At 37.4% G+C, this 117,653-nt stretch overlaps 1 protein-coding gene and 1 long non-coding RNA gene across 4 annotated transcripts; one reads left to right on the top strand and one right to left on the bottom strand.

The window, feature by feature from the left end:
- The first annotated feature begins 42,523 nt into the window (after nt 1-42,523).
- Nucleotides 42,524-115,882, top strand: LOC129796858 (zwei Ig domain protein zig-8-like). 3 transcript variants are annotated; one of them, XM_055838978.1, is made up of 8 exons: nt 42,524-43,308; nt 61,862-62,443; nt 94,385-94,551; nt 105,778-105,824; nt 105,927-106,090; nt 110,358-110,485; nt 110,555-110,723; nt 112,921-115,882. In XM_055838978.1, exons 2-8 carry the CDS (start codon nt 62,374-62,376, stop codon nt 113,061-113,063), a joined length of 888 nt encoding a protein of 295 aa, XP_055694953.1. In that variant the 5' UTR covers nt 42,524-43,308; nt 61,862-62,373; the 3' UTR covers nt 113,064-115,882. The 3 variants fall into 3 exon arrangements, with proteins under 3 accessions (XP_055694953.1, XP_055694954.1, XP_055694955.1); XM_055838979.1 differs by having other exon boundaries at nt 112,924-115,882; XM_055838980.1 differs by lacking the exon at nt 112,921-115,882 and adding an exon at nt 111,997-112,198 and having other exon boundaries at nt 42,530-43,308.
- LOC129796902 (uncharacterized) lies at nt 50,513-57,399 on the bottom strand. The gene is made up of 2 exons (XR_008751281.1): nt 56,423-57,399; nt 50,513-51,423 (listed from the first exon to the last, which is right to left on the bottom strand). It is a non-coding gene; the product is annotated as an uncharacterized LOC129796902 (long non-coding RNA).
- Nucleotides 115,883-117,653: the final 1,771 nt, after the last annotated feature.

A 117,653-nucleotide genomic window follows, 5' to 3' on the forward strand; every position in this document is an offset into this window, starting at 1 on the left:
TTCTCTGGAATTTGGCTCTTGAGTGACCGTGTAGTTGAGGGAATAGAAGAAGAGGTAGATGAATTCATCGAGTTTTTCACAACGTGTGAAAAAGATGCTTTTCCCATATCCTTTAGAGAATTTGGGAGGTGTGTTGGAATGGCCTTATTGCGTCTTCTGTACTCTTGTCGAGCCAAATTGTAAGGAATGCGCATGGTGACACGAATTGCGTTTATTTCTCGCTCTTCCATATAGATGGGACACGTTTTGCTAAAACTGGGATGGTTCCCATTGCAATTTACGCATTTTGCCGGAAAAGTGCATTGATCAGTTCCATGGAAATCTTGGGCGCAGAAACCACAAACGGGCTTATTGGATGAGGACTTGCATCGTTTTTTTGTGTGTCCAATTTTCTGGCAGATGACACACCTGAATGGGGCTGGGATATAAAGTTCAGTTTTCAGGTGGATAAAACCAACCCTAACTTCTGCTGGGCACACTGGTGTGTTGAATGTGAGTAAGTGAGTCGGAGTGTCAACCCAATTGTTGCCTTCTTTTCTCTTTAGTCGTTGTACGTTGATCACATGTTGATCCGCCAATTTCTCAATAATTCGTTCGATCTTCACTTTCATAATGTGAGTGCAACGTATTAGTGCCAACGATTGGTTCAGCACACCATTCTCGGAAACACAAACCGGCAGCTTATCAGCCCCAAATGATTTCAATGTCTTTAGTGTCTCAATTTGTTGCGCATTTTGAGTTTGAATAAGCACATCACCACTTTTGAGAACCGTGCAATTTTTAAAGCCTTCCTTACTGATATGTTCGAGTCCTTCATGAATATCAAAAATGTCCAGATTTCGAATGGTGTCACCACCTAGGACGAAGTATTTTTCTGTGTCCGAAGGGTGCGTAAAAAATGCTGTTTTTAGGGCTTTATATGACTTCTTTTTAGGCATCTCATTCAAGGCTGGCATTTCACCGCGGTGGAGCACATTATAAATATTAAATGTCTCAGGGGGGCCTGGGCCCCCCGATTTTTCACTCATCACTTAAGAACTATAAAAATCAAACTTTGTATAAATACTTTTCTTAAAAAGAAAGAAAACTTTTCGATAAATGTAAACCAAAAATAAGCTCTGTGCAAAAATACGTCTGATTGCTTCGAGATTTTACACAGTACTGCAAACATATTTAAAATGAGCTAAAGTCATTTCAATTAAAAAATAATTCATATCGACGCTCCCGAAGATTATGAACCATACTCCTGTGTTAAAAGATAGGAATATGGTTCATAATCTTCGGGCACGTCGATATTCAAGCCCATACTCGTACTTGTATAATTACCTTTCTCGACATTTTGCAGATCTCCAGGCGAAATTTGGTAGTAAAACTTTTTCAACTGCAACTAAAGGGAATGATCACATATTCTTTTTTTTATCTTTTCTTCTCAAAATTATCTTCTTAATCTACTCTCCATCCAGCATGCACAGGAAAAGAGCTTTTCACTTTGTAAATAGCTAGATTATGTAGGAGAATAACCTTGAAAGAAAAAAAAACTCCATCGCGAATTTTTCAATTCTAGAAACAGAAAACTTTTTACACATCCCGAAAAAGATTTATACCCCAATCTCGCGAGAAAATTGCTTCCCAAGGATAATCTCCGCCTCGATCTCAAATCGTTTTCCTGAAAAATATAAATTTCTCCTGAGAAAAACAGAATTTTCTAACATTGTTTTCCCATTATCCTTCCGGCATACACCCACACACAATTTTTCCCTGCCATATCGCAAAATATGACGCGCGCGATGATATAAAAATGTCGGAGTGAATAAAATTGATTCTCACTTTCATGGAAATTCGATGAGCCCCATAAAAAATGGAGAGAAGAACTGAATAAATTGTCCCAAATTCACCCAACTCCCACATGGTAATGCAGAGAGACATCTTCTGCATTTGAGAAGGATTGTACGCCACAGCAGGTGCACTTCCGGCAGTGAGACGATGGCAAAGACGAAGACTGCAGTGTTCATGCAGTCCCTTTTCGAATTCTGCGGAAGGTGCAATTTAGTGCGCACCATTCTGCAAAGAATAGACTGATGGAGTCTGAACAAAAGGATCCAAATAGATGAGGGAAATTGGGTGTAATACTACCCCATGAATGAATCATGATGGTCAGCTGCCAAGCTGCTAAAATGACGAATTTTCTTTAACCATTTATAGAACTCTAAAAGAACTTCTAAAAATTGAGATTGACACCTTTTTTGATCTCATAAATAAATTCTTTTACATCTCTTTTTTTTCTTAAGTGAGAGGGAAGCTTTTAGTTTCAGAGTAGAACAACCTTTTTAAAACCTTTTTTTGGGTGAGATTTGTGTATTTTAAACGCAAACGGACACGAATCGTCCATAAAGATTAAAATTTAATATACAAGAGTGCGTCATCTGAGGCATGTTAAGAAATTCCGTACGCAGCAGCGTCCAAGAGGACACGCATTTATATCACATGTTAAGTGAGTTTATGTAGGTATCTCAAAGAAAACAAGCCGATAAGGTGACGGAAATTTCATGAAATTTTGTAATTTTTGAAAAGATTAGTTGTCTCTTTTTCATTTAATTTATTTTGACGAATTTCTGTATTTATTTAATCTCAAAAACTTATTTTGTTAACTTTTAGTGCATAAAAACTTTTTATTTTTATTAAAAAAAAAAGAATTTTAGAACTTCTTGAATAAAATTTTAGGATTTTGGTTGATAATAGATTTTCTAGAGAATTTTTGAATCAGAAATTACCTAAATTTCAAACAAATTCCTGGACATAGATTAAAGACGATTCAGGTAGTTAAAATTAATCTGCAAAATTTCATAAATTTTAGGCAAACATTCATCGTCTCTCCACCTCACTTGAATCTTAATGTTGTTCAACAAAATTGCGATTTAGTCGGACGTTACTGAATAAATCACGTTGTGGATTAACTCTGGGGGCATGGACAAAAAGACTCACTTTTATTGTAATTCCTGTGAGTCACTTTACGCCCACACCTGCTCAGGACTTTCACTTTTTTCTCCTCCATTTCTTAGTGCTGCCTGTGTGAAAAAATGGCGTACTTTTGCTGTGATTTAGAGCTTCAAAATAAACTCCAAAATACTTGCAATTTTTCTTCCGACGCGTCCTTGTTCTGCTCCTTTCTTTTCTCGCTCCTATCTCACATATAGCTACTTTTTCCCCCTTAGCTAAGAAAATCTTCTTTGGGGATTTTTTTTGGCAAAATTCCTTGATTCGTGGAGGGAATCTCGCGTGTGGAGAAAAACAACCTTCATATGGGAGTAAATATAGAGGAGAAGAATGGAATTTATCTTCTTCGCTTGACTGTGACTTATGTAACTGTCACAAAATTCCCATTTTCCACCATCTAATGGGAAAATATTAAGCACTTTTCTTTCTCAGCTAATAAATGAATATAAATGAAGCGGATGCATTGAAAATTTTTGATGAATTGCCGCTTTATATGGGCTTTTTTCACGCGGGAGCTCCAAAATCTTACAACGTGGCCCCCAATCTGCTATGAAATACGAAAAATTCAGCCCTAAAGTCCAAAATATTTCCTCATTATGCGAATTTTGGGTGACACGCCAACGGATACAGCGGGGATATGCAGGAAAGACTCGTTTGGAGCATACGTGCAGGGAAGGTGAGGCTGGGGGTGGGGGTGTTTTGTGGGGTTGTACAGAGATAGTGAATTAGGGCATCCTTGGAGTTCTTCCTTGCAAGGGAGGGTGCCCTTGGAGTTGATTGAAAGCTCTCCGTAATTTAAAACTCATGCCACGTACACATTCCTTGATTCGCATCGATATTTGTCTTATCAAACCCCCACCCCTACATCGCATCAAATTGAGTCACTTCTCCCCCGCTGCCGTATGAGAAGTACCTTTTGACGAGTTAATCCCATTGTTATTCCACTGTGTGTGGATTTTAATGCCTCACCCCTAACGACTCATTTTACCCCCGCCGGCTACCTAAAACCACCCTCAAGCGCGCATTGCTAAAATTTCCACCTGATAGGAGTGGAAGGGAGGGGGAGAAAAATGAATAAATTCATCAGGAATCACACATCGAAGATGATTTATGGGAAAGCAAATGGAGACGCCGGGAGTGGAGGCGCCTGGTACTTCGCACCAATTGTACGCAATTTGCCAAATTTGTTCCCCCTCCGAAACAGCTAAAGGGGCGCCGTTTCGTGATAAATTAACCCTTGGAGGGCGGGTAGGGTGACGCACACACCCAAAAAAGCTCAGTGGAGTTCATTTTTGCCTCAATTTAGCACACAAAACGAGGGCTGCACGTTAACTTCCCCAGTCCGCCCTTTGAAATAACCCCCAACGCTGTACTAGGGCTATTCGAAAAGTTGTTTTTACTGCCCGGGACTTTCTTATCTGTCGTCAGCATTTTGAGGCTGGCCGGGGTGCCAAATGCTTAAGTTGCGAAAGCGTCGCAATTTCCATGAATTAAATGCACACCATGGAGAAACTTTGGTGCTGGTTGCTTCCGCCAAAAGGGGGCGGTTAGCTGTCCTGGGGGGTAGTTGACTTCCCTGTGAGGAAGGAATAAATCATCTTCATCACCCCCTTTTACATGCTAAGGAAGGTGCTATTATTCACCGGTTAAGGGATGTTGGTGGAAATTAATTCAATTATCATCGTTGAGGCTTTCCTCAAAAAAGAGGCCGCATGTTATCAGCTCAAGTTTATTTTAAAGCTTCCATGGAAGTTTGTTAAATTGAAGAAAATTAAAAAGATTAACAAAGATTTTTTAATGGGAAGGTGGAGATGATGAACTTTTGAGCTTTTGGACTTAAATTTATCTACTTTTATGTATGTTTACAAGGTAACTAAAATTGAAAATAAAAATAAATGAGTGGAATTTCATGAACAGAATAAGAAAAATTCAAATTAAACAGACAAAAAAAGAACTTATCAACCCCCTTTCCTGCACCAAGCACCATACACTCGCAGAGATTAGGAGGAAAAACAATTACAATGTCCCTGCAGTGGGAGATAAAGTAACAAGAAAAAGAAAAGTATATTATTCTTAACACGCAAGTTCTGCGATTCATGCAAATCCGAGATTTACCCTCCCTCTGAGAAACTCCTAATCGGTTAAAATTGCATGCAGATGAAATATTGCATGATTCTTCCTTCGCCCAAAGAGAAAATTTCGTTTGCATATTTAAAATTTTCATTACTCCCTGAAGCATGATGGGAAAATTTGCAATAAATTGTGGATTTTTTGGGAAATATTTTTCTTACAAAATTCTTCGTGTAAAGCTACTTGACATTATGTTTAACCTCATGACCTTTAAACCAGATTTGAATGATGATATAAAGCTTTTAAAATTTAATTTCTAATTTAATTTTATATTTCACAGAAGAAAAAAAGTAATTATTTTGTTTTTGTGCTTTCCGTGGAAAGCTTTTGAAAGAAAAATCATAGAAAAATGTATAAAATTTGGTGTAGTCGCCTCGTCTCTCATGAGAACGTGACATAAAAATTCACAAAGTATTCTATTTACTGTAGGATCTTAACTGAAAAAAAAAAAAAACTTTCGCAAAAAATCAATTAATTAAGCTCAATTTAAAGCTATATTAAATTTTCCACGGGAAACTAAAATTAATTCTAATATGCATGGAAAATAGAGAAATGGTCCGGCTTTGACAACTGAAAGCTAAGCAAATTAACCAACTTTGTAAGGCAATCTTCTCCGTAAACGCAATCTGCTCTCAAAGCTCTCAAATTGATGGATATTCCTAGCAGTTCCACACCACCACGGTGGGTATTTCCAGGATATTTGTGGAGTGTGTGATTTCGGCAAAGGCGAGGTGAAACCTGCAGAATAATCCATATACCTTCTAGTGCATGGTGTTGGCAAGAGAGAGGCCCAAGAGGGTGGGAGGAGGTGCCACCCAATTTTGGCGCATTGACAAAGTGACGTCGTTGTGTGTGGAGAGAACGTATGTATATAGCACCGTGGAACAAAGAGAACGAGATGCCCACAAATCGTACCCATTGAGAATCACCCCATCAGGAGCGCCACATTTCCCGAGAAATGGTGAGTTCGTTCGAGTGTAATTTGTCTCATTTGAATATCAAATACATTCGGAACATATGCCGTGCGCCGCCAACACCGCAGGGTGATTCCCTGGAAAGGGAATTGGGCGGAGGGCTAGGGAGTACTCCGTCATTTCTCTTCCATTTTGGGAAAATTTCTCTGCCCCAGTGGATTTTCTCGCTCTCGTCTATAGCTTCCAAGCACTTCAGGTCCATTTTGGAGTTACAATAAATCCACTAATTCCACACACTTGATTTACTTTCACCGGAGTGTTGCCAAATTGATGGAAAATTTCCATGAGATGGTGGAGACTTCTTGAGAAAGCGCGCGGAAGATAATTGAAAAGTTTTATGATTTACCCTGCAATCAGCATTTTATGCTTTCGGGGATGGAGAAAACCACGCAATAAATTGACTTAAACGGAAAAGCCCTTTCGTCTTTTTCTGTGGCATAGAAAAGCTTCAAATTGAGGGGTTTGTTTCAATGAAAATCTTCATTTTCAATGAAATCATAAAAAAATTGTATATAAAGCCCTAAAAGCTCCCATAAGGGAACAGCATGAGAAAATTTCCCTGAGTTTTCACGAAAGTTCTATCTTATTTTGATAATTCTATGACCCATTGGGCTTTTAAAAAATTAACTTCCTTTGCAATCTTTCAAATATAATCCAAAGTCAATCATAACGCGTCCAGTTATAAGAGTTGGTATACCACAACGTGGAGGGGTCAGTTTATGCGTTGTATTTTCTTTTGAGTGGTATTGAAAGTTGCAGAGTTCAGTTTTTGTGTGAAATTTAGTAAAATTCGAAATGATAAGGTGATAAACATAAATGACCGCCATAATTAAAAGATTATTGGTTTTATAAATGATCATAAAATTTTATTATCCTTTCAATATTACAAAAAAATGGTTGAACGTAAAAAAAATAAAATAGGAAATTTTCATACATTTATTTACATTTACATTTTTTGTACAAGTTTTTTTTATTATTATTATTGTTATATAAATGGAACAGATCGAGAAGGGCACAATTTCGCACGATTTAAGTAAAAAAAATGGCTTTATCATGTATTTCTATTTCAACCAAAAATAATTGATTGAAATATTGAAATAAAGTAAAGCATTTAATTGTAACTAATTCATTTTTTTCGACAGAATTATATTTTTAAATACATAAAAATATAAACTGAAGTTTATAAAAAATGGCGTGAAAAACGAATAGTGCCCTTTTCGATCTGTTCCATTCAATTATTTTTTTAAATACTTAACATACAATATACAGGCTTATGGTCTGAAAAGTAACTTTCATAAATTCCTGTGACAATAGGATTTACAATATTTGCAAAAATTATATCCAATTGATTGTCACACTTTGTTGTTGATCCTTTAGGATCCAATTGATTGCTCAAATTATATTTTTTCATTAGTTTTACAAAATTCTTGTCTTCCTTGCCTTCATATGTATTAAAATTAAAATCACCCATTATTATCACCTCAGACTGATTTGCAACTTGAGAGTACAAATTCTCAAATGAATTCTTAAACTTTGCAAATGGAGTTTGTGGTGATTTATATCCAGTGATTATTGACAAATTATTATTAATTTCAATTAGGAATAGGGTGACACTGAAAACTTTTTCTCTATTTGAGTAAAGTTGTTCAGATTTGATTTTAATTTCAATTTCACAATCATTCTTTACATAACAGAGTAGTCCTCCAATTTTTTGAATCTCATTATCACATCTATAGATAATTTTATAATTTTCCAAAATTGGTACATCAATATCTTTTATAGTTTTTGTTTCTGAGAGTACAATTATATCAAAGTTTTTGTACCAAATGTCACATTTTACATCATTAAAATGTTTGTTTAGGGATACAATATTTTGATAACAAATTTTAAACTTATCTTTATTTTCACATAGAATTTTTTGCATAGGAATTATGAGTAATTTTTCATTTTTCAATCTTTTCATTTCTCTCTGTATTGGGTGATCTTCACCTTGGGCTTTTGGTACTTTAAATTTGCCAATTATAAACAAACCTAATAGTGATACAACTCTGCTAAATGCAACATAAATTAGATTAATATTTAGCAGCTCTCCTTTTGTAAAGTCAATACAAATGGAATTATATGTCTGCCCTTGACTTTTATGTATAGTTACGGCCTCACCTGGTATTAGTGGCAATTGTTTTCTAGCAATAATAACAGTTTTTGATTTTTCTGAAAAATCAAATGTTATTACTTGCCTTTCAATTGGAACAAGATTGTTTGGAAGATTATTCTTTGTGAGGTAGCTCTGAAAGCGAGCTTGACATTTTAATTTTCTTCCTACTCTATCTTCTGGAAATTCTAGCCAAACAGTGTGAACTGAATTATCGGTTGGATTAAAAGTTATATGTCGAAGAGTACCAGTTGCACCATTAACTAGTCCATCTTCAACATCTATATTATTAATAACCATATACTTTATACCGATTTTCAATTTCAATTCATACATACATCCACCAGTTTTTTCTGGGTCTTGAATTGCAACTTTGGCTAGTATATCTTCTTTAGCCTTTTTATCTGTGGTATTTGATTCTAATACTTTATCTTTAGCTACTGATAAGTGAGGGTCACCAGGGAAATTTTCAATTTTATTATTATTGTAGCTTCGGACATGTTTTCGATAATAAAATAGCCTTATAGCTTCTAAGGGTACTTTATCATCATTTTCAACTTGTCTTGATTGAATTAGTTTTATATCGTCTTCTGTCATTGTACCGTTAGCCAAATTATTTAGTGCTACGGTAAATGACAAATCATCTTTTTGACGCATAATTTCAGTCAATTCATAATACTTAAATTCTTCCCATAGTACATTTCGTTCTTCATAATCAACAAATTCAGCATCGGTATGCAATAGATTTTTCTCAAAAACGTATTTATCCTTTACAGGTTTCAATTGTTTCAAATCTCCTACAAATATTACAGATTTTCCGCCGTAACTTTCATTTACGCCACATATTTGTCTCATTCTATTATCCATTTTAGAATTTATATTTGAACCTACCATAGATATCTCATCTACAATTAGTACTTTTACATCTTTCAATTTTGATCGAATTGTATTGGCTGCATCAGGTGACAAAGAGTCTGTGCATTTTGTATTATTAATTGCAAAGGCAGTATGTATTGTCATACCATTGATCAAAAATGCTGCTTTTCCTGAAGGGGCAGTTAGAAGTACTTTTATAGATTCAGGGTTACTACCTGGCAAATTATCATAGTACTGTGTTATGAGTTGATATAGGCAATTGATCACTTTGGATTTTCCAACACCAGCTGAACCGGAGAGGAAAATCCTTAGTGGTAAATTGCCAGTTCTTATACATTGGTAAATATACATTACTATTTCACGTTGTTTAACATTTAGTTGTTGCAAATTTTTACAAATGTCTTCTTTTTGAATTCTTTCTGGGCACACATATTGAAATGCCTTTTTATTGCTAGTGGTACCACCTTTTTCATCGGGAAACATATCAATTTCTTGATCAGAATCCACAGGATTATCTCTTTCTGGGACATGATCATCATCATTTTCATTTTCTCTATCTCTTATAATTTGTGTCAATACACCATCATCGTTAAAGTAACAAAATTTCTTTCTTACAGCATTTATGGTTTGTCTATTGCTCATATATTTAATTCTACAGTCACAATCTTCAATTTCTTCTTTTTCATTTCGCCATGGTAAAAATAGCAAAACTTGTTCTCGATAATAATTATTGGGATCTTGAAATTCTTTATATCCCTTGTACATTACAATTTTTGATTTTTTTCTCATACCATATTCTGTAACATCATCATCGTTTTCTTCTTCATCGTCTGTTTTCTTTTTCATATAATAATCTGCTGCGTATTCAATGAGTGTTACATTTTCCAACTCATTATCTCGCTTACTATATTTATCAAAAATACTTTCAGCAAATATATTTTTAGAATTTTTATCCAATTTTTTAAGTTGTGCATTCGGTTTCAAAATTCTGACCCGTTCATTAATTGGCCTAGTATTAATTACAACATTTGATCTACTACATCTTGACATAGGCATACATAGACATGACATAGCAGCTTCTTGTGCTGACATAAATTTACAATTACATATTCCGTTACACATTTTGCACATTTTTTCTCTCAATGTTACATTTCCTTGCTTTTTAGTATCATCATTAATTTCTTTCAACATTTTTGATACTCCTGCTTCAGCTTTGATACATAATCAGCAACATATTTAGCTAGAGCAAAAATTTCTACAACAAATTGTATATCCATATTTGATTCTATACACATTATTAGGGTTTCATTGTATGCATTAATATTTACTTCCTTACTTGAACGTTTAAGAAACATACGTGAACGTTTAATATTAGATCTCAAAGCCATTATATATTCTTCTCTAGTCATTTTAAGTTTTTTCAAAATATCTGGGAAACTCATTTCTTCGTGTTTATGAGAAAAGTATGCTGTTAGATTTGCAATTTTTTGATAATTTTCTTTCATCTTTTCAGTTTTTTCTTCTTTTGGTATTGGCAAAAGTATTTCAGTTTTATCAAGGGGTGGAATTGGATAATTAAATCTACATTTATCCTTCTTCTTTTTATAGCACGTACTACAATGTATGTGCATTTGTCTTCTAATATATGGCAAATCTTTGGGGTCTTTATATTCGCAAGTAATTATTTGATCAATTATTTTAATTGCTTCTTCAAAAGATTCAGGATTACTCTCATCAATTTGTGGGAAATCATTTAGCCACAACAAAATATGTTGATGGGCACTTCCTCGCATTTGAAATTCTGTTCTTACAAAGTAGTCAACTACATAATGTTTACCAAAGGGACCTATTCTATTCTTTTCTCTTGCTGGATTAATTTGCAGCATTTTAATTATATTTTTACATTTTTCATCAAAATATCGTGCGCAAGTTACGGGGTCATCACGAACTAGACGTGTTTTCATGTCTTCACTCAAGAACATACTTTCTTCAAGAGATAGATCCATTCCTTGGAGTCTAGCAAGTTCTTGAATGAGTTCTGGACAACGTGTTTCTGATATGGTTAGTGTCAAAAACAATGTAGGTTTCCCTAGTTGTTTTATCATTTGGAGAAGGAGATTCTTTTTCCATGCCCAATAAGCAGGTGTAAGATTAATTGTTTTTAGGAAATTATAACCATCATCATGTTCTCTAAGTTTATCCAAATATCCATCAGTAAGAGCATCATTTGCTGTCATATTTTCGACATTCTTACTTTTTCTCAAACATACATTTACTGCGCTAAAAATTGATCTTTGCATTTTTTCATTAGCTGAATAAAGTACTTTAGTTGGATTTGCGCATCTTCTATCTCTATTTCTACATTCAGCTTTAATGCGGTTTGAATATGAAATACTTTGATTTTCTATCTTATGACCTCCATAAATTTTTATAAATGACAATTCTTCCAAATTTTTTTCTGTACGTGAATAAACAGGACGTTTGTTCATTCCAGGGGCCATCATTTGAATTTGAGCTTGTTTTATTTCAATATCGGTCAAATTAAGAATCATAATATCTTCATCTATTAGATCAAATTCATCCGGTACTTCTTCAGGATTTTCTTGTTTTACGGGAATATTATTTTCCGGTACTTTACTTGTAAAAATATCTTGAGATTTAATTTTTGTTTCATTTTTCAAATCAATAGGAAACATTGTTATAGTTTTTGAATTAAGCATGTTATACAAATGTTTTCTCATTTCTTTTACATTATATTGTAAGCTGCTTGGATTTAAATTATGAAGAAGGGTTACGGAATTAGCAATTGCATGTACACCGCATGATAAACTATCATTTTGTTGAAAAGTCTTCTCAAACTTAAGTTCCATTTGATCATTTTCAATTGATTCTGGATATATAGTTTTCAAAAACGCTATGCAATCTTGATCGAGTCTTTGCAAAAATAGGGAATCATATACATATATTATGCCATTTTCGTGTAGGGTCGTAACATAGTGACCAATTTCATTTTCGTATTTTGGTTTCAAAAATAGTATTTGAACATTTCTAAAATCTTTAGGGAATTTTTGTATATATTCTTGTTGTTGTTTAAGAGATTCAGCATCTATAAACAAAATGTCTTGCATTACATTGTTTTTAAATTCATTATTTGCTAGATTCCAAAAATCATATATATGTTTATCAGTAAGATAACAATTTTCTAGTATTTTTTCTCTATTATCTTCAGAATTTTTATATTGTGAATTATTCATTAAAATATCTTTCATAAGTACATCATTTTGTTTTTCTAAATTTACAGGAAACATTGCGATTTTTTGTGAACAGAGCATATTGTACAAATGTCTTCTCATTTCTTTTACATTGTATGACATATGGCTTGGATTAAGATCATAGAGAAGGGTTACAGAATTAGCTATGGCATGTACTCCACATGATAAGCTATCGTTTTGTTGGAATGTTTTCTCAAATTTAATTTGCAATTTACCATCTAAAAGTGATTCTGGGTATATATCATTTAGAAAATTGATACAGTCTTGATCGAGCTTTTGCAAAAATAGAGAGTCGTATACATGTATAGTGCCATTTTCATGTAAAGTTGTTACATAATGTCCTATACCATTTGGTTGTGTTGGCTTTAAAAATAGTATTTGTATGTTTCTACAATCTTTTGGAAATTTCTTTATATAAGTTCTTTGTTGTCTTTGCAATTCTCCTGCATTTATATAAAGGAGATCTTGCATTACATTTGTAGGGAATTGTTTATTGGCTAATTGCCAAAATTTTAATATATTTGTATCTCTTAGAATAGTTTCTTCCAAAATATTTTTTATGTCATTTACATTTTGTTCTACACTTGGATTATTATTTAATTCATTTGTCATTTGTGTCAAATCAATTATGCTTTTAATTACATTTTCATTTTCTATTTTTTGCGTTTCCTTATCATATATATCAATAATTTTTTGGGTCTCTTTTTCATAAATATCGTCCAGTTTTTGTGTTTCCAAATCATAAATATTAATAATTTTTTGTGTCATTTTATAATAAACATCATTTAATTTTTGTGTCTCAAGATCATATACATTAAATATTTTTTGTGTTTCGGCATCATATATATTAAATATCTTTTGTGTCTCTTTATCATATATATCAACTTCATCATCTTTGGGATCTACTATAAAATTAATTTCATCAACATTTTCATTAAGATTTACATATTTTTCATCTAGTGTAATATTTTTTTCTTTGTACAAAGGTGTTGTTATCAAATATTTCATAGCTCTTATAATATATGGTGGTCTAACTGTTTGAAACATGTAGTGATTTTTGTATTTTAAATGTCTTAGTAGTTTTACCTGAACAGTTTGCATATTATCAAATGTTCGAGGCAAAACTTGTAGCATTTCATTGACTTCTACAGGAATATGTACAGTACTTCCTTTCAAGCTTTTTTGTGCATTCAAAAGGTAATGTTTCAATTCGCGAATTGTCATAAAAGGGATAATTGGTGAACACATTCTCTCTTCAAGTTCGTTCAATTCTAAAAGACATTCAGGAATTTCTGGAAATTTAAGTCCATTCTTGGTTGCCAATGTGGGCAGTTTGTTTCTGTTAAGAGAATTATAACATGTTGTACAACAGTAATCAGATATTTTACTTATTTCATCCAAATAATTTTTATCGTGATATTTACATTTTTCAATCTTCAAAAGTTGAACTGAATGTTTAAAAAATAATCCTTCACAAGATGCACAAACATAATTTGGAACCTTTTTTCGTGTTACATTGAAAAATTCTAACAAAGTTTTAGATTTGTCTTTAATTTGAAGTATCTTGTGTTTCATATATTTACTTAACTTTTTCTTCAGAGGCTTCTTAATAATTTTTTCGAGAGATTTTGTTTTATTCTTTCTAAATTGCATTATTAGTTTTTCATATGATTCTTTATTTTTAGGAGGATTATCAGTTACATTACTTTTATCTTTATCCTTTATTTCTCGAATTCTTTTGTACTTTTCTTTCAATCTTTTTGTATTTATATTTCTTCTGTAAAATGTTATCAAACGTTTATCTTTAATTGATTTGAAATTTTCAAATATATTGGTTTTCTTATTCATAGATTTTTCATATCTCAATATTTTTATAATATTCTTGATTTTCGTTCGTTTACGTTCTAGCTTAAGTCTTATTTTTCTTGCTAGATTTTCTTTAGCTCTTTTCTTAGGGTTCATTCTTTCTTTTTTGTGTCGATTTTTACGTTTAACATTTTCAATATCTCTTTTATTTTTATTAGTTCTTTCAATTTTATGTCTTTCTCTTCTTTTCATATTATTTTTAATTTTTTTTATTGGATCTAACTCTTCTATTTTACGTCTTTTAGATCGTTTATAGTTATCTTCTTCTTTCTTAACTGGGTTTGTTCGTTTAATTTTGTGTCTTATCTTTCTCTTAATATTGTCTTTTTCTTTTTTATTAGGATCTTTTCGTTCAACTTTGTGTCTCTCTAATCTTTTAGCATTATTTTTCTCTTTTTTCTTTGGGTCTAACTCTTCAATTTTACGTCTTTTTGTTCGTTTCTCATTATCTTCTTCTTTTTTAACTGGATTTGTTCGTTCAATTTTGTGCCTTATCTTCCTTTTAATATTATATTCTTCTTTTTTATTCGGATTTGTTTGTTCAATTTTACGTAATTTCTTCATATAAGCTTTATGGAGTTCTCGTTTCCTATTAAGAATATATTTACTATTCGAATGTTCTGTATGACTTATAGATTTTTTCGAGTTATGTGTATTAGAACTTTCGTCTATAAAGTTATCAATTACATTTGTATTTGAAAACATGGTGTCAAACTGTTCACTCTTATCACTTTCCTTTTGAATATTGGATATTTCAAAAGGAGTGATTGTGAAAAGTTTTTCACCACTATAATTGTCATTACCATGAAAAAAATTATATTTTAAAATACTGTATATGTGATCAATATTTGTGTATCCACAAAGAACTGCTCTACCTTTTTCATATACAATTTGACCAAATTCACCTCTTGAATGACTGTCGTAAATATAAAAACAATCGTCTTGTTTAAATATTGCTACACTTAAATTAGAACATGTAATTACACCATATGTGAAATGCTTAAAAAAGTATTTGAGTGAATATTCAAAAGATTTATATTCAAATTTTCCATAAAATTCTCCCTGCAATTCTTCATAACATGATATTATACAATTTAGGGTAATTTTCTTTCCAAACACAGAAATGTTTTTGTCGTCTTGGTCCACAATATCCTCAGCATTCAGTAAACCTTCTTTCGTTTTATTAATATTTATATTATAAAGTTTATCTCCTTCAAATAAAATTTCATTTATAAGATTTTCATTCCAATTTTCGATTTTATATAAATGTGATGCAATTATTGCTATTATGGCATTTGCTGTACATTGTCTATTGTTTGAATTAGGACCAAAAAGTGTTAAATTATCTTGATAGTAATGTCCTTTAATTAATATTATTGGTTTCACAATACCTAATTTGTCAAAGTATTTTTTATTTTGAAATACATGTACTTTTTTCTTTTTAAATCCACCTCCATACAATTTTAGAGGTTTTATAATACGTGTTTGTTTTAATTTTTTAAAATATATTTTTGTATATTTGTTTTTATTTTGTAAATGTGCTTTTGTATGTGTGTGTTTAGATTTGTTTGAATGTTTTATTGTTTGTGTATGTGTGATTTTTTTATTTTTTTGATTTTTTTGATTTATGATCCCACAAGGGGAACTTCCCGACCACGAGACGATCGGGAAGTCTTCAGTTTTTAGGGCGCAACACAAATAATATGCTGCTCCTAAAATCCTGGCACCACAACGACCATTTTCGCCCTGAAAATTAAAGAAAAAATTGGCATCTTTGGGACAAATAAATAAAAAAAAAATGTCGCAAATGATCAAATTTTATTTAATCACGGTTTCTGACAAAAAGTTGGCAAATTTCACAATTTAATTGATAGAATAGGTAGCAATTCCAAAAATATAAAATCAGAAGACATCTTTTTATTATACTTTTTTATCATTTTTGTGCATCAATAGACTTTTTTTATAAAAATAGAATATTTAATTGTTACGGCAGTCTTTCATAGGGCAATAAACTCAAAGACCTTAGCGTAAAATAAAAAAAAAAGATTAATTATATAAGAAAAATATATTGTTTCAAAAATACACATTTTTCCCAATTGTCTTACAAAATTTTCCAATTTTGCTAAAAAAAAAAATATGTATAACTAATAAAGAATGGATATCGCGTCTACAGCTCTGCATTTGTATACTATTAGTCCGATCGCGATGAAATTTGGTACAGATGCTACTAATACCATGAGATTCTTTAACGGGTGAATTTTCCAATAAATCTAAAATTAAAAATTCATCACAATTCTTTTCCCCCTTTAAAATTTACGCGAAACGCAATATATCCACGTGAAGCATGGCGAGGTAAATCGGAGCGAAGCGACAATTAGTTTACCTCGTATTAAAAACTAATAAGTTTATACAAAAATTCGGTTGTTTTACAACCTTTAAATTAACCAAGATATCAATTTTTTAATCAATTAATCGATAATTTTAATCAATTAATCGATAATAAGTTCCAGATGATCTCATAGAATGGTTTGTGTCTTTGATTATCCATGTTCATTAACATTTTCACAGAGAACTTTTTAATTAAAAAAAAATAGATTAAATTTTATTTTAGAATTTTTTTTATTACTTTTCTAAGAACATTCACATAAAACACTATGGAAAAAAAAACCCGGGAAATTGTTTAAATAAAAAAGGATTACCAACTTGGCTTAATTTCAAGGAAGTTACTTTGTGAATTTTGTCAACTTTGTGCAACACAAAATATTTCGTACTTTTCTTTATTTTTTGCCCAAGTATTATTAAAAAAATCAATAAAATTATTCTTTATATGATTTACTATTAATTTCCTATTAAAATATCACTGATTTAGTGTAAAATCTTTTAATAAAATCACTTTATTTGAAAGAAAATTTGATTTACAATCATGCCTAAGAATTCGTGATACATTTTTATTTTAGAAAAACTTACCTTTTTTCTTTGACGAAAATGACTTTTAGCTGGCAGTCCTCCTTGTCCTGTTTTCTCCTTTCTGCATCCCTCCATTATAATGCACTGAGTTTTACTTGTTTTCTCACTTATTCACTGCTTTTTCACACTTTTTCGCAACTTTTTAGCTGACAATTTTTCAATGTTTTTTGCTTTGACAATGAAATGACAATGACAATGAAAACATCGTTGCTACTGCGATTCACTTATAAAAGTATGCGATGCAAAAAATTACAAAATTACAAAATAAGTAAAAAATACGTTTAATAAGACTAATTATTCTCTATAAGAAAAAGTTTTTTTTTTAATTTTTTGTTTCATAATGTCATTAATCAAATGTATTAAAATACATGAGGAAATGATTTTCTGTAAAATTAATAATTTTTTGATGTATAAAAATGGTCATATCTCAAGTTCTATTAGACCTACAGAAATTTCGTGACTAGTTATGGAAAGGTATTGAAATAAGCTATAATCTGACATATATTTCGATACATTTCAAGGTTACCTCCAGAACACAAAATGGTGGATTTTTGTTCTACCAAAACAGTTTTTCGCATTTTTTATCCTGAAGAAATGGTTCTAGAGATTTCTGATGTTTTAGAAAGTTGTAGAGAATTGCAAAACCTTTAATTTGATACCAAGACGAGCAAAATCGGGCAAGCGGTTCAGTAGATATGGCTTTTAGAACTTTTCAAATTCAAGAATTTTTCAAATGGCTATATCTTCTAAACGGCGACATAGATTTTGTTCATTTTCGGACTGGTGCAAGATTATTAGTCCTGCTACAACATATCAAAATTTAAAGAAAATCGATGATGGGGATTTGGAGATATTGCCCCTTAAAGTTAGGCAATTTTTGTTTTTGATTTTAGCGCCTCTTACGGCCATTTTTGGAACTTGAAATGTTCTAAACAGTTGTAGGGCTTCTCAATACCTTTCATTTCCTACCAAGATGATCAAAATCTATCAAGCCGTTCTCGAGTTATATCGAAAAAACACTTTCTGATTTAGGCCGCCATATTTGCTAAACGGCTTGACCGATTTTCAAGTATGATTTGTTGATGAAAACGTCTCACTGAGTTCTACTACATACTAAAATTTCAGACCTCTAGCTGTAGGGGAAGTGGTTGACAGTATTCCAAAATGGCGGACAGCGGCCATCTTGGATTTTAAAAATATGAAAAATTGAAATTTTACACCCACATTTCTATAGAAAACTTCAAACCCGAAGTCTCTATCTGTTACCGTTTTCGAGCTATAGGGCAAAATGTGGAGTCCGGGCCGGCAGGCCGGCCGGCAGGCCGGCCGGATCAAAAATTTTCCACCACCATTTTCGGAATGTGGGATGTCTAAAACGTGCTCATACCAAGTTTGAGCCCGATCTGAGGTGGTCGGTTTTTCCGATGATTACAATACTTGGTATGCCACGATTGTGGTATACCAACTAATTAACCTAATTCAGCTAATCCCCATAAAAAAAAATGTAAATAGCCTCTTAAATTCAAAAACGATCTATAATAAATTATTGTGATAAAAATTCAATTTCTTATCCAAAAATATTTCTCACCCCCTATCCCAAAGGGTGTGAACTTAACCCCTCGAAGTGTTTGGAGAAAAAATCTGCGCGTGGGAGTTTTATTATTGAAAATAAAAAGTATTTAATGGGCACCAAAGCTCCTAATTACGTATTGAAAACTTAACCGAGGGGTGAATGTCACTTGGAGGGGGCATCGCGTGCTTACGCGCCCCCGCCCTTTCCTAAAGAACTGACGCGTCTGGTAATTCGAAATCGATACGCGCACTGGGAGATTATCGCTTTCTTCCCCAAATACGATGGAGCTAATAATTTTTGAGTAGACTCCTCCCCGCCTCATCCTCTGCTGAACTTTAGATACCACTCTCTCCAATTGAAGACCAATTCCATGAATAGGGCCATGAAATGGTGGATTTTATGTAAGCGGGTAGAGGGTAGCCTGGGGGTTACCTTGCGGGGGTAGTATTTCATGTGAGTTTTATGATTATTCTAATGAACTTTGAGCATGAGTCAGGAAAAGGGTAGTAGGAATTCTTTGACACCCCACGGGTCATTAAATCATTAATTAATTTCCTTCGTAGCACGTTGGGGTGAGGATGTCAATTATGTTGTACAAAACACCTGTTCCGATTCACCCCACTCCAGCAGCATCGTTAATTCCACAGCTCTGAAAGTTTTGCAAATATTCCCGCCTCTCGGAAATCTCTTCCAAACACTTCTGAAGGTCGCACATGAAACTGCGCCTAAGAGATTTTGCCTCATCACAAGAGGTTTATTGGATGGAAGTTCCCCATGTGAAACATGATTAGCATATAAGCGTGAGAGTTCTCAAAGTCACAACCCTTCTTTTGGGAAGCGTATGACTCTCCCAATCACAAGGAAAATTCAACGAAAATCTTTTCCAAGTATAATTCTCACAATAAACTTGTTTTTCAGGCTAAGGGGAGGGATGCTTCGTGTGGTGGAAAATCGCGCAGTGAGGTTAAAATGAATTCAAATTTGCAAAATTCCCAGCGACAAGAAAACTCAAATGTTCTGCAAAATATCACTACATACTTGGGGGGAAAATGGGCTTCGCAGTTGTGCCACCCCATGGCGGGATTTCTCACCCAGAAACATACAAAAATTTTCGCAAAACATTCACTTCCAGACGTGATTTGGGTTGTCTCCATGCCAGCACGCAACCCTTCCGCCTTTTTTGTGTTATCATGTCGCTCCTCGTGAAGCTTTTCCATCGAGCTGTAGGATGGTAGACAGGCCACACTTGAGACTCTCTTGTGTCTCTACCCTGGAGCTCCATCCAACCATATCACACGCTCTGGTGCCATCAAAATTCTCTTTCTAGGCTCAAGGGTAGTTGAAGCTAGTCTCGTCTCGGCTATGAGAAATCAAGGTAAGGGATGTTAAATTCTTATTTTTGTGTTTTCTCTTATTTTTTTTTACTTATTAAGAATTTTTGCATTGCAAAAGATATCAGAAAAAAAAATTTATTGTTTTTAAAATTATTTTTATAGTCTTTTTTCTTGAATTTTTTAAAATTTCTTTTTGATCAAAAGCAGCATTCAATTACAAATTAAGCTTAAATATTGCGAGTCTTCCGGTGTTCGTCAGAGGAAAATTCACAAAGAATATCCGCCAAGCACAAAAGCACAAACAAAGAGTGAAAAAGAAAAATTGAAAATTGAAAAGGAAAAGTCTGCGGAAAATCCTAATGAGTGTTGGAACATCGAGAGTGGAGGACAATCCCTAAGAAAATAACAAGCAAAACCACTGAAGAAGAGCCACTATTAGGCTCGAAAGCTTTGGCATAAATTGCTGCTTTTCCTTGGGTGAGCGGGAATTTTCCTCTGACGAACACCGGAAGACTCTTGCAATAACATCAATACGTCAGAAAAAAGAAGGAAATAAGCTTAAATATATCATAAATTCACGAGCTTTATATTAATTAAAATATTTATTTAAATGATCAATAAATAAATAATGAAAAGCACACAAACTCAGTGAGCTGCAGTGATGATTTCATCTCTCCAAGATGATGATCGTCATCAACGCAACAACATCCGGGATTTTATTGTAATTTTAAAATGATGTTCTTTTTACCAAAGTTTCCACAAAATCCGTCTACTTGTGGTGCATTCTCCGCACAATTTCCCGGTAATATTGTATTGCAATTTATGTGAGATTTCTCATACTTCTCTCATACATATAAAATTCAGCGCTCATTTTGCAAACACAAAAAAAAAATACATAAAAATTTGCTTTTTTGAATCATCACAACATTCTCTGCAATCCATAAAAATATCATTTGAATGAGTTTATTCCTTTTCTTCGCGCGTCTTTCAATTCACACCATCTTTTACGATGCCAATTTTATTGTCGTTCGAGCGCGGGGGGCTTCTGCTTGAGGGGCGGCGGCGGGTGGTGTCTTCACGTGATTTGGTGAATCAACACGCGGAACTCAATCACATGATCGAGAAAGTGCTTCGGTGTACGCACAAACACGGCGTTAGCATAAAAATCAAATGCATAAAACATCTCGTTTGCGCCATAAAACGCAGACAATGTTCAGCACGTACGGGAGATGATGATGGTAGCTGGGCCTAGGGGGGGAGGGGAAATCCCACCATCTATGTATGTACATACTTTTGGATTATGCGGGAGGCAAAACATGCATTCATTGCTCTTTGAAATTACATAAAATTCAACACTTTATTTTGTGTTTTTTTGTTGTTGTACCAAATGGCGCAACTACATCCTCTTCAATGGATTTCGATGTAAAAAAAACCCCAAAGTCATTTACGGGAGGGTGGTGGTGTGGTTTAGAGGGGTTGGGAAACATACACAAAAAGCTCCCCCGTGCTGAAATGATTCAATTCAGCTTAATTGAAATGAACCTCTCTTGGTCAGTGTCCGCGCTTTGGATTCTCCATGCTATCCGTTGGAGCTTAATCGTTAAAAATTAATTGCGCTGGGAAGATAAACTCTCTCATCCATTCTGCTATGATAATTCCAATTAGACCACACTGTGGTGCTTTAACCAGCTGAAAGCTCAATAGAAGGTTTTTCTAGTCATCAGCCCGGAATTTCGTTTTTCTTCTTTTTTCTCCTATCTCGCATTTACCCAAAACAACTTGTTTGCAATTCACCACTTGTGTAAAATTGCCAAAATATTTAAAACACAGACCATTCATACAGTTTTTCTCTCCAAAAATGTTTCCTCCCCCCCACGCCGAACACAAAAAAAAAACAAAAATATATACATATGTATATTTTGCAATTTCAACGCTTCACGTGCAGAAATTAACTTTTTTTCCCATCAGTTGTGACAACAAAGGCCCCATTTCTGGGTTTGTGGCTGTGGGTCGCGGCCACAAGTACATCCTCTTTATTCATCCATCGTGTTTTCATGTAATCATTTCACTCTCTTCTGCCGGTGCGAATGAATTTTATGTCAATACAGAGAGATATTTTTTTCACAGTCGCATCTCATAGCGAAAAATGTACTGGTAAGCTGACCAAGCTTACGGGAGCTGTGTTTCTTTCAGTGTACCAATTTTGTGAGAGCAAACTAGAACGCGAATTAATATAAATACGCGCAAAGTCGGGAAAAGTTGAAAAGTCATACCCTAAGAAATGTTTGGAAGGCCATATCTCGAGAACGGATCCATAGATTTTCGTAAATTTTTTTTTGTTTGAAAGGTCTTGAAGTCAGCTATAACATATCGAAAAATGAAAAAAATTTATGTCGCTATTTTCGAAAAATTCGAGTTCGAAATTTTCGAAAACTTTGTTTATGACTTTAGCGCCTCTTGCGGTCATTTCTCGAAGTTGCAATGTTCTAGACATTTGTAGGGTTTCTCGAAACCTTTCATTTGCGCTTGAGTTGATCAAGATCGGACTTGTAGAACCCGAGATATGACATGCCAACTTTGGAAGGCTATATCTCGAGAACGGCGACATAGATTTTCTTCATTTTTGGCATGGAGCTAGATAATATAGTCAGCTATAACATATCAAAAAATGAAGCAAATCGATAATGGAGTTTTCGAGATATTCATCGAAAACTAATCGAAAATTTTGTTTTTGATTTTTGGCCCTCTAGCGGTCACTTTTGAAACTTCTGATGTTCTAGAGAGTTGTAGGGTTTGTTGAGATCTTTCATTTGACCCCGGGTTGATCAAAATCGGTCAAGCCGTTTTCGAGTTATGGTCGATTTTCGATGAAAAATTGTGGCGGCCATATTGACTAAACGGTTTGACCGATTTTCGAAAATAAGGTATCGTTGGAAAGCTCTTGATGGCCCCTACAACATATCAAAATTTCAGCCCTCTAGCTATAATAGCGGCTGAGATATAGCGAAAACAAAATTTTGAGGTTATTCAAAATGGCGGACGGGGGGGTGGGGGGGTGGATTTGACCTCATAATCGGATTTCTTCAGGTCGATATTTAAACTTTGCCGTTTACCGCGAGTCTCTATCTATCACCGTTCTCTTGCAATTTAAGTTTATAATCCGGACGGACGGCCGGACGGACGGCCGGACGGCCGGACGGCCGGAAAAAATCTTATTTTTGGCGCATACGTTTTTTGGAATGTGGGGACCCTAATTCGTGCTCATACCAAGTTTGAGCCCGATCTGACGACTTTCGATTTTGCTCGGTACACAAAAGCTGTGTCTGAAAGAAACACAGCTAAAAAACTGATGATTAGTTGGAGGGAAAAAGACTTGCAGAGTGCTTGAAAAAATTTCACTGATATTTAGCAGAAAAATTAAAAGCTTTAAGCTTTATACTTGAGGTTTTCAAAAATTATACTTAACACAACATGACCCAAAAAATATCCTTTTTATTTCATAAAATTTTATTAATTATACAAATCAATCAATTACATAACTCCTTCATGCTGCAACTCCTAACGAGATTGGTGAAAATATATGAGGGGAATGAAAAGAAAGTCACAAAAGCTTGCTGCAGCGTCCACTTGAATGTATATTGCTGGTGGGAAATAGAGGGAAAAAAAAAGAGTACTCATTTTACAGCGAGCGAGCACATAAAAAGCTCCCTGAGAGCTTTTCTCGTGAACAAACACGCCAAGTTTCCCGGAATTATGTTGTTTTTGTACCTCCGTCTCAAGCATCTAACTCTTCTGTCTCAATAGTGGTTTCTAAGGGGGATGTCTCCTTGCGAGAGCTTTTCATTATGCTCCCAACATATGGAGAGCTTTGAGCTCTGTGCTATATGTGAAGAATATTAAAATCTCTAGGAAAAAGCACTTGGGAATTCTCTCACAGTGTGTTCTAGACCTTTTAGTCAAGGCCGTGTAGATGTTGAATTTCATGTGAAGGACGATTGTTTTTGGGGGTTGATTCCCCAACAAAAGCTCCGTGTACAATTGGTGGAGTAAAGCGTGAAAGCTCGACCGCATGACGGGTGTTTGGATAACGAAGGACACTCCTTGAATGGTGTGACATTTGGTGGGAAAATCGCACCAAAGAGGCTTCGTTTAATTACTCCAAATCCCAAGGAGCATTCTTCAGCTGCCACAACCATTTCAATAGGGCTCAGGGATATTTCTTTCAGCCAGCACTCTGTGGGGACTCGCGCGCCATTCTATTCCAAAAACAGAATGGAATTTTCGAAAAGATTTCACATCTTTTGTACGCGGAATTACCAGTGTTTTCCTCATTTTTCCTTTTCTTTGTCTTTATTTTGGGATTTTTGAAGTGAACTCCTTTGAAGAAAAAAATCCTTTATTTGTATAATTTTATATTTTGTAGGCCGTGAGCGCTACCTTTTGTGAAAATAATAGTAAAAGTACATTCATCTAGTGAAAAAACTTAAAATAAATCTCATTGTTGCCCCCAAAACAACGCGTTAATGCTCCAGAGGAAAAATGAATGAAGTCAATGGAATCATTGACAAAACACACCGTCAAATCCCTGTGATAATCCCATCAATCCCTTGTCGAGCTAAATGGTGAAAAAACGCAAATTTTCCCGAGCAAAAAAACCCACCCAATTTACTCGATAAATCTCTGTGAGTGATGCCATAAATTTCCCATACGCCGCAAATTCATTTCAACCTATATGGCAATGGGGGATGGGATGGAAAAACTATTAATGGCAAAATATTTTATTAATAAACGATCTAGGGAGTTATTTCCCCAAAGCACCCCTCTTCCTGCTCAACCCTCTCTCTCTTTCTCTCTCTGACAGGGATGGTGGAACCAAAAGCGGAAATCGGCGCAGTTTTTCCAACCCATCATCCAAGTCATAGATATATAAATAATTGTGAAAAATCCCCGTTGAAATTGATAGTTTGGGCTGTAATGAAAAATTGCGGCGATTTCCCGGGTTCTGGGGGGTGGGTGAGATGAGAAAATTTATGCTCGTACATTCCCTCCCGGGTGCTAACGGCACTGTGTATTCCGATCGATTTATTTAATTAATAACACGAAATTATGCCATCATTTTCAAGCCTCTCGCTTGTGACTCATAAATTCCGGATCCGGGTGGGATTTTTTTCTGGGTGGGTTATGCCGTGCCCATGAGAAAATTTCCCCGCGTGATCTCACCTCTTTTTTCGGTGTTGTTGTTGGGTGGTTGGATGCTAATTGAAAAGTATGCAAATCACCCGGCAATTGCGAATGGTTTCCGTTTTACTCTCAAATGAATTTTTAGCACCATAAAATATTTTCCCTTGTTTCCCACCACTTGTGACCCACACCCCCATCGAAAATTTCTCCCTACCACAAAGCCGTTGAATTTGATTTCTTCCTTGTGTGTGAAGGCTCTTTTGTGGCGCGCGGGATTCCAAAAAGAGGAACTTTTAACCTTCATTTCACCCCTCGTTTCATATTCAAATGCCGAATACATTTCTTTGGGGCCAATTTTCCCTCATTCTGCGAATGATGTCAAATGCGGGTCTTTTGCCCCCCCTCCGCACAGGAGGACTACTCGAGAGGTTTCTCTGGGAACAATAAAAATCATCAAAATACAAATAGGTGGTAAACAGTGGTGGTGGTGAAAATAGAGCCACCTCTGGCCATCGATAAATTGAATGGAAATTGAGTAAACTTCTTATAAATAGAAATTCTAAGTTATTCCAGAAAATTCTCATGGTGTCTCTAGAATTTTTCCACAGACAGTAGTCCCACTTGGAAGACTGCTTACTGGGGCAATTCTGGAGCAACACTCAAAAGGGGAGCATAGGAATTTTGACAATAAAAGCAAATGTTGACGATTAATATGGTAATGTTGGCCAATAGTTTTGTTACTTTGCACCGTCAGCCGATTTATTTATCGCCACTTTGTATCACATTTCCTTTGCAAATTAGCCCCAGAACACCTCAGCTTTTCACCTTTAATACCTCAGCGATATTTTCCAGTCGTTTAGCCATTTAAGATGCGTCGTTTTTGCGTCGTTTTTACGTCTTCCCATTGCCATCAAGTAAATTGACAATGAGATAGTAATAAATTTTCTTGTTGTCCTCCTTATATATGTACAAAGTATTGGCTAAATGAAATTATCCTTGCACGATGCTCCTGGCTGTGTCATCCAATTGACACCAAAATGTGGCACACGGTGTGAAAAAGGAATACTGTTGCGAGTTCTTTTTCCCTGGGTTTTCCCATCCTAATGCTGATACAATTCAACACCCATTCCCGTCGTCTCAAGTCTGCAGCACTTTCTTTGCGGGTATCATAAATTTTCCGGGTGTTTTCTTCAATTTGCAATTTTATTGTGTGCTCAACGGCTGCCGCGAGTGGGTGAGCGCCACCATACGACGGGAGAGCTTTCGCGGGGAATTGCTTCTGGTGTGGCGCAAAGAAAGTATCAACAAATCAGAGAGACAAGGCTTGAGGGTGGTGAAGGGGGATAGGTTTATGCTGGGGTGCCTTCCACATGGTTTAGATTTGATCTAAACACGAGAAGCAAGAGATTTACGAGCTATGTGTGGAAAATATGTGGCGATAGCTAAAAAGAATCAATCTGATTAACTTTTCTCCAACCCTCTCGTGGGTGAGCTTTTGTGCTTTTGCCCTAGAAGCTCATTTAATTGGAAATAATTAAATTTTAATTCTTTAATGAAGCTCAAACAGAGTACGATAGAAATTATTAATTATTTACGTTCTAATTAGTAGACAAAGTCAAAAGAAAAAAAAAATTCCCACTCCATGTTTCCATTTTTGTTTTTCAAGCTTTAAGCTTTTAAATTAATAAATCACAAGAAAGTTCTCTCGGATTTTTTTATTTAAATAAATTTTTCATACAAAAAGTTCCAAAATGTGCTAATTTCAAACTTTTAGCGTTGGTGTAAAAAAATGTTTAAAAAGTTAGTTGTTTTATTTTAAATTCTGCAAGAAGAATGTCTGGCGGAAATTTCAAAATAAAAGCTTCAACCCAGCTTTGCACATATCTCTGTACCGTTTAGGAAAATAAAGTGAAATAAATGCAAAAAAGTTCCTTAATTTAAAAGGTAAAAAAAATCCTTAATCTTTATTAAATTTTGATATATTTTATGGATTAAATTTTATTTTCATTTCCGTAGAATCTTCTCTTTTACGTAAATTAAACTAAAAAGTAATTTCCAACCCCTAAAGTAAAATTGTTAAAGACATTCTCAGTGTAAGTTTATTCTTGCCTTGTAAGAAGTTTTCATTGACACGAAATAGAGGCATTGTCTTTCGTTCTATGTGAAACCACCCCCATGTGGAGATAAGCCTTTTGTCAAAAAGCACCATCTTAACTCCTTGTTCTTGTAACTCATGTTTAATTCAAAATTCAGGTGTAGAGAACACACCGAAATAACGTCAATCTCAGCAGAGGGGCGACAATTTCCCCCGTGATCCTTCAATTATGTGCCTTAATTGACGCACACACGCAGATATTTCGCGCGAAAATCCCCACCATTAACCCCCTTCTGTGTGACTGATGTTACACCACCCCCTATCCACCCTCTTTTCGCCCCCTCTTATGTAGTTAATTTAATTCCTTGCATATTCACCTACAGAATGGGCGTCAAAAGTGTTTGTTACACAGTTTGAAGCTTTGTGCATGAAAAAAGGACTGTCGCGGGTGGATCCCTTTCCCACCCATCAAGTTACACCATCTGCTGAAGATTACACAAAAGTGGCAAAAACTTTGTCATTGCATACGAAATGAGGACTCACAACTTCTCATACATACTTATTATTGTATAAAAGTTGAATATCCCAAAGCGCGCTGAGGTAGTTGCGGATTATGGCTATGAATTCAAATTTGCAGCTGAAACTGGAGAATCATGTCTCACCGTAATGGATCCATTTGATGCGTGTAAATTACTTTAATGCTCCCCCATCCAATCTACCCACACTTTGCCAGAATATATTTCGTTGGCTGTGTAAAGGTGAGAATATCATCCCATCCATATAGCTGGATGATTCTGCGACTATTTTTAAATCCCCCACCCTCCGCCAAAAAGCTCACACTGAAGTCATTTCGGAGGAAATTAATTAAGCAATTCTGCGAGAATTTTGACAAGGAAAACTCAAAGCTCGGTAGGAGGTGAATTATAGTTGAATTTATAATGCTAAGAGGCATCACTTTATAGTAGCAATAAGTTAACAGTTTTACAACCCCATCTCTTCCACTTTTACATCTCCACACTACATAAAAGCTCTCGCAGAGCTTGTGTGTGGGAAAACTTTCCCTTTGTGTCTCACGGAACACATTTCCAGAAATGTGATTCCCATTTTATCTCCTGTATGATGCTCATACTCATCCACCCACGTCATGCTTTCACGCCCTCCTGCTGTGCTACACTGAAAGATGGGGATATTACATACATATATGATGTTCTGGTATGCTGAGGAACTTCCGGAAGGTGTGCAGAATGACCAATTTCTGTGAGTTTTTTTTACACGTGAATTTAGAAAGCTTCCTGAGGGGGTTTTTGTTTCGGAAAAGCTTGTTTTTAAATTGCTAAAAAATGCAGAATGTTGTTAAAAATTAATTAAAATTTCATTTAAAACATTTATTGAATTTGCTTTATGTCTTTATTGACAAAAAATAAACATTTGAGCTTTTCAACTGAAAGGGAAATTATTTTTTTCTTCCTCCCAATTTTTTCTATTAAGTTTATGATTCGATTTTGATTAATTTAAACTTTGGCAAAAGCTCCACTTTTCTTTTTTTATCAATATTTTGTGAGCTGGAATTGAAAGAAAAATAAGGTTCATCTACTTTCAAAAGCTTTCAAGAGGAGCTTTACAAATTATGTCTCTTTATGGAAATTTATTAATTAACCACAACCGCAAAAAAACACCAAAATGTAATTTATTTAATTGAAATTTATTTAATTACCTACTCATCCCACGCTCCTTCAAATTGAATGCTTAAAAAATTATTTTTATTTCTGTCAAAGTTATAATTAATTTGCAAATATAAATAAACTACAAAAAAGCACAGATACACACACCCAGCCCCAAATTTATGAATAAAATTAAATATAGAAAAAAACAAAACATTACTGAAATTTCATCCAAATAACCTTCATAATAATCAAAGCTCATAGAGAAAGTTTTTTTCGGAATGTTTTTTTTATCCCGATGCGCGGGGGTAAAAAAGTAAAAGCTCCCTTCATTGATATGATCGAAATAGCATTTGGAAAACAATGAATGAGATATAAATTCATTTCTCTCTCGGGATGATATAAAAAAAGTCCAAAATAAAAGCCCTCGGCAATATTCTATGACTCGTGGAGCAGTAAAAATATTCTGGCAATCATTTCTCTTCCGTGCCGAAAGCAAATACCCCCTCTATAGAACCCAAAAAAAAACGAGAAAGAGAAGAAAATGTTTTTCTTTCTGCGCGACTTTTGTGCGAGGAAGGCGTGTGGCACAGTGCCAGGGAAAAATCTCAATGTGATAGCCCCGAAGCTGAAAATGCAATACAAAAGCTCATGGGGGAATTGCGTTTTGTCCCATAAGAAATGGTGGAATAACATTGCAATATGCTCAGTCGATGGAATTAATTGAAAGAGATTGAAAAGCTCTGTGAGAATGGAGTTGGTTCGTGGGAGGAGGTGGAGACAGCGAGGAGAAAGCTCAAAAATGAATTTATTGTTGCAATTGATTCAAGTTTTAGCAAATATTGACCTATCTTTCGGAGATTTCTTCATTTCTTCTTTTTTTTCCGGCGAAAGCTTCGCAAACAAGGAGACAAGTTCCGTCCACCGCAAAAAGGAAGGGGTTTGGAGGAAGAGGAAATTTGTAGAAAATCCTTTTCACGGAGAAATGTGTTCATCGAACATGGAAATGGCAAAAGGAAAATCAATAGACTAAATGAATTTCTCATTACTTAATTAATGGGTAAAGTTTCAGGCAAAAGTCTGTTCATCGTATTCGATATTTTCAATTCCTCACACTCTTCTTGCGAAATGTGTGTATGTGCCGAAAGTTCGTCGAAGCTTTTGCCGTTTGTCTTCTCCTTCTCATTCTCTCCCTCCTGAATTTGCCGAATCCATGACCTAAATTCTTCGCCCAAAACAACTCGCCAATTCTGTTAAATTGGTAAAAAGGAAATGTTTGGTAATCTTTTGTAGCATATTTGTTGGAATCTTTCGTGTATTGAATCATTTACTAAAAACAGACACATGATACATATAAGTATGGAGTAATTTGCAGTACGATCCGCAACATATTGAAGCCCATTTGGGTGGAATATTCACTCCCATTTGTCGTCTCCCACCGCATGCCACACAATCACCCCCCAAAAGCCACCCCTTTAGGGGCTACTGAGGCGTGTGGAAAAGCCCCCAAACCCCTTTCTGCATGCGATAAACTCCCAACACCATCATCAAGGTACAATTTCAGAGTAGTACACCCAGAGGTGGGTCCTACAGGCGATAAATTAATAGGAGCGGAACGCCGATTATGATTAGGAAGCATCAGCAGTATATCGGCACGATATGGCCGGGGACAGCCAATGTGCATATTTCATGGACCGCCACGGATTAGGCGTAAATTAATGGTCTGTCCGACACGAGATACGATTCAGATGGTTCGGATTAAAAGCCAATTTTGCAGACACCATCACTTCAAAAATTAAGGCGCTCTATTGCCATGTCGAAAGCTCTCCGGTGGAACTTTCCACCAAAGCTAAAGTTAATCTCACTACCAAGCTTTCAAATGTTTTATTTGAATTTAGATAAAATGTGAATTTCTAAAATATTATTTGCGATTCTTTAGTGAATTTCTTCACCCACAAATTCACCACAGAAGATTGGGGAGGGGAGAACATAAGAAGTATATATAGCTTTTAGGGAATGAACGATGATTATTGTTTCTGACATTTAGGGGTTGAAATTTGTGGTTCGACGATTACGAAATGAGAGTCTCTCGTCGTGTAATTTTGGTAGAGGCAAAAGGGAATTTTTCTTTCCGGAGAAAACCCTGAAATCACTCAATGTCTCTCTCTCCCGTTTTTTTCGGCCACCCACCAACAGTCCTTTTGACGAGACACAAAACCAACTTGGTTAAGTAGTTTTTATAATAAAATATCATACTGGTGGTAACGTCTGTTGGCTGAGAGAGGGAATTTTCTGGCGGCCATGATGAAATTATGGGCAATGTTTGGGGGTTCATAAAAGACAATGGGGGTGCCGCTTGGTTGCCGCCCCGAAGGGATGTTCGTCTGTTTAATTCGATGAAATGCACAAGAACAATTTCTACTCGATAATAAAAATCTCTGCTGATTTTGAGCTTTTCCACCACCCCACAGCAATGGAAATTTTCACGAAATTACCCTCCACATCCATGATGGTGGTTTTTGCAAAACAGACCCAGCAATTTGACACACACAGGGGTCTGCGGGTTGGGTTATTTCATCCCATCGGCATACAGGAGAGGGTGGGTGAGACAATTTTGGGCGGAAAAGCTTCGAAAGTATTAGAGGAGTAATCCTATAGGAAATGAGTAAATAGAGAAAAGAGAAGCTATATGGCGCACAAAAAGGGTGGGAGAGAAAGCTCTTGGCGCGCAAATGAACGGGAAATTAAGTTTCCAAGCGGGCTTTTCTTCCATCCCATACCTCCCTATATATAGAGAAAGCACACAAGGGATCTTTCCTTTACAAGAAATCCTTTTTCGCATAGACTGCACCAAAGTCACAACCCTCTCACAAGAAGAGCTTTAAGTATATTTGTGTGAGTAAATATAGGAAAGAGAGAAAACGTTCCCAATGACATCCTTTTGAGCAATTAATCAAATTTTCGTGCGAATTTCGAGACATTTTCCCTGTTGTTTTTCCACGCTATAAATAGATTTATTGCTGCTTGGTAAAGTTTTATCGTATTTCCAAGCAAATTTTGCCATCTGCCGTGATGTATATTATACTTTGCATTTCCCCCTGCTTGGAAAAGAAAGGATTTTTCGGGTATGAGAACTCTTCGACAAGACTTCAACATACATACAAAATTCTCTTCTATCCCGCACAAGAAATTCAATGTGAAAGCAATTTTCCATTCGTTCTGCTGACTCTGCACTTTTCCAGACTTTTTTTCCCATTCCCTCCAACGCAACGTAACAATTTTTTTTGTTTCTAAATGGTAATTGTTCTTTCAGCTAAATGCTCCCCAAGCAAAGAAGTCTTCGCACCATGCCAACATTCATTATCACTGTGAGGCAGGACGAGGCGATGTGACATGGAATCAGTTGCGAGTGTCTCAAGTTCAATCTGCACAAGAGGGAAAGGAAGAGAAATCCTTCGCAAATCCATCCCTAATACATCTTTATTCCATGTTATCTCATTTAAATCCCCACCAGACCTCTGGCAAATGTTGAGCCTCCCTCCGCCGCAAAAGGCTCACGACAAAGACACATACAAACTATATACGTGTGAAGGTTCTTCAGAAAGAATGTGGAAATTTTGTTACTTTTCTTAAGGAAAAAAAATCTTATAGTAAATTAATTTTATTTCTTCTATTTTATGATTCAAAGAAGACATGAAGTTAATCATACATGAAAGCTCATGTTCGAAAATAGCAAAAATAAGAGAATTTTATGCAAGAGAACCAATTTCCCGAGCAACCATTTCCGGGCTATCATTGATGTCTAGTTGGGAGACATCGGAATCCATTTTTAATCACATTCCCACATGACGTCCGATTTTGGGCAATTTTTCCGCCTACAGCAAAAAAGAGGGAAAGAAATGCGAGAGCTTCTGTCCATCGTGCCAGTTAAGAATTGATGGGAAAAACCTTGGTTCATGCCACGAAAAAAAAGGCACCCCCACCCTCTCACTTCTTTTGTGAATGGTGTTTGCTACATCGGTTTAAGCGGCAAAGTGTTGATTTGACAAAGTTTTGGGATCATGAATTTTGATATATGAGCACGCTATCACTATTAATCCTTTAAGTGGCGGAAAAAATGCACACAGAGCGCTCCTCTGCAGCATCGCTCCTGCATCACTCAGCTCTGCGTGAAAAATTACTCGAATATTTGCTCCACATGCGGGGAAAACTGAATTCTGGCAGCTCCAACACGTGAGATGAATTTTTCACTCCACTTTCCAGAAATTCATCTGCCTCTCGTGCTCAATGTCGAACTGCACGATGACTACGAAGAAGGTGGCGGTTTGCGAAAGGATCTAGAGCGGGTTAGATGGGAAGAAAGGGTATAGAGATAAGGGGGTTGGGTGCATCAGCAAGTGAAGGCGCCTTGTAGAGGCATCACTCACCGATTGCCAGAGAGTCCAATCGTAGATGAAGAATCCACAAGTGATGGTGGCCAGGCGGTGCCTGACCTGCTGCGAGAACATCACGAGCTGCCATCCAGAAAAGGAATTGATCAGTTTGCAATCGACAACTCACTGGAATTTTAATGCTGACGATGGGATTTCCCCAATAAATTACTCACTCTCTCTGACAGACTCCATTCGATGGTGTGGGGTCCATTGAGGATTTTGTGGATGGTGATTCCGGTTCGCTTGCACTGATGGATGTTCCAAGTGAGCGTGAAAACGAGAAGAGAACCCCCAGTGTAAGGGTTATGTGAGTAAAGAAATAATCAAAATTTTAGGAACCAATCTCTGGATGTAGCGCTTGGATTTTATCGGTGAGCAATGAAGTGTAGATTTTCCTACATTGACTGCACAGTTCAAAAGTTAATGAAAAGAATTTTTCACCGATAATAGTTTAATTTTTTTTATTAAAAATATTTTTGTTTTTAAATTTTTTTTTATGAATGCAAAAGCGATTTTTTCAAAATTTTCGCCAATTTACAAATCTTTAATTTATAATCCTTTTCGTTTAAAAGATTTTTTTTTAAATAAATAAGTTGGACAAAAATCAAATGAAAGTTTGACGCCCATAACATTGTAAATTGATAGAATCTCCAATATTAAAAATTAAATCTTTAAAATATTTTTAAAGTAGAAAAATTTCTCAGGACAATTTATTATATTAAAATTTAAACCGAACCATTAAAAAGAATTTTTCAAGAGTTTTTCTTTACACAAATGATGTAGGGTGTAATTTACATCGGGTTCAGTTCAGAATAAGGTTTGTTAAGCTAAGTTTTAGGTTTCCTAAACCAAGCTTAAGTTATCTTTTATCAGGCTTAAGTTTTCTTATATCAGGCTTAAGTTTTCTAAAACCGTGGCTTAAATTTTTAAGCTAAGATTGAAGTTTTGAACCGGATAATTTTTACGAATTTCAATTTTAAAAAAGCCATAAAAATCGGGTATCGAAATTGGTAAAAGTCATCCAAAAAAGCATTAGTTAATTAATCTTGACCTAAACTACTTTAGTCAGGTCTACAAGAAATTGAGCTAAGTCTAAGAAATGAATTAATTTGGATTTTTGAGGTTGTTTAAGAGCATCCAGCAAATCAATCAGAAGGGGATGTAACACATACCTGCCTTCTGAGGGAACTTGCAAGAGCAATAAAGAAAACTCCAATGAGTCCTTGGAAGATACCCCAACTTTGATTGGACAACTTCATGAGCCATCCGTGGGTATCGCCGTACATGATGAGACGGAACACGGAGAGACTATTCATTATATTAAAACAAAATAATGCACAAAAATCCACTGTAATGTATCCAATTAAAGTTCCATTGATATCAACAACTATGTCAATTAAATCACTGTGACACTTGGCTAAACAAACGACACAAGCTTCATAGTCTGATGCTCTTAGGTGAAATAAATGGCTTATTGCAGAATTTATGGCAATAAATCTCATTCGGATTCCATACATGAATACCATGACGATGACGAAGAGTCCCATCCCCGTGACGTTCATTGAGAATGTAAAGTACGAAAAGACAATCCGCATAAGGATGCTATCAGCTTCGATGACAATACTCGTTGCAATCCACAGTAGAATGATTGTTAGGGAAAGAATTGTGGCGTTGATGGTGAAGATTTTGAATTCACTGGAAAAATTTATAGTTTGTCCCAAGCTCTGAATTCTTCTATCTACATCATTGAGGCGCACGATGAAGCCCGTAATGCGCTTTTGCATGAGACGAAAGATGATGAGAATGGTGGTAATGTATAAAATTCCAAATCCTGTTAGCATATTTGTCCCATTTGCCATTATATCGGATCCCGAGGAGAGTTGCGTGAACTTGAGACCACCGTACTGCGTACGGATGTAGATGAAGATGAGGATGGAAATGTTGAAGGCAAATTGAAGAATCTGCGTCACGGACATTCCACTGTGGGCACTAGGGGTGTGTGGGAATGAGAGCGGGAGGCAGAAGCTGAGGAAATGGAAGGCAGGACGAAAGCTCTCGTAGACGGAAGTGGGTTGGGGCCACTTAAAATATGGCTTTCTCATCCTCGAAACCCACCCACAAACCTCGGGGGCTGTCGTCACGCAAGTAAACAAATCAATCAGCACAGTGACACGAGAGAAGATAGAATGAGCTTTTGGTGGGCGCACAAAGTGTGAGTCTTTTGTGGATGTGAAAACAATGAAAGGGCACACAACAATGAGCCATTGAGGAGCTTAAGTGTGATTCCTCATAATGATGCCCTTAATGGCAATTTGGTTAAATATTAAAACGCCCATAAAGAGATTAATTTCTATGGTGTCACTGTCGTGATGTTTGATTGGCTCCCAAATGATGATTCAAATTCAATGAGTAGCACAACCATGCTGACCGTTGAAACGACGAGCTGGAGAAAAAAAAACACAGAAAGCTTTTATTGTGAGCTTTTGTGATGAAAGAAAATTTCGTAATTAAATCCCCCACACCCGGTACGTACTCACCGTGTACCACAGCATCCAATTGAATTCAAACATTCCACACGAAACAATAGCCGAACGATGCTGGAATTGCTGTGACAAAAACTCAAACCTCTCCAGAACATCCACTGTTGGTTTTGGCAGAATATTCGCAAGTTTATGCACAAGAATCCCCGTCTCAATGCTCTATGTCAGCATATCCCGTCGCCAAATAAAAGATTCAATACCCAACCATCAAATACAAAATCAAATTAATTCCCCAATTGATATTCCTCGCCACTTAATTTGTAATGCACATATTGGAAGACTTCTTTAGCTTCCTGTGGCATTGCAAGTTAAGCCAAAATTTTCAAATTCCTCGCGGTTTGAAAGTTTAACTCAATAGAGCTTTGGAAAGTTTCCTTTTGGGTGCACGGAAATTATGCTCAACATGATAGAAGTTTGCACTACAATTTTCATGCATTCGACACCATTTGACTCCATGGCATAAGAAAGTAAAGCACAAAGACTTTATCTCCTTGTGTTGGTGTACTTCTTTCGGAACTTTCCAACACAGGGTGGAATTTTGAAAATGAAAAGCATACACCATTTGAGGAATATGTTGTACGAGCTGTGAGAATGTTAAACATTTAGAAATAACGAAATTCACATATGTTGGATCCTTAGCATATTCAATGTTTTATGAACTTTATGAATTTTCCCTTCAAAAAATTATCCTTCAAATGAATTTCACTTTGGGATAGTTTCCTGCACTAACTTTACTGTCTCAAATGCAAGCTAGATGAAAACTAATAAATTAACTTGCTTTGAAAGCTTCTAACTTTAGTAGATTTTCCTCATATTCTAGGAAGCTTTTGGGAATATTAAATTATTCCAAGAAATTACTTCTTAATGGAAGATTTAAGAACCTAAAATGTTGGCTTTAAGGAATTGTTCTACATTCTAAATAACCATCAAAGAAAAGGAAAATTAAACTAACCTCATAAGTTAGCCTGCTGGAGACCTTAATGAAGAAAGTAATCGTCCCCAGATGCAAATTACTCCAGAAGAAATTGTTAATAGTGTAGCTATCCCAGTTTCTTGTAACCATCGTGGCGCGATATATAGCAAACCCGCTGAAAACTCCGTAGAAGAAGAGAGCAGTACAGGTGACTAACATTTGAAATCCAAAACAAAAGTTAACGTCTTCAACTCTGTCTGTTAGTTCACAGTGAAATTTGGCTATATCGGTTAGAGAATCTATTAGTTCCCCATCTGATATGAGCTTTTTATCATTTTGAATTGTTCCAATTAAAGTCCTTCATAGAAAAAAAAAGTAAAAACGGTTGAGATTAGATAGCAGGTTACAAGCTTAGCAGGTGCATAAGGCCTTGTTTTACCTGATGTGCTCATTCATAGCAATGAAGCGTTTTTTGATTGCTCGTATGAAGAGGATACAGGTGTGATTGTTGGTTAGAAGAGGACCATTTTCAATATAGATAAGATACGCATAAATAACCATTATCCAGATATTGTAGAAAGGAACGATTGGATGTGTTATGCAGACAACAACATGCAGTATTGTCAGGACAACAGTGAGGTAGATGACAGAGTCTCGAAATTCGGAATTAAGATCAAGAGTATAGTTGAGAGAAAGCATCTGAAATGAGATAAAGTTAGAAAGCTACTTAGGTACCTATACCTTGTAAAACTGTTTAACCCTTTTATCAATGGAATAAAGATTCCTCATGAAGCTGGCATATCTAGTTTGAAGAAACTTGCTCATGACCCAAAGAACGAGAACTGCTGAACTTCCAAGGCTAATAACCAGTCGTCCTGCTATACTTTCAATCGGAGAATCCTTCGGGGAGAGAACGTGAAAATGCGGCGTTGAATCCAAGACATTTGTCAGAATCATGACGATAACAACGACTGCACTAACAGCTAGTCGTAGAGCTTGACTCAGGGATGTTTCAAAGGGTGCAATTACATCCCTGTCAGATGTAGGGAGGCGTATGAAGAGAAAATAGTCGCATACATAGTAGAGTGGGCGCCAGCTTTCGTAAACCGTTGTGATATTTTCCGGCCACTTTAGCCACGGACGCCGCATTGTTGAGCACTAAAGCACACGAAGAGTACCTCATTACCGCTATTCAACTTCCTTCGCTATCGTTTTACTCATCTTATCAGTCACCATCGTGACAAATACCACGGAATTACCTTGTATAACTGATCAATTTCCCAAGTGATTTCCCACCTCATACACCACCGCCCTCCCTCTAATAACAATTGGCATGGAAATTAGTCCGACAAAACACCACAAAAGGGCTTTGATCAGAAAATTCAAGAGTATAATTTTCCCTGAAGGTTTCACATTAATTAATAGACAAAGAACCCAGGGTAATTAATACTTCTTCCCTTACAAGAGTGTAGCGAGGGTATATTGGATGATTTTATGGAAAATTTCTTAAGATTTCCCCATAATTTCTCTTACTCTTGATTTTCTCTATTGATTCCGTCCGTCTGGTGTAATTTGAAACGATAGAATTTCTATTTTGTCTTGGCACACGATTCAATGACTTCTTAAAGCTCCAATGTTAGAGATGAATTTAAAAGAAGAAACATTCATTGAGTAAAGTTTAAAGAGCAATTTGAATTTAAATAAATTTTATAAATTTTCTCTCTAAATTCACCATCTTGCTATACCATTTGAGGAATTTTCCGGTTGAAGCAAGAAGGAAAATTGAATTGAAATTATGTACAAATGTAGCATAGCTATATAGTATGTAGGTTCCTCTTAGAAAAGCATTTCTCTTGTTCCCAAGCAAACAATCATCTTGCAAATGGAACGGGGTGGCTCTCGAATGTAATATGGCCCAAGGGGTTGCCCCAAAAAGGGTTTCGGAAAGAAAGCTTTGGGGCAAATTAATTATACATACGAACCATCAATTGGTGCGTAAGTGAAAGAAATCATCATCAAGTCTGAATCGTCACTGACTTGACCGCATCGAATCAATAAAGGGATCAGGAGTCATTTGCCATATGAGCTTTCTCCTTGGAGGCCATAGGAGAAGGCCGGACAGGCAATGGGCTGCCCAATTTCGTCTATAACATCAATTTTCATCCTCCTCTCTATTGCCACCCTATCTCGCCCTTCTTGAACTTTTTTTTTCTCCCAAAGCAGGAAAAGCTTCCTTTTCTTTTTTTTTGGTGGAGGGAGGCTGTATCGAAAATCCTCTCTGATATTGTGCGAACACACCCCGTTCTATATACTCGAGAATTCCATAAAATACCAATAAATCGATTATCTACATATCTATCTCTATCTCTGAGCCGCAGAGATACCACCACATAGTCTGGGTGTGTGGCAGTGGGGTGGGCACACCACCCCATTCCTCAATCTTTGCCGCCCTCGACAAATTGTGGGAACGGAGCGTGTGTACCGAATCCAGGAAGAGTTGTGAGCTTTTCTGCAAGAAGTGGCTGAAATATTCTTTTCAGCATACACACATATATACAAAGCTCCAAAGAGGCGGAAATTTCATTATTTATTTTGCCTCTATACCTCGATTTTAAATCAACTTTCGCGCCGCGTGGGAACATGACAGGGAGAATAGGTGGGGGGAGCTTATACACGGCCCCTGTGTAAGACAATGCGCGTATAAAAGCTCCTTTCCGGAGGATTTCACACACCCATGAAGAAGTTTTGGGCGCAAGAAACGCTTCCAAGTACAAAATTTCAAGGATAATTTAATGCATAATTCCATCGTGAAGATTGGGAATCCCTTTTACGGCATTGTTTTCAGTGCGAGAATATCTCGCAGTCTGTGAATTCTAGCGATATCGTGAAATTAAGAAATTCACAAAGTTGCTTAGCGGAATTAATGCGATTGATTTCCAACTTAGAAAAGGCTTTATGCGAAATTCAGAGACTTATCGGATTTTACATGAGAATACTGAAGAGAGAATCGTTTTATAATGCTCTATATAAAATTCAATATATTATATAGAGTTTGCATGTTTTATTTTCCAGAATTAGAATTATTGGATTTTGATTTAAATTTAAAACAGGAAGAGGAATAAATAATTGAAAGCCCTGAAAGCTTTCCCCATGTCATGTATTATTGTGTTTTATTCTATTAAAGGAGCCCATGCAGCTCCCAAGGGCGAAGTACCTAATTGAAGGAAACGCAGAAAACAATTTTAACCCACCCAGTCTTGTAGGGAATCAAAAAAGGATAAAGAATCGCCAAAAATATTCACAATTTTCCACTGGGGTCACAACGAAAAAACGCAATAAAGTTTTGTAAAAATTCAAAAAAATTGGCCGCCATTCGCCATTTTGTTCATTTCAATGCATGAATCATATGTTTCAATGCTTCGTCATGAGCTTGTCGATGACAGTTTGACATTTCATTCATTTTTTTTTGGGAGAAAATAAAAAAAATCGCGTATTTTTTAGTTTAATTATCGTGGTAAATGTGTTTTACGTGTTGATCGAGAGTGATTTTTATATCTGAATATCTGAAAAAAGAATTCCCGCACAGCCTGTGACCGTCTCAGCGAGCACATCATTGGTCGTGGAAAAGGTCTTGGGAAAGGTGGTGCCAAGAAACATCGTAAGGTTTTGCGTGACAACATCCAGGGAATCACAAAACCAGCAATCCATCGTCTTGCCCGTCGTGGTGGTGTGAAACGCAAAGGATTCCAGCGCAGAGGATCTCTCGATTCGTGAAAAAGTCATCTTCAAGACAATCCACGACCATTGTTTTTGGATTGCTTTGTTTTGTAACGAGAGATGTGCTCGCTGAAACGGTCACAAGCTGTGCGGGAATTCATCCTTCAGGTATTCAGATATAAAAATCACTCTTGATCAACACGTAAAACACATTTACCACGATAATTAAACTAAAAAATACGCAATTTTTTTTTATTTTTTTCCCAAAAAAAATGAATGAAATGTCAAACTCCCATCGACAAGCTCATGACGAAGCATTGGAACATATGCTTCATGCATTGAAATGAACAAAATGGCGAATGGCGGCCAATTTTTTTGAATTTTTGCAAAACTTTATTGCCTTTTTTCATTGTGACCCCAGTGGAAAATGGTGAATATTTTTGGCAATTCTTTATCCTTTTTTGATTCCCTACAAGACTGGGTGGGTTAAAATTGTTTTCTGCGTTTCCTTCAATTAGGTACTTCGTCCATATCAAGCGCATGGGCTCCTTTAAATAGCGAAGGAATTTAAAATATAAGATTAATTTACAAGAGTTTCGTTATTCTAATTGAATAATTTAATAAAAGACAATCAAGGGAAAGAACTGAAGAATATTTGACGAGAAATCTTTTAGGGAAATCTTCCTTTTTTAACGAAGGTTGGTGAGAATTTAAAAATCCGACATTTTCTTAACTTTCCTTAATTTTCGTTTATTCTTAATTTTTAAAGAATTTTTTTTCATTGTTTGTGCTTTTTAAAAATATTTTTTAAAAGGATTTTTTTTTTAATTTCCTCTTCTTTTTCTCATTTTTATAATATTTCCTGAATTGTTTCATATTGCTTTTATTTTTTAAATCTCTCTGCAATTTTTTAATTTCTTCTGTTCCTCTTTTAATTTTTTCCTAAATGGCATAAAAGGGTTGAAAATGTATTTTTTTTAAAATAATAACAAGAAAATAAAATCTGATTATCTTCTCAGTAAATTTTCCCAAAACCGCCACACTTTTATCCATGACTCACATCTCGTGTGTAAACATCCACATAGTCACCACATGTTTCCCACTTTCAGCATCCTCTTTGCACGCCCGGTGGCCAGGAAGCTCAGAGGGGGAGGCCCAAAAATAGCCACTAATAAGGCAAGTGCTAAATCAACAGAATTGACTCCCAAAGGCAACTTTCACACACCCATTCAGCTGCTCCCCCAAATCACGAAAAACTCACGGAGCACGGGCCATATATATTAAGGTGGCAGTGATGTGGGGGATGACTGTGGGATCGCACCCACGATCTCTGCGGAAATATATTGCTTTCCGGTCTGCCTCATTCAACCCCCTATGGCTGCTGCATTGAACAATGTGTGTGCAAGGGGGGTGTTTTTATTCCTTGAGAGGAAAATCTTGTTGTGTCATGAAAAATGAGAAGCTTCGGCTCATCAAATATGAGGGGATGGGGTCAGAGGTTGCCACATGAATTGCATGGACAATGAAGTTCTGTTAGAGAATTTGGAAGCAAGTGCATTTTTTTCTTTAGCCTCCCATTTCCCTTCAAGAAGCTCTGCAGCACCACGACCTGACCCAATGGGGGGTGAGAATTTTCATCCCCGGTGTAACTTGCAAATGAGGTTTGACACACATTTCCCCTGCAAGGAAAAGCGTGGTGGGGTGATTCAGTTGTAAGCGGGAAAGTGGAGAAGATGGAACGCAGGCGCATTGGGGGTGAATCCACAGCCGGGTGTATCCCTCACATTGATGATGATGATGATGATTTTGGTGAACCGGTACGTGGGAAATCGTCTGGCCTCGTTTAGTTCCCATCCGACTGTGCATGGAGTTGCTTGCTTTGAGCTTTTCGGGGGATTCGATGTGGCTGATAAGTCCCAAAGGAGCGCCACAGTGCGATCTCGTATTCAAATCCTACCCATAGGGACCTTCCCCGTGAGCACAGAGGTACTGCAAACCACCCCCATCGATTTAGGGAAGAAAAAAAACTACATTTCAGTGCCAATTTTGCACCCCTTTCACCCACACCATGGTTTAGCCTCTCGCGGTGCGCAATTGAACGCTTTCAGTGAGCTTTCGCGTGTGAAGAATTGCAAACATTCGATGATTGAGTGCATTTACCCAAACGGCCAATATTAAATGAGTGCGGTGCTTTTGTGAGGATTTAATTCACATACAGTTGAATGACTCCGGTGGCTTAGTGCTGGATTGTGTAGTAAATATTTGTCCACCGTGCGATGCGACCTTACAGTAATTTTATGCAAATCAACCTTCTGCCCACCCTGACTCGCATGGCTTTCCTCCACTTTCATCATTAAATCCTTCGAGTAAAAAAAAGAAAAGCCCTTGTGTTGTGTCTGAGTTTATGGGTATGAAAAAAAGTGAATAAAGGAAGTGCTGCAAAGCCCCCCGTCCTCAAAAGCACCCCCCAAAGTGGACTCATTTCAGTGTGTCCTCACCATTAATGTGTGTGACAGCAAAAAAGAAAAGCTCAACTATATGTAATGTGGAATGTGAAACCGGCAAACTGCGAACCATGCGCTCAAATTGAGATTGTGGAAATAAAAGAGCATTAAGGACATTATTTCTGGGTAATTGACAAGGAAATTTAATTAACCATTTTTCTATGAATGACCCGCTTTTCCAATGCATTTCACGTCTCATCGCATAAAAGCTCCTCATTTCCGCGCCACTCTTTTGGGCGGTGCTTTTAATTGAGTTCCACAGAGTTATGACTCGTTGAGGAGGATATTCTTGACGATTTTATCTCATTTTATCTGCCAAACTTTCTTGTTTTGAGAACTATTGAAAGGGAAAGTTTAATTTGTTCTGTGGGTGATTAAGAGAAAAAAAATCTTTCAGAACAATAAAGTAAATAAGGAAAATTGTCTTTGGTTTTCCGCTTTAAGATATTAATCTAAGATATATGCTCAGAATTGCTTGGATTAGAAAGAAATATAAATGAAAAGTGGAATAGGGATAAATTGAATAAAATTACTTCTCATTTTCTAGTTTCATAAACTTTTATATATAATTTTTTTTTGTCAATTTAATTAAACTACCTACGCGTTTAATATTTAACATGAGTTTTGTTTTCATTTTTTTGTTAAACATCCTGTAAAAAAAACAAGGATTAAAAATTTCAGTTTTTTTTCACAAAAAAAAATTCTCTGTAGAAGCTTTTCAGCATAAAGCTTTATTAAAAACATGAAAAGAACGAATTAATATTAATATTACGGCACAAAAGCAAACAAAATATTTTCAATGATATTTTTTTCAATTTAAATCGATGCAAATATTTGCAAACGAACGTTAAGACAATCGTTCGCAATTTCTCACTAATTTCATATCAATTATAAATATTAATTAAGAATGGTTTCAATTTTTCTTTAAAATAAAAATAATAAAAATATATTTTAATGAAAAACAAATAAATAAATTAAAACCAGTAGTAGAAAATTAAAAGAAAAAAATGAAGAACAAAATCAATTATAAACGTAATAGTCTTCAAATGCAAAATAAATAAACCTTTTCTTGTTTATTCAAAGCTCTTAAACTTTCGACAAGTTCTTGAGAACAAATACCTCAGGAATTTCAGAAACAAAATTTCCTAAATTTCTCTCATTTTCACCTAAAGAAATTCCTTTTCCAAATACTTCAAAACACACACACACAATGAGAAGAACATGAAAGAAAAACACTAAACTGCATTCTGCAGGAAGCTCATCAACTTGAGCTTTTCTTCCCAAAGAAATCCCATCAATGCACTATGCGGAAAATCAATTGCAACCACATACGGAACTTTCTATCAAAATGTGAAACAACACATTTTGACTATATCGGTTTATAGGAGAGAGTGTGGAATCAAAATTCTCTCTGTGAAATCTTTCATATATGTATGTACGGAGAAGTAAATTACGTGCTTTATGGAAGCAATTGCGAAGAAATTACACCCACCCCAAAATCAATACAGTCGTGCTCTCGTGGTAGGACCGTCGTCAAAATGACTTCTCCGCGGTAAAACGGCTTCAGAATGAGGAATTTTGCCTTCGCAGTGGGACAATTAGTATCCTACCTTTCCAATAGTACTAACTGTCCCACTGCGAAGGCAAAATACTTCATTCTGAAGCCGTTTTACCGCGGAGAAGTCATTTTGACGACGGTCCTACCACGAGAGCACGACTGTAGTTCGCTTCTGAATGTGAAAATTTCCGACGAGTATTTTGGGAGGGGTTTTGTGATTCCTTTGCACCTCAGTGATTTTCAAAAGGTGTGTGTGGGTGGGAAACCCAGTTGAGATCCCGGAAGCTGAATCATTATTCCTACTCATGTGCTTCCTAGAATGAACCAATGGGGGTCCTAAGATATACACAAACTCGCACTAACAAACTTCCATTATGTGTTTTGTGCAGAGCACTGCGAAAATTCACTCCATGCTGTGTTCGGAGCTTGGAAACCACAACGCAATTCCGAAATTTGACCCAAAATATCTGTAATGTGACACACCCCCTGTCAGGATGGGGAGAGAGCTTTTGCCCCACTAGAGAATGAAAAATGCCTGCAACCCGACAGAGCTAAGGCACCCAAACCACCTTCTCTTGGCAAATTCCAACTGTAGCTGGTGCCTATGTGGAAGATATTTGTCTCCTAAATTGGCGAAATTAGTCAACGGCGGCAATTGTTCCTTCAATCTCTTTGGCAGGCACACACACCGACTTTTCGTGTAATGGTAGGAATTGCTCGTTATTTCTCACGCGTGACATTCTCGTGAAATTAATTGGGACGATTGTAGGAGGAATTGAAGAGTGGAATGTGGGTTGAATCGTGAGCGTAGAAAATGCCAAAAGACATTTTTCCAGCGTGGAAAAATTGAGATTTTTCCATGCAAGAAAAATCCTTTGACTTTTCACTTTTATTACCCATCCAAAAAATTATATAGTAAAGATTTTCATGGGAAATTGCTTGAGAAATTATTCTCTTTTAAAACTCCATGAGTTAGTCTCCTTTTATGAAGTGATATTAAAAGTAAATTTTTTTTAATCTTAATTCCTTAAATTCTCCATGCGTTATAATTTTCTTATGAGCTTTTCCACATAAAGAAAAATTCAGCGAGAGTGGGTGAAAAGAGCGACAAATAAAGGGACAAAGAGCTGAAAAAATTTCACTTCCTGGACATAAAAAGTGAATCATGTCATTCACGAAAGATGTTAAAAATTCTTTTATTACCCCCCAATGGATTATTCTGCACCGAAAAGCTCACGTTTTTCCAAGAAAAAAAAACCCCCAACGCAACGGTGGAGGTACGTCTTGGGGCATTTTCATCCCTCTCACACACACACTTTACGATGTTTTTTCTCGTGGTGGAAAATAAAGAAAATCCTGAAGGGATACAGGCACGCAAAGGCAAAATTCGCAAAAGTGAAAATAAATCAAGCTCCTTTTCTCCGTTTTGTATGCGCCACATACAAGGGTGGGCGGGCAGGAGGGGGGTTGTGAAAAGACGAGGATATCCATTGTAATGCAAAATTGTGAAACAATGGAGCTTATTCTCACAAAAATATTTTCTTTTCTATCTTTTTCGTCTTACAAGGGATTTTGTAAGATTTGGTATTCCAGCAAAAAAATCTTTTATAGCACCTTTTTAGAACATTCCCCTCAAAACACCAAAACGTAACTAGATGTCGCTATTTGTGACGTTTGCAATGAGAAAATAAATAAAATTAATTCGGATCGAACTTTATTACAGGAAATTTATTGAAAAGGGACGTTTATTTTCTATTTATTTCGTCTTACAAGGGATTTTGTAAGGTTTGCTGTTCCAGCAAAAATTTCTTTTTCATTATTTTATAGTAACAGACCTCCGAAACTGGAAGTCGAAAACAGATGTCGCTGTTTACGTTGAAAAACGAAGTGAAACCGAAAATAGGCGAAGTGAAAAAAGTTAATGTAAACAAATAAAATGAGGTTAAAATTAAGTGAATTTATCAACAAAACACAATGGATTATTCGTGATTTTTGGTAAAAATTTAACCCTATTAAAGTATTTTTGCATTTTACATGATAAAGAGTTTTTTTTTTTAATTTTTTTATCTAGATTGTGATGGGAAAAATTGAATCATCTGGAACTTTTGAACGTCTGTGGCATCCACGGATTCCGGGAAGAGATACCCGGACAATTCTCAGGCAGCATAAAATGGTTGTTTAATAAGCAGAATCTTATGCGGAATGCTGGAAGCGGCTGGAAGCATTTGTGAAAGAGTAGAGATTGGTTGAACCAGCTCTACAGAATGGCCATAAAACCCATAAAAAGATGAAGTCACGAATCTAGAATATTCTTAAATAAAACGTTTTTCCATACTCTATCTTTTTGCTTTTAATTCTACCAATTCTACACTAAATATCTTTCAATGCAGCCTGTGTGACTACTGCATAATCTAATCATCTTCCTCAAGGCCAAGTCTCTGGAAATTATTGACATTCGTTGGCATAATTCCCAAAAAAAAATGGTCCGAATTTTTCCACATATTTCACTCGTATTTCACAATAGTTTTTGTTAAAAAAAAAAACAACCTAAAACAATTCCAAACACTCAGATTCATGTAAAATATCCGTCAAAGTAGTTAATTGCTGCCTATTATGACGATGAATCATACTTTGGTGGTCACAAAAATCACAAAAAGATTGAAAAAGCACCTCGGCAGGTCCTTATAAAACATATGATTTTGTAAGATTTTCTTACAAGTTATAAGAAAAAATTCGGCCGGAATACCAAAACCTTTTCTTTTCTATTATAGCAAAAATGTTTCTCGCGACGTGGTCTAAAAGTTGAACTGTGAAACTTTTTAGATCTTACAAATTTATAAGTTTTTTTTGTGAGAATGCCAAAAAACCTTATAACTCACGAATTGTAAGAAAAGAAAAGAAAATATTTTTGCCAGAATTAGCTCCAATATTTTCGCTTTCGCAACAATCCCAGGAAAAGCACACACTCTTCCATGTTTTTCTTTCGTGGGCATGAGGGTACAACAACACAAAAAAAATGTCGAACTGTGGGAATACTGCAGGGTGAGGAAAATGTTGAGAAATTAGCATAAAGCCTCGCTGCGGAATGGAGAACAAACGTGATTATGTTTTTTTTTTTCACTTCCTTCGCGGAGCTTTTCTCTCCACACACACACAACTCAAAAAACCCATTCGCGGAAAAAGCTCTTGCAATTTCAAATGCGAACTCTTGGGGAGAATTATGAAATTCAATCGCCTCCTTTTGGCTCGATTTAAAGTTGACGAAGAAGTTTAGTAGCAGATAAAACTGTAGTTGACATAAAATTTCAGTATTTACAACCCCCGCTACGCCCGCGGGGAGAAAAGCTTATACGGGGCACAACTTTTCCCGAAGCTCCTCCGCACGCTAAGCTTCCGCTTGAGACATTTTTGTGTGCAACAATTTTATGGGGATTTTCCAAGGTAGTTTTGTCTTGAAATTTAAGACCCAAATACTCCCGGATATTTTGCAAATAAACACCGATGGGATGGTGGAAAGTTCAAAACATGCAAAATAACTTCCGGGTGCGAGGGGGTGTATTTTGTGAGATTCTCAATCGCGTTCACGTGGGAGATAGGCGAAGAGATAAAAACATTATATGAACTTCAATCGATAAACAAGACATGAAAATGTTATTTTACATTGCTAAATTGGAATTTTCCTCTTTCACGCAGTATATATCGCGAAAATATGAATTTTATAAGCTCGCGGTGTCTATTTTAAATATCCAATTGGGAAAATGTTTAGAATTTATTCTGCAAAAATGTAAATTAATTGTGCAAAGTGGAAAAATTCAAAAAATATATTCCCTTTTACATTTTGCGGTTGGGCAATTTAAGGGACTAACGTTCAGTTATTTCAGGGTACATACAGAATAAATAAATAAATATTCGTAACGAATTTTTCTGGTGAATAAAATTATTTTTTAAAAAATTGTATGAATGTTTCTTTTGTGCAAAATATCCAACATTTAACATTTTTTTGGCATATTAATTGAAGGAGTTTATTCATTTTTAGTCTCTTCAAACATGTTGGAATTTTCTATTATAAGATACGCAAAATTTAAGAAAACCTGAAAATTTACTAAAATAATTAAAAGAAATCTGTTGTGAAAAATCAAAAATTGGGAAAATGATCCTTTCTTTATACTTGATTTAAGTTCTTTTTGCCCAAAGAGCATATGCTCACATGACACCTTCTTTTAATTTTCTTTCCATATCTTTTTAAAAAATCCTAAAACTGTTTTAAGTAGAAAATGGAAAATACTTCTGGCTCATATCTCGCTCTTCTAAATTTTTCTTTAGTGCTGCGCATCATCTTTGTTAATTGAAAACCAAAATGCATAAATTCCTTCCTGCAGAGTACGTGTTCATTTAAAAACATCTCCCTCTTGATTTGAAAAAAAAAACCTTTTACTGAAAAATTCATGATTTTTTCAGTGAATTGCTCGCTAAAATGGGATGAAGAATGAATAATGAATGAACAGCGGAGTAATAAATCTGTATAAGGGAGAATTTGGAATAATTATTCCACTATTTTGGGAATAAATTTCAAAGAAAATGCTGAGAAAACTTCATAAACTAATAAATCATCTATACGCACGATGAATCCTCCTAAACAATTAAGTTTCTGTTGATGAAAATGTATTATTTTTCCATGTACTATGCGCAAATTAATTTATTCTGCAAATTCATTGAGATATGACAGGCCTTTTTGCTTTCTTTATGTATTTTTTCTTCTCTGACTAAGAAGGAAAAATTCGCACATAGCAGTGGAAAATCCATGGCAAAGGCTCAAGCTTTCTCTGTTAATCCCTCTTTGCGCTTCAATTTCCACTCAAGTGGATGGAGCTTTTGTTAATATTTAATAATGCTTTCTGGGTAGTAATATAATGCTTTTGCACAGACATAAACTTGGGGATCTGTGTTCTCGGGGAAATTGGTGGAAAAATCAGGAGAATAGAAATTAAGCCACAAAAGGAATTTGAGAGTCTCCTCTGTCGCTTTCGAATCCGTGTCGTTCTTTTGAGCTTCTTGGGCCCTCTACCCACAGCCTCCCATCGCCCACCCACATCGCACAGAAACCACAGCGAGTGTTGACGTTGGGAAGAAAAACATCCCTAAATACTTAACATCAATCTTATCTCGGTGGCTGTCACAGTTTGAGGGACAAAAGCCAGGCGAGTGAAAAAAATATGAGAAAAATTTTTATAGACACAAACGACGCATCCCCTGCGAAAATCTCATGGCGTCGTAAATAGTTTTCCCAGGGCTCCCATTGGGGGTGGACGGGGGTGGGTTTTGATGTATTAGGCGAGAGCCTCTACGACAGATAGAATGGAGATATGAGCGACAAAGTTTTGACAAAGCAAACTTGCCCAATAATCTCATTTCGTCTTATGGCCAGAACACAAAAGTTTCATCCTCCTCCTGAGAATAAACGTTCTCCCTCCACCCCCTGCCGCCAATCTGCAACAGTTTGTCAGAGGCACATGGAATATTTTCCGATTAGTTGTTTCCATTTAAAATGCCAATGGGAAAAAAATCTCCTTGCCGGGTCATGCACGGGTGGTCTATGAAGGAATTTTTTTTGCCTATTTATGCAATATTCTTTTACCCCAAATGGGGGGTTTCATTTGCAAAGGAAATGCTTCTGTTGGAAAAAATTTTACATTTATACGAATTGTGTAATTTTAAAAAGGACAGATGGTTATGGGATTGAAATGCAAAGAATATTTATTTTTATAGAAATCATTTTTCCTCTTGGTCCTCAAACGGGGACGATTTATTCAGCCCCTCAATACACAATCGGGCTCCTTCTTCTTCACGTCATCAGGGGCGGCGTCTCTTGTTGTCGCGATACTCTGCATTCGCTGTCGCCGTCACAGCACTTCCTTCAGAAGCTCGAGATCCCGCGTCGTCGTTGATAACTTCTTTCTCCTCGCACCCAGGCCCGTACACAGATGGCCGGGTGATCCCAATTGCCGTGTGACGCAATTGACGACGTCACTAGATTCGTGGGGGATGTTTCTACCCCACGGGAAGGCACAATCGCTGGATCACGGGATGCCCAAGTTGAATTTCTTCGGCTCGGTGAGACTCTCCAATTTGACGGGGAGTGAGCCGGCTTGGGTGATGAATCACTGTCGTCACAGACGCTCTTCCACCTCTGCTGAACTCCCGAATTGTCAGGGAGTAAGTCGTGACACGAATTGCAGGTCACGAAAGGCTCCGGATGCAATCCCTCGCCTTGACAGTGCTCCCTAAATTGGCTGGGAGGCTGTCGTCACCGATGGTGGATCACTGCTGCTTCTGATGAGCTTCAAACTCCGCAGAACTCACTGAATTGCCTGAGAGTGAGTTGTGTCACAAGTTGTGGATCACGAGAGGCTCCGGATAAAATCCCTCGCCCTGGCGGAACTCCCAAATTTGACGGGGAGTGTGCAGTGGCACGGTAATTGCCACTGGACGCCAATTGCAGCAAATACTTCCGTCCTTCTGATTCCTCACCGCGGCAGGCGGCGTATCTCTTCCACTTCACGGGTGGCACATTTCACAAGATGGCCACTGGGGCCCAAGGGGATTTCGCCCCTGCTGGTACGTCCGACTCGCACGGAAAATTAGGTCTTTTCCTGCCGGTCTCCCAAGGTGTACTAAACTTTTCTCTGTCAAGAAGAAGAAGGCATATTAAATTGCCCCACCCCAAAACCCACATAATACATACACATACAAAAGATCATCGGCGTAAGTTGGGTTTTGGAGACTTATTTGAATTGATCGTTAATTCTCCCATAATGACAAATTTTCAAATTTTGTGCACGTTACATCACCCCTTTGTTGCAAAAGAAAACAAAAAGGAGAAAAAAAAAAGAAAAGAGGTTTAAATTACTCTATCAAAGAAAGTGATGCAACTAAATAAGAAAAGAAAAGGTTGGCGATGGACAGAATGGTTGGCTTTGGGGTACCTTCCACGTTCGGCATAAATTTATAAAAAGAAACGAACTTTAATAATTAATTATCCATTAGAATACCTCGGCATTTGAACATAATAAATTAAAGGGAATTCGAGCTGATCGCACCCAGAAGAGGTGAAAACTATGGGGATTATGTATCCCGCTCCTCCAAACCCTCGAGTGAATTTCACGCCCTTTAGAAAAGGTTTCGAGGTGGAAAAAGGCGAGGAAAGGAATTGGAAGGGAAATTAAGGAATGACAAAGAATATCTTTGTTCTGATTGCCCTTCTTCTTCAAAACCCACAGTCTTCTTCTCCTCAATCATGTAGATTGAGTTTCTTCAGGTTTATCAGACTCAAAAATACCATGAAATGAAAACAAAATTTACTGATTAACATCTCCTTCAACTTGTGGATCTAAGTTAACTTGCAGATCCTTAATTATTGCGAGAGTCACGAAAGTGAAGAAGGGAAAAATTGTTTTACTAGAGAGAATTAAAATTGGAAGGAAGGCGGTGTGATTCTTAATAAAGCTTCTTGAGCTTTCTTCAAACTGATGGTCTCTCTTTCCTTACCAGCATTTGCTATTAGCAACGCGGAACTGTTTGTGTGGGGAAAGGTGAGATGGACTTTACATTTATCTCCTCTTCTCTCTCTGATCCTTCCGCAAACTCGTAAGACATTGACTCACGCGCTTTGCATAACGTGGGCCTTGGACAACGGATTTGGGGGCGAAAGATCCTAACTGCGCTAACCACTGCTGGCATCTCTCGTTGGCTCCTCGCTCCATAAGTCTCTCGAGAACCTTAAGATTTCACACAAGTCCACTCGTCCATTGTCCCTTCTTAGCCGACACCAGCTCCCCACAGGAGCATCTCATCAGATGGTCTCTAGGCAAAGAATCTTCGACGCCGCTTCTCCTTCTCTCTCTCTCCTCCTTCTCTCTTCTCCTTCTCTCTTCTCCCTCTCTCTCTTCTCCTCTCTCCTCCTTCTCTCTCTCCTCCTTCTCTCTCTCCTCCTCTCTCTCTTTACTGAGCTCACCTCCCCTCGGCATTTCACCGGCCCCCCTACCCTATTTTTTATTCCACCAATCTCCAGCTCACCCGGAGGCCCCGAATTACTTTTCTCTCATTCTCTTTCAAAAAACGTAGACGGGGTGGAATTTAGGACATGGGCACGAACGGGGTGAACCTTCGATGAAGATTTGGCTTTTCAGGGCCTCGGCTCCATCCGTGAGATTGCGTACTGGTGGATGTGAACTCAGTCGCCGCCACCATTTGAGCAAAAGGCTCATATGCAGAGTTATCCCAGGTTGGTGTAAAGGACCACCCCTTTCATTGGGCTCTTTGTCAATCTGACTCCTGTTTTGCCTTTCTCTCTTCTTTTTCGCCGCTCAACTCCTCCACCACTCTTCAATTTTCGACGATTCCTTGCCTCGAGGTCACCGTCAGAGAGCACCTATGAAAAGAAGGAGACAACCTTGGAGGTACGCCGTCCTCGCTTTCCTGTGATTCATCCACGAGCCCACGAGAATAAGTATGGGTCCAGATGACACTTTTCTGCCCTACCATTGGAGATGGTCGCATGGCAACAAGAGGAAGGAATCTTTCTATTATTTCATGAGGGTTTTTTTTTCCGCGGACTAGACGAGAATGCGAAAGGAGTATTGACTCTACTAGTTAGGTGGGATGGGTCCTATGCATCTTGTGCATGTAATTTCATAGGATTGGGAAGGATAGAATTAATTGGATTCTGCCAAGTGCAGGGGAAAGAATTCGAGGAACAAACATCTCCGATTACGAATCAAACGAATGCCATCCGAAAGAGCTCTTGCCAAATAAGGCATGATACGACTCTGACAAATTTTAAAACGTGACTCTCATCAAGGATGTTCCAAGGCTGAACAACCATTTTTAGGGAGCAACCCTAGAGGTGCTCATGCAATCTTTCCTCATACTGCAACTATTGAGGAATCAACAATAATAAATTTTTAAATTAGCAATCTGATACCTTCCTTCCGGTTTAAACAAAATGAATAAATACGGAGAGAGTAAGAAAAGACAGTTAAAACCTAGTTCCAGCGGAACATGCTTTAATTTACTTCTCTCCATGCAAAATCTGTACAAATGGGCATTAACCAATCTCTAAATAGATTCAGATCCTGGTTTTATGGTGATATTGGATGATTGGAAATATAAAGGAAAGGAAAGAGAATGCAAGGGTCAACAAAGTCAAACCCTGGGGTTGGCGATGAATTTCAAACGAGATTAATAAAAAGAAAAGAAAGTGGAGGATCTCGAACCGACCAGACGTTCCCAACGAATTATCAAAAGAGAATCACCCATTTAGAGTATTAATTGTTCTCACAAGAGGCATCGAGGCAAAAGCTAATCAAGATTCATTGAGATCCTCACACAGAAGGTGCGAGGAAAGAAACCACCAACGGTCTCACATCTCAATGGAGTCGGATGGATCTGGGAGAAGGTACACATCTCCTCAAACCAGAATCCACGGCGAAACTTCGGGACGCATCCCAAAATTTTTCCGGCGAGATCTTCAAAAGGGAAGAACTCACATCCGAACTGGGTAAACCAGACTAAAGCTGGGAATCCCGTGGAAGGAGGCGCCACTTCACGACGGGGAAACAAAACGGGAGGTCTCGTGAAAAACACACGCCGAAAAACCACTGAGGAGACCTCCATCCCCGGATAGAAAATCTAACGCTTTAACAAGAAAGCTTTCCAAGGATGTTTGTACTACCTATACAGTAGGTTTAAATTACAGTCAAGCAATTCTCTTCCTTAAATTCCAACCAGCAATGCAAGCTGTTCCAAAAACATCCTTATCAAATGGAAAGCGCAAATTTTCCATCAACCCATCATCGAACGTCGAACGCTAAACGCAAGGACAGAGTTTACGATAAGCGATCCGCCAAATTCCGCTCAACCCGCTTAATCAATTGCTAGGCAAGATACGAGGATCGGAAAATAAACGGGCGCCCATCCTGAGTCAGCTCACATCGCATGCCCAACGCCCGATGCAGGGATCAGGAAACCGCAAGAATTAACAGATTCAAATTGAAAATTTAATAAAGAAACTTTAAATTAGGAAATTGTGATCGGGAAAACTTCAATCACAAACTTCAATCAGAGAACTCCATCAGGGAAATCTCAATAATAAAAAAAATCAAAAAAATCAAATTTGGGCGCCATATACCGAACCGTGTACCATCTGCCATGCCATTTAGTTAATATTGCAGAAAAGAATGAATTATTTAGCAAAATTCATGATTGCATCCAAAGTGCAAACTCTCCAAGTGCGAATTACAAAGTTCAATAAAATCCGCAAAAGAGCATATTGTACTACATGACGGTAAATATTTCAAAAATCAAAAATTCAAAAAGCTTTATACCATTAATAGCGTGTCAGCAATGCAAGCTGAACACGGAAATAATTCAATCCCCAAAAGAGCAAAATAATTTTCCTCATCTCATCATTGCCCGCAGGACGCAGCACGCGAGAAAAGCGGACACCCATGTTCCAGCAAATTCCGTTCAACCCGCTTAATCGATTGCCTAAGCAAGATACGAGGATCAGAAAATCAAAGGGCACCTGCGTCCGATAAGCCCACAGCGCATGCCCCACGCTCAATGGCGAAATGAGGAATCGCTCCAACAAATTAATTCGAAATGAAATTTAATAAATCAAAGTTCAAGGGGAAAGATAGCGAATTAAAAGATTTAAAATTTGAAATGAAATAATATTCCCCATCAGTGCACAATTAAAGAAAAGATTTAAAATTATGCACCGGTAAACTTTTAAAAATCATCTTCAAAAAAAATTTCAAAGGGAGTTGCCACAAAAGAATCCCCAAAATTTTTAGGGGGATAAAGCTTTACTTTATCTCTCAACTATTATCTCAAGAGAGATCACCGCTATGTGATAAGCGACCACACTTTGACCGTGGAGCAATGTCATGGCTCCACAAGGTTAAAAGAAAGTCAAAGATTTCTCCATTTCAGAATTTTACCCATAATTGCGAGAACTTCAATTTCCCGCCGTTTTCCTTGTAATAATTAACCAAAGGAAAACACTGATGATCCTGTCAACTCATTAAGTTTCAAAATTCACAAACACATAGAACACATAAGTTCCTAATTTGTAATGAAAATCAACTAAAAGTTGACAAAATTTATAGAATGCAAAATTTTTAAACTAAAAGATCTTCAAAAATTCTAATTCAATTTGTTGCCGTTACAGGGAAGAGACCTTTCAAAAAGGATAATGATTCAATCTCTTCATTCGTCCTGTTCGTGCAAATCAACCAAGAGGTTCTGGGGGAGGGATACTTGCCACAGATTATCCCTCTTTCGTCCCCAAAAAGGCTCTGAATACATTAATAAATTAATTTCAAATATACTCGCATGGCTAATTTACTTTAAGCAAAAATTTTGGATTTTAAATCCAAAACCATTTCTTCTCAAGAGAAAAGAAAAAAAAACGGAAAAAAAAAGAAAAATTCCTTAACGCGAGTTTTCTTTCCAGCAAGGTGGCTAGAAGAGCCCAAAATTGCTGGAAATCTTATTTCACTCAAGGGGAACTTTGTCAATGAATTAATACAGAATGCAAAATTGCATCGAAACACAAGTTTTTCACTAAAATTCTAATTGTCGGTAGCTACCAGGGGCATGAGACTTAAATTGGGTACTTACCTGGTTCCACCGCTGGTTGGGCGCCATTTATAGAAATCATTTTTCCTCTTGGTCCTCAAACGGGGACGATTTATTCAGCCCCTCAATACACAATCGGGCTCCTTCTTCTTCACGTCATCAGGGGCGGCGTCTCTTGTTGTCGCGATACTCTGCATTCGCTGTCGCCGTCACAGCACTTCCTTCAGAAGCTCGAGATCCCGCGTCGTCGTTGATAACTTCTTTCTCCTCGCACCCAGGCCCGTACACAGATGGCCGGGTGATCCCAATTGCCGTGTGACGCAATTGACGACGTCACTAGATTCGTGGGGGATGTTTCTACCCCACGGGAAGGCACAATCGCTGGATCACGGGATGCCCAAGTTGAATTTCTTCGGCTCGGTGAGACTCTCCAATTTGACGGGGAGTGAGCCGGCTTGGGTGATGAATCACTGTCGTCACAGACGCTCTTCCACCTCTGCTGAACTCCCGAATTGTCAGGGAGTAAGTCGTGACACGAATTGCAGGTCACGAAAGGCTCCGGATGCAATCCCTCGCCTTGACAGTGCTCCCTAAATTGGCTGGGAGGCTGTCGTCACCGATGGTGGATCACTGCTGCTTCTGATGAGCTTCAAACTCCGCAGAACTCACTGAATTGCCTGAGAGTGAGTTGTGTCACAAGTTGTGGATCACGAGAGGCTCCGGATAAAATCCCTCGCCCTGGCGGAACTCCCAAATTTGACGGGGAGTGTGCAGTGGCACGGTAATTGCCACTGGACGCCAATTGCAGCAAATACTTCCGTCCTTCTGATTCCTCACCGCGGCAGGCGGCGTATCTCTTCCACTTCACGGGTGGCACATTTCACAAGATGGCCACTGGGGCCCAAGGGGATTTCGCCCCTGCTGGTACGTCCGACTCGCACGGAAAATTAGGTCTTTTCCTGCCGGTCTCCCAAGGTGTACTAAACTTTTCTCTGTCAAGAAGAAGAAGGCATATTAAATTGCCCCACCCCAAAACCCACATAATACATACACATACAAAAGATCATCGGCGTAAGTTGGGTTTTGGAGACTTATTTGAATTGATCGTTAATTCTCCCATAATGACAAATTTTCAAATTTTGTGCACGTTACATTTTGCATGACCTCATTTTCTGCATTTGCATACTTAGCAAAAGATTCCGTCTTTTTTTCTATTTAAAAAAACATTATTATAAGCATAATCTGTTTGGATTAATGTTTTTTTAAAGCTTTTTTTTTGCTATTTATTCAAACTAAAGTTATTTTACCAAATAGAGAGGGATTTAGTTTTATAGAATCTTCTCCTGTTCATCCCTCCCATCGATTGCATAACGTTGCATCTTCAAAAATTCATGCAGAATTTAAATTTAGCTTTTCAATATAATTCTGTATTCAGCACAACTTTGCAAAAGCTCCTCTTTAGCCCTGAATTCTCAAAATATTGCAGCTTACATGCCCATATCTCGTAATCTCCCACTGCAATAACCCTTTAGATTTCATAAAACTTTATAAGCTTACTTCCTAGAATATTTTGTAGAATTATTAAAAATCATTCTATAATACACTGAGCACTTTCAGTGAGCTTTTTCTGTGAGCTCTGTGAGATGAAGGAACATGCTTCTGATTAAGAGAGTCCCGCACCAACCATAGCGATGATTCAGCTTGTGTGTGCATCTACAATTCCCATAATTCATCTCTGGATCATCTCCTTCAGCCATCGCTGTCCGATTTCATGGTCTTCATGGTCTTTTTATCTCTTTCTGTCGGCGGATGAAGCTACGGAGGAGACCTCAAGACATCCTTTCGCCCATACAGGAAGATGAAATAAATTGTGATCGTTTCTTTTGATGCTTTCATCTTTTCTCCACTCCCCCATCGGGTCGTACATACATACATATCTCTCTAAGGGATTGAGGCCATACGGGGACCGTGTGTGTGTGGGAGGGCAAGAGATGACTTTCTGCATAAAGTGAGATAAAGAGGAAAAATTTTAGACCCTCATTTCCTCATTCTGCAGCACTTTTTGCCACACACACACACTGGCATAGCTATTCCTGTAATTTATCTAGAGGGGGGTTGGATGGGACGTTTCTTTTTTGCTGTGTATCCTCTTTGCTAAAATTCGGGTAGAGACCATCGCCACATATCTCTCAATATCACTCAATCCCATCTCGTGTGACACGGCGAGGGAAAATTCAGGACGACAACACCAACTTTCCCCACACACAGAAATTCACCCATTCAACCCCCGAGGGGGTCAATGCGATGTGAGTTTTGCACACGAAGTGGTTCTTCATGCATTTGCATGAAGAGGCACTCCTTCGGCACTCGTGAGTGGCTGTGAGTGATATATTGAATGCACTTTTCACATAAATGGGAAGCTTTTGGTAGGGCCCTGGGCAACCCCTTTTCACGCTTCAATTATTGATTTGTCACGCGCATCTCGAGGATACTAAGCCATGCCACCCCACCTCACCCCATCCCCCACTCAAACAGCACCCACGCTTCGAATTGATCCCGGTCGTCGTGTTCCATATACACTGTTTTCCAACCTTGCTTTTCTCTCCCTGGCATTTCCTGCATTTTCCCGGCCCCATTTTTCAAATCAACCTGAAGCTTCCCTCTGGGTGCTCTCACGGCACAAAAAAGCACACGCTGCAGCAGATTTTGGGCAGGAATGTTTTCCCTCCAACACCAAAACACGGATATTTTTCCTCGAGGGGTGAAAAATTATTTTTAATCTTACACAGAAAATCTATTTTGCATACAGTGGAAACTTTTAATCTCGCAGCATTGTCTTTTTTTGCCCTACTGTAAGCCCAGTGTGAGCTTTTAAATTCATCCCTTTTTCCTAAACTGTGAGCAGTGCAATATTTGTAGGAAGCTCCATAAAATTGTTTGCCATGTGGAGAGGATTTAGGAGGTTGCTCACAACATTTTATGCACAAGGCTTTTTTCCAGATTTTTCCAGAGCGGAGAAAATTTAGCTTCATCATTCATTTCAAGTTTGTTTTTACGGAGAAACTATACGACACTCACTTGAAAAGAATTTAATTTATATCGTGGCTTAAGTGGTTGTGAAATAATAATAAATTCGTGGAAAAAGATTTCACAATTTAGCCCAAATTTTCTTTTCTCTTCTTAAGTCTAAATAGGTTTTAAATATAGCAAAACTTTCTCATTCATTTGTGGGCTAATTAGTGCCCAATATTTGATCAATTATTTTGGGTTAAATAATCAAATTGAAAAATTAAAGAACAGAAAACTAATCAAATTGATTAAAAAAAATCCTAAAGTTAAACAAACATCTAATTGACTCAATAAAATGTTTTCTAGGATATAAAAGTCAAACATGTGCTATTAGTGCAGCCAATGGGGCCATAGACACAACACATTGACTATTACACAAAATTCTCAAAAAGGTTTTCCACGATTTCCGCACGTTCGCTTAGAAGTTAGAGCAAAGAATATTTCCCTTAATATCCAAAATATCCCCATTTTCCCTCCTTTTACATTTCTTTAATGCTGGCAAAATGACTCGAAAGCTTTAAACGCCATCCCAAAATACAACCATTCACTTGATGCGGCAATCAAGAGCATTGAGGAAAACGTTTTGCGCAAAAGTTTCCTCTTTTTCTCAAACCAAAATATGAGAAGAAAAGCGATTTGAGGCCTCTTCGGGGAGTATTTTTTTCCCTTTAGGAATACCTGCCCATGTGTGACACAGAGCGTGGAATGTTAAGATGATGTAGCTTTCATGGGGAAGTTGCAATTCCCGTGAGTGTCGTTAAATGGTGTGCGAAAAGCATGTAAGAAATGTGAACAATTTGGTGACAAAAGAAACCCAAATTGCCGCAAAGTTCCTTACCATCCTCCGTAGAAGCCAGGGTGATGCCGGTAGAGTCGTGTAAATGCTGTCGAAAATGCTTGTGGATGGGCCCATAAAAGGCGCGCACAAGTGGATGGAAAATGAAAAATAACACACTCATTCTATGGGTTGTTCTATGGGTGTCAAATGAGTATAGGTACGACGACCGAGGGGTTAGAACCTTTTGCGCAAACTTTGTCTCTCCTCCACTTGCACAGGGAACGAAGCGGAAGCTAAAGGAGGCAAAAAAGTGCCCTCAAGTTGATTATGTTAATGCACAATCAACGCTTTCATTGTGGCCGTGCGCAGGTGTTGTTGACTCCACTCTTGGTGGCAGAATTAAATTGTGCTCACACTTCCGCCAGCCAAGGGGGTCTGTTGTGTGTGTGGGACGAGGGGGTCTGGGGGTGACTATGTCAACTCCACAAGGGAGCAAGAAGATTCTCAAGATCAACATAAATAATACTCCGTGTGAGTAATTGTTTCTGTCGCCGTAACTCCGCTTGTGGTTGCCACCAACTTTTGCTTGTGGGAAGAAGAACTTTTTCCGCTTCCGCCCTGTGCTTCCATTCAGCAATCTGGCCGCTATGAGTCGAGATTAATGGGACGATTGTGACTCGCTAGCTCTCTCTCTTTTTGGTAAAAGGAAGGCAGGCAAGCATATTTTGTGACTTTGCTCGAGGAGCATTGTCAAAATTAAAATTGTCCCTCCTACAATGGAATACTTCCTCCAGAGGAACTTTCTCCTTATATTATATGTTCGTAATGATCTCATTTTATTAGAAGACGGACAGTAATTTCCCCGGCAGGACACGAGAGACAAGAAGAAAACCTGTGACTGATGGTGCTATGTACAAAGGGGCATCTAATTAAGCGAATCTCAGGGGTCTTAGGCAGGAAAATAGATTTTTTTCTTTGAATCTACCATAATCCTTAATAATTATGCGATTCCCCTTTAGTCTTTAAAGGAATTTAAACGAAAAGATTGTGAATCTATATTAGATTTCAAAAAAAATACTGAGAATTCTTGAAATATTCAGAATATTTGTAAAATAATGCGAATATTTAGTAAGAATTTATATAAAGAATATTCTTGATGGAGCGAATATTTGAAATATTAAGAGAAATAGCGTCGTTTTAGAGGATATTCAGAATATTCCTAATTGAACAATTCTATAGGCAAAATCTCAATAAATTCCGTATTTTCCTGCATTTTCTTTATTTTCGCCAAAATTTTTCCTTTCATCTGTCCGCTGCATACGTTTGAATAATATTTTTAATTCACAATTTAAAAAAAATCTACCAACAAATACCAACAACAGAAAACAAGGAAAAGAGATCATTTATTTAACATTACTTATTCACCCCTTGTGTGATGAAATGTAAGCACAATTGTGCATGAAAAATGGAATCATTTTTATCATTTGCTACCCCAAAAGAGTGAGCGAAAGAGGAAAATAATCTTCCTTGGAATTACACAAAATGCTCTGTCTCGCAATACTTCAACTTTCTACCAGTGGGAGGGTATATATTCCCTCCAACTCATTAAATTTGTACACTTTGCTCAATTGCAGGAAATTCATCACAATTGTGAAACGAGCGGTAACTTTCGCCCCACTGCGGAGCTGATGAAAGAGCACCACACCGTGTGCTTCAGGGGGAGAATCGTACAACAGCACCACACCCAAAAGAAGGGCCCAGGCCAGAAAGCTCCGCTGAAAAGTTTCACTCACCCACATTCCCTATAAGAAGAGTATTTATTCCATAGAGAGAAAAAAAGAAAGTGTGTGGTTTGAGGAAGAGACGAATGAACAGGAGAAAGTAGTTGTGAAGAAGAGGATTTGAGTTGTGTGGCACAAGGGGTGGGATGAGATGAGGTGATAAAATCAATACTGGGTGATGATGTGCTGTGATTTGGTTGGAAATTGTGAAGCACAGGAGGATATAAAATATGAAAATAAGTGACCGGAAAATGTATTGTACGGTGAAATCCATTTGCACTCTGTTTGAAGTACCCAAAGCTTGGTGAACCTGCTGGCACTGCTGCCTCAACCTCAAACCACCTGGGAGTGTTGAACGAATCCACATGGCGAACGGGGTGGTGCCCACAATGGCGCCATGTGTTCTTGGCCTGCTCCTCCTGGCATTCAACTCAGGTATGTACATTTTACAATATATAGCAAAAAAAAGCTCTCAGGGTCACCCTCACACCCTTTCCAAACGATTCCTCTTGAGAAGCTAAGCTAATCCTAAACGCAAATACAAATGTGGGTAGGAAAATTGAAGAAAAATCACTCGACAGCCACTCCCTGAGCATACAAACGTGAAAGTCCTCCAAGAGAAAGCACTTGCCGCGTTTTAGCTAAGAAAAAAAACCACCCCCACTCGCAACCACCCCTAATCCTCGTCACAATGGGAGTGCAGAAAGCTCCCTGGGACTCAGTTGAAATTGCATCGTGAAGTCGTCAGTTTGTCAGCAATAAATCTTGCGACTTCTCCATCTCAGTCTATGTTTTATATCAACAACGAGCCTCACCAAGCGAAGAGGCTTTTACGACCACTCACCCTCCCTTAAACGGAGGGATACCGCACGAAAATTGGTGTAATCCATCTCCGGCGACAAGGGGTGAATGCCTCCATGGTAAATACGCTGCCCTCTCCCTATTCAGGGTCAATCAATTCGCGTTCCATAGGCGATTTTTCTCTGTCCCCTGAATATTTTACACAGACGAGAACCAAAAGCTATTTTTGGGGCTATAAATGTGATGGGTTTCAGGGAATGGAGAGAGAAAAAAAAAGTCATTTAAAGACACTGAGGAAAAGGTTTTGATCCTTTGAAAATACCAAGGGGTGAATAATACGGAAAAGGCTCTATAGATATTTCCTGATTTTTTTTTTAATTTTATTATTTTACGGCCGCGAACTTCATGTCCATAGGGCCATATTTCCTGATTTGATTTTTGAGATTCTGGCAAAGGTTATTTCTTTTTATTTGAAATGTTTGATTTATTTAATTTAAAATAAATCGTTAGGAAATTTTATTTTTGAATACAAAAATCAAACATTTGTACCAGTGCGTAGTATGAATATCCCAAAAGCTCTCTAGCATTTCTTTTTTTTTATTTATACGTGAAAACTCGAATTAAGCATCAAACTAAGCTTTATCTGAAAGACAATTTAATCCATATACCGGCATCACAATTTTCTCATCAAATTTGTGATTGTTGTGCAGATTTCAGAATTTTTCATTCATTTTTTTTGGGATTTCGTGATATGAGCAATACACTCAAAAACAGCTTAATCTTAAATTGATCACATTTAATGGAAATTCTAATATTAGAAATAATCATATTGGATGGCAGCTAAAAAAATATTCCTGTCTAAAATTGAGTTTTAAATTAGAAATTTATTCTTTTTTGCGAATCAGAGAGAAACAATAAGACCAAAAGCTCTCGAAAGTAAAATTCAATTCAAAAGCTTTAAAAGTTTTTAATTAAAGAGCTTTCAGTGTTTAAGAAAAATTATTCGGATGAATAAATTGTTGTTTTCCATAAATATTATCCACTCAATACAGTAAAAATTGCACCTATTTTAGGAATTTATTTTCCTTATTATTCACGGAAATACCTGTAGATTTTCAGTTTCTTTCTCATTGGAAAAAAAAAAATCATTGCAACTGTAAAAGAATGTGAAATATTTCTCACTTTATCTCACTGAAATTCTTCCTCATGACAAAGCATTTCTTCACACTATATACAGTAAGAATTTCCTCTGAAAGAACATAGTGCAAAATGAAACTTGCATGGAATTTGTCCTAGCTGGACTTTTAGGATGACAATGAAGAGATATTCGTTGAGAAGGGAAATTTTTTGTGCACTCTATATAATTCTTTTTCTCACTGCCAGAAGATTCTCCGGAAAATGTCGGAGAAGGAACTTCTTGCTGGTGGATGAGAGATAATCATCTGAATGGAAGTCGCACTTCTTTGGTGGAAATTCAAGCGAGGAACGGTGACAGAGTGTCTCGAAAGTTTTACCCGGTTGGCAAAAAGCTCACTTAGCGAATTTGTCCAGTGGGTGTGGGGAAAATATACAGAGTTTGGGGGAAACTGGGAAATAATTCATCTGAATAATTAGAAAGCCACTAGGAAGAATTCTCAGCTACTCAATTGGGTGCTTTTCCACCCCTCAATAAATAATTGTATGAGATAGTGGGAATGAAGACATTGCTACTTCCTCCCCTGTCGTAGCATATTGATCACCCAGACGAGCTTTGGAGGTGATAACATGGAATTTACAGAAGGAAAAGTCATGTCGTTTGTAAAGTCCTGGGCAAAATTCTTCCACAGAAGAAGCACAATTGAAATCAATTTTCTTAAATTGGGACTTGCTATATATTTAGGTCCTTTTGTGGGAGCTTTCAACAGCCATTCTGTCTTTTTTTGTGTTTCACGAAGCTGTCGTGAATAGTTCCGGGGATCCACCCATTAGGCAACACTCTGTGGAAGTTTTGTCATTAAAGCCACCCCTTTTGTGTTTGCCACACACACCAAAAAGCCCCCTCAAGAGAGCTCTTGGGCGACAAAGTCACGAAAAGGAAGTTTAAATAGCGCCTGTCCCCCTACCGCAAACAATTTTGTCTTCATTTTGGGCAACAAGGTGGGTGTTCCGTGTCCAGGTGAATGGACATGTTTTTCATCGTGTCACAGAAACGTGACTGGAATTCCCGGTGTGTGTCGGGGCACCCCCCACGTGTGTGTGGGAAAAATTTATTGACACATTCCCTCAATATTTTGATAAACACTAATAAAATGCCAAGGAATTGGGCGATAAAGTAAATATTTTTTCCCCTATTGCTCGGGAAAATTTTCTTTTGCGTATCTTTTCCCCAATTCAGTGGGGAGCCACCTTTTTGGGGAATGTTAAGGGAATTTGTTTTTCTTTATAATATTGAATTTTAGGGTATATCTTTAAGGGTATTTTTTTAACCTTGAAGATTTTATAAAGATTAGATTGATTTTGACTTAATAGACGTAATAAAAGCTTTTGAAAAAGCTCAGAAAGACATTTAAACGCAGGAGAATTTTCTTTTAAAATGAATAAAAATGAATTAGCTTTTATATTTTCAGACTTCTCATCATTCTTCATCCCCCAATAAATTCAAACAATTCATAAAATAGAGGAAACAATGCCTAAAGGCTCTAATAAAACTCAATGTATTGCAGGGCAATACTGAACAAAGCTCGCATATTTTTTTTAACTGGAATTCATTGCATTTTTGTAGCACAACCATTTCCCGAAAGTATACTCAATTTTAAAAGCTCTGGATACATTGGAATTTTTTTGGTTTAATTTCGATTCTATCTATTGGCGTGAAAACATACAATTCTCTTAATTTAGTTGACAACATCAACTGGGGGGTGGTTGCAGCAAAAGCTCATTTCCACCCCAAATTGCGTTTACTGAAATGAAGAGGAGTGAGAGCTACCGTAAAAAAGCTTTGATTTATTTAAAAATCAATACTTTCACCCTTACTGCCCTTTGAGTCATTCAACCCGCAGGTGTCGCTTTTTTAATTAACGAAAATTATGGGAGATGCCAAACGCAAAATGTCCACTCGGTACACTGCTGAAAAATGTGCTCAAAACATTTTCAGCTGATGATGGGGCGGTGAAAAAAAGGTGGATGGTGAGATTGCAGCATATAGCAGTTTGGGAGGGAAAAAAAAGAGTTCATGATGGCACATCATGCCTGAAATAATTTTCGGACAAAACACACGCCACAGTTCCCATGAAATGGTTGGTGGGGAACGGGGTGGGTGGCGGTGGATGGGGTGAGCTTTTATTATGAACTGTAATGCGAGAACAGCATCAAAATGTAATTATATGGGGCGGCAAATGGAAATAACCTCGACGTTCTCGGATGCCAAGAGAAGCGGGGAAATGTGTGGTGTGTGCGGGGGGTGACGGCGGAATTACGGGAATGAAATCTCAACCACGAACCAACCCCTTCTGGGTCCCAACTAGAATGCCAAGTGTCCGGACATCAACTGTCGGACCGGCAGCACTGTGGAGTGTTTATTAACGCCCTCAAAATTCGCTCCAGCAGAGAGCTTTTAACGAGCAACCATACACTATATGTGGAAATGCACTCGAAAGCTCACTTTCAATCATAATTTTAATTAATTTAATAACACACACACCGTGTCTCTGGAGGCCTCATTAAATTCCATCTCTTTGCTTTTCCTGTGTAGTTTTTTTTTGTGTGTTGATCTAAATCGCTCGCTGCAGAAAAATCCATTTTATACTGCAATGAATTTATTGTGGAGGCACCCAGTCGGGGAGAGAGATAATGAAAATATAAGGGGTGTAAAGAAAGCAATGGAGGGAGGCAGAAGAGGTTGAACAAGAGGGGTGCTGAAAAGCATGCAGAGAGTACATGGAACGTCTATGGTAATTTTTCTTCAACCAAGGGGTTGACTCCTTGAGCTTTCCCCATTCATACCCGCGACGAGATGGTTTACTTTTGGGGGGAGTGAAAAAAAAACAGCAATAACAGAGAGAATGAGAAAAGATACACAAGAACTCTTGACAATATTTTCCCCCAAGAAAATGGGGTTGGCTTTTAATGCAGAAAAAGCTCCACAAAAAGGAATATTTCTCAACACAGAATGATCAGCCAAAATGTAATTCCTTTTGGCAAGAGGGGCGACCACAATATAAATAGAATGGTGCGAATTGAGGGTAAATTGTGGTACGAATTAGAAGATTGCACAAGAATTTTCTTATTTGCGTGCTTTCCCTGGGAATTTTCAATGTTGTTTCAGCACTTCATCAAATGCTCAAGTCTAAGTAATTTTGGGTTTGTGCCAGTTTATTTTTTTCTTGTCTTATTTGTGCTAAAAGAGGTACTTTTGGTGATTAGACGGAGAATTTAAAGCTAGGCAAAAAGCTTTTTTCGAGCTTAAAATTGAAGGGAAAATTCATAAGAATTTTTCCAATTTTTTTCACATATTTTCTTTGTATAAGAAAATCCACAAATAATGCGATAAAATGTTAATTCTTCGCAATTTTTGCGCACGAAAAGACAACAGAACATAAAATTACGTGCTCCATTTAAATTTTATTGCAGAAATTCTATTTCAAACTTACAAAAGATTTATTGGGAAAGTTTTATAAATCACTTCCACTAAACTGCTGTTAATCCTGCTAAATGTGGTACATAATTTACGACTATCGCTCTCTCACATTCTTTTAGCAATTGCGAACAATTGGCACAGTTTCCACATGATAGGAAAATACTTATATGTTCTCCAATATTCTCTTTTATTTTATTTTCCATGGAAAAATCACTAACCTTTAATTAATATTTTGTATAGGTTATAAATGTTTTAAATCGATTGATATTTGGAAAAGTTCTCTGAAAAATGAGATTGAAAATCTATAAAGATCTTAGGGAAACACTTTAGGGATTTAAGACAATTTGACGTCCAAGCCGGGCTAAAATCTTCAAAGATACATATTTCGGAAAGATAGAGCCAAAATTGTCAAACAATCTTGGAGAACTTTTTGGCTATTCCCTATTTAGAGTAAATCTCTTATTAAATTTTTGAATCAAAGAGTTAAAAGCTCTGGAAAAGTCCTTAAACTTCAGATATTTAAAAATCAATTTTTAATCAATCAATTAAATACAAAAATTTGTTATTTGGCTACACTTCGAGCCGCCACTGTACCTCAGATGTGTGACAATGACATTAATCATCTTCTGTTGGCACAGGAGCTCCCTAGGGGAGGTGCAGAATTTACGTGAACTCCTGAATTTTGCGGCATATTTTCATCACTCTCTGATTGAAATACCTCATCGCAGTTAAGTGGCAAGATGAGGGATGATTCTCGGCTTTATCGAGAATTGGCAAGATTCTCCCATTACATCGTAGCATAAGCGACTCATTTATCTCAGCGTGTACGGGGTGAAAGGGGGCAACACTCGTGTTGGGGTGCCTTCATGCATTTTTCATTCTGAAATGACGGAGGGGGCACAAAAGCTGTGTGCGCCAATCCTCCACGTTTGGCAGCAAAAAGTTGCCTCTGTGACACATTTTCGCACAATATCATGGTAATAAATCCTCCATATTGTGGTGGGTGTATGCAGAAGAATTTTGCCGTCATGCTGCGTCTTTCGTGTGTCGCCTGTGATATTATACAATAAAGCATGACAGAATTAATAAATTTTTCACTCGCGCGTCAGTTGAACTAAAATGTGCATCACTTCTCGCGCAACTTGGGCGCCTTTATGAGCTTTTGATGGATTCTCTACGTGTCGCGCGTCACTGAAAGGTATATAGCATAAGACAACACCACGTGCTTTGCACTATCGCATATTATTATTATCCCTCTTTGGTGATTTTCATGCACATCTGCCCGTTGAGATTGACTTTTGCAAAATTGAGCTTTCACAAGTACTTGAAGAAAAAATCTCTTAACTTGTAAGTAAAATTCCTTCGAAATTTTTCAAGTGAAAGCTCTCCTCTACATGATTACTTTTAAGTAGATTTTCGTGGAAAGTTAAATACTTCCACATGACTCCATAAAGTCCTCTGAATATTTTATGCAGTAATGAAAAATGTCTTGGAGAAAAGAACTTCAAAGACTTCTTGAGAAAAATCCTCTTAGACAACATTTTTGCGTTTTTAATAAGGCACTAAAAACCAACTCTCTCTAAAACCATTTGATGCTTATAAAAATTACAAGATAATACTTGAATTGGATTAAGAGATTATCTTGGGTAATATAAGAAGCATTCTCGGAGTTTGCAAACAATTCTTCCATGCTTACCGGTGGAAAGTCTCAAACATGGGGACTTTGTGGGAAAATTAAATATTCTTTGAATTAAATTTATGAAAGAAAATTTACTAAATGCTTCAAGGAAAAATTAATAAAGATTTATTTTAATCTTCTTGTTTATTTTTGTCATAAAAAATTTGAAAAGAAAAATGGAGTAAAAAGAAAAAGAAGTTGAAAGGAATTGGATGGAAAGAAAGGACCACCAGGTAAAATATTTCTCAGAAATATCTACACACACTCTTAAGAAGCTTTATCGGTGAACATAAAAGCCACCCTAAATAAAGTACAATAGGTTTGGTGCAAAAAATACTCACTAATGGGCACTGAAAGCTGCGTGATTCAGAAAATACATATAAAGATGGAATATTGCTTGAAGAATCGACGCATAAAATCCACATGTTGGGGCATTATTTTGCTCCAAATGTCCACATCAAATCTCGTGTGAATAAACATTAATCTGCGCTCTGTGCGTATAATAATTTCCCCAACTGTGCATGTGAAAAGCTCCCACACTTTCTCTCTCTTGTTGTGAACTACAAAAAGGGAGGACGTGTTGAAATTGTATAAGGGGGAGGATTTCCACAGGCCGTTTGAGAGACTCCACCCCCACTCCTCATCCCATAAAGGAAGTATCCTTGGTGTAGCGGAAGGTAGTATATTTATATTATTAAATTTTATCACAAGGATATGGGCCTGGGATGTTGATGGGAGATGTGTGTGTGTGTGGGTGTGGAAGTGAAAAAGTCGGTCAATTTCATTCTGTATAAGGGTGTGCTACCGCCCCCGAAAAAAAACACTCCATCCTGTTTACAGCATGGCACTTACCCCAGTGATGAGAATCAAAAAGAAATTCTTTCTGGTGTGGCGGAAAAAAATCACATGCATTATCATCAAAGTTGATGGATGACGGTGGGTTGGAAAATTTTCAATGTTAAACCTTGAAAAATCTCTCTTGGAATTGGATGGTGAAAAATGCAAATTCATTGCCCCATCAACGGAAAGGAGGGGGGCTATTTGCGGAGCAATGAGAAGTTATTGGAAAACCCAACTGAATTTGATTGCTTGAAAAAAAATATGATGAAATAAAACATCACGTATAGGAATCAATTTAATGGCGCAGCATCTTGAGCTTTCGGCAGAGCTTTATGGGGGTTGGTTAGTGCAAGAGGAGAGCTGTGCAGGAGTTGAGGTGGAAAAGAAATGGGATTTAATGACCCATTCGTGCCCAATGACCAGCTCATTCATCACAATTAGCGAATCTACTACTCATAAAATACACTCTTTAGAGGAGAGTATTGTTGAGGTTTATTGCTGCGGCTGCTTTGGGATTCATGCAACCCTAAACGGAGCTTAAGGGGTGGAAAACTATATTATTATACTATAACTAAAGTCTCTATACCCGAAGTCAGTTACTTGAGGAATTTTTATAGTATGAGCGAGTTTGATGAATTTCAAGAAGATTTTATCGTTTGATTTTCCACTTTTCTTTGAGCTTTCAAGGAATGAAAATAATAATTTAATACTTAGGGAAAGATGCACAAAATCTATGCTTTTGCATTGAAGTTTTTTTTTCTAGTTTCTTACAAAATTTATTTTCAAAAAGTTTAAAATAATGACGTTGGAAGAAATTATGAATAAAAACATTTCTGCGCAAGAAAATAAAATTTTCCTCCGCATTATAAACTTTTTAACAAACCCTTAACAGTCCAAATTGGACCATCTTTCCCTCACTTAATTTGTTTGTAAACAAAAACATGGCACAGACTTTCATTAGGAAACATTTTCTTCAAAGAAAAATAAAATTAATTACACTAAAAGAAGAGAAAACACGCATAGTGCGTAAAAGCTCGGAGCGTGAAAGTGATTAAATCAAGATGAGAAAATATGCTTGACCTAAATTTATTGATTGAAAGAAATTATCTACATTGGGGGACGATGTAAGTAAAAGCTTCAGGGAGGGGCGCCTTCATTGACTCATGATGACTTCCACCCTCCCATATATTAAATCGACTACCAAGACCCCCATGAGATAATCTCCTGAATGGCTTCTCGGGGGAACTTTTGCCTTGTTAATCACGAAAGCTCTTCATTCTTGCCACACAACTGATTAAAAACAAATTCGTACGCGCAACACGTCCTTATAGGGGGATTTTTGCCTGTGTATTTTTTCCTCTCCTTCCCCCATTTTGAGACACACGGATAAGAATCCCATTTTCTTTCGTCTATCCTTATCATCTTCCACGCGGGATCACCGTGTGGGAGGTGTCGGTGAGTGTGTTTATAAAACTTTGAGTAACTTTTCACTGCTGTGGCTTCTTGTGCAGAATAAGAAATCCCCAACAGAACATTTTCGCACTGAAAAGAGACAACCCACCTCGTTGAAAGTTCATGAAAAGGTGCTTCTGATCTCACGCTTCCGCGCTGGCACGTCTGTTTTTTTTTTTTTCAAAAAGCTCACCGCGAGGGCTTTCGGTCAGCACATATTTGTGAAGCGTGGTGTCAATAAAATAATATATTTTTGTAACCACAACTTGCAACCCCCTGAAATATAACATATAAATAAAGTAATTTAATTTAATTTAAATAAAAACCGTGCAATGAATAAACATTTGGTTTAATTTCCTGACACGTTATTAATTTGACTCTCGATAAATATCCCGTGCATGTTGAATTAATAAAACAAATTGCGGAAGAGAAAATTCCTATGTGTGGGGAGTTTATTTTGGGGGGTGAACGGGGGTGGAAAAATAAATTTCCAGAAAGCCCTCCCGGGGCAATGGAGATGCGAGCGTATACAACACAAATGCCCATGGCTTGTGAAGCGTGAATGATTCTCAGGTTGATCCTACCACCAACACGCGTGAGTTCGACATGAGTGGAGTTTTCTGGTGTGGAATGTTGTGGGTGTGGGTGTTATTTCTTTGTCATGCCACCCACCCACCCCCTTGGGGTATGTGGCCTTCGAGGGCCGCGTGTTGAATTGCAAAGTGGCACACTCTGTGGGTACGAAGGGAGGCCTCAATATCTCGGAGCCCATTAGTAGTTCGCATGTCACAATGTTGCGGCAATGTCAGAGGGACGGGAGAGAGAGCGTGAAGGGTAGAGCACGCCCAATTACCCTAATGTCATATTCTAGGGGTCTTATTTGAGTACTCGCCCCACTTTTGGGGCTTTCGCCAACTTGCTGAAGCTTACGCAAGAGTTGTCTTCCCTTAGGGGGCTTATCATTGAGGCATTTTATTGTAAATAGCATAAATAGGTACCTAGTTTGAATTTACAAATGGAAAGTCTTCAATGATTTGTCGCTTGAAGGGATGTTAAATTGATAAATAAATTTTTTTTAACATAAAAGAATATTTTAGAACATTCTGTTATTTTGTTTAAAAGCCTCTACTTCTATTAATTAATAGAAGACTTTTTTATTCATTCTTGTATCTTATTGATTAATTTTTAATTATAATTTTAAAAGAGATTTAAAAGTTCTTGCCGTTGAAACAAAACTCTGAATACGATTTTTCAAATTTTAAAAACATCACTCAAGAATTTCCACAAGAAAATCTCTAGAATTTTCCCTCTGACACATACAAAATGAATGGGATTGAAAATTAAAAAGTTTTCCTTCTTCCTCCTCCCTCTCCAGCGATCGTTCTATTTTATTCAAGTTAATTCTCTTAAATAAACTTGAATTAATTCTATTTAAATAGCAAAAGAGGGGGAATTTTAATACGTCACTTGCTTCATTAATTACGGAATCAGAAATTTTGCCTCCCACCAAGCCCTCAAGTTTTGCTTGTTTGCAGAAATTTCTCTCAAGCTTCCATTATTTACTTAATGAGCCCTGTGTCGTGTTGTTAAAGAAAATCATTTATAAGTCAAGAAATAATAAATAATTTATCAAGTGCACCCTCTTCACAATTTCCATACCCTTGCTGGGAAAATTTTCCTCATAGATAATCTACGTGGAGCTTCTTTGGCTTCTTAACAATGCACCTCACACACCCAGGCACACACCTTTCCTTGCCATTTCCTGTGCAAGAGGAAGTTCATAGATGGATTGGAGTGACTTTCCTTGCGGATGGTACTCCGGAATGGCTTTCCGGTGAATGAGAACGTGAAGATGGGGGCAAACAAATGTCTGAATCGGACAAACAACCTACCATAAAACCATCACATCCCCAAAGCTATTTTCTCACCCATCAATCTCACCTCTTTTGGTGTCATTCAGCAGGAATAAATTGCATTTTATCAGCTTGTGGGTATTGTGTGATTCAGTCTGTGTGAGAGACAATATGGGGGAGTTGATTTAATTACAATACCCACCCCCAAATTACAAAAGAGGGGTGATCGTTTGGGTGGAAAATACTTTTCATTTCCATCCAATTTTACGCAATGTTCTCTCCCTCGCAGAACACATCTAATGGACATTTTGTGGCTCACGGCGATTGCAATCCTCCCGCAAGGTTATCAATGCAAACATACCCCAATCAACCCTCGAGGAAATTTCTTTTTTTTTGTCAAAAATTCTAATTTAATGATTGAAATCCAATATCCGCCACAGACAAGGGGATGGTGATATCGTTTTGATAATATTTGCTTTTCATTCATTGCCCCAAGGGGGATGATTTTGCTGCGCTCTGACTAAAAATCATCCCCTCTGCAAATCATTCTATCCCCACGGTGCTGTGTGTGTATATTAAATTCGGACATAATTGAGATTAATTGTATCGTTCTTGTGCTGCTGGTTTGTGGTCTGCAGAAGCTCCGAAAAAACCTTGTGTGTCTCTATAGGGGAAAGAGTGGAGTTGAGGAGTGTGCTGGCTATTGCCATAAAGCTCTCGCACCTGGCGATGAGTCTTCAGGTGTGTACGATAAATGCCTTCCATTCGTTTCCTCATTCATTCATTAGTCGAAGAAAGATGAGCTCTCGCTCCACTGAAGATGAATTGTTATGATCTCCCACGTAAGAGGTCCTCTCTCTGGTGTACAAAGAAAAGAAAGCAGATGAAATGGAAGCCTTAGGCGCTAATTGAGCTTCCCTCAGGCCTGGCCATCAATTCATCTACCACTGGAGTGTGTTGTTTTCGTCAATTAGGTGCAATTTTCATCAGGATTCCCATCCACTACATACTTCATGCTTCCATTCGGAAGCCCTACATTGAACCCTTCATCGGGGAGCGGACGTAAATGCCTCGCTTGTATTTTACCTTGTTTCACCCCGATTTTCAGCCTATTTTTCATCCCCTCCCCACCAGGCAACCCTTTTTCCACCCACCTGAAGCCAACCCCAGCACTTCAATATATCGAAGCTTTTCTTACAAAGTTTATTCACTCTCATGTGAACACAACATTTACATACACATACAAACCTCCCTCATTTGATTGAAGTGCTCATGTGGCGTCATTCACTACCCTCACCCTTCAGCCTGACCCATCCGCCTCCGCAACATACCACCCCCGTGACATTCTCGTTAGCTCTTTGACCAGGCATGAGTGACAAATTCGGATGGGTTTGTTAGAGAGGGAAAGAGGAAATGAACCAAAGGCTGGGAGAGGTTTTCCCACAGCAAGGGACGAAATCCAATCGATTGAGAAACCCTCTAATCACATCGACGAAAAAATTATCATTTTGCTGAGTTGGGGAAAAAAAAGAGAGCGAGGATGCGAATTTAATGCCATTAGATCCGTAGGAGATGCCCGAAATTTATGCATAGCGTGGAAAAACTCAGCGGGTGATTTTCTCGGGGATTTTCTTTTTTTTTTTCAATATTCACGAACTTTCTTTGGGTCAGCAAAAAACGTCTTCACAGGTGTGGGAGTAGGTCACCTTAAAGCTCATTAATTTTTTTATATATCAGAAAGAATTTTATTCACTGCGGGGGTTGCTTTTGATCATCAACGCTAAGGGATTGAATGAAGGAGATGATTTTAATAAAGGAGAAGGGAAAGAGATAAGAAATTGTCAGAAGTTTGTAAAAGTTAAGAGATTTTTTTTGCAAAAATAAAAGAGGCAGAAAAAATTATTTAAGAGAGCTTTTAGCTTTAAAGCTTTTTCTTTTTAAGAAAGAAAATTTAAACAAAAACACTTAAATAAAATTAATTACAGATCTATTGCTTATAGTATTAATTTTTCCATAGCTCAAAATGAGTCAGAAGCTTTCAGACTAATTATTCTAAGAACGTCACAATAAATGAATTTAGTTAATTGTATAAATTTAAATAAATTGCATAGAAATAGAATTAAATTGCAAAACTCAAAGATTTCATTGCATTTTTAATTTTCTAAAGTGCTCTTAATTAATTATAACTGTCCTCGTTGTAGGATTTTCTCGTAAAAAGGTAATTTTAAAGAAAGCCTTACAAATTAAGAAAAGTTTCGTACAATTTAGATTGATTTATCAATTAATAAGACGTTTTATAACATTCTTGAAACAATCACTTCATCTACCAAACCAAAACAATCTCTTCAACAATATTGCATTAGTTTGGAGCTTGTAATTAAAATCTTGAGGTTTGTTTTTGAATGCAAATTAACTTGCAAACAATTTCTTAGTTTATATAAATCTAATTATTTAAGACTTATTGATATAAAGTATTCACAACAACTTTCCATCCTTGAGCATTAAATTAAATTTACCTTTTATGCTATATTTTTGCCACAAAAGCTTCCTGAAAACGCTCTTTCAGTTTCCTCAAATTGTTGGCCTCAAATAAACTTAATTGACCTCCTACTTTTAATTAAATCCAATTAGAACCTATTATATTTTACCATTGCTTCCACCCTCTTTTTACCCCCAAAAGCTTCGCATTTTCCACAATCTTTGGTGATTTTTCTTTCACGCTGTAGCAGACGGTGTACTTTCGTGGATGGGCTCAAAATTGGATTCTTTGTGAATTTGGCAAATTAATTGATTCCCATTGAAATTCAGTTGGAGCTTCCAACCACCACCAGTGGGAAACGTCAAGAACAATTAAGAATAAAGTGCGAGAAGTGTCGCTTCCCCAGCAAATCAGCTCCCCCCGATCTAGCTGGAAATTAGCCAATATTTTGGATGAAATTTTCTCCCCAACAGCATGTTTTTCCTTTTGAGCTTTCTCAGTGATTTGCTATGAATGCTATTTTTATGACTTGGGGCATTTTTATTCGCTCAATTTGCTTCACAGTTTCGTGACTTCGATTGCGCTCCACTGCCACCGATATTCCATTTATTTATGAACCAAAATAAATGTGATTTGAGCAGGGAGCAAATATTACAACGGACATATACACAAGAACAAAACATTTCATCCATCAGCAAATGAATGAGAAAAGCACAAAAGGGGTTTGGATACTCCGTGAGTACAATTCCATGGCTTCCACCCTCTAGGGACAAGAGAGAAAATGGAAGTTCAATAAACGGTGAAATATTTGCAAGAACGTGCACCTCGATGGTGGAAATTTTCAGTCGACTCTGGGAGTGTTTTAATTAGAGAAGACAAAGAAAAGTGGATGGAAGTTCCAACCACACTTTTTTTTCCCTTGACTGGATTAATCAAGCCTGGAAAATTCTCCCGCACTCTGCTGAAATATTGATGACACTGAATACATTATAATTTTCCCCTGCCTGTGTCCCTTCGTAGAGTACTTCTTGGAATTCATCTTACGGAGGGGGAGGGAAAAATTTGCAATTCAACAGAATTTCTTGGCACACAACGTCTTTTTGGGCAGCTTCAGCGTGATTTTCGGTCATTTAATGAGATAATTATTGCGCACCAGGGAAAGTTTATCCATGCCTTTTTGTATTCATGAACAAGCTCTATAAGAGGGAGAGAGAGAGTTTACAAACTCCCCCAACACTCACCCTCTCACAAAAGCTCCCAAACAAATTGAGCAACGAGAGGAATTTTAGCTGATGGGGGTGCATTTTATTTGCTTAATTTGTAAATGTCTTGCTAATAACATCTTTACAGCCATGAAAGCTTCGTTCACTTTGAAAAATTTCAACTTGTTTTAAACATTCTTCTTAGTTTAGTTTATTTTTAATTTTTTTGCTGTGTATCTGTAAGAATTTAGAGATGAAGGTTTTGAATATTGCAAAAAGTTCTTCTTATTACCATAAGAAAGTTTTCTTTGAAATTACATACAAGATAAAAAGTATTAGGAATTAATTAATTTTCTTTTATATTTTTTATGAAAGTTTCGCAATTTAATTGATTTTCTTTTAATCTGTTTGAATCCAAGGTTTTCGTTGAATCGATAAGGTGTGTTTTTTATCCCAGCTGAAAGCTCTCTAACTTTTTAAAACCTATTTAAATAATTTTTTTTATGTGAAACTATTAGAATAAATCTAGTGATATATTTGTTTTTATTTCGCAAGAATTCCTTAAAGTGATAAAATAATTCCTTATCTAGCATTTTATTTGTTCCACATAAACCCAGAGCATAAAAAGGATTTGTTTAAAAGTCTTCTCACTTTACAGGAGGGTGGTCCCGTCATAAAATTCCAGTGAGAAGCACCCCATATGGTTATTGGAATTCCAATAATATTGAGAATTCATTTATATTCATCGACAATTTGCACATTTTGCCAATTCCATATTATTAAAAGTTCCCATGATCTGAGACATATGTGGGAATGTGTTGGAAAATTCCTGCTGCGACCTCAATTAAATCATCTCACAAGATCGAAAATATGCTGAGCTTTTGCCACTACGGACGTGGGAAGCATGAGGAGTCAGTGTTTTGTGAGCTTCCGCTGCCAGAGAGTCATTTATCTATGCGGCACACAGTGCACGTTGGTGCTGGTTGGAAGCCAAAGTCCCCCAAAGAGGAAGGAAATTCATAATGAAACACATCTTCCGGAGGGTACACACAGAGAACTTCATTCTTTCCACACACACAGAATGCTGGAGGTGCAAAATTTTTTACCAGAGAGGGTGCACACGCCTGACCCACTTACATACTTTATAGTACAACCCTCCGTGTATAAAGTTTAAAAATTTTCTTTAACAATTCTGCTCAGTTTTTACTCCCAAAAAAAAAGACAGGAAGATGGGGAGAGAGAAGAGTTTGTGTATGCTTGTCAAGATGGAGCAAGTCTCAGAGAGAAAAAGCCTTTGAGAAAAGAAGCACGAATTGTGGTCAAATCATTCTGTTACATTTCAATAAAAGTACCTCATTTCAATGCAACTCACTTCGCACCTTCTTTTGCATTCCCTCCTCAAGCCTTGCTGGATGTGGTGGCAAAAAGTGTTCACGTTGAGACAGTTTTTAATACAACGCGACATCTAAATTTTACAAAGTTTCCCCAAATTTCCCGCGAAAGAGGGAAGTGCACTAAATTTTCTCCTTACGAGATTGGAAGTTTTTAATTAAATGTGCCGCAACTTTTCAACAAGAAGGGTATTCACCACCCCAGAACTACCCAGAACGTTACGTGATGTTTAAATGAAAATAAAAAGGAAAATCTTTAATTTTTTCCTTCTCCTTCATGTTTGTGAGAAAATTCCAAGGAAAAATCTTTTTCAAAATAATATTTGTTTTAATTTTTATTACAACACGCCTTACTACGAGACAAGCAAGTTTTTCTTTTGAATTAATCACAAAATAATAAACTTTCCCAACAGAATGAAAAAAAAAAAGAAATTTTCAAAGATAAAATAGAAACTAAATTCTTTTATGGTTTTGCTCTCTCTTCTGTGAAATTTCTTCACGTTTGCAATAATTTATTTCCAACAATTTTCCATCCAGCGCGCAGTGCATTGTCCTCGTTGTTCTTACATACAATACGGATTCCATTATGCAAAATTCTGTGGAAAAATTCACCCCGAAAAATTCACAAGGAACAAATTTGCCTTTTTCATGAGGGGGGACTCCTGAAGCAAATAATAAAAAAATAAATTCTCCAGCAATTCTTTGATGCGAAATTGCTGCAATTTGGGTGTCTGTAAAGTGCTTCAATAAAAATTTTCCTGTTCACATTTTTTTCAACCATTTGGGGCTATTAAATAAATATCATGATGCAACAATAAACGTAAAATTAAGAGCTTTTTATTTTGAGAGTGATGTGAAATTAAATTTAGCATTTTTATTGAGCCACATTATTGTCTTTCATTTATTCAGTTTTGTTGGCTCTTTCGCGGGTGGAAAATAATAAAAAATTCAGAGAATTTTTCGGAATATTCTAGTGATGAGTTTTTTGATCTTTTGATTTGCTTTTTGTAGAATAATTCACGTTTAAAGAACTCTAAAGAAGCTCTAAAAATCACGATTTAATTTATCTTGAATGATAAGAAAAAAATTCCAGCCCTAACTTGAACACAAATTGTTTAAGTTAAGAAAGAAAATTACTACCTATTGCAGTAATATTAAAATAACTAAATATATAGCACTGGACCCTCCCACACATTACAACCCCTTGAGAATTTTATTACTTTGACACCGATACTTGTCCCTTGAGTAGATTAAACATCAAACTAAGCCCAAATATAGGTCTTTAATGAGGCAAGGCGGGTTTGGTAGCATAACATTTATTGTCGGCAGCATTTATGGAAGTCCATAATTTTATGTATCACCAACTTCCCACCCCCACCTGCCCCTTAACTTTCATCAGATCGCTTCAGCCCCACGTGCGCTACAATATTGGTACTCTGTCAATTACATGGCCACACGACGGCTTTTGTTATTACATTCCCATCGCACCCTAGGACGTGATATAGGCACCCCCGGCGTGGCCCATTCATCTCGTTCATATTCTCCCGGGGAAAATTGCACCCCAAGCGCTGCTGTCGCGCGAGTGACAAAAATATGAATTGACACACGTAATTAGCGTACTTAATGCCAAAGGGGGCGTCTTTATGGTGTGCCAATTAACCCAAATTGCTAATCGATTGTCATTCTTCCAATCCCACCCCCCGCACAAAAGAGACCAACGTGATGTGCGCAGGTGACAAGGAAATTGATGCTCATCTTCGGCACACAAACCTGAGATTCTGGGGGAAAATGACAAAGCATGTAATTTATTTGGAAACCATTTCCAAAATTGGCAACCTCAATATCTTACGGGTGGGATTGTGTGGGATTTTCACGCAATCGCCCAAGGGAGAGAGAGGGCGAAGGAGTGCAGCCCTGCCCATGGGGCATCTTGAGGGAAATTTAATCATATACCTGTCTCGGACAAATAATTACTTCACTTCATGAAATTGAGTTGTTGGTATTTGTGAACTGTGTCCTTTTTGGAGGAAATTCGGCTTCTATTGGGGAAAGGTGTTGTGTTTATTGGGGTGGGAAAAAGGTAGAAATATCGAAGAATCTCTTGAAGAGAATTATTACAAATTTTCAGAGGATTTACTTCTGAGAAATTTATTTATTTGAGAGCAATTGAGAATATGAAATGTTCACTCTATTGGAGAAAGAAAAAGCTCATAAAAGCTCATGCGAGAGTCTGAAAAGACTTCTCTTTATTTTGAATTTTATTCTATTTTTCTTTATTTATTTAACTTAGAAACTTTAATCTCTGGATTCTAAAAATCTCTAAATTTCTTCTCAGTTCTAAATTTAATCAGGAGTTTGATATAAAAAAAATTTTAGAGCATTGTTGAAAGATTTTTTTTTTCAAAGAATAATCACAATTTTCCACCTGGAAATTACTCAAATAACACCGAATTTTCCACTCTATTTTCTTTTCACATTTCTTTTTTATAATCCCTGTGATGAGTAACACAAGCTAAAAAAAAAGCTCTATGCTTCAGGCGATTAAAACGAAAAAAGCTCTGTTTTCTGCACTCATCAACCCCTTGTGCTTTTATCATGATGATGGCAAAAGAATCTCTCATGGTGGGGGCTAAAAAGAAAGTTTTGCCACTTTGCGTGACGACAGCCGACAACCGAGACACTCTGTGTTTCTTTTAATTCATCATCCCACAAGTAAACTAATTTTGCCAGTCGTGGGAAAGGCCCTGTGCTGAAATTGAAAGCAAACATGAAACTTGTCGGGAACAATTGAAATTCACTGTGGAAAAAAAAGCTCCCGTAATGCCGAGTGCCATGGGGAGACTGACAAAGAGGCAAAACTATTAATGAGATTTCTTGTGGGGACCCACCCCTGAAAATTCAATTAAGAGACGAAAGACATTTCCCCCGGTTGGCTCCTTTTAATTCAATCTGACAAGAATTATTCATAAAGGGGTTGGGCAAAAATATTTTCCTCAATTACAACTTTCCTATTTATTTCTGCGTCACGCAATTAATTTCTGTGATTGACGCGCGTGACTCTCACAGGGAGCTTTTCTAGGGGGGGGGACTAAACATTTCACCTTTTCTTCACGAGTTACCCGAATTAGTCACACAAATACCCTCCAGGATGGACGGGGGAATTTATCAATGGACAAGGCGACAAGGCGGTGATTTTGTCAACAAAGTGTCCATCAACGTGGACGTGAAAATGATCTCTGACGCACTCCTCAGCTTGCATGGAACGCTTCGTGGGAATTTAGTATTCAACTCGAGTAAATTGAGATTTCTTTGTTCTTGTTCAGTTTAACCACAAAGAGATTTTTGACAGAAATATTTCCCTTTTAGAAGAAAATTACTCGTATGGAAATAGTTTATTTTCAAATGATTTTCCGTCCAAAATTTCGTAATTAAAGTGATTATATGGCCAGAAAGATTGACCACAGATGCGAAAGGTCAGACTTCATATCACCTATCTCCTGGGAAAAAGGTCATTGTTAACTGCGGGGGAGTGTTTAATTTGTGGTAATAAAGCTCAAGCTCTGGGCTTAGGCGTAATGTGTTATTCGAGAAAGGATTTTCAGAACTTACAACAAGGCTTTACCTTTCAAGCTCTATTACACCTCATTGCCATTTTCTTCAGGCTAAAATATTAATTTTCCCTCAATACTGAATAATAGGGAATTGATATTTTCAAGGCAATACCGAATGTTCGAGAAATTAAAGCTTCCTATCACAACAATTCTTGGAATTTCCAGATTTTTTTTGCTTATTTCATATTTCTGTGTTTTATTCCCCAAACAACATTTACAACATGAATATATAACGACGTTGCTCTGTATAAAACATAAGGCAGAAAACAAACAAGACGATAAGGGGCTAATCAGTGGTTTTTCCCATGTCGCATATTACTTCTATCGCAATTTATCTGACATTTGCTGAAAATATAAATTGTCGTGGACCATTCATTTCCAAATCATTCAGTTGTCTCTCTTCGAATAAATAAATTCCGTGAGCTGCAGGATGGTGACTAAATTAATTTTATTTGTTCTCGTTGTCTCTACCTTAACAATCGCGACTGAGGGTAAATTTAATTTGACAAATTTTTAAATTGAGAAGTTAATTTTTTTCCCGATTTCTTCATAGCTCTTCAGTGCTATTTGTGCGAAGCTACGAGAGATCCTCACTGTGCTGATAATCCTCAGACATATCATGTGTTAGATTGTGAAAAAATGTTAGGCCTAACTTCTGAAAATGTCCGTTGTCTAACCGTCAAGAATAAGGATATTGTCCTGCACCGTCCGTACGCTGTAAGGACTTGCGCCGCAGCTGGTGTTTGCAATAGTAGCCGAAGAAGTGATGGATCTTACTTTCTACGCGCTTTCATGCTCCACAACTATTTTCAACCTGGCTACAGTTGCGAGGAATGCAACAGTGATTATTGTAACAGTTATTGAGTAACTAATTGCAAATATATAAACGTACTTAAAGGTGGTTAAAATTCCTTTTTAGATTTAAAATAGAAAAACCCACAATTTTGATTAATTTGTATCATAATTGGAACAAATAACGTATAACCACCAGGCGCCTCCATCCAGTAGAGGTACAGAGAGAGAGAAAAAAATCAAAGTGGCAAAATAAGGAAGATGGAAAATCAACAGTTTGTCATGTGGAGCAATCTCGTGCTCTGCAGCAGATTGTTCTTCACAGCGAACAATCCCGCAAAAGGCCCTCCACTCATGAAACATTCATCTCGCAAATATTTGTCTTCGTCGAGCAGGTATATACGCAGCAGTGTGGATGCCAATCCAATTTACCTCAAATTTGCATGACTATCGGGGAGACAGGTGTAGGTGGGCCCCGCATGTGCGGCTGAATTGTTCCTTTGGGTGCAAAATTTCATCGTCATTTCGCTTAAATGATCAAACCCCATTCCTCCCCCGCGCTTGTGGTGGTTGAGAAGTCATTAACTCCCCCACCCTCATTCTCTGTGGGGATTAGTTTACTCATCTTGCTGTGGCGGGCTGGTGCCCCCGTTTTCTTGTGAGATCAATAGATTGCTAATTTGAGGAAAGTGCGTTCAATGGGGTCCCATAGGCTGGGGGGTGGCGCTCTTCATTATAAACCCACCACCACCCGTCGTAGTCATGGTGTGAAAAATGATGGGGTGCAATTTTTCACGGATCTACCGATAAACAATGAGGAAACCCATCCATTAACCAATCCATCAAGGGGGTGTAGTAGAAGTTTTGTGTGGAGTAAATTTTAGCGGGGTGGCATAAACTGTTCATCAATCTGTATAACACCCATCGAGTATAAATATTGACTGGAGTAATTATGTAATTAGGACAAAGAAGTCCTCGTCATGGTACTGTCAATATATCAAAGTGTCTTCTCACCCATCAAACACCCCACCCTCCGAGCCCCCATCCAGCAGCCCCAAACTAATTTTATTCATCATCCTCTACCACACTGAACACACAAAAACATGTGTCGACCCACCCCAAAGAGGGAGAGAAAGTGAGAGACTCTTATATGAAAATTTGCCAGCTCTCCTTTCGTCGCGGGCTGTTTGAATTATGCCTCTCACACAGCACCCCATTCCCCTTTTTATAAGTTATATGGGGCTCTTCATCTATTCAAAATTACATGATTTATTTGCCGAGAATAAATTTTCGGGGTGTCTGGGAGAATGGTGAAATGGTGCTGCTTGCTTCATTACTCGGCAAATTACGCTGAGTAATGACTGTCATATTTTTACATGAAAATTCGGTTCCATTTTAATTTTTCACCCACCCCCACCAAACAATTTAATGGTATGGGGGTGAAAAATTTAGCTGACTCGCTCTCAAATGCAATCCAATCGCTTTTCCCACTGAAGATTTCAATTTTCCACCCCTTCCCCCCACAACGCTGAAGGTTCACACTGTCGTCGGAGGATTAACTCCAAAATGTCACAAATAATAATTCCCATGCTCTTTTGACTCCAAAAGATAAGTGAAATGTAAATTAACTCCTCATTGCACGTCGCATATAGCTGCGCTGTATCCCCCCGTTGGTGGGGGAGGAAATGGAAAAATTCTCTAGACATTCCCTCCAAGGAATTGCATGGAAATGCAGAAAATTGAAAAAGACCGTCATTCCTTTTTCCTTTCTAATTGAATCATCCCTCGAGTACTCTGAGATGCAAGTGGGGGGTGGGGGGTGACTACACCACCAAGGACTTCTTGTCATATTCACACCAAAATGTGCAGATTACTAAAAATGTGCAAGCTAAGCCCTTGTGGAGGGTTGGGTGAATTAGCGGGTGGTTTTTCTCATCATCAAATTCACACAGCTTTGTGGGTGGCTTTTGGGGTGGTTTTACATGGAGCGTTCATTAGCTCCACAGCTTAGCTCAAAGAGAATTTTCTATAACCCCATGGACTTTAGAGAAACTCTGCTTGAATGTCACGAGATTGGCTAGGAATTTAATAAGATTTCTGTCTAATTTAGCACTAAAGTTTGTGTAGATGGAGGCGCCTGGTGAAATGAAATATATTTTAAATCTTCTTCTAATAATTCTCCTTTAAATAAAATTGAATATTATTAATTCTTTAAGAAATATCAACCCTGTAGTGACTTTCAGGAGCAATGGTCATGAAAATGACGGTTAAATTGCAATGAAATGCTACATTTTCCCTCAAAGTAACTTCCTTTTGGCTCATGAAAAGATATTCTTCGTCTTAACTGCTGTCGCTTTCATGCTGTGTCTGACCAACAGTACATACATAAAAGAAAATGTTAAGATTCACCAGCAGAGATGCTGCACTAAACATACGAGAGAAAGGAGGGAATAATTAAAATCAATTCCACATGCAATTGAGGGAAAAGCGGGAAAAGCAGAAAGTTTCCACAAATGAGCGAAATATTTATTTAATTTACTAACATTTTGTCTGGGAAATTTTCCACAAACAATGTCATAATGTTGCAGAAACTTTACTTCTTGGAGATTGTTCCAGAGTTTTTTTGTCTTCCTCGAATTGTCTTCGCAAAGGAGGACTCACTCCTTGATGATGTTTTGTTTTCTTTGGCGTACGATACAAAATGCACGCCAAATGGATATTTTGTAAATCACTGAGGAAGTATTTATGCAAACCCCTTTTTGACTCTTTAAACACCCCCCGGAGGGCATTGAATTGCTGTGTGAAATGTTTTGTGAGTGAAAACATGCGGATTAAATATACATAAAACTGGAAAACGGGTTAATTTGCGAGAAAGAAGGAAAGTTTCCCGGCAAAAGCTCTTTTCGCGCTAATCGAAAAACTTTGTAAAAAGCTGAATTTTCAAAATTCATAAAATATTAAATCACTTGTTGAGATATTTAGTTTCTCATAGTTCGCATAAATCATGATGCATTTTTTTTCATGAGTTATTTGAAAGATTTTTCCCTTATACTTGATGAAGGTTGAAATTGGATCTGTGGTGTGAGTGTGAATATAAAACACGAAAGCTCTTTCCATCGTGTGAAGCCCTTTCTCCACTCGTTGAGTTTATACGCAAGAAAATTGAGACTTTTTGCAGTTTTTCTCATGCATCGAAATGGAAATAAGTTTCATAGAGATAAGAAAAAAAAATTCCAAAGTATGAAAAGTTGAGAGTCAGTGCCTCTTCACCATAAGGGTTCTCCATTAGGATAAAAGCGTCGCGAAGTTGTTTGTCTTCCTCTCCTATGTTTATCGAATTGCCACCCAGTAGTTGCATGTAGCCATATTAAATCGATGTGATGGCAAATCCAATTGAAATTGTCAATGCACTTGACGAACTTCCATGTTGAGATTTTTCTCAATAAAACTTTCTCTCGTCTTCATCGTCTTTCCATCGATTTTCCTCTTGCCTTTCTCTTTTGCTAAAAACTTTATCAAATTCCCCTCAAGTGGATGTGTTCAACAACGAAATAATTTATTTTTCACTAACAGAGTGTGCAAATAAAATAATAAATTTATTTAATCATGCTCAAATTATAGAGAGAGCTGACGGATTTATTTACTGCCATGCTTCCTATTTCGATCATCAATCATTCCACGAAAGTCCCAGCTTTTGCGCCATGGGAGCTTTATGAGGGCGGGGAGCTTTATGGAATTCCTTTAGCAAACATTTAGGAAGCTTTCTGGAATGGTTTGGGAAAACATTGACCAAGTACCAGCATTATTTTGCACTCTACTTCAGGCCAAGGAAAGACTTTCACACAATACCACCCGGCGCCTCCACTTTGAGCAATGGAGACGCCAGGTGTTTGTGATGTTTAAGTGACTTTTCCCCATTTTCCGCCCGAAACTATTTTATAAAGTGGACACGATCAACAATGTTTTAATGGGTTTTTAGGGCAAGAATGAAATATTTGTTTTAAGACTGAAGTGTTTAGGGGAAGTTGGGGTAGGATTTTTAATTCTGGTCAGTTTAAAATCTTTTTTTTTTATTTAAAATTTCCAACGTTTTTTTCTTCAAAAAAATGGCATTGAAGCTTCTATAGAATATCCTCAGAAAATTCTTCTTGAAGCAACCTTAGGAAATAAATAGTCTAAAAAAGCAAAAAAGCAAAGAAAAGTTTCTCAATCAACAAATAAAAGTCGAACGAAAACGAAACGAATTCCAAGAGAACAGAGAGTGATCTATAAAACATTCTGAAGGCTTTTGCCTCCAATCTTATCAGCTACAAATCTACCAAAACAATTTTGAATTGAAAGTCTCCCTCCGCCCAGAGACACTCGAATTGGAAGCAATCACGGTGCTCAATCCGAAAATGTTTTACGACGCCACTTCTCTAGCACGAAAATATTGTTTCAGTGTGATTTGTCATGGGAGAGGGACAGAATGATATTGAAAAACATATTCTATACCACATCGGAATAAATTCACTTCCATTCCACTTTACCCATTTTATTGTCATCGAGAGGAGGTCCAGGCTGAGTGAGAAAATTATACATTGGCCAGTAAATCATTTCCCAAAGGATGGAGTTTCCAGGCACGTTGCTGGAATTCTCAGAGAGACAGTCAATGATGGCGGGAAATATGAGAATATTTCAAAAATTCACATGGATATATTGCATACAAGTTACATAATAATGATGGGGGTGGAGAGAAGATAAAGTACCCAAATGGCACTTGGAGGTAAATTTTCTCTCTCAAACAAAAAAAAAGAGAAAAACTCCCCTGGAAAAAAATGAGAATGATGGGATGTTCAACAACAATATTGGAAAAAGCACACAGCCGTCAATTTTCCCTTTCCTCGCCCCCTACTTCCTTACTTTCTTTTATGGGATTTTTTTTCATCGAGCAAGGAGAGAGAAAAAATAAATTGCCAGATTAACCGACACTCGATTCAGAGCCATAACTCATGCGAAAGGAGACGCAACACATTCCCGATGAGGGTCTCTCTTGCAAAAAGATTATGTAAAAGCTCGCACAAGCACCCCCCTCCCAACATTTTCGGGGGGTAAAAGAAGTATTCTCAATTTGGTGGTTTGTATGCTGGAATGCCTGACCAAACACAGCTTCAAAGGGCCACATGTTTGTGGATGGCCGCAGGATAAGGGAGGGAGCTTTCTGGGGGAAGAGGGATGAAAAAAAAGAGAGATGAAATTTTCCCAATGACTCTTTCAGCTATTCCTCCCACACCCACCCATTTCCCATTCATTCTATTTGTTTTTTTATTTTCACTGAACTTCTGTGTACAGACAAAGTTTACGACTTTACTCAAATGCTACAAGACGGTGTGTAAATAGTTGAACACACAGCACCACAAAATTAACACAGTTTATTCTTAAGTCTCAAAAAGTTTATCATTTTGAATTAATTCTCTGTTTATTCTTAGTACATTTTTCCACTACAGTCGTGCTCTCGTGGTAGGACCGTCGTCAAAATGACTTCTCCGCGGTAAAACGGCTTCAGAATGAAGTATTTTGCCTTCGCAGTGGGACAATTAGTACTATTGGAAAGGTAGGATACTAATTGTCCCACTGCGAAGGCAAAATTCCTCATTCTGAAGCCGTTTTACCGCGGAGAAGTCATTTTGACGACGGTCCTACCACGAGAGCACGACTGTAAATTATTTGAGAATTACAAACAAAGCTAGAAGAATTAACTGAAAGCTCAATTTATTCATCTCTTTTGGCAATTTTTTAAACATTTTTATTATTATTCGCTGCACAAAAGATCGCAGAAGATCCTACAGATAATAAAGTAAAATATATTGCAAAAGATTATTATGCATAAAATCTTCTGGGTAAATATACTTAAATCATCATACTTTATTACCCCCGCAAACTTTAGCCAAAATCCCCAGAACAATATGTATGGGATTTAACTTGAAGTGCAGTTGAATCTCTTTTCTCTCTGTGAAAAACCCCGCAATGGTTTTTAATTAAATTGCATCTCTGCTTTATTGCAAGTTTTCTCCCCCTTTTGGAAGTCTTTATTTTACGAAACAATATGTACCAAACCAAAAGAAGCCATTTAAATAAATGCATCAACCAAAACCCCCTAATCGACGAAAACATCCCCGCACTTTGGAGCTTCGGAGAGCTTTCTATGTCTGCGTGGTTGGGGGTATTACGGTCAAGAGGGATGTCCAGAGACGAGTAAGAGTCTTTTCCACCCATTTTGCTAAAATGAGTAATCCCTCAATTTGTGCAAATGCCCTTTGTACAGTCTCTCAAGTAGAAAATGCGAACCCCTCTGCTATTTAGTTGGTATACCACAATCGTGGCATACCAAGTATTGAAATCGTCGGAAAAACCGACCACCTCAGATCGGGCTCAAACTTGGTATGAGCACGTTTTAGACATCCCACATTACGAAAATGGTGGTGGAAAATTTTTGATCCGGCCGGCCGGCCGGCCGGTCGCCCAAACTTTGCCTTATAGCTCGAGAACGGTAACAGATAGAGACTTCAGGTTTGAAGTTTTCTATAAAAATGTGGGTGTAAAATTTCATTTTTTCGCATTTTCAAAATCCAAGATGGCCGCCGTCCGCCATTTTGAAATACTGTCAACCACTTCCCTTACAGCTAGAGGTCTGAAATTTTAGTATGTTGTAGAGCTCAGTGAGACGTTTTCATCGACTATTCATACTTGAAAATCGGTCAAGCGGTTTAGCAAATATGGCGGCCTAAAGCAAAAAGTGTTTTTTCAATATAACTCGAGAACGGCTTGACCGATTTTGATCATCTTAGTATCAAATGAAAGGTTTCAAGAAGCCCTACAACTACGTAGAACATTCCAAGTTCCAAAAACATCCGCAAGAGGCGCTAAAATCAAAAACAAAAATTTCCTAACTTTAAGGGGCAATATCTCCGAATCCCCATTAGGCAAATCTTTTAAATTTTGATATGTTGTAGCCTGACTAATAATCTTGTACCAGTCCGAAAATGAAGAAATTCTATGTCGCCGTTTAGAAGATATCGCAGTTTGAAAAATTCTTGAATTTGAAAAGTTCTAAGAGCTATATCTCCTGAACTACTTGTTCGATTTTGCTCAACTTGGTATCAAATTAAAGGTTTTACAATTATCTACAACTTTCTAGAACATCAGAAACCTCTAGAACTATTCCTTCAGGATAAAAAATGCCAAAAACTGTTTTGGTGAAACAAAAATCCGCCATTTTGTGTTCTGGAGGTGACCTTGAAAATTATTAAAATTTATGTCAATTTATAGCCTGTTTTAATACCTTTCCAAAACTAGTCAAGAAATTTCTGTAGGTCTTATAGAACCAGAGATATGACCATTTTTATGCATCAAATTACTGATTTTCACACAAAAAATCAGTTTTGCCTACTAATACAACTCAGAAATTAAATTACAACGCATAGACTGACCCATCCGCGTTGTGGTATACCAACTCTTATAACTGGACGCGTTATGATTGACTTTCCAATGCAAAGTTCACCCCTGAGAGCATCCACCCCTGTTGTGGTATTTGCCATAGAATGGTAAAAAAAAAATGACAAACGGTTCCTCAACAGAGATTATATTCTACCCACATATATACATTTTTCACGAGATCAATAACAATAAATTTGATTTCCTCAAGATGTTTGCTCTTGGCTGTATCGCATGTCATGTGGGGGGATGCGCCATATCGCTCGGAATTATTTCACATATACATTTCTCAAAACTTTTCCCATCCACTGATAGAGTAAAAGGGCCCACAAGCATCCCCCTTAAAATGGAAAAGTTGTAAAGTGGTATAAATATTTCAACGGAATATCTCCCACATATCGGATGGTCCCCGATAGAGGTCTGATAGTGTTGCCAATGATGACAACAATGATGATGATTATGAGTGCTCCAAGGCGCCTGTGGACTAGATCCCCCCATTGGCAATTTGTTACAACACCCTCGCACACAATAGGGCGATGGAGCATCTCATACTCATTGATCTTAAATTAGCAATTTGTCCGAAAGGAATTTTGTGCTTCTCATACAGAATCTATTTTTATATAATAAAGAAATGTGAGATGTTTGTAAACATAACTCAGGAAATTTTTATGTATTAAAATAAATTGATAAGGCAGATAAAAATAAATTTTCGCACAAAAAACGTTGGAATTTCAATGTTCAAAATTATATGCTTGAATAGCCTTTTGAAGAATTAAATTTTCTTTATCAATTTGGGTGTCTTTCCAATGTTTATGTTTATTTTATTTTATGGGGAATCCGATTTATTAAGAGAAGTAAATTGATAAGAAGAGGCTAATCATTTGGGTTTTCCACGTTCGTATTATCTGTTCTGCTAGAAGTATAAATTGTGGTGAGATCGACTTGCAAAACCATTCAGTTGTGTTCCTTTGTAAATTAAATATCTTTAAGCAGAGAAATCAAGTGAAAAAATGCATTCTAAATTGATTTTTGTTGTCCTCATCTATTTAGCTCTATCATCTGGAACTGAAGGTGAATAAAAAAGTAGATTTGACGGTGGGAAAGCTTTCATAAATTATTTGTGATTTTTATAGCTATTCAGTGTTACTCTTGTAATTCGGCTGAAAATATTGGATGTTACGAAAATCCTCGATCTCAAGGAGCTGAGGAATGTGGTTACTATCAAAGCTGTATAACTGTCCTTGGAATGACGGGACGTCAACCATTTGCATATAGAGGATGCGGTGCAGCCGGTACATGCATGAGAAGTTGGAGGTCTGATGGATCCTACCAAATGGGTCACATGTACTTTAATCCCGGCCATGCTTGCTACGAATGTTCCACTAATATGTGTAATGCATATTGGAATTAATTCTATTAGAAATCTAACTTTAAAAAGTTTTTTTTAAATTGTAAAATGCTTTTAATCATTATAAATAAAATCTTTTTGAATCTAAAAAAAAGTTTTGTTTTACTGAGATTTGGCTGGAAATTCTCAGTTTTCTTTAAACCTTTGAATAGAACTGCAATTGCAGCAAATACACATAAATTAAGGAACTTTTCTGCTTGATTCCAATTTTAAAAAAAGGTTTCTCATGGTTTCGTGTGGGTAAGAGAAAATTCATGAGATTTCTTTTTTGAGCAGAATTCTATCAAATTCATTAATTCTTCTTAAACTGTAGGTATATGTAAAATTAATACAAAAATGTACTGGTAAGCTGACCAAGCTTACGGGAGCTGTGTTTCTTTCAGTGTACCAATTTTGTGAGAGCAAACTAGAACGCGAATTAATTTAAATACGCGCAAAGTCGGGAAAAGTAGAAAATTCATACCCTAAGAAATGTTTGGAAGGCCATATCTCGAGAACGCATCCATAGATTTTCATAAATTTTTTTTGTTTGAAAGGTCTTGAAATCAGCTATAACATATCGAAAAATGAAAAAAAAAATTATGTCGCCATTTTCGAAAAATTCGAGTTCGAAATTTTCAAAAACTTTGTTTTTGACTTTAGCGCCTCTTGCGGTCATTTCTCGAAGTTGCAATGTTCTAGACATTTGTAGGGTTTCACGAAACCTTTCATTTGCGCTTGAGTTGATCAAGATCGGACTTGTAGAACCCGAGATATGACATGCCAACTTTGGAAGGCTATATCTCGAGAACGGCGACATAGATTTTCTTCATTTTTGGCATGGAGCTAGATAATATAGTCAGCTATAACATATCAAAAACTGAAGCAAATCGATAATGGCGTTTTCGAGATATTCATCGAAAACTCATCGAAAATTTTGTTTCTGATTTTTGGCCCCCTAGCGGTCACTTTTGAAACTTCGGATGTTTTAGGGAGTTGTAGGGCTTGTTAAGAGCTTTCATATGAGCCTGGGTTGATCGAAATCGGTCAAGCCGTTTTCGAGTTATTGTCGATTTTCGATGAAAAATTGTGGCGGCCATATTGACTAAACGGCTTGACCGATTTTCGAAAATGAGGTATCGTTGGAAAGCTCTTGATGGCCCCTACAACATATCAAAATTTCAGCCCTCTAGCTATAATAGCGGCTGAGATATAGCGAAAACAAAATTTTGAGGTTATTCAAAATGGCGGACGGGGGGGTGGGGGGGTGGATTTGACGTCATAATCGGATTTCTTCAGGTCGATATTTAAACTTTGCCGTTTACCGCAAGTCTCTATCTATCACCGTTCTCTTGCAATTTAAGTTTATAATCCGGACGGACGGACGGCCGGACGGACGGCCGGACGGCCGGAAAAAAAAATTTTTGGCGCATACGTTTTTTGGAATGTGGGGACCCTAATTCGTGCTCATCCCAAGTTTGAGCCCGATCTGACGACTTTCGATTTTGCTCGGTACACAAAAGCTGTGTCTGAAAGAAACACAGCTAAAATAGTCGGTGGTTTTTATTAAATTCTTGGTCATATCTGGGTTAAAATGCGAATAAACAAGAAAATAAAATAATCAGTGCATTTTTCCACACTTGTGTATATTGATTTGGTATGCAAAATTGATATTTATTTCAAATAAAACTGCATATTGCCTCACTAAGGCCACTCAAATTCATTTTCTTCTCAATTCCGTGCAGTTTGTGCTTCAAAAGAGATCATTTGTATGCACAAAATATGCTCAAGCAACTAATTCTTAGTCTTATCTTTGGTGTTATCGGTTTATCATTGATTGAAGGTGAATCATTTTTGAAAAAAACTGATAGATTTGAATTTTAAATAATTTCCTTAAATTTTTTTAAAGGTCTAAAGTGCTACAGTTGCAAATCAGATCAGAATTCAGGATGCATGACAAATCCAAAGGAAGAGAAAGCTTTTGAGTGTCCTCCTGGAGACAATAGTACATGCATAGCATACATTCAGAAAGCAACTGAGAATAGTAGTTTGGTGATTAGAGCTTGTGGAATAATAGGAAATTGTGGAAAATCTTGGAGTGTTGAAGGTCCAATTAAAATTAGTTGCAAAGAATGCAACGTGGATTTATGTAACGCCTGATGTAGGGCAAAAAAAAGAGAATTTATTCACATTTTAAATGACTTTAAAACTACAGAAAATTGAATTAAAAAATAACCGACGAAATACCCATTAAAACATGTACACAAAACAATAATTTTTAGGAGAATGTGATAAAAGTCTATCTATCGTGCGAGAACAATGCTTGTTTCAATTGAATAATATCTTGAGCAATAAATATGGCTTGGGAAGAATAAAAGCGCCAGAGGAATGGTGGTGGTGGTGTTCCCGAAAAGCTCTCAAAACCACACACTAACCCTTCGTTGGATGGTGTCCAATTCACAATTATGAATGTCGCTGTTTATGTCCCACCCAGCTTCCCCCTCGCAACCCCATATATAGAGCTTCATTCTGGGCCAGAGAGGAAAATCAATATCGGCGTCACATCTCGTGCAATCCCAATGCGTTATCCGCGCGCATAAAAGTGGGACAACAGTTAGCTAGGGAGTCATGTGTAATTATTTTTAATGGCTTACACACACACCCTGTGATGCCTTTTGAGGACTTTATTTAGTAATGAAAAGCTGCACTATCGCAGATCGCGCCAAACATTTACACACACATTTGAATTTTAGGACCCATGATAGGATCTAAATAAATAATGTTTATTCTCTCGATTTGTAGGTATCCTGGCAACTGGATCCCGGAGATTCCTCACGGACTTCCTGCAGGAGTGGCCAACGCCCGGTACTGGGCCTTACTTTGACACAACAGTCCCGTCCAACATAACCGGGCTGGTTGGCAAGACTGTTCATCTAGTTTGTAAAGTCAAAAACCTAGGGAATCGAACGGTGAGTCCTACAACCTTCCTTAAAATCTTATTCTTGATTACATTTCCGCATCCATTTGACGAAGAAGAACTGTTAAAATGACAATGATTTAAAAAAAATATATATTTTAAAGCCTTTTTTTGAAAATCGAACGCAAATCCATCAAGATTGGAAAAAAATGTATGTATAGCTTTCAGATAATTCCCAGATTGCAAAAATTAAACAAAAAATAATGTAAACCCCATAAAATTGGAAATGTTGGAAATAATATCAAATGATTCAAACTTAATGGCTACATATGCAGAGATTTGCAAATTCTTCATTTAATACCTCAATAATGGTTAAAAAACGAAAATTCCAAATAAAACCTCATACAACTCAAATGAATATTTACATTTCAGGGTTTTGATGCATTTTAATCGTGGTAAAAAATAAACATTCCCTCCCCTGCAAATAGGTGTGCGCTATTCAGTGAGGTACAAAAAAAAGCTCACAAAAGCTCCCTATAGTATTTTTTCGCAACATATCTGCCCCTTGAGGGCAAGCACACACACACACACGTAAATATGCGCTACAGAAGTGCTATTGATCCTGGGCTAAACGATTTCAGTCAGGAGGCATGTTGTTTAGCTTGTGGGGGGTTGGGTGGAGAAGTGCACAGGGCAAAGCTCCGCGAGGGACATGAAATAGAAGGAAATTTTGCAAAATTACATTCACCCATCATGTGTGTGTGTACATTGTTGTTATAGGCTACGATTATTCTTCCCTCGCCGTGTGTTCCATAGAAAATGTTCATTTAAATTCAGAACATACCGCTCTGGCAACAAACCACCCCCCGTTGGTGCGCCTTATGCCCGTGTTTTGCGAAGAGAACTCGTCAATTCTTATAATCTTTCCACCACCCATTTCAACCTTTTTTATAGCATGTATCGATGAATGTTGGAGCACTAGCTGAGGGTGTGTCGTGTGTGTGGGGGAGGAAAGTGTGGGTTTGAAGTTAATTTCAATTTGTCTAACGATAAATTGTAAAACAACGCACCACACCAGGCGCCTCCATCATGAACATGCTGCAATCGTGCTAAAATTTTGCCCTCACACCGGGTGAACTTTGTGCCTTGTGCCGCAAATTCAGAAGAGATAGCACAATTTAATACGTCGAATGATTGATTGCAATCTCGAAAATAACACGTTTCCACACCTTCCGTTTCGTGTAGTGAATTTAACATTTCCAATCCCCACAACGTTTGATCGGGAAGAGTTTGTGAATTTATTCCACCCTCTTTCCATGCTCTAGCCCCCTTAGGCAGACAATTACACACAGACTTTGCAACTTTCTCACCACACACACACACACACACAACACAACCCCCCACCCCCTCTCAGACATATCAAGTGCATTCCACTCTGGGAGAATCCCAAGACTTTTGCCAAAGATTTTGACGGGGGCAACAAGAAAAGTTGCATATCATAAACACTGCTGGGGAGGTTGTGATTTATGGCAACAATCAACCCCTAAATGCCATAAATTCACCCTGGCACGCAACATTCTTCAGGTGTTGGAGCGCGTTTTGATGCTCTCTCCTTGCGCCAAAATGTGAAAAGCTCTCTTCCTTTGGGGCTTCTCTGTGTGTGAAATGTTGTTGCAACAATGAGGAAATTGGTGAGAAAATAACACGGGGATTTTAACAGGGGCATAATTCAGTGGGGAAAATAATGAAGATGAGACACCTCCCGTTGGCCCTCTCTCATACATTAAAATATACCATTTAACCATCAACCTTTTATTTAGTTAGGTGTGAAAATAATTACGAAGAGGCCCTCAATTAAATCCTCTTTCACACGACACCCTTTTAGTTGTTGATTTAATATGTGGAGTAAACACATGCCGTGAGAAACGTAAAAAGGAAGTACATTATGTACCCAAAATTAATAGAGAACATGTGAGATAACCTTTAAAAGGCATCATCATAGGGGGTTGTAGTTTTGGTTGACCCAAGGCTCTAATCCATTAACTCAAAGAATCTATTAATGTCAAAACTGCAGTAAAAATCATAAATTTTTATAATAAACGTAACAATGATTTATTTCATTTTTGTAAATATTTTTTGAGTAAGTTTTTGACTTTTAAAACCAACGAGAACTTTATAAATTAATTCACTTCCCCTTAAGTTTATCCCACTAAAGCAGGTGATGATGAAAATTTTATGGTGATTACTCCATTATCGTGAAACGAGGTACTTCAATGGGTGGAAGGAAACTTTCTCTCTAGTCCCCCTATGTATGTAAAGTATGAAACTTAAAAGAAGCGCATCCTGCATCAAGCCACAAAATCCCCGCATGCAAATTTTGCCAATAAAGCCACTCAAGACAAAATACACGAGGTCCACAAACTCTTCTACTTCTTGATTCGATTCTTCCGCAAATGTGGACACAAAAAGGGAAATCTCGAGAAAACAAGAGATACGATTATGTTGAGAATGTCGGTATACTCTCGAAGAGGGAGAGCTTTCATGGGGAGCGGAGGACAAGAAAAAAAAGGATGTGGAATAATTCTTCTTTAAAGTTTCCCTTCAACACACACGACGAAGAACAAGTATAGTGAGTGGAAACTATCTGCACTGCAGTCGCAACTTTTACAAAACAGCGCGTTTGGGGCAGAGATAGAGAAATCACCAAGCTTATAAGTTTTAACTCTATTTATAGGATAACACTTATAGAATTATTCTTTTTTTGCTACGATTTGTTTTTCTCTCTTTCTCTGGCCCTTTTCATTCTCCCGGAATGCTCGAGGAAAAGTAATATACCTACATAATAATATGTACATAACTTCTCGGCAAAACAACACACGCTCGCTTATTGCACAAGACCATCCAACTTTTTAACATTCAAAACTATTTTTCCCGCACAAACTAAATGAGATTCATAACCAATGCAATGGCTGTTGCTTATATGAAAGTGCTGCGGCATGAAGGGGGAAAAAAGAAGCACAAAAGCGCCGGGAGCTTTGTGCGTTTCGCTATGGGAATTTGTATGTAACTTCCGGTGCTTTTGAGTGAGAGAGAGAAAAAGCAATTTCCTCGCATCTGAAGCGTCTTTGTTTGTAAACAATATATACACGACCCTAAGAGAGGAAATTTTAATAGATAAACTTGATAATGTGTTATGTCAATATTCAAAGCGGAGTATAGTTTAGGGGGGGGGGGATGCCGGAGAACGTTTGGGGGTGGAAGAATGATGATGAAAATCCTGAATGAAACCATCCGAGAAACTCAACAAGTTTGCTCCGACAAGTTCCGCCGTTATAGTGCGACAGGGTGCTGCAGGAGTTGGGGGTTTATCAATCAAATGAGTGGATAAGACATAATCCTTGATATATGGCAGAAATTTGCTCACTTTTCTCATTCCTCTACCAACTCACTCATGTTGAAACTTTTCCCTTGTTTGCAGTTGAAACCATCAAATTTCGCAAAGTCTGCAGAAGAAACATGCCTCTCAGGCCTCTAATGTTCTCTCTAATAGGAGCTCTTCTGAGTTCCTTTCCTGTTCCATCCTCCACAAAATGCTAAGTACTCAGCAGGGATGGAAACCAGCACTCCCCTAAAAAAAACATTCATCAAAGAAAAATTCTTCACAGCGTTGCCTAAAAAGTTCGTGAATTTAGCGTCTGATGTGCTAAGAATTTAACATGATATAATGGGCTTAAGAATTCTTAAAAATACCTGTAGATGTAGATTTAATTTCAACAGCCTTGAATTCTTTCTTATGAACTTTTTAGCCTGAATATTTATTTCTATTTTTCAATATTTGTGAATATCGGGAGCATCAGATGACCATAAAAAAAAATACTTGAACTGATTTTATATCAATTTTTCATATATTTTTCAATTTTCTATCTCACTTTTTTAGTGCGAATTTTCTGCTTCAGTTCTACCATTTTCTCTTTCAATTTTCTGCTCCATTTTCCGAATCAATTTTATGCTATATTTAATTTAATTTGATAAATTTTTAGTTTTCTTATTATCTTTATTTTTATTTTATTTTTTTCTTAAATTTTAATAGTTCAATTTTTAGTTTTTATTTTATCCTATTCTAATTTTTTTTAATTTCTTCTTATTCATTTAAATTCTTCTTAGCCTTTTTCAATTTTATTCCTAAATTTTTTTTTATTTTCTTCAATTTTTTAACACACTTTTCCAGCTTTAATTATTGGAGGCAATCACCCAATTTTCCAAAAAGCAATTTCATGAAAATTAAAACGAATATTGCGTGAAACCAAAAATAAATCAACAGGGGAAAAATCACCTCAAACTCTTTTCGCAAATTATTTTCTCATTTTTTGACAACTCTCTCTCTCTCTCTCTCTCGCCAAATAATACAAATTTCAAATTATTCATCCGCTAAAGTTTTTCTTTTCCTCCGCCGCAAATTTAATTCTTCCCCGCTTGCACCACGTCTCCGCTTATAAGTTGGCGGCAAAGAGGCACGAAATTATTTTTCCTCCTTTTTTGTTTAATTTAGAAATGACTTGGGGCAATTTTCCCCATAATTTTACATCCATTTCACCCCCAAGGGACATCGCAACGAGCAGAGAAAGACTTTCCCACAAAATCATTTTGGTTCGGTTTTTTTTCTTACTTTGCCTTCACCCCATCCCCATACCTTGTTAGGGGCTCACAGTGGGAAACTTTTGTGTGTGTGGGTATAAAAGTCTGTAAGAAATTTTCCCAGAAGAATATGCAAAAGAGATGTGAAAATTTTTGTATATTGTATTCAGCCTAAACAACAATTAATTTTTCAGTCGCAAATTATCATATTTTCATCTTGTTTGCCCATGTTTCGTGAATTTGCGATTAAGTTGAGCCTTTTTGGAGCTTAATTGCTGGGCGGGGGTTTTACTGTTGCCTTAAGGGATTTTTCATTATATATATAATACTGAGCTGTTGTGGAAAAGCTGCTAAAAAGTCTTTGAAGCTTTCATCTTCGTTTTTTTTTTGCTCATATTTTGAGCTTTCAAATTGATTGTAGGATCGATTGAGAAGTTCAAGTGCAAAAAATTAATAATAGAAATTTTCTTCTGCGAATGCTTGATCCGCAGACATTGAAAAGTAAATTTTTGGTTGTTCACCACCCTGAAAATTCTCCACAATTTTGCAACCACAAATTTAATAAACATCTTGTGGCTCAATATGAAGAAAATTGTGGGAAATTTTTGATGAATTGAGCGCTTTTGGAGCCCTTTTCTTGTGTGGCTTTGGATGTAATCAAAATTTAAGACGAATTGAGATGGTAAATATACCACCCTCCCACAAAGAAATCAGATGGTAAATGAAGAATATAAACGCGAGGAATTTCAAACATATGTCGAATCATAACAAAATTGCCATACATCGCGTTGTTTGCCACGAAATGGAAGAATTGATGAGTTTTCCGAGGCTTTTCTTGGAATAACCAACACCGCGGGAGCCTTCAATGTTTGCGGTGTGTACAGAAAAAGGTCTACCTACATTTTTCACGTGGGAGCGTGGTTGATGAACAACACCACCCTCCCTTGATTATTATGTATTCATGAGCTCTGTGGTTTCGTTGAGCTGTCAGAAAAATGATTGACACACCCCCGCGTGAAAAAAAGCGACGAAATAGCGAAGGAGAAGTTGAACAAAAAAGCTCTCTATTTTAATTTTTAATTGATTCTCCGTGGAAAAAGCTCTTTTTGCACCCCATGAAAAAGAAGCGAGGGGGGGGGAGGTTTGGGGTTGGAGGAAACGTTGCTGGAGATAAAGTGAAAGTCATTCTGTGAGTGATGGAAGGACGCTAATCGAGTGCACTCCTCCCGTATCGATTGCAATGATTGTTAACTTTACTCCTCGGTTTGCGGAGCCTTTTTTTGCTCTCAACACTTTCGCTTTTCCCTGAGTCATCTGCTCCACCACACACCCACACACATGATTGATATGGAGCGACCATCTCGTTCTGAAGGGAATGGACCAAGTATATTGGGGGCGGTGTTGGGGGATTATCAATTTTCCCAAAGCGACGAAGTCTGAATGCGGAGACGTGATGTATCGCTTTAGCGGAAAGCACACACAATAAGCTCCCTCCGGGGGTGCTGCCACACCTCCTTCCGACACACAACGAAAGCTCAGGCATCGATTGAGCTTCCGCAAAAAAAACCCGGCAATTGGTGTTTTCATCCCAATTTCGGTCACCAAAAAGTCCAATAGACACTGCAGTGGGAAAAGAAAGGAAAAAAGAAAAAAGCGTGGAAAGAGAAAATCCTCGCCCCATTATTCATAACCATCTCATGATCAATTGCAAGGGGGGTACTTTCCACACACAGAGCAAATGTCCGTTGTTATTGCGAACATAAGAACGAGGAAGTTCCCATTGTGGCCGAAACAATCTGTAGGTCATCATTTTTTATATGCTCCGGAGCATATTCCCTTTATGGGCGCACAACCAGCAACAGACTCCACATCATGAAGTGCTTCGATGCTTTTTGTGCTTTCATGGATTTTGGGAATTTGCAGAAAGTCTCAGGGTCGTGATTATTCTCTCAAGTATGTATAACACATGTTTTGCTATATACCCACTCCGCCCACCACAAGCATAAATGGCATAGTTGTGCCAACAATGTATTCTCTATTGCTTTGCTAGAAAGAATTTAGTGATTTGGGTTAGTTTATGTGCTTTAACAGCAATGAATTTGTGATCATTTAGTCTTGAATTTCTTCAATTAAAAATTTAAAAAGCTCCTATAAAAAAAACTTAAAAAGAATTTTCTTTAGCGCTCAAATAGCCAAAGTTTGGTCTACTCTCTGGTATTTTCATTGATTTTATTTTAAATTAATTTTTCCTAAACATATTACTGAGATTTTCTTGCTAATTACGGTGAAATCAATTAAATTCCCAAAAACACCCCCCATCAGTTTTGTGAAAGCTTCTCAAAAAGTTTAAGGAAAATTCGGAAAAATTGAAACACTTGCGGTAAAGTTTGCAATGAGATGTGATTTAATTTTCCACCCCCTCACCAAAAAACATTATCGCACAGAAAGCAATCTCTGGAGAGCTTTTTCCTCCCACCCACACGACGAAGCGAAAATGTACAATTAGGAAAATGCTTTGAAATGTGAAGAGAATCATTAATTCAATGCAAATGGAATCATTTTGTACATCTTTTGCCGTCTTGGTGCCACAAAATTTTGTATGATAAGAAATTTTTGTGTATTAAATGCGCGGCTCTTGGGGGATTAATCATGTGTCTGGTGTAGCGATGGAGTCATTGAATTTTTATGCTACATTGGTGAGAGTTGCTCTACCCGCAAAAATGATGGAATATTTTAGACAATCATTAACTCCGCTCATGAGAGAGGCATTAAAGTGGAATTATGCGGATAGTATCTAGTGGAAAATCCACTTGTCATCCACCCCCGCCACGTTCAACTCTCATGGCGCATTTCGGGATGATATGATGGAATATAAATCGCACATAAATCACGGTGAAACGGTGTAGAAATTTTTGTGCGCATATTTTTGCTGGGAATATGATGAATTAGATGATCTACCAAATGGAACTTTTCACGATGCACGAATTGCGGTGGAGGGAGGTTTTCAAAATGAAAAATATCATTAGTGCACCCCCTTTCCACATGCTGAGGGACGGGGGAGTGCCTTGACACACCCTCATGTGGCTCATGTGTTAGTTATACAAAAATTTTCAAAAGAGGAAAGGGAAATGTTGTGACTGTGATTTTATGTTTGCGAAAAAAAATCGTCAGCAATGGTTGGGTGAATTAAATTGAATAATACATAGCCTCTTCCGGGAACGAGTTCCTCTTCCCACCTCAATATTCTATTTACCCCCAAAAATTGTATACACCATGGTACTACACACATTATGATTCACCATGTGAATAGTCCTCAGGGTACATTTGCACGTTATTTGCTAATTTATTGATTTATGCAATTTCCGTGCCATGAATATTATGTGAAACATTCATGGATAGTTAGGGGGCATTTTTAGATGTCAGCATTATTGAGTGTTTTGCACGAAAATTTATATGAATTGACTTAAATCACGATAAACTAACTCCCCTCCCCCGCCAATATGTAGCATCGTCATGCTAATGACTATGTATTTCATCGGGAAATTTAACACCAACGTGTTGAATACCATCTGGCTTCCACCTCTACCTATATAGCACGAGGAAGCTTTAAGCACCAACACTCGTTTAAAATTTTCGGCTTTAAAAGCTCTAAAAAGTATCTTTTATAGGGCTTTAAAAGTATTTTCTGAGAATTCACTAACTGCTGTGCCAGATTAATGAGATAAAAAAAAACCCAAACTGAAGCATAAATTAAATCCAAATGATGCTGATGATTTTTCTCGGAAGAGAAAGGTTTATTTTTAAACACACACACCCACAAACCACCCCCCTAAGCATATGTAATTATTTTTATTTAATTCCACATCACACTGAAAATTTTATCATACAGCATCAACATTATTCTGCCCATAACAAATTGCACCACATTGGAGATTTTGTGCGGAAAAAAATGCGAAGCAGGAATGGGGGGAAAATGTATTATCAGCGGATGTTGTTTGCTTATTAACATGGGACTTCCGTCAACATTCATTAGCTGCGCTGTGGTCATTCCCCGGACGGGATGGCGTAATAATTTGCAAGCAAATTTTGTCCCATATCGCTGTTCCGTGATCTCTTATTCATACACAAAAATATCTCCAGCATTTTATGCTATATACCTATGCCTTAATGTCATGCACATTAAATGAGAGGAAAAAATGGGAAAAGGGAATAAATGGATTTTTCCTCATATTGCGGAAGTCACGTCGCATTTTTGTCGCAAAAGGGTTTCTCTTCGGCGGAAAAAGGGCTGGTGGGAAATTAGCTTTTGCATGCATATTGGAATTCCTTTTTTTCTCACATCAGTACTATATTCCGGCCGCGGTGAAATTGTCTGTCCATTGGCAATAAAAATCCGCATTTATTGGGGTGGAGAAAGCCACGAAATTTAAGGCTCAGGTCTGGGGGATTTTCCACACTTTCCCCGCTGCTTTATTGTATATGGGGAGAGAGGATGGTTTGCGGGGCGGTTTTATGGCCCCATTATCGAGTTCTCCATCAAATAAAATTCCACCCCCATTTGGCTACCGATCGTTATTTGAATGCAAGTGCTGAAATGCCGCTTGAAATCTCCACCCCCATCGTGCGCCCACTGTGGACAATGCTCACTGACAATTAGTGGGTTTGTTACGCTACTCCACCCCTTCATCAGGCAGCTGAAATATCAAGGGAAATTATCGCACAGTGTGTTTACTTCTGGATTGTATTTTGTAGACAATACACATGAGTTCACCTGAGCTCTTGTAATTATTGCGTGACCATTATCAATTACAAAATGCTCTCAAACAGGCAGTATACCTACTCTACTATCTATCATCGGTCTGAAGAGTTTTTGTGAACAAGCACAACCCTCAATGTGGAAACCGCAGTAGCGATTATTCAATTGCAGTGTAAATTATGTATATTCTTCGCTACATTTAATCTTGAGATTGAGGGGATTTTTCATTTCCGCCCCAGAGAGATTGCAGACGTTCTCCCGAGTTGGAAAATTAATTTTTCTTCCCGATGGGTGAGAAAATTCACAGATAAATTAATTTGATTTCATGGTTAAGCAAACCAATTGATTTGCTTATAAAATGTAATTTTTCATTGCTTCTTTTAAGCTTCTTTTTGCTCTTTAAACCCTAACATTCTTATCATGATTTCACTTCAATTTTCTCTCAAGGATACTACCCTTCATTGGAATTCCCTTCAAACAAGAATTTAATCAATTCCTTGTTTCTTGGCAAAAGTCTTCGTCGATCTCACAAATTGGCCAATGAATAAATGATATGTTTTCCCGGGAATTTCAAGGGTATCATACACATGGCAACTTCCTGAAGGTCTGATGTCAAAATAATTGGGTGAAAACACCAACATAATTGCACCAAAATATCCTGGATAATGATGATAAGCCGTAGATACACTCTGGCTATGTTGCCCCATTAATCTCCGCAACTAAAGCTTTTTATGGTAATTTATGCTCCGTAACCCACACTCTCATGTCCAAAGGACTGAAAAAAAGAGCTTTAATCTCTTGGAAATTTGATGAAATTTCTCAATGTTTCTCACAGTGAGCTTTTTCCACATGCCCCAATTTTTGCCTTATGTACATAATGTATAGACATAAATAGGGCGAAAAAGAGGGAAAACAAGGGATGTTACACGAATGAATTTCCTGCTCCTTATGCCATAAACATGCATTGAAATTTGGCTTCCCTCCAACCGCATTCACGCTTACCCCGGGAAAGTCGGGCACTTTTGATGTGAAATTCAATAGGGGTGGGTGTTTCATTAAAATACCGACACGATCAACAAATCGTCGGATTAAAATTTCACAGCATATCGAATCATTTGGCATGAAAACACCCGTGATTGGTCATAAATACACATTTTGGAATCGACAGTGCGGGAGCTTTTAAAGGGAAAGGGCACCAGTACCAGGCTAAAGGGGGGAAAGGGGATGCTTTAAATTTATTCCACCCCATAGGCATAATCAACGGGTATACATCCCATTAGTGTACTTATAATTCATAACAGGGTGATGTCAGAAACAGATTAGAGTCTCTCTACAACTTCCCACCACCGCACACACACGGGGGATTTAGAGGTGGAACTAAAGCCGCCGTGTTCGAACATTCAAACCCGCACACAATCCATACATAGCCCGGGATTGCCTAGTTCCTCGGCCGCATATTCATAAATAAACATGAGGCCCCTAAATCTCCCAAATACGAACCAGGAGCACCGCTGTACGGCTAAGCGCCAATTTTGTGGTCAATAGATGCACACTTAATGGGAGGTATTTTGCAATAACTACACGATAGAGACCTAAGCAGAGGGTTGTTATTGCGCATGAGAACAAACTTTTACCCCTAGGGTCTAATTATTATTATTTTTTCCTAATTAGTTATTGCAAACGAATTAATAAATATAAATAAAAACACTAAAGTTAAAGTTAGAATAGATATAAAAAAAATCCATCCGTTAAAAATTCACTCAGCTTAGGTCTCCAAGAAATATTCGTTTTCACCCCCAAATTACTTATGGGTGCGGAAATGTTTGCAAACCCCTCAACTTTTTTTCAACCCCTACCTCCAATATGGTTTCCATCTCTATTCAACAGGTATCCTGGGTACGGCACAGAGATATTCACCTGTTAACTGTCGGACGGTAAATATGAAGCAATAATTTTCACTTTCGCACTCAAAATACCACCAGCAGAGGATTCCTAACCAATAATTCCACCTTTCCACTTTACCCATATTGCACCAGGTACACGTACACGTCTGATCAACGCTTCGAGGCGATGCACTCGCCCCATGCTGAAGAGTGGACGCTGAGGATTAGGTATGCCCAACGGAAGGATTCCGGCATCTATGAGTGTCAGATCTCCACAACTCCCCCCATGGGTCATCCGGTGTTTCTCAATGTTGTAGGTGAGTATCTGTCATTCCAATAAATCATGTACCTGTAGGCGCATTTACAGCAATATTCTCTGAGATCATTCAAAACATGGAAGTCTCCCTCTCAATCAGAGGATTCTACCGCCGATAATTGTATTTTCCCCAAAAGCTTCAGTGAGAAGCTTTCGAAAGCCACCCTCAAATGCTGAATCGCCTTAGGACGACTGCCTTTCTGGGAATTCTAAATCAGATTTATCAGACTTTGAGCAATTGTTGAGCTTAAATTCCTTCATCAATTTCGAGGATTGTTGTGTGTTTACACTCGTCCCGTTTTTGGGGGAAATTAAGTAAAAATGAAAAGCTTGTTCTGCGGACGATTGTATTAAACAATTGTTATCAATTGCTATTTACCTCAATAGAGATTTATGCAAATTTAAGAAAAAAATTTCTCTTTAAAATATTTGGACAAAAATGGAAAAGAGGAAAAGTGCAGCGAGAATTTCCATTTCTTCTGCGGAAAAAAATTCTTATTTGCATTCAAGAAGCTTTTAAATTAGAAAATGTTTATGTAAGTATATTTCCCATTGAATTTTCTTTGCTCATTTTATTTCATATTTCACTGGAAAAAAACGATTAAATAGAAATTATATATTAAGAAAGTTTTAGAAAATAGTAATTTTTCTTCATTCTCAATTTACTTTTTTCCTAAATAAATGAAACTTAACCTATTAAAAAAAAACTTTACATTAAAAAAATGAAACTAGACAAGCCACAGAAACTTGGTTTGTCAGCAAACTAACAAGAGCACACATAGCTTCTATTTGACAACCACCAGATTTTCTTTAAACAAACTCTTGGTACTCTCCAACCCTATGGGTTGTCCGGGGGGTTGTTCCATGTCGGAGGTTTCTTTCCGCCCCTCCTTTGTTACCCTATTACATACCAGAAAGAAACCCTCTGCCCAGGAAAAGGGGTTGAAAATGCACAAAAGGTGGCATATTTCTGGCAACTCAAGAGGAAAATTTGAGTCCTCTTTTTTTTTGGCAAACAGCAGCCACAAGGCGACATAAAAGCTTCATGTTGTCAGCATATTTGTCTTCCACATGACACTAATATCATAAATTTATACCAACACACAAACGATCTGGATACTGGGCGGAGGACCTCACAGGAGAGGCAAAAAAAATTACATTACCAGGATCTTCATAATTTTTTCCACCCCCTAACCTGGGTGACATTATCCGGAGGCGGAGTATCTCTCTGTTTGTGTTGGCAAAAAGTCCCCACAACCTAGAGATTCTTCTTGCCAGTAAATTATCCGTATAGAGGTGGATTTTTTCCCCATCATTCCACCTTACCTTTCCGGAGCTCATCCTCATCTGTGAGCTCCCGAAAAAAAGTTAGGCTGTCCCCGAGGGGGTGGCAAGGACGAAAATTTAGTACAGTCTGCGGGTGTATGTGAATAATAACAATCCAATTATTGTGGAGATAATGTGCCAAGGGCGGGGTTGGGGGTTGTTTTATTTATTTTTCCAGAAGTGAATTTACGGTTTTTTTTATTCAGTGACACGTGGCTGGGACTTTTTGATGAAATATCCCGCAGGATGTTAAAAAATTTACAAAGCCAATTTTAAGTCCCGCGTGAGCTTTCATGGGCTTTTCTTCGTGTATTGACTTTTGAAACAAAACCAGCAAAAAAATTTGCCATGCGACTTGTTTTCCATTGACTGTGGGAACATTTTTTAATGTAAAATGTATAGCCAGAGGGGGAAAATCATTAAAGAATTCAATGTGTGCTTAAATGAAAATTCCCCAACCTCTGAAAGCTTCAACTGAGTTAATAAATCGCTGCGTACTGTAGAGAAAATGATTAAAAATATATTTTCTATGATTTTCCTCGTAATAAATTAAAACTTTCTCATGTAGACGTTAAAAAAATTAAAGTTGTGCGAATTGTAATGGCAATTGTCGCATTTCCCACAATATTTCCACTCATTATTATCTCTCTGTGAATAAAATTATTGTAAAATTATTTTGAGGTATTCCAACAGTAACCGCATACCGTGTTTATGTTCTGCGTTAGCCCACACACAGCCCAATTCAATTTTGCTAACTTTTCAATAAATTCCCAATTAAGCATCCCCCACAATGTTGGGGTTGAATTATTATTAAAATCCACTTCTGGAACAAAATTCCAAAATAAACTAATATAAATTTTAAGAGGAGAACGGGGCGGGCAATTCAGAGCGTCCCCCAGAACGCAAAACCCACATAAGTTGGGCATAATTAAATTTATTTAATTTACCTAAAATCCGCACACACACCCCCATTTTCGAATTGTTTCGTCCCCAAGTACTGGGTGTTCAATAATAAGCGCAAAACTTTTTTTTGGAATAACTTTTTTTGTGTTTGAGATACCGGAAATCCCATGGTAGATTTGTTTTCAGGAGACAAAAGGTAATTGTCCTGCCGTATTTTCAAAATGGCCGCCATCTTTTTTTTCAAAATGGCGTTTTTCAGCCCCATATTTGGTAATGTTTAGGAGGTTTTTTTTCACCCAATCGATTAATAATCCATTAAAACACATTTTTTGAGTCAGAGGTGGTGGAAGAAACTGGCGGCCATCTTGGAAAATGTCAAAAAATGCTCAAAATCGATTTTCTGCGATATTTTCGCTTTCAGGGCAGCTAGAGAGCTGAAATTTGGATATGTTACTCAGAATATCATTCTCAATAGTATGATAGTCTTAGACTCACTAGTAGCCATTTTGAATTTTCTTAATTTCTCAATATCTTCACTTCCAGAGCACCTAGAAAGCTCAAATTTGGATATGTTACTTAAGTTAACATTTCCTATCGATTAGTGCAACTTCCGTATCGCATTTATGATTTTATTTTGTTATTTTCAGAGAACGAAAAGAATTAAAATCAAAGCACCATTTGTTTTAAGAAAAATTCCCGATGGTGACAGCAAAGTTAGACTAATCGATAGGCAATGTCAACTTGAGCAACATATCCAAATTTGAGCTTACTAGGTGCTCTGGAAGTGAAGATATTGAGAAATTAAGAAAATTCAAAATGGCTACTAGTGAGTCTAAGACTATCATACTATTGAGAATGATATTCTGAGTAACATATCCAAATTTCAGCTCTCTAGCTGCCCTGAAAGCGAAAATATCGCAGAAAATCGATTTTGAGCATTTTTTGACATTTTCCAAGATGGCCGCCAGTTTCTTTCACCACCTCTGACTCAAAAAATGTGTTTTAATGGATTATTAATCGATTGGGTGAAAAAAAACCTCCTAAACATTACCAAATATGGGGCTGAAAAACGCCATTTTGAAAAAAAAGATGGCGGCCATTTTGAAAATACGGCAGGACAATTACCTTTTGTCTCCTGAAAACAAATCTACCATGGGATTTCCGGTATCTCAAACACAAAAAAAGTTATTCCAAAAAAAAGTTTTGCGCTTATTTTTGAACACCCAGTACATTGATGGTGGAGTTTAGGGGTAGCTGTACACAGTACAGGGTATGATGGATAATACATAAGCCCATCAACAGCTCCACTTTTCATTCATAAATGGAAATGTTTCTGCAAACACACCCCCTTCGGTGTGATGCATATATAAAACATCAACCCCCGCGTGTGTGGTATGATGAATGGGAGCTATACCACAAACGTGGGGGGTTTATACTTAATTTGCATTTAAAGTAATTTCCACGGCAATAAGTTCTGGGTGCAATAGGAAATGCTGCGCGCATGGGGGCGGGAAATTGCCCTTTTTCCCCCACAAAACCTCTCTCCCAAATAAATTTGCACAGAGAGAGCCTCTTTTTCGGATGGGAGAGGGTGGTTCATGCACTTCTTTGGCAGAATTGTCGTCATTAGTCTGATTTATAGTTGCAAAAGGTCTCAATTACAGCGTTTGCAGTTCAGAAAAAAAAACCTACGTGAGCTTTTAGAGAGCTTTTTTCGAGTGGAAAATAAATATAATTCATGATGAATAAATCACAATGTGTGGTGCAAGTTCACTGAACCATTGAAATTGGGGTTAATGCTGGTGAATTTTTTTTTGTGAATATTTGAAATTTATCACAAAACAATTTTATCTGATGGGGGAGGAGGTTCTTTGTTTGCGTGGGGGAGTTTTGAGACCTCAAATTGGGGGTAGATCAAACTGAGAATTGTTGCAAATTTCCCAGGATGATTTGCACCGCATCGGATAATGTACACACACAGAGGGCTTTGAAGATTTCCACCCCCGCACATGTTAAAATGTATGTTTTGTGATTTGCAGAACCCATTACGGAAATTATTGGTGGGCACGACCTGTTTATCAACAAGGATTCAACGATAAATCTAACATGTGTTGTGCGCTACGCTCCGGAACCACCGCCGGCGATGATTTGGTCGCACAATCGACAGGTGAGTTGCACCCAATCCTCCCACATTGGGCACCATCGTAACAGCAACCCCTTTTGCATTGTGATTTAGGTGATAAACTTCGACTCTCCCCGCGGCGGGATATCTTTGGTGACGGAAAAGGGTCCACTCACCACGAGCCGTCTTCTCGTCCAGAAAGCATCCCAGCTCGATTCAGGGCTCTACACGTGTGCCCCATCGAATGCCAATCCGTCATCAGTTCGCGTCCACATTCTCAATGGTAAGACTCCATGCACATTTTCAAATTTTAGCTGTGTTTCTTTCAGACACAGCTTTTGTGTACCGAGCAAAATCGAAAGTCGTCAGATCGGGCTCAAACTTGGGATGAGCACGAATTAGAGTCCCCACATTCCAAAAAACGTATGCGCCAAAAATTTTTTTTCCGGCCGGCCGTCCGGCCGTCCGTCCGTCCGGAGTATAACGCTAAATTGCAAGAGAACGGTAATAGATAGAGACTTGCGGTAAACGGCAAAGTTTAAAAGTCGACTGGAAGACGTCCGATTATGACGTCAAATTTTACCCCCCACCCCCGCGTCCGCCATTTTGAATAACCTCAAAATTTTGTTTTCGCTATATCTTAGCCCCTGTAATAGCTAAAAATCTGAAATTTTTATATGTTGTAGGGGCCATCAAGAGCTTTCCAACGATGCCTCATTTTCGAAAATCGGTTAAGCCGTTTAGTCAATATGGCTGCCACAATTTTTCATCGAAAATCGACCATAACTCGAAAACGGCTTGACCGATTTTGATCAACCCGGGGTCAAATGAAAGATCTCAACAAACCCTACAACTCTCTAAAACATCCGAAGTTTCAAAAGTGACCGCTAGGGGGCCAAAAATCAAAAACAAAATTTTCGATGAGTTTTCGATGAATATCTCGAAAACAGCGACATAAATTTTTTTCATTTTTTGATGTGTTGTAGCTGACCATATTATCTAGCTCCATGCCAAAAATGAAGAAAATCTATGGATCCGTTCTCGAGATATAGCCTTCCAAAGTTGGCATGTCATATCTCGGGTTCTACATGTCCGATCTTGATCAACTCAAGCGCAAATGAAAGGTTTCGAGAAACCCTACAAATGTCTAGAACATTGCAACTTCGAGAAATGACCGCAAGAGGCGCTAAAGTCAAAAATAAAGTTTTCGAAAATTTCGAACTCGAATTTTTCGAAAATGGCGACATAAATTTTTTTCATTTTTCGATATGTTATAGCTGACTTTAAGACCTTTCAAACAAAAAAAAAATTATGAAAATCTATGGATCCGTTCTCGAGATATGGCCTTCCAAACATTTCTTAGGGTATGACTTTTCAACTTTTCCCGACTTTGCGCGTATTTAAATTAATTCGCGTTCTAGTTTGCTCTCACAAAATTGGTACACTGAAAGAAACACAGCTCCCGTAAGCTTGGTCAGCTTACCAGTACATTTTATTATGTATTCTATTCATTCATGCCGCAGCACATGCAATTAATGCGCAATTTCACACAAAAGCTCTCTCCGCATTTTGTTGAGGTTCCCCCCAAAACATTCACAGTCCATTACCCGGGCAAGATCAACATTTTCTATATAGTTGGAACATCCAAAATTTAATTGAATTCCAACGCAATGCATTGTGGAATAACACTGACTGAGGGGGTGGAGAGTTAATAACCACCAACATTCACCACTTAACTTCCGCACTTCATTTCTGTAATATTTCAAGCGAGCAGTGTGGACTTGAATTCTAATATTGTATATTTTTGGTGGAAGGGGGTGGATAAGTTCATCAAATATGGAATTTATATGCTACTAGTCAACCCGAGCCCCCAATCACGTGTGAGCAAACTCCATTTTTAAACTATAAAAGGGGGGCGGATGAATAATACCGTACCCCGAAAAATTCTAAAAATAAAAAAAATCCCCTTATCTGACCCTTCATCAGGTAGAAAATGGGAAAAAAACAGTTTTTCTGTGGGGGCGCTATAAAGGGGGAGGGGGCGGAATCCCATATAGCGCTTGCAACTCGTATTGACCCCCTCTACCCCCATACCAAATTTCATCAAAATCGGCCCAGCCGTTTAGGAGGAGTTCATGTGCCACAGACAAACAAACATTTCAGCTTTTAAGATTTATGTAGTCTAGTGAGGAAATTCAGAAGATTTTGAGAATTTTGTAAAATTGTTGAGAATTGAATTGATATTCTACAAATATTTTCTACGATTTTAATAAATATTTTATTGTGTTTTTTGAGAGCTTTTTAAGTTCATTGGGGAAGCTTTCGGCACATAGCAAAATCATATAGGAAGCATCAGAATCTACCCACAGGAATTTTTAATTTCTGCACCTTTAAACATGAAAGGACAACATTAATGTATAAATTAAATCAACTTGACCCCTTGTCGTCTGCAGTATCTACTAGTTTCTCCATGCTTTCAGGAGAACACCCAGCCGCAATGCATCATGGCGTGTCGATGAAGCTTCGCGGTCCAGATGGTGCCATCCTCCTACTTGTGGCGGTCTTCTTCACCAGCATCCGGTGGAAATGGGATTGCTGGCGGCATTCGCATCTCCACATATAGCGGGAGGGCGGCTAAAATGCAAATACTTACCATAGCGTTGAAGGAGAAAATGTGAATTAGCATTAATGATAGACCCGTCTGACACATTTCTAAATTATTCAACCATAATTCCCTGTGCGGAGTGGGTGAATTTGCTACGCTGTGGAGTCCACACAGGATGGGGTAGTAATGTGAGGGGGTGCGCCTGGACTCCATTAGGAATTTTCGAATTTAAGCAAATATTTGTCCAATGTATATTATATATACAGAGGCACCCATGCGCCAGGATATATAGAAGAAGAAGTAAAAAAAAAAACACCATCGATCGCGATCCTGATGGCGATTCTCTCACCCACACGGAATCTCGGGGGAAATCATTCATTGAGAGGGGCGAGGGTGCGACATTCTTTTTTTTCTGCTCATTCACTTCTCGCTTTCCATTCACCCACCCCCATGAGGGAGCTCTGGGGATGCCCTGTTGTGAAGGTGGGGCAGTGAAAAGAGAGGCGTGTAATCCTATTACGAAAGTAGAAGCCCATGGTATGCGGACTACACCGTAAATGCATGCACAATGCTTTAGAGGAAAGTGTGGTAAATTAGAGCTTGTATGGGAGCTTGTGTTGCCTGGGAAAAGAAATTTACATAATTTATTTTTAGATCATTCCATAGGCACTTCCCGTGTGGATTTGCAAGTTGTATTTAACACCAGAGAGTAACTAAAACCAAATACAGAGAAGACTAACCACGCGGTGTGGCACAAAATGGTCTTTTCTGTGAACTTTCTCCCCACCCACTGCCCCCGAAGGAAAATAAAACGAAGCAGAATAGTTGAGGAAAAATCAAATAAACAAGACACATGTGGTGCAAAATGTAAACTTTGATAAACCACGAAGATTTCTCACAACTTTCAAAGACATCCCTGAGCATTGCAAAAGTTAGCAAAGTCCAAAAGCTCCCACACACTGACTTGCAATAAAGCAATCTCCCTCTTGACCAAATCTCACACCTTTCGTGCTTCTCCAACTTTGTCACGTTGAATTTATCACAAGGATATCTTATTTTATCCAACACAGGGTTCACTTTAAGCCAACACACACACGGCTAGTATAATTGTCCTCTGGAGACATCTTTTCTTCACACATCTTCGTGCCACGGAGCTGTGAAAAGTTTTCTTGATGTTGAATGGGGAGGAAAAGTTGCGCTTGATTTAGTTTGAATGCTTTTGAAAATTTATTTAAAATACCAATACCTTTCACAAATGAGGTGTGATCCACAAAAGCTGACGACACTCAGGATAAAAAGCGATCTTGCGGAATTTTTCCAAAGAAAAATGTTAAACTTTTTATACCTTTAGAGGAATTTGAATTAATTTTTTCCTTGAAATTTCCCTTGAATCTCAAAGTTCTCTATAAGCATGAAAAGTTTTAATTTTTCTTTTGCATAAATTCAGCAAGAATGTTTCTTTATTCAGCGTTAATTTGTGAGATTTTTTTTTACAGAATCTTTTATGTTTTAGAATTTTTACCATAAATCCATATATTTTATTTATTTAAAAAATTACATGAATTAAAAAAAATCGGATTCTCTGCCTTATAAATTGTCCTATTCGTTGTAATTTTCAACTCAAAAAAATCGTAAGAAAAATAAATCAACGAAACATTAATTTATTTATTGAAACTGCCCCCTCCCTCTTCAAGGGATGATTTTTTTCACATAAAAGAGTAAGAAAATTTGGCATTGTTGCAAATGAAGCAACCCCTTACGGCAATTTGCCTCAAAAATAGATTATTTCCAAAGGAATTGGGAATGAAATACTCCTACCCTCTCTCCAAAAAAAATGCATTCACACACAACAAGAAAAGACACCGCCTCAACCCCAGAAAATTCCGTCGGGTGAGAGAATTAAATAAAATTTTATTTGTCATTTTGGAGAAAGTCAAAATGATAATTTTGGGAGATACATAAAAGCTATGTGTGAGGGGGTGAAATGTCGCCCAAATAGCACAGCAAAGAGACATTTTTCGTGATAATTCCATAACTGAAAGTGGCGCGTTTTTAAAGGAATGCTTCCACCTTGTCGCACAGGAACAATTCCAGGAAGGGCTGGAAGGAAGGAATGGAGGAGTTTGTGAAGCTCTTCTCCCCTTTTCTTTCTTGCCAGACGACACCAAATAAGTTTGTACATAGTGATGATGGTGTGGGGATGAAACAGAATAAGAAAACCACCCTCCCCCCTCCAAGACAAAAGCGTAGGGGGTTGGTGGAGCGAAATTAAATGAGAAAACGCGACAATTGCGAGTGAATCATGTATAAAATAAAAGAAGAAACAATTCATTTAAATATAGATTTTATGTAATTTCAGAGAAAAGAAAATTCTGTAAAGATTAAATATTCAGAAATTGTTTCTATAATAAAATGAGAGTAAATTGACATTTTCCATTGAAACCAAAGAAGTAAAAGAAAATTGATAGAGCTGATTGGAGAAGGGGCGAAATGTTGAATTTTGAAATTAACAATTTTTTGAGATGATGTTTGAGAACATTTTGTTATGTGTAGGGAGGCAAAGCCAGTTATGTTGTAGGAAATGAATGTTAAGGGGGGTTTTGATGGGGATGGCAAACTGGCAGAGAGTGACTATATATACATAGTTGATACCTGATTTTGGTGGGAGTGCAATCCGTGATGGACAGCGCAGGATTAAGGCACTCAATCAAGTGTGTTGGAAAAAAAAGGAAGAAGAGAGAAATCCTATCTTAAGTTGAATTTGTGGTGAGGCTGGAGGAACGAAACAGATTATTTTCGATGAAATAAAGACTCCTTCGAGAGAGTATTGAAACAAATCAATATTTCCTGTCTCACTGTATCGCCCGGGGTGGAATTTATGTGGCCCTTGAGGATAAAGAAGCTGGCATGTGAGGTCTCTGGAGCAGAAAATCACACAACAGGATGATTTTCGGGTAAGTCCATTCTCTCAATATTGAACGAAATGTTTATAAATCACAGGACGAGCAAACACACCGTAAATAAATCCTGTTTGCTGCCAATCCAACGTCATCTCACCACCAATAAATATTTTGTCTTATTTTGTGTCTCTTCTACCTTTTTAAATAATTGGAAACAACTCAATTTGCAATAAAAGCTTTCAATTGAATAAATTTTTCTCCGATTTTTTAAGAGATTTATAAAATAATTTAGTTTCTAATCATTTAATTCAGGTTAGAACATAAGAAAAAGCTCCAGTGGTGGTTTTGATGAATTTTTCACGAAGACGAAAGAACTTCTAAGGCCAAGTTTTAATGAAATCCCAAATTGAAATAAAGTGAAAAAGCTTATGAAGATTAAGACTAAACTGAAGATACTTTCAATTTATTTTTCAAGGATTTTTAGAATTTTCATTCGCTTTAAAATTGAAGTCAAAAATTGTCAAAACCAACAAAAAGTTTTCCCACGTTAAAGTTTCATGGAGCTTTCTCTTTCAGAGCTTATTGCCCAATAATGTAGCACCATAATTAGGCGCACGTGTTTCAAAATTAAATCATCTCTCACTCGCAGATACCTCCAGCAGAAGCACACAAACTAAAGAGAAAAGAAGAGAAAGCCATCCACACTGCACAACCCCTAATGAAGTTTCCCACCCCACCCACGTGAAACATGCAATTGCATCTAAAAGAAAATGCAGTTATCTTTCAAAAGTTGTGTGATTTGAAAAGCCATTGCAATGGTTGTTGTTAATTTTGGGTGTTTATAAGGAAAACATTTTTGGTCTGCAACGGGCGCAAAAACGTCCCCACTTTCGTCCACACACAATGTTGGTACACAAAGAAGTTTGTTGTAATGGCAAACTTTTCTTGCGCTTGTGACACGAAGAAGTAAATAAAATTGCCATTCTTCCGGCGCAAAGTTTCTCTCACAGTTACATTTTCTCACTTTGGAGTTTCCCTTCTTTTAAGGGGACGGCAGGATGGGGGAGTGCTGCAGGGGCACTTTCGGCACTAAATATGGTGTGAATGTCGAAACAAGGAAGATTTTAATTCCATCTTCCACACCCTCATCCTGCTGCGGGAAGTCCATTGAAAATGAATTGGGACTTTTTGCTCACACAGACTTCCCGACGAAGCTTTCAGGGTGTATTATGTCAAGGCAGAAGGAGGGGCGCTGAGGGAAAGAGCAAAAGCTCAAACAAATGGGAATGAGACAGAGAGAATGTAAGGACAATATTCCGCAGCTTATATCATTTTAACACTGTCAAATGGTGAGATTGGTTAAGGAAATCCACTGCTATGGTGAGCTTAAAGTGCTACATATGGAAGTGGGAGAGCTTTAAAGCAAGACATCCGGACGAGGGAGACTTCTCTGCAGCTGATAAAATACAATTGTACAGCCCAAACTAAATTCCATCCCTGTATCAAAGGGAATTTTCAAAATACAAACTTTCCAATGTATTTGGGGAAACTTCTATTTGCCAGAGTGAAATACATATAGCATTAAGAGACGGTGCAACACATCAAAGGGAATCGTAAAGAAAAGCTCCCTTGCATATTGCAGGAGAGAAAATGCCATCGATGCTCTTCATGGAACAGACTTTGTTTCCTGGGTTTCTTCGAGATTGTA

This window comes from Lutzomyia longipalpis, chromosome 1 (genome assembly GCF_024334085.1).
Source record: "Lutzomyia longipalpis isolate SR_M1_2022 chromosome 1, ASM2433408v1".
Taxonomy (NCBI): domain Eukaryota; kingdom Metazoa; phylum Arthropoda; class Insecta; order Diptera; family Psychodidae; genus Lutzomyia; species Lutzomyia longipalpis.

Bases quoted from the DNA above. Each gene is read 5' to 3' on its own strand.
- LOC129796858 (XM_055838978.1), top strand. From the start codon at position 62,374: ATGGCGAACGGGGTGGTGCCCACAATGGCGCCATGTGTTCTTGGCCTG. The intron at 94,552-105,777 runs GTGAGTCCTACA...TCTATTCAACAG, and splicing joins AAAACCTAGGGAATCGAACG to GTATCCTGGGTACGGCACAG. The intron at 110,486-110,554 runs GTGAGTTGCACC...ATTGTGATTTAG, and splicing joins TTTGGTCGCACAATCGACAG to GTGATAAACTTCGACTCTCC.